At 43.7% G+C, this 144,179-nt stretch overlaps 4 protein-coding genes and 1 long non-coding RNA gene across 14 annotated transcripts; all 5 read left to right on the top strand.

Moving 5' to 3' along the window:
* Positions 1-6,476: 6,476 nt before the first annotated feature.
* Positions 6,477-8,644, top strand: LOC127591933 (uncharacterized). The gene is made up of 2 exons (XR_007960027.1): positions 6,477-7,556; positions 7,654-8,644. It is a non-coding gene; the product is annotated as an uncharacterized LOC127591933 (long non-coding RNA).
* Positions 8,645-14,951: 6,307 nt separating this feature from the next.
* Positions 14,952-31,958, top strand: dse (dermatan sulfate epimerase). 2 transcript variants are annotated; one of them, XM_052052134.1, is made up of 6 exons: positions 14,952-15,121; positions 16,649-17,105; positions 22,584-22,837; positions 25,984-26,223; positions 26,332-26,539; positions 29,430-31,958. In XM_052052134.1, exons 2-6 carry the CDS (start codon positions 16,693-16,695, stop codon positions 31,174-31,176), a joined length of 2,862 nt encoding a protein of 953 aa, XP_051908094.1. In that variant the 5' UTR covers positions 14,952-15,121; positions 16,649-16,692; the 3' UTR covers positions 31,177-31,958. The 2 variants fall into 2 exon arrangements, with proteins under 2 accessions (XP_051908094.1, XP_051908095.1); XM_052052135.1 differs by lacking the exon at positions 14,952-15,121 and having other exon boundaries at positions 16,953-17,101.
* Positions 31,959-40,255: 8,297 nt separating this feature from the next.
* ndufaf4 (NADH:ubiquinone oxidoreductase complex assembly factor 4) lies at positions 40,256-44,368 on the top strand. The gene is made up of 3 exons (XM_052052224.1): positions 40,256-40,588; positions 40,699-40,814; positions 43,953-44,368. The coding sequence occupies exons 1-3, from the start codon at positions 40,453-40,455 to the stop codon at positions 44,256-44,258; spliced, it is 558 nt and encodes a 185-aa protein (XP_051908184.1). The 5' UTR covers positions 40,256-40,452; the 3' UTR covers positions 44,259-44,368.
* Positions 44,369-44,493: 125 nt separating this feature from the next.
* gpr63 (G protein-coupled receptor 63) lies at positions 44,494-52,685 on the top strand. 2 transcript variants are annotated; one of them, XM_052052188.1, is made up of 3 exons: positions 44,494-46,332; positions 48,446-48,583; positions 48,939-52,685. In XM_052052188.1, exon 3 carries the CDS (start codon positions 49,103-49,105, stop codon positions 50,258-50,260), a length of 1,158 nt encoding a protein of 385 aa, XP_051908148.1. In that variant the 5' UTR covers positions 44,494-46,332; positions 48,446-48,583; positions 48,939-49,102; the 3' UTR covers positions 50,261-52,685. The 2 variants fall into 2 exon arrangements, with proteins under 2 accessions (XP_051908148.1, XP_051908147.1); XM_052052187.1 differs by lacking the exon at positions 48,446-48,583.
* A 3,862-nt stretch (positions 52,686-56,547) lies between these two features.
* epha7 (eph receptor A7) lies at positions 56,548-140,590 on the top strand. 8 transcript variants are annotated; one of them, XM_052052126.1, is made up of 17 exons: positions 56,550-56,920; positions 57,974-58,038; positions 62,073-62,742; positions 78,953-79,108; positions 92,332-92,667; positions 103,524-103,648; positions 104,974-105,142; positions 110,342-110,486; positions 114,561-114,616; positions 116,268-116,393; positions 118,513-118,698; positions 119,628-119,689; positions 121,089-121,298; positions 121,759-121,908; positions 132,300-132,493; positions 135,562-135,708; positions 135,977-138,105. In XM_052052126.1, exons 1-17 carry the CDS (start codon positions 56,827-56,829, stop codon positions 136,089-136,091), a joined length of 3,006 nt encoding a protein of 1,001 aa, XP_051908086.1. In that variant the 5' UTR covers positions 56,550-56,826; the 3' UTR covers positions 136,092-138,105. The 8 variants fall into 8 exon arrangements, with proteins under 8 accessions (XP_051908089.1, XP_051908090.1, XP_051908093.1 ...); XM_052052128.1 differs by having other exon boundaries at positions 56,551-56,920; positions 110,342-110,450; XM_052052127.1 differs by having other exon boundaries at positions 56,551-56,920; positions 103,521-103,648; positions 110,342-110,450.
* The last annotated feature ends 3,589 nt before the right edge of the window (positions 140,591-144,179 follow it).

Genomic DNA, 144,179 nt, shown 5'->3' with positions numbered 1-144,179 from the left:
ACCAGTGTCTTTCCATATACAGAAAGTAACTGCAAAAAGACGATGTAAAATACCAAGCAATTTACAGATAAAGTGGGTTGAACGAAATATTATACTGTGAACCATTATCAACACAAAAGTTAAAATTAAATAATAAATGAATAAAAAACAATAATAAAGGTTAAATGTGTGGATCACCAAAACCTATGCATTTTGGGCTGAAAACCCCCCCACTTATATGAGGAGAGATGCATATTTTCTATGTTTGTTAAGCTTTCTACTATTTTATGGGGACATTTTGATGATTTTTTTTGTGGCAACATACATTGTCACTGTCATCAACCTTTGCGATTTGTAACCACACTCGCTCATCGTTTATTGATCCCAAATATCCTTATTGGCAAAGCCGAATTAGTGGTGATTGAAACTTTGACTTTTCAAACGTCAAACCAGTTATTGGCCCAGGCTTATAAAAACACACTAGTGATGCATTCTCAGCATGAATCTTAACCTTATCATACTCATATCAACTTAGTGATTAGACGTTAATCGGCAAATTAGTGGATGAATGTTGATGTTGATTTTCGATTGCTGGTATTGGCAGCCTCCACGATAACCTTAAAATAATGCCAGTATCAGCCTGATACCATTATTTGGTTTCGGCACTTACCTATCTTTGCCAAGCACTGGAAATGAGTGATATAGACATTTTTAAAAATTATAATAAGTCGACTTTTAATTGATTACCCGGTCAGTTTCAAATGCTGTATTTGCCCATATTAAACAAAATAAGTTATTTCTATAAGGTATTTCTGTTTTGCCATGTTAATGTGTTCGATTAATATTTTATCCCACAGAACTATCTTGTCATGTAAGCCTGAATTATCAGTACTATTCTCTAACATCATTAATTGCAATGGTATTTTCTGATCTTTTTTTTTTTTTAAATAACAGATGGACAATCCCACTGAAGATGGTGATTATTCTGACTCAAGTCTTTTTGGATCAGATGAGGAATACAAACCAACTAAGACATCCTCTGAGTCGAGTGATGACGAGGAGATATTCCATCCAAAGGTAGAAAAATTGTTCTTATTATACATCCAGTGAAGACTCTACAAGTCATCAGACATATGAAGCAGAGGAGCACAGTCATGTCTGCAATTCGTAAAGAAGGTAACCCATTAACCTATGTAAAAACAAAAGATGAGCAAAGAAGATCCTTCTTTAACCATAAAAGCATTTACAAAAAGGGAAGGCAAACGAGTTTGGCACAGAAGTCATTATTGCTTCTACTGTGGCCAATCAAATTTAAAGATGGCAAGGCAATTGGAAAGGAAACATAAGGCATCACAAAATAAATTCTGTGGGGGGGTTTGTGAACACATAAAGGAACAAATTACACAATCAACTCTGAGACGGTGCAGTCTCCTACAAAAGGAAAGATGACAGAAGTACAAACGAGCACGAAAGCAACACATTCTACCCGTATGTAATCAACTCTTTTCACGCGTAGCAAGTCTACTCCTGTAGCGTTCACACGTCCCATTTTATATCGGTGCTGCCCCGCATACTAGCATTTACTCCAGAGTAAATGTTTAAACCACCTCCTGAGCAGGGTTACATTTGCTCCGTTTTAAGCTGTTTTCAGGGGCTACACTGGTGTAACTTTGTACGTGGCAACGCTCGACATGGGGGCAGTCGGCTTTTGGGGTGGGGGGGGGGCAGAACGGATGAATGGACATGTCAAGAGTTTTAATTTCTCCATAATTTGTTCCGGTCAGTTGTCACGCAGTATGAGGAACATATATAAATTATATTTAATCCTTGTGTATTTTTAGCCGTTATAAATCAAATGTTTCTTGGGGGAAATAATGCGGCGTAAATTCACTCTAGCACCTAAAGCACTATGAAATGACATACAACAAAAATTTCTACTGTACAATATTACACGATCGATTACAGCATTGTTTTGGGTATTTTTGTATTTAGATTCATGTTCTTACCATTTCATTTATCAAATGCATTGCCCACACTGGACAATGTAATCTATCAATATAAAAGATGTTTTTCGAAACCCCTGCTATTCGCGTTCAATAGAGACCAGGCTCGTTCACTGGCTGCCACTGGAATGCACTTGAAGGGGGAAGATAATTTATGGATGATAGTTATTTTGAATCAGGAATCAGTATTTTATTTCTGCCAAATATTTGCATTGGTCTAACAAAATGTAATTATGTCGGTTGGTTCACACTGACTAGCATGAAATCATACAACATGTTCTTGTAACATACCTTTCAAATGTTATATGTTGCCCAGTAAATCTTCTCTATTCTTAATGGAAGCACGAACTTGTATTTAATACATAATACAATGATTTGCATGTCATGTTCAACCTCTATTTACCGTATTTTCACGACTATTCGACGCATCGTACTAATGGCCGCAGTCTCATTAATGCGTGACATTTCTGTATTTTACACATACACAGGACGCATCGTACGAATAGCCGCAGTTTTACAGTGGTAAAACATACGCCAGCTTAAACATACGGCATGCATGTGCGCACTCTAACACGTTAGCTTGAAGCATACGGTAGCATGCCAAGACATACAGATAAGATAAAAACAAGTTTTTAAAAAGGCAACGAAAGCAGAACTGAGTTCGGGTGTATTTTATTTAGCCATCGTACAATGTTCTCACGTTTTCGATCAATCATCACCCAGAAATCCATCAAAGTCCTCTTCCTCTGTATCAGAAGCAGAGGACTGCACATCTCAGTTGTCACTGAATGCATCACATGCTAGTGTGAGTTGCTACGCATTGCCGAGCGGAAAGAAGGAGTAGCAACAGCAAAGTCAACATTTCTCTCGTGTGAAGCTTTCCCACATTTGAAAGTAAAGAACAGAGCGAAACATGGTGGCAGCGCGTGTGTGTGTAGAAAGAATTGAACAATTGTGCAAGTACCGTAATCCATCAAAAACGCCGCGTTCCCTCTCGTTGTTGCGTATTGTGGCGTAACTCGCCCAGCGCTGCCTCTCACTCTTTGTAAAGTTGTGTTTGCCATCGATCATTGTTCCCATGCTGTTCGCAACTTTACTTTGAACGCCCGGTTGATGCCAATGTCCAGCGGTTGGAGTTCTTTAGTCAAGCCTCCGGGAATAACGGCAGGCTCAGAGTTCATTTGCTTGACTTGATTTTTCACCGCTGCTGTGAGATGGTCACGCATGCCAAAAGCATAACCGGTGGCTTTAAGTTTTAACTGAGCTTCGTAGGCATGTCTCTTTGTCGAATTTATTTTCAGGGGTTCTTAGAAACCAAAACCGGAGTTGTTTTGCAACAATGCATTGCCACACGCTATACAAGTGTTGGTACTGGCTTGAGGCGTCCACTTACACGCCCACCCTTCACCATTGGCGGACTAGCTTGTCTGTCCTCTCTCTCCCTCTCTCTCTCTCTCTCTTTCTCCCTCTCCATATATGTATATATACACGCCCACCCTTCTCTGATTGGCCGACTTCTTTCACAGTCACTTCCGCCTTTTCTCTATATAAACAGCGTGTTGGCTGTCAGTCAGATTTTGGAACTCAGCGCATATAAAGGACGCTCCGCACCATAAGGCGTCCTGTCCATTTTGGAGAAAATTTAAGACTTTTAATGGCGCCTTATAGTCGTGAAAATACGGTAATTGGCTACACTACTATGTTGGAATTGATGGCTGCAACACGTTCCAAACAAGCTGGGACAAGGTTGTTTTGGATGCAGTGCTCTCTGATAGGTCGAAGGTCATGGCCTTTGAATGTTATCTGTTTTTGGCCTTGCCGCTTACATGCACTGATTGGTCCAGATTCTCTGAACCTTTTGATATTATGGACCAAAGATGACGTAATCCCTCAATTCCTTGCAATTATACGTTGTGAAACTCTGTCCTTCAACGATTCAACTTGTGGTGACCCTCACCCAATCTTTGCTTGTGAATTCAGGATAGCTACTTTTTGACCCAATCATGGCACCCACCCATTCACAGTTAGCCTGTTCACCGGTGGGATGTGACAAACAGGGGTTTGATGAGCATTTCTCAACATTATTTTTTTTGCTAGCTGTTCCATCTTTTATGGAACGCATTACAGCCATCAAATTCTAAGTTAAATATTATTGGAAATAATTAAATGTACCAATTTGAACATTGAATGTTGTCTTGTCTTTGTAATGCTTCACTTAAATATAGGTTGGACATGATTTGCAAATCATTGTATTCTGTTTTGATTGATGAGCATAATGTCCCAATTTCACTGATATTGGGTTACTAAATGAATGCCTTGATAGCATATTTTTGTTCAACACTGATTTAGTAAAATGTGTCACTTTGTTCTCCTTTTCATGTGGTGGTATCGACCTTTAGCCCCAAAAAGGGAAAAGCATCTCTCCAAAAGAGGGAAGACTGAATTGGATGGTAAGCTTTGGATGAGGAACTATATCTCTTTTTTCATAATTTAACCAGTTAAAATGCATGCAACGTATTTGACAATGAGTGTCAAATCAGGGATGTCCCATTTCATTGCAGATTCGAGTCCAGGCGGGGACCCTGGCGGTCCGATCCTTGGCTGCAGAAGCTAGCTCTTGGGACATGGAATGTCACCTCTCTGGCAGGGAAGGAGCCCGAGCTGGTGTGTGAGGCAGAGAATTTCCGACTGGATATAGTCGGACTTGCCTCCACACACAGCCTGGGTTCTGGTACCAGTTCTCTCGAGAGGGGTTGGACTCTCTTCCACTCTGGAGTTGCTCACGGTGAGAGGCGCAGAGCAGGTGTGGGCATACTCATTGCCCCCCGCCTCAGTGCCTGTACATTGGGGTTCACACCGGTAGACGAGAGGGTTGCCTCCCTCCGCCTGCGGGTGGGGGGACGGGTCCTGACTGTTGTTTGTGCATATGCACCAAACAGCAGCTCAGCATACCCACCCTTTTTGGAGTCCTTGGAGGGTGTGCTGGAAAGTACTCCTGCTGGGGACTCCATTGTTCTGCTGGGGGACTTCAATGCTCACGTGGGCAATGACAGTGATACCTGGAGGGGCGTGATTGGGAGGAACGGCCCCCCCGATCAAAACCCGAGTGGTGTTTTGTTATTGGACTTCTGTGCTCGTCACGGATTGTCCATAACGAACACCTTGTTCAAACATAAGGGTGTCCATATGTGCACTTGGCACCAGGACACCCTAGGCCGCAGTTCGATGATCGACTTTGTAGTTGTATCATCGGATTTGCGGCCGCATGTTCTGGACACTCGGGTGAAGAGAGGGGCGGAGCTGTCAACTGATCACCACCTGGTGGTGAGTAGGCTCCGATGGTGGGGGAAGATGCCGGTACGTCCTGGCAGACCCAAACGTATAGTGAGGGTTTGTTGGGAGCGTCTGGCGGAATCCCCTGTCAGAAGGAGTTTCAACTCCCACCTCCGACAGAGCTTTTCCCATGTTCCGGGGGAGACGGGGGACATTGAGTCCGAGTGGACCATGTTCCGTGCCTCTATTGTTGAGGCGGCCAATCTGAGTTGTGGCCGTAAGGTGGTTGGTGCCTGTCGTGGCGGCAATCCCCGTACTCGCTGGTGGACACCAGCAGTAAGGGATGCCGTCAAGCTGAAGAAGGAGTCCTATCGAGCCTTTATGGCCTGTGGGACCCCAGAGGCAGCTGACGGGTATCGACTGGCCAAGCGGACCGCGGCTTCGGTGTTCGCCGAGGCAAAAACCCGAGCGTGGGAAGAGTTCGGTGAGGCCATGGAAGCGGACTTCCTGACGGCTTCGAGGAAATTCTGGTCCACCATCCGACGTCTCAGGAGGGGGAAGCAGTGCACCACTAACACTGTGTACAGTGGGGATAGGGCGCTGCTGACTTCGACTCGGGACGTTGTGAACCGGTGGGCAGAGTACTTCGAAGACCTCCTCAACTCCACCAACACGCCTTCCTTGGAGGAAGCAGAGCCTGGGGACTCTGAGGTGGGCTCTCCTATCTCTGTGGTTGAAGTCACCGATGTGGTTAAAAAGCTCCTCGGTGGCAAGGCCCCAGGGGTGGATGAGATCCGCCCGGAGTTCCTCAAGGCTCTGGATGTTGTGGGGCTGTCCTGGTTGACACGCCTCTGCAACATCGCGTGGTCAACAGGGAGAGTGCCTCTGGATTGGCAGACCGGGGTGGTAGTCCCTCTTTTTAAAAAGGGGGACCGGAGGAGGGTGTGTTCCAACTACAGAGGGATCACACTCCTCAGCCTCCCTGGTAAGGTCTATTCAGGGGTGCTGGAGAGGAGGGTCCGTCAGGAAGTCGAGCCTCCAATTGAGGAGGAGCAGTGTGGTTTTCGTCCCGGCCGTGGAACAGTGGACCAGCTCTACACCCTTAGCAGGGTCCTTGAGGGTATGTGGGAATTCGCCCAACCAGTCTACATGTGTTTTGTGGACTTGGAGAAGGCGTTTGACCGTGTCCCTCGGGGAGTTAGTGGGGGGTGCTTTGTGGGTATGGGGTACCGAACCCCCTGATACGGGCTGTTCGGTCACTATACCACCGATGTCAGAGTTTGGTTCGCATTGCCAGCAGTAAGTCGGAATCGTTTCCAGTGGGGGTAGGACTCAGCCAAGGCTGCCCTTTGTCGCAGATTCTGTTCATAACCTTTATGGACAGAATTTCTAGGCGCAGCCGAAGCGTTGAGGGGGTCAGTTTTGGGGGCCTCAGTATTACATCCCTGCTTTTTGCAGATGATGTGGTGCTGTTGGCTCCTTCAAACGGGGCTCTCCAACTCTCACTGGAGCGTTTCGCAGCCGAGTGTGAAGCGGTTGGGATGGTAATCAGCACCTCCAAATCTGAAACCATGGTCCTCGGTCGGAAAAGGGTGGAGTGCCCCCTCCGGGTCGGGGAGGAGATCTTACCCCAAGTGGAGGAGTTCAAGTATCTTGGGGTCTTGTTCACGAGTGGGGGTAGGAGGGAGCGGGAGATCGACAGGCGGATCGGTGCAGCGTCTGCTGTGATGCGGACGTTGTATCGGTCTGTCGTGGTGAAGAAGGAGCTGAGCCAAAGGGCGAAGCTTAATTTACCGGTCGATCTACGTCCCAACCCTCACCTATGGTCACGAGCTATGGGTCGTGACCGAAAGAACGAGATCCCGGATACAAGCGGCTGAAATGAGTTTTCTCCGCAGGGTGTCCGGGCTCTCCCTTAGAGATAAGGTGAGAAGCTCAGTCATCCGGGAGGGGCTCAGAGTCGAGCCGCTTCTCCTCCACATCGAGAGGAGCCAGATGAGGTGGCTTGGGCATCTGATTCGGATGCCTCCTGAGCGCCTCCCCGGTGAGGTGTACCGGTCATATCTCACCGGGAGGAGACCCAGGACACGCTGGAGAGACTATGTCACCCAGCTTGCCTGGGAACGACTCGGGATCCCCCGGGGAGAGCTGGAAGAAGTAGCTAGGGAGAGGGAAGTCTGGGCTTCCCTGCTAAAGCTGTTGCCCCCGCGACCCGGCCCCGGATAAGCGGTAGATGATGGATGGATGGAAAAAACCTTACACCCAAAGAGCAGGCAAAATCTAAATTGGAGAAAAAGACAAGTACTTTTATTTTTTTTACGTATAAAATCCACATTGTAAAGCTATCACAAGGTGGTCTTTGTGAGTATCATTAAATTGCAATTGTCATCATATTTAGGGTCTCCCAGAGCAAATTTGAGGAGACCATGGAATGAAGAAGAAAAGGCTGCTGTGGAAAAACACTTGGGGAGACTTATAAAAGGGTGTCAAGCAAGAACAATGCACTGACTGCAAAATGAAAGAGCCGCAGGCCTTGGGTCAAAGAACCTGTAAAGACGTAAAGAACTTCAAGAAAAGATCTGCTTCTCGAGTTCTTCATTTTTAAATTGAAATTTTCTTGCTGGAGTATTTTTTTTTCAATTCTTTTCCACTCTTCCTGAGCAGTGTTGTTAAAAATGTTCTACTTGAGGTGAGATTTAATGTTGACATGTACTTATAAAGTTTTACAATATATTTGATTTAGTTCCGTAAATTAATTGGCCAAAGCATGGGTCACTTTTATTGTAGTAGTAATTGTACAGCAATCAATCGGTTCAAGTTGTGATTGATATATAATGTATAAATGAGGAACTCTGCTTATCTTAAGTTGAAACTATCAAATTATTCATAAAACAGACTACTCACACTTTTTAAAATTAAAATACAAAATGTCTGCTGTGTAATTGCAGGTTAATAAGAGAGGAAAAACTCTGAAGGCCATACCAAAAGTTGATTTGTATGCTTAACTGCAACAAAACCAAAAAAGATAAGATATTTTAACCAAAGTCACAACAGGAGTGAGGACTTTGAATGTGCCCATTCAGAGTCCTCACTCCTGCTATGATTTCAGTTTCAAGTCTACTTTTTATTGCTCTGTTTTTTAAAGAAGTTGAAGTGGGGAAAGTAGTTGGGGTGACATCTAGTGTACAAATCTAAGACTAGTTCCTCTCTAAACCTATCAGAAAGGGTGGTCCTCACTCCCTATCTGGAGTTACCCGGACCTCACAAATATAGTCTTACAGGAATGCGTGTGTGTGTGTGTGTGTGTGTGTGTGTGTGTGTGTGTGTGTGTGTGTGTGTGTGTGTGTGTGTGTGTGTGTGTGTGTGTGTGTGTGTGTGTGTGTGTGTGTGTGTGTGTGTGTGTGTGTGTGTGTGTGTGTGTGTGTGTGTGTGTGTGTGTGTGTGTGTGTGTGTGTGTGTGTGTGTGTGTGTGTGTGTGTGTGTGTGTGTGTGTGTGTGTGTGTGTGTGTGTGTGTGTGTGTGTGTGTGTGTGTGTGTGTGTGTGTGTGTGTGTGTGTGTGTGTGTGTGTGTGTGTGTGTGCGCGTGTGCGTGTGCGCGTGTGCGTGTGCGTGCGTATATATATATATATATGTATATATATTCCTCATCTCACCCCTCGGGTGGTGTCTGTCCTCCATTCAGCTCGGGTCCTCTACCAGAGGCCAGGAAGCTTGAGGGTTCTGCGCAGTATCCTTGCTGTTCCCAGCACTGCGCTTTTCTGGACTGAAATATCCGATGTTGTGCCCGGGATCTGTTGCAACCACTCATCTAGTTTGGGGGTCACTGCCCCAAGTGCTCTGACCACCACAGGCACGACTGTCACCTTTACCTTCCAGGCTCTCTCCAGCTCCTCTATGAGCCCTTGGTATTTCTCGAGTTTCTCGTGTTCCTTCTTTCTGATGTTTCCATCACTTGGGACCGCTACATCCACTACAACGGCTTTCCTTTGCCCTTTATCTTTGATCACGATATCTGGTTGGTTCGCCATTACCATCTTGTCAGTCTGGATCTGGAAGTCCCACAGGATCTTCGCCCTGTCATTCTCCACCACCTTCGGAGGTGTTTCCCATTTTGACCTTGGGGTTTCCAGTCCATACTCCGCACAGATGTTTCGGTAGACTATGCCAGCCACCTGGTTATGGCGTTCCATGTAGGCCTTCCCTGCCAGCATCTTACACCCTGCAGTGATGTGTTTGATCGTCGCAGGTGCCTCTTTGCACAACCTACACCTTGCGTCTTGTCTGGTGTGGTATATCTGGGCCTCAATGGCTCTGGTGCTCAGGGCCTGCTCCTGAGCAGCCAGGATGAGTGCCTCTGTGCTATCCCTCAGGCCAGCCCTCTCGAGCCACTGATAGGACTTCTTGAGATCAGCCACTTCGGTTATGGTCCGGTGGTACTTCCCGTGTAGGGGCTTGTCCTCCCATGATGGTCCCTCTTCCAGCTCCTCATCCTCTGTTGTCTGAGACATTCTGTGAGTATGTCATCCGTTGGAGCCTTCTCCTTGATGTATTCATGGAGCTTGGATGTTTCATCCTGGACAATGGCTCTCACACTCACTAGTCCCTGGCCTCCTTCCTTTCGGCTTGCGTACAGTCTCAGGGTGCTGGATTTGGGATGGAACCCTCCATGCATGGTTAGGAGCTTTGGGTCTTAACGTCCGTGGTCTGAATCTCTTCCTTTGGCCACCTTATAATTCCTGCAGGGTATCTGATTAGGGATGTGAATGTCAGCACTGAGGACGATTCGATACACATCTCAATGCACTACCAGCGATGCGATACTTAAACGATACATGGAATTTTCTGGCAACACGATGCGATACGTTTCACCGTCTTCACAATGCGATACGACGCGATACACATTTAGTTCAAATCAATGCGTTCCGATACGATACAGTGCAATTTGTTGTGATATTGTGCAGTTAAACACGATGCAAATATGCAAAGAAAAAAAGTTTAAAAAAAAAGATGGAATTCAGTATGGTATTGCAAAAAGTAGACCACTTTATTCCTTATAAACAGTAGAACGTGTAAAACAACTTATTTAAGCCCTTTCACAATTGGGTTTTGTGCAAAGAAAATGTAAACAATTTGGCACCTGAGACTCACAGCTGTTGCTGTAGTGTAAACACAAACCGACTACTCACTGAGTGTCTTGTATGAAATATCCATCTCCATAGGACAGGAAAAAAAATACAATTGAAACAATGTGGCAGTCACAGTCTCAAACCTGCTGTGTGTATTGTAGCGTACACAGACCACTCTCACTGAGTGTCAAAATGAAATGTCCAAAAGAGTCATCCATATATAGTTTTTCCTTGCGCGGTCACAGTGAGCTGCAAGGGGACCCCCAAAATAAGAGGCGATTTTTTTCTGATCCTGACCTGGTTTGCCAAGAGTTTCTCCGGTGTCCAACGAGGAACTGGACGGGGAGGCACGGGAAGGGGACGGGAAACTTGTCGGTGATGTGGTGCCATCGTTTTAAGTGGTCTGCATATTTGTGGTGCTGCCGTTGTATGGCTTCGTAGTGCGACATTCTTTGCAAATTACGGAGCTTTTATCAATCTTTCCGTCTTTCTTTTCGAAGCCGTATTATTTACAAACATAAGATCTGAATGTTGCGGAAGCATTAAATACAGTAGTTTCCTCGCTGCTGCTTGCGCGAACTTCCATAGTGTTTCGCTAGTTGTGTACTGGACTGTATGTGACGCATGGCTACCGTCCGTATTCAACACAAAACGCAAAACGATGGTGCATTCATTGCGCCTAGGAAAGGGCAGATAGGTGACATTTAACATGAATAAAAGGGCGCTTGAATCGGATTTTACCGATACCCACCAATGCATCGTGATGAATCTCGATTTCACCCGTCAATCGCGTCGTACCCAGTGAATGAGCCGATGCACTCGCATCGGGAGTTCCTTCAGGGAGTGAGACCCCTTCAGTGCGGACTACCTTTCCTCTCTTAGTCACCATCCGAGTACATTTCTCAAGCCCGAATGACATCCCGATGTCGCTGCTGTAGATCCTGGTTGTGTGGATCAGGGCGTCCATGTCCCTTTTGCTCTTCGCATACAGCTTTATGTCATCCATGGTGACTGATCGTAGCTCCATTTCTGAGGCGGTATCCATAGCCTGTCTTGGTGATTACTTGGCTTAGGGGGTTCAGTCCTATGCAGAACAGCAGTGGGGAGAGTGCATCACCTTGGTATATGCCACATTTGATGGACACTTGGGTAAGTGGCTTGCCATTGGCTTCAAGTGTGGTTTTCCACATCCTCATCGAGTTTGCAACGAAGGCTCTTATCTTATTGATCCATGTGTCCACTTACTGTATCTTAGCCGCAATGATGCCTGACATGAGCTTCCATGTCGTGGAGAAACAGGTTATTGGCCGATAGTTGGATGGGACTGCACCCTTTGAGGGATTCTTCATGATCAGGATCGTTAGCCCTTCGGTTAGCCATCCTGGGTGAGTCCCATCCCTCAGCAGCTGGTTAATTTGTGCTGCTAGGCGCTCATGGAGTGCTGTTAGTTTCTTCAGCCAGTAGGTGTGGACCATGTCCGGCCCTGGTGCTGTCCAGTTCTTCATATCTGAGACTATTTCCTGTATGTCTGCCACTGTTATGGTGACTGGGTTCTGTTTAGGGAGTTTGCTGTGCTCCTCTCTCAGGGTCACTGCTGTTATGTGCAACCTCCTTCTCCCATATGCCTTTTCAGTACCTTTCAGTTTCCAGTCTTGGTGGGTCAGCTCTGTTGTTAGGACCCTGGCACTGAGCGTACACTTTTGCAAAAGGTGGTGTTTACCCAGCAACGGCAACATAAACCAGTATCATCCAATTAAAATTGCTCGTGCAGCCAACTGCAGCCCTGAACAAGACATGAGCAGTGAAAAATCGATCGATGGATGCATTAAACAAGCGAAAATATTTTGTTTTATCTGCGAGCCAGATGCAATCATCAAGCGAGCCACAGGTTCCTGACCCCTGATCTCAAAAGCTCGCATTTGTGATGGAATGGGGCTGTGTTAGTGCCAAGGGCACATGTAACTTGCATATCTTTGAAGGCATCATTAATGCTGAAAGGTACATAAAAGTTCTGGAGAAACAAATGCTGCCATCCATACAACGTCTTTTTCATAGACGCCTGTGCTCATTTCAGCAAGACAATGCTAAACCATATTCTGGGCTTGTTACAACAGTGTAATTTCATAGTAAAAGAGTGTGGGTACTCGGCTGGACTGTCTAACCAGGGGTGTCCAAACCTTTTGGATCGAAGATCTACTTTTTGATCAACTAACCTCACAGGATCTACCCTTACCGGCGCGCGCACGCACACACACACACACAAATTTAAGATTTACCTGCTTTATTTTATTTTTTCAATATTGTTTTTGTGAAAATGAGACTGATTAGTGTGCAGTGTATATTAACACAAAAATATATTACTAACATGTACAAAGAGACACAAATGGTTGTTTGTTTTTTTTCTTCTCGACACTCCTCGGATCTACTTGGGACCTGTCTTAGATCTACCGGTAGATCAGGATCTACCTAATGGGCACCCCTGGTCTAGACCTGTCTCGCATTGAAAATGTGTGGTGCATTATGAAGCGTAACGACAGTGGAGACCCGAACTGTTGAACAGCTAGAGCTGTACATCAATCAAGATTGGGGGGGGGGAGAAAAAGGTGATGCAATACAGTGGAAAACATGAGCCTGTCGTATTTTTTTTTTAATTTGTTGCAGCCATAAAATTCTTAAGTTAATGATAATTTGCGTACGTGGCACGTTGGTCTACTGGTTAGCATGCCCGCCTCACACGACAAGTCAAGGTTTGATTCTGACCCCAGCTTTCCTGTATGGAGTTTGCATGTTCCCCTGTGTGGATTTTCACCAGGTACTCATGCAAGGTAGGTTGATTGAATGCTCTAAATCAGGGGTCCCCAACCGCCGGTCCGCGGACCGGTACCGGGCCGCACAGAAAGAACTTGCCTTAATTCCGTTTTATTTATTTCGAAATACGATTCTCTGTTATATCCGTCAGTGTCACGCTTGACTCACGTCAAACCACGCTTCTCCGTCACGTGACCGATTACGCTAAAAACAAAACGTTGGAGGTCGCAAAATGAGTTAAAAAACTGCTGGAGATCGCAAATGACGGCGGCCTTAAAAGTACGTTCGAGACAACCGGATTAAAGTTATGGCTGAATACTCTGAGATCGTCACAATAGCACTGTTGCTATTTCCGACATCCTACCTGTGTGAGGTGGGGGGTTTCTGCAGCATCGTCGACTAAAACTAAATTACGAAGTAGACTGAACGTAAACCACACACTTACGGTGTCATTGTCTCCTATTACCCCGAGATGGGACCGTCTATTGCAGAAAATCAGTGAGTCGTCATTTTCATGCACTTTGAATTTGCGTTGTATAGTATTTTGAAGGCATTAAGCATTACCATAGCGATCAGTGTTGCGGCCAGATTAGACGCTCCTTGTGTTTATTATTATACTTCGAAAACACAACAGTTTTCATGCAGCTCATACCATATTATTTTGTTGTATTAATCCGCCACATCTTAAATCCCGGTCCCTGAAAATATTGTCTGACATAAACCAGTCCATGGGGCAAAAAAGGTTGGGTTGGACCCCTGGTCTAAATCATGGATCTGGAATTCCAGTTCCTCGAGAGCCGCATGATCAGCCAGCTCATAAGCAAGTTCTGTTGAGGCCTGAAATGATCATGAACAATTGAATCAGGTGTGTTGGAGTCGGGGGGGGGGGGGGGGGGGGGGGGATCTAAAACAGGCAGAATACGGCCCTCAAGGAATTGGAGTTCCCTACCCCTGGTCTATATTGTCCCAAGGTGTCGTTGTGAGCTGAATGGTTGTTTGTCTATGTGTGCCCTGCGATTGGCTGGCAACCGCCTGTCAGTAAAAACAATAAAGTCGATCAGTTTTAGCTTTAAATATCTTGTATTTGTCATGTATTCAACTAAATATAGGTTGAAAAGGATTTGCAAATCATTGTACCGTATTCTGTTTTTTATGTTTTTAAACACAATGTCCCAATTTCATTCGAATTGGTCTCTCTCTCTCTCTCTCTCTCTCTCTCTGGGTATATGAACCTGTTGGATTTGTACAAAGTAATTCTTCCTTGCTGAGCTTGCAATTTTTTCTCTTTCATATTTTTCTCTTGTAAATTTACACTGTTCCCCTAATTATGACTGAATTTTGTAATTCTGTAACTATTTTGTTCTTTGAGGGGAGATGTCCGAAATGTTGCGGCTTCGTGAGACTCCTTCAAAAGCACTTCTGTCTGCTGTGCTTGGGGAGCACCAGATTGACATCCCAACCCCCAATCAGGTCTTTTGACTTCTCCAACTCTAAACAGGACTTGGACAGACCACACCCAAACCATGGATCCATCAATTCGTACTTAATTTCATGGAATACGGCGTAAAACTCAGGTAAACCCAAACGTCATGGATTTTAATTCACCATATCTAAACATTCGGCTTTTCTTCAACCGCCACCACGACAGACATTTTGAATCGGCACAAGCGGCTGTATCCGTAGGGTCGGAGGGGAGGGTGTAAAGGGGGGCGGGGGCTTAAAAAAAAACTCTAGGTCTCCTTTAAAATCCCTCTTCCCCCGCCCACTTTTTTCACCACACATTCCCACTTACGATTATGTTCCCTCCTCGCCACTACATTCCTTTGCGCTGCTCTTAGCCCATAAAATCTCTTTTTCACCTTGACATCGATGTTGCTGCCGGATGAAATTTGAAATGACCGGAGTAAACTTGGTGAATACTTCCTCGGACAGGTAAAGTGAACGTAACTGAAAGTCCTTCAGAGCTTTAGTGTGTAGTCAGTAGTGAACAAGGCTACATTTGTATGACCAAATGGTATTATTGGCATTATCGAGAGATTGTTAACCAGTATTTGCTGGAGTTCATTACAGTGTTCCAAAGAAAGGAACTGCCGTATCCATGTCAAAGTGTGCATTAGGAAAAGTCATGACCATTTCCAGTTTAAGGCAAACTATTGTGACAGGATCCAATGACGATGTCGAGCATGTTTCGATTGAGAAGGGGTAGCTTTACACATAGCTTCCCACCCACACAACTTTCTCATGCTTCACCACCAAATATACCGGTTGTTTAGTTTTCTTGTAAACGTAAAATATGGGCCCTCGGGGTAGCGACCAACCATGCGTTTCCCTGTGTGAATTAATCTGCTTGGGGACATTCATATATTTTTGGACATTTATTTTTTAATCAGTGTGATTAACATTATCATCAATTATTTTTTTTTCAGATTGCAGTCAACTAACACGTGAGCTATAACTACAAAAACGTGTTGTAATGACTAATAATCTTATTGGTAATAGTTATAAACCGTTATGTGAATGTAGACATTTATTTTTGAGAATTATTAGTTATTAATTATTCACTCATAGTTATGCCAAAATATATCACGATTCACTTAAAAGCAAATCCCTTTTATTCAATACTTATTCGTATAAATACTTTGTGGGCTAAAATGTTCACATTTTATTTGTGATTCATGAATGACTCATGACTATATTTAGTTTGCATGTTTGTTTGAAGTGTTTGTTCAACATGCTTCTATAGACCTTTCAACTAGTTCACTCAAAAAAGTATTGAAATGAAAATACTCAGTCAATATACGTTGGATTTTGGATGCATTAATTTTTTTTGTCACATTTTATCCATCAAACCAGCGACATTACTGCGTCTCAAGATCTGGTAATGAAAAGCAATTCAGTTGCCTACATTGTCATTTGATTTTTTTTTCCTTGACTAATCCCTTACAGTAACTCAGAAGTGATGAGGAAAACAATTAAACAAAGGAACAGAATACATCTAAGCATTAGGAAGTTGTTTTCTGTTTTTTCCAGTTGGCTATTGCCAAAAGCTCTGCTAAGCTCATGGAATTTACTCACTTGAAAACAGTAGGCCGACTTTAATAATTCTGTGAAGCACATCAATTTTAAGACCGTTTCAACTGAAACAGTAATGGTTCTTCAGAAATCAGCAGGCCTGCTTGTCTGGTCATATGAGTGTGCATTCCTAGTCTAATTGACCAGTATTTGTTTTCACATGAATATGATTAATCAATTTATAAAGGGGAAAGCAATATCCACAGATGTCTGCATCGTGGCAATATTAAAAGACGGAACAACAAAGACTTGGGGGTTTTGTGCTGAATAATGGGATATTTCTGTTGGAGAGGCTCAGCTATCAACAGCTGTCTCTGATTATTCTGAGAATGTGGGGCTTTTGTGCACAGTATGTGATGACTTCTTCAAATCCTTTTCCTCTCTCAGTTGAACTCCTTTGGCAATGTCGCAGCCCCCTCTCTGATGAGACGATGAGAACCCACACTCGTGGGGCCCCCACAGTCTTCCTCTTAAGTCTGCTGTTGCTCCTGCTCTCTCCGACTGCAGCAGACCCAAGTGGGGGAATCCCCTTCATGGAAGGCAACTACAATGGGCACCCAATGCTGTATTTCGATCGAACGGACATTGTAGAACTTCAGATGGCTGCCGGAAGCACTCATAGGGAGATGGCAAGACGGATCCGCGAGGCCGGGGAAACTATGCTGGAACGCCCAGAAGAGTACCTGCCTCCCTGGAGCCCAATAGAATTCAGTGCCAGATGGAATGAGGTTTATGGAAACAACCTAGGTGTGCTCTCCATGTTTTGCCTGCTGTACCCACATAGAGCTGGAGCAGTGGATCTTGCCAAAGACTACATGGAGAGGATGGCAGCTCAGCCTAGTTGGTACATTTTCATCCTGTTTAATTATCTAATTTCTGAAAATAATATCTCATGCCAGAAAAGTCTTGATAAAAATAAGTTAGTCAAAGTATTGCTCCATAACTGACAGGTGTCTTTTGTTGCCCAAGCTTTGTCCTGTTCATTGATTTATTGAATGAATAGATCGTTGTCAATGCTAAGCATAAATCTTATTTTCAGATTTGTATTTTATCTCTTGTAGACTAATTTTACACTGTGAGGTGAAAAAGAAAGTTTTCCGAGAGTTGAAAAATAACCAATTGTAAAGCTGAGATAAGATAAGAAAGTGAGCAGATGATAAAATACGTAATGTCATCACACAACATTGATCTTGGCCAGCATAACCATTTGGAATGTCCAGAAGAAGAAAAATAACCACTGGTAAAAATAAAAGAAAGGAAAACAGTAGTTGATGACAATTTGAGAGCTCACCTGAACTCAACTATCTATATAGAGCACTTTAAAACAACCGTCGCTGCATACAAAGTGCTGTGAATTGACCATAATTAATCATACTACAACAACGACTGTTAAAACAATAGATTAACGACAAAAGACAGTGAAACACCACAAAACACGAAAACAATACAGTCTACCAAAAATCATAAACCAAAACATAATTCATTTTCTCACATCTTGGTATACTGCAGGCCAAATGCTTAAAAAACATTTTAAAAGTCAGTAATGGTCAAGTTATTCCTCTGTGGGGAAAAACATGCTGAATATAAATCATGCACTGCATGCATAATAAAACCATCAAATTATGATTACACATTGTCTATTTATTTAATTTTCGAACATGTTGGTATACTGAAGGCCAAATGCTACAATTTTCTTTTTCTACTCGTGCAAGTCAATACTCCATGATACTTTTGGAAAAATGCTACATTTGTAGCATTTAGCCGACAAGTATCTTCGAACATAGTTGCTAGGATGTTTGAAGGTATCTGCGAGAACGTTTGAACATACTCGCAAATATGTGCGAATCTACTCACAAGTACTCGCTTTCCTTTTCCGTACTATGGTTATCACACTTTCCATCTTATCCATCACTCATTCCCCTGTGTGGTGGCATCCCCTCTAAAAATACAAAAACGCGTGAAAAGAATTTATTTCAGGCTATTTTATTTTTTAGGATGTTATACTTTTGACATCCCATTAATTGTTTTTAATAATGGGTTAATATCATGTTCAGTTCACCTAGCATTTTTTTTTTTTTTTTTGTGAGATTCAGTAACAATGCATTGTTCCATGATTAGGCTTTGGTACAGGAAATATGTTTCACAGCTGTTTCCAAAACCCTGTCTCCACCACTGAAAGGAAATGAAACACGCAGATGTGAATCATGTGATTATGAGTTGCCCATTTCAGTTTAATGGAAGACTAAGACTGGGTCGCCTCTGAATGCAAATGTACAGTGTTGTGCTTATTACACCCCAAAAAAAAATTACAATCAGTTGTGACGGCCCGGTGGTCGACTAGTTAGCTCGTCTGCCTCACAGTGCAGCAGTACAGGGTTAGATTCCGGCTCCGGCCTTCCTCTGGAGTTGGCAAGCGTGGGTTTTCTCCGGGTACTCCGGTTTCCTCCAACTTTCCAAAAACATGTTTGGCAGGTTCATTTAACACTCTAAATTGTCCTGAGGTGTGAGTACGGATGGATGTCCGTCTATGTGTGCCCTGCGACTGGCTGATAACCAGCTCAGGGTGTACCCCGTTCTTTCGCAACCGCTGTAGCTGTAACAAAGTGCTTGAAAGAACATCCATCCATCCATCCATCCTTTATCTGATCCACTTTATCCTCACGAGAGTCGAGGGCGTGCTGGAGCCCATTCCAGCTGTCTGCGGGCAGTAGGCAGGGGACACCCTGAACTGGTTGCCAGCCAATCGCAGGGCACACGTGGACCTACAAGCATTCGCGCTCACACTCACACATCGGGACAATTTAGAGCAAGGGTGCCAATACGTCGATCTCGATCGACCGAGAGCCAGCAGACTGGTCCCAAGTTGACCGCGAGGGATTTTAGGAGGAAATGGGTAGGCGGTAAGGGTGTGGAAAATAATCGATATTAATCGATACATCGATGCGCACGTCCGCGATCCGAGTGCATCGGCTCATTCACTGGGGACGACGCGATTTACGGGTGAAATCGCGATTCATCACGATGCATTGATGGGTATCGGTGAAATCGCGATTCATCACGATGCATTGATGGGTATCGGTAAAATCCGATTCAATCGCCGTTTTATTCATGTTAAACGTCACATATCTGCCCTTTCCTAGGCGCAATGAATGCACCATCATTGCTTTGCGTTTGGTGTTGAATACGGACGGTAGCCGTGCGTCACATACAGTCCAGTACACAACGAGCGAAACATTATGGAAGTTAGCGCACGCAGCAGCAAGGAAACTACTATATTTAATGCAGCCGCAACATTCAAATCTTATGTTTGGAAATACTACGGTTTCGAAAAGAAAGATGGAAAGCTTGATAAAACTTGCAAGGAATGTCGCACTAAGAAGCCATACAACGGCAGCACCACAAATATGCAGACCCACTTAAACCGATGGCACCAGATCACCGACAAGTTTCCCTCCCGCTTCCCCGCCCAGTTCCTCGTCGGACACCAGAGAAACTCTTGGTAAACCAGGTCAGGATCAGAAAAAAACTGCCTCTTATTTTGGGAGTCCCCTTGCAACTCACTGTGACCGCGCAATGGCTATAACTAAGGCCACTGCTTATTTCATATGCAAAGACCTCCAGCCTTAGCGTGGTGGACAACGAGGGTTTCAGACAGCTCGTGCACGTTTTGTAACCCAGGTATAAAATACCAGACAGGTCTGTGTTCACTTACAAACATATTCCCGATGTGTACAACAAAGTGAGAAGTGAGATTACTGTGTCGCTGAACAGTGCGCAAAGAGTTGCACTTACAGTGGATGGGTGGACATCTTGCGCTATAGATTCATATACATATATATATCATTATTATATTTCATATAAGACACTCAGTGAGAATAGTCTGTTTGTGTTTACACTATAGCAACAGCTGTGAGTCTCAGGTGCCAAATTGTTTACATTTTCTTTGCACAAAACCCAATTGTGAAAGGGCTTAAATAAGTTGTTTTACACGTTCTACTGTTTATTAGGAATAAAGTGGTATCCTTTTTGTAATACCATACTGAATTCCATCTTTTTAAAAGCATTTTTTCTTTGCTTATTTGCATCATGTTTAATTGTACAATATCGCAACAAATTGCATTGTATCGTATCGGATCGCATTGATTTGAACTTAATGTGTATCGAATCGTATCGCATCGTATCGCCGGAAAATTCCGTGTATCGTTTAAGTATCGCATCGCTGGCAGTGGATCGTGATGTGTATCGAATCGTCCTCAGTGCTGAGATTCACATCCCTAGTAGGCGGTGGATTTGTGCGTCTGTGTGTTTCGGTTTCGTTCATGTTAGGGGCCGTTCCGGCTGTTGCCCATCATGGCATGCGTGCATGTGTATGCGCGCGTGTGCATGGTTCGGCGCCGGCGTGCATGCGTGTGTATATGCTTGCATGTGCGCAATCGTGTCAATTGTGAGAGGTTAGTCCCTTCAAAAGTCGATCTTTGGTCAAAAACGTTGGCCACCCCTGTTTAGAGTGTTCTACTAACCTGCCATGCATGTTTTTTGGAATGTGGGAGGTTTTCTCGGGGTACTCTGGTGAGTACCCCGAGAAAACCCACACAGGCACAGGGAGAACATGCAAACTCCACACAAGGGAACCCAAAGTCTCTATATTTTATTCATCATAAAATATGATGGTGATAGTCCCACATTGCACCAATCATGCAAACATGCAAACTCCAGACAGGAAGCATGGAGCCGGAATCGAACGTTGTACCTCTGCACTGTGAGGCCGACACGCTAACCAGTTGATCACGGGCCGCCACTTTACAGAGCCATTAACCTAAAGCAGTGTTTCTCAAATATTGGGGCGCGACCCCCTGGGGGGGCGCCAGGCTCCGTCAAGGGGCACGTGTTTGACCTCGGGGAACATGCTTTTTGATTTATTTATTTATTTTTTTACTGTCCTAAAATAACATGCAGTTGCACCTCCACTACGTTAGGGGGCAGTGACGCTCTCATTGGCAGAGTTTGCGCAGGGAGCATTCTCAGGGAGGAAATATGACGAGGCGTATGTAGCGCTTGGCTTTGATGTGATTGTGGTCGCAGACGAGGAAAGATCAATGTGCTTACTGTGTCTAAAAGTTTTGGTAGCGGACAGCATGAAGCCAAATAAATTAAGGCGTCACTTAAAGACATTACACCCCAAACATGCCGATAACCTGCTTTAGTTTTTTTCAGCGAAAACATGCCGAATATTGCCAACAATCATGCCGCTTTGTGACTGCTACTTCAGTAAACTAAAATACAGGTCCCGGCTACACATTGAGCGGGAGCTGAGAGTTGCTGTGTCCTGCTTCGAAAAGCTGTGCATTGCAAAACGTGCTCATTGTAGCCATTAATCCAGACATCATCTTTGATTTAAAAAAAAAAAAAAAAAGCACAAATTCTTTTATATATCTGGTCAAAGTTTTTTTTTTAATATTGTGCTCCTGAGATAATGTTGGTGATTAGTTTGAATGCATTATTAGTTATTGATTTTATGTAAATGTATTTTTCAGTATCGTATGGTTTGATATGCTGAGATAATGTTGGTGATTAGTTTGAATGCATTATTAGTTATTGATTTTATGTAAATGTATTTTTCAGTATCGTATGGTTTGATATGCTGAGATAATGTTGGTGATTAGTTTGAATGCATTATTAGTTATTGATTTTATGTAAATGTATTTTTCAGTATCGTATGGTTTGATATGGTCAGTCAAAAAAAAATGTATTGTTAAATTAAGGATTTAACGTTATTTTAAGTAATATAATATAACAGCACATAACATACGGACAGTCATGCAATCGTAACCACTTTTTCCTTCGTATGCTTTGCTGTTTGAAGCAATTCAAGATCAAAGAGGAGAGAATCAAAGTGTCCTTTTACCAGTGAATCAGAGATGTCATGCTCAAAATGTGCACACGTCTGCTACAAGCTAAGTTTGAGAGTAAACAAGAAGCTGTAGTGTCCATTGACAAAAAAAGTGATCGGTTCACTTCTCCTGTCCCATGTAAATCCGCTTCAATTCCAAGCGGCGACTCTCATTTCAATTTGACGGTGCACACGCATGTCTCCTTTCAGTCAGATGTTGCTGGTTTGATTCCCGGAAAGTCCCCCAACACTCTGCAACTGGAGATAGATGGGAGGCTTGCATCACGAAAGGCATCAACTGTGAAAACTCTGCCAGATGAATCATATGAATGACTCACATTGGCGAGCTCTTTTAGGAGGAGCCTTCACTACTACTTAACAAACCAAACTCATAGCTGTGCTGATAAAAAAAAATCCTCTTTTGTCCTGCAGGTTGGTGAAAGATGCCCCCTGGGATGAAGTTCCTGTGGCACACTCTTTGGTTGGGTTTGCCACAGCTTATGACTTCCTGTTTGAATACTTGAGCAAGGATCAACAGGAGCGATTTCTCCAGGTGATCGGCAAGATATCTCATCTTATGTATGAGAAATCCTATAGCCGTGGCTGGGGATTTCAATACCTACACAACCATCAGCCAACTAATTGTGTGGCTTTGCTCACAGGAAGCCTGGTTTATATGACTCAAGGTCAGTAAGAATGTGTTCATGTGTCTTTTTAGCCTACAGGATGTTATAGTGGCAACCAATGAAAAAAGTGCTTGATATTTGATGAATTGACCTTATTCCTCATCACGTTGCTTATACTGCATATATTCCACAAATGTATACCTTGGGCCACGTTACATGATTGCAGCAAGTTTGGTTTGGTGGTGGTAGGTTGGAGTTGAATCAGGGTAGTCAAAATCTTGATACTCATATTTTTATTTTGCAAAATTCCTAATGTTTTCCTCTTGGATACACAACATGTTATTAGCCTTGAGTTATTCATAGTGATGCATGACATAAAAATGTCGATGTATACAGATAATCAATAATTTCCCGCTTTGTATGGCTGATACCGATACTGATAATAATAATTATTATTTTTTGTACATTGCAAATATATCTGTTGTTGCAGTTTAAAAGAACAAACAAATTCAATCCCACTTCCAACTAATGTAGCGCCGTCCGAGGATGATATAAGTGAACGGGAGCCAATACACGTGTGCGCTCGTGAAAATGTTTACCCCCGGTATAAGTATTTATAATAAATATTGTCAAGGAGACTTGGGCTGGTTGTACGTATACAACGTATCCTTTTTTTCACCACAGGGAGAATTTTGGGCACAGCATAAGGCCCTGGTACAAAGATAACACGAAAGCTGTGTTGACAAATGCCTCAAGCTTTACTTCTTTTGGATGTATTCACACCGACACTGTTTGGTCTGTCGGTTTTATTTCCCATATCGGTCCGGGCCTTTTATTGAGGTGTGAATCCACATGAACGAATGCTTGTGCGGACTAAACAAACTGACCAAGAGCCACTTTTTGAGGTGGTCTTGGTGCTCTTCCAAACTGACTAGGTACGGTTCGCTACAGGTCAGAGTAGAAACCACTGCCGATCCGCATTAAAAGAGAGAGACCTCGAGACAACTTCGACACCTTACTGTGAGGATACATTACTGTCATGTTTATGATGACATAATACGGAAAACGATGACCATTAAAGATCTCTCATACCGGGTCCTGCTCATACACATTGTCGGAGATCTCCCGCCAGAAGTGGTTAGATGATGGGCGGCTTTCACCCCCGCCAAGAAGATTCTGCACGACAAGCCCAGGGTCAGGTTTAGATTACTGTATCCACCGAAATTACGTATTTTACGACGGAAAGGAAAAGCTCTTTACGGATCTGGAGGAAGCCCGGCTGTATGGCGAATGTCACTTCGGGAATTCAACCCGAGGCTGAGAGGGGAGGTTCAACATAAGAGAACATTTAATGCATTGGACCTTTTTTTTCCACACCAGGGAAAAGCGGTTTTGGAGGACTTTGACGAGAGGATCATACGGGTAACTCTGGAATGCAGCTTTTCCCAAACGATAACATATAGATATATGGTTGTCTTGCATAATTATTGCTCATAGAATTATTTGGTATGGAAGGATGGCCTATTGTGTTAAAGGGCCTCAAGTTAGTTTTAATTGTAATTGTCAGTCAATTTGATCAGTAAGGCTTTGTATTATATCTGCTGGTTTTGGTACGCATGGTTCAGTAGTGCTTGCCTGAGGTGATGACTAGATGGAAAAGGTAATGGGGAGGGTGTGGTGGGTCCGGGAGGATTTTCCGTGCCCTTGTCCTGGTTCTTGCAGTGTGCAAGTCCTCGAGAGTGAGTAGAGCAGTCCCACAGATTTTTTTTTTGCAGTCCTAACTTTGTCCGTTGCAGTCGGATTTTGTCCTTTATTGTGACGGCCCCAAACCAAACTGTGATGGAGGAACGCAGAACGGATTCGATGACTGCTGTGTAGAACTGTCTAAGCAGCTCCTGTGGCAGGCCGTGCTTCCTTAGCAGCCTCAGGAAGTACATCCTCTGCTGGGCCTTTTTCAGGATGAAGTTCATGTTGGCCTCCCACTTCATGTCCTGAGAGACTGATTCCCAAGAACTTGAAGGTCTTGACGGTTGACACAGGGCAGTTGGATATATATATATATACAAATACAAGTTATTGGATGTATGGACAACTTTAAATATGACACGGCAAGAAAAAAAAAATCTTCTGACTTTGGTACAGGCAGCTTGGATTAATTTTCCCACTCCTGCCAATCGTGTTAATGGTGGTCGGTGTCTCCCAATGGGCGCTGCAACCGACCGGTACCCATTTCGCCCTTTGCCCGAAGTCAGCGACCCTAAACAGGATAGGCGGTGTTGAAAATGGATGCATGTAATTTACAGTGCATCTGTACATACTATTTTCTACAAATAGGTACAGGCAGTTCAAGTTCACATATGACCAGGTCCCTTTACACATTGACAAAAAAGAGAGAAATAATACAGCATTGCTCAGTGATCATTCAAATAGCCATGAAGTTCATATTTCATGACATGTCATTCACCCTTTCATGTACCCTGTAACCTGATAACATGATAAACTGTCCACTGTCATGGCTGCTGTCCAAGAAAGGGTTAATATTTCTGTTGTCTCCATTTTTCCTCATAAAATGTCGTCAAGGTATTGCAGGAGATAGCGTGACTATCAAGACAGACTGGTAAATGAAGAACTTGTCGCTCCTGTGCAACATGAAGTCATTCATAAAATATTTTGTGCTCCCATCATGTTGTTGGCCTTGTACTGATGTGGATTATATTGCCATTTTTTGTTTTTTTCTTTTGGGTTTTCTTCATTTGAAGCTGATGCATCGTGCTTTGAGTTGTATTCCTCCAAATCTGCAGATACATCCACATCTATCTGCTTAAAGGTGCTCTGTTAAATACTGTCTCTGACAAAGTCTCCTCTTCAGTCTTTTCCGCGATGAAAGATGCACTCATGGCTTCATCACAGAGAGAAATGAGAGCACGAACTTTCTGCAGCCCATTCAGGGACTCTGAATGTACTGTAGAGGATGCATGTGCGAATCTGTACTTGACAGTCTGCTCACTAGTATTTATTCCCCAAATTTAACAATCCTGTGTTTTTTATTTTTTGTTTGTAGTTTGTAGATTTATTTTGCCATACAATACAAAAAAATATATATATATACGATTGCTTTCGAGACCCGGACCGAGTGTTTGCTTGACACCCATTTATAGTGTAAATGAACAGAATGTTAGTCTGAGTTAAACATGCTTGTTTTCAAGGTTATCTGCAGGAGGCTTACCTGTGGACAAAGCAGGTCTTGTCCATCATGGAGAAATCAATGGTTCTTCTTCAGGATGTCACAGACGGATCCCTGTATGAGGGAGTGGCCTATGGGACTTACACAACCCGCTCTCTGTTCCAGTACATGTTTCTGGTGCAGCGTCACTTTTCTATAGGCCACTTCGACCACCCTTGGCTCCTAAAACACTTCAATTTCCTGTACAGGACCATCCTTCCAGGTAATTTGCACATCGACATATCAATTTTGTTGCTTTATTTTCAACCTGTGTTGTTATAAAATGCACTTCGAATTTGTTCCTGTCGACAAAACTTTTTTTTTTTTTTAGGATTTCAGAGAACTGTTGCTATTGCTGATTCAAATTACAACTGGTTTTACGGACCGGAAAGCCAGCTGGTTTTCTTGGACCGTTTTGTAATGCGTAACGGTAGTGGGAACTGGCTGGCCAATATGATTCATCAAAACCGAGTGACAGATGGCGTTGGACAAGCTGGCAAAGGCCAGCGATGGTGTACTCTCCACACAGAATTCATCTGGTGAGCTTTGGAATATGTGTTTGCCTCTGCGTGCGTGTGTGTGTGTATATATATATATATCCATCTATCCATCCATTTTCTTATCCCCTTATCCTCATAAGGCTTGTTGGGGCCTATCCCAGCTGTCATCGGGCAGTAGGTGAGGGACACCCCGACCGGTTGTCAGCCAATCGCAGGGCGCACAAACAACCATACACGCGCTCACACTCACACCAACAGACTCTCAACTCAACTGTATTTATAGAGCACTTTTAAACAGCCCTCGCTGCATACAAAGTGCTGTACATGAAACAACTAACATATACAACAGTAAAGCAACAAATCGGTAACAAAGACGGTAGAAAGCACCAAACAGCAAAACCAAGAACAAATATGAGTCATGCTGAGTCAAATGCCAAAGAATACAAGTGAGTTTTGTTGTGGGTTTTGAAGATGCGCAGCGAGCAGGGTAATCCCCTCTGAGCCTCAGCCTCGTTCTCGGTACCTCCAATAATGTCTGGTCCGCAAACCTGAGGCGCCGGGCAGGTGTGTAGGGGCGGATGAGCTCGGAGAGGTAAGGTGGCGCGTGGTCATTTAGAGATTTAAGAACCCATCCCATGCTGCCCGCACACTAGTCACAAGTCTGTACCACCAGACCATTTGCACCCCCCCCCCCTCTCTCTTTATATATATTATACAGTCAAACCCCGGTTTTCGTCCATAATCCGTTCCAGAATGCTGTTCGAAAACCGAATTGTTTGAAAACCGAAACCATGTTTCCCATTGGAATCGGTGTAATCTTTTAAAATGCGTTCCAAGTCAAAACTTTTTTTAACCACTTTTCTTTACAATTTTACATCATAAACTGTACACATGTAATAAGAGAACGGGTAATATGTAAAATACTGTACAAACGAACTGCAATATGTTTTATTTTCATTGATTTTAACATTAATATTATAACATAAAAATCTCTCTTTCTGTCGTGGGGCGTGTGCGTATCCCAGCTGTCATCGGGCAGATGGTCTTTCGTTTTTAGGATGCTGCTGATGGTGGATTTCGGCATCCCAAACTCCTTAGCCAACATAGACACCCGCACATCTGACTCATATTTCGCAATCAAATCTTTCTTAAATTCTATAGTTTTGCGCACCATTTACCACTTCCACTTGCTTTCGTCTGTGTCATGAGGCTGATACACGATGCAAAAATAACCGTCCGATATTACGTAGTTCTCACCAAACACGTCTGCTTTAAAAAAATATATATACATTGAACAATACAAACTCGTCTGCTCACAATGGACGCTACATGGGGAAGCGTCTCACCAAACACGTCTGCTTTTTAAGATAAGATAAAAAAACCTTTATTAGTCTCACGATGGAGAAATTCCCAATTCACAGCAGCAAAGTTATGAAAGTAAGAAGTAGAACAACAAAATATAGGAGCTGCTGGAAAGGCAGCCACTCTCGCGGCGCCATTTTGAAGTCAAAATAACAAAAAAAACATAAGACAACACATAGGACACAGACAGTCGTTCAATCTTCACCAATTTTCTGCATACACTTTGTTGTCTGAAGCAGTTCTAGATGAAAGAGGAGAGGATCAAAGTGTCCTTTCTCCAGTGGATCAGAGACGTCATGCTGAAAATGTGCACACGTCTGCTACAAGCTAAGTTTTGAAAGCAAACACAAAGCTGTAGCATCCATTGACGAAAAGAGATTAGTTCACTTCTCCTGTCCCACGTAATCCGCTTCAAACTCCAAGCCGCGACTCCCAGCTTCAAATCCGCATCGGCACTCCGCGCCAACGCTCCTTTCTTCTCATCGTCGGCTTCTCAAGACCTCCATCCATCCAGCCGCAGACCGTTCAACAGCACCGATCTCTCCGCTGAACAAAGCGGGGCTGTGAAAAATGCTGCCCATTACAGGCGCAAGACACAAGCGCCCCGGGACTGTCCAGCAACGACAGTCAAATGGCGCCGACATTCCTCCAGTCAAAAACAGTGCTGGTATACCCATGCTGCTGAGAAGGCGCAACCACCAAGCACAGAGTCTCCTCCTTGATGAATGTCGTGGCCAAAAAATGCTGAAAAAGGTCCACATCAAGTCCACACGACGTAACAACAAACACAAAGTGACAAAAGAAACACAAAAAGAACAAAAAAAATCTTAATCTCTTAATCTTTATTGAACAATACAAACTCGTCTGCTCACAATGGATGCTGCACGAGAAAGTGTCTCACCAAACACGTCTGCTTTTTAAAAAAAAATCTTTATTGAACAATACAAACTCGTCTGCTCACAATGGACGCTACACAAGGAAACGTTTCACCAAACACGTCTGCTTTTTAAAAAAAAACTATATTGAACAATACAAAAACGTCAGCTCACAATGGACGCTACATGAGGAAGCGAAGTCGAGAAGAGTGAAGTGACGCATTCAAGTACGCTCAGTTTGTTTGAGAACCGAAATTTTTCGTCATCCGAGGCATAAAAAAATTGACATTTTTGGTCGGAAACCGAATTGGTCAAGAACCGAGACGTTCGAAAACCGAACCGAACCGAGGTTTCACTGTGTGTGTGTGTGTGTGTGTGTGTGTGTATATACATTTTTACATTATACACAACCCTCATTTATTGTGCAATAATCTAATCGTAACATGTATTTCTTACATATTTTGATGCATTTTTATGCTTTAGAAAACATGTCTGAATTTTTTTTGGGGGGGGGGGTGTGGAACGGATTAGGGCATTTACATGGAAAACACACCTCTACTTATACCATTTTCTTTTTCAGAAATTTCTTCCAGAACCAATTAATTTTATAAGTAGAGATACCACTGTATGTCATTTTAAATCTGTTTTACCCCCTAATATTCTCGTGGTCTTCACTTCTATTTTTGTTTTAGGTATGACCCGGGTCTTATTCCGAAGCCCCCATCGGATTTTGGGACATCTCAGCTGCATTATTTTGAGGACTGGGGTGTCGTGACATATGGCAGCGCTTTACCGACTGGCACCAACCACTCTTTTCTTTCCTTCAAGTCGGGGAAGCTGGGGGGACGTGCAATTTTTGATATTGTTCACAAGACCAAATACAAAGAATGGATTAAAGGGTGGAGAAACTTCAATGCTGGCCATGAACACCCTGATCAGAACACTTTCACCTTTGTGCCCAATGGGATTCCATTCATCACTGAGGCACTATACGGACCCAAATACACTTTGTTGAATAATGCAGTGTTGTTTGGTCCAGCCCTCACAGGGAGTTGTTTTAAGCCATGGGCTGGACAGGTAACAGAAGCCTGTGACTCCAAGTGGCTGAAATACAAAGCGGGGCCTGCTGCTGACGCTCGTGGCAAAATCGAAGCAGCCATGGAGAGGCAAGGAATGGTTTTCATTCGCGGGGAAGGGCATTCCGCCTACAATCCAGACCTGAAAATCCGAAAATTCCAGAGAAACATCCTCCTCCTTCACCCACAGCTTTTACTTGTGGTGGACCATATCCATTTGGATCTCGATAGTCCATCCAGGGCCATGAGCACATTCTTTCACAATACAGAACTGCCATTCAAGGATATAAAAGTCAACGACATGCACGGAGCATTTGTATCTCATGATCGAGACAAATATCAAATGTTCTGGATGGATGATACAGGTTACAGTCATCGAGGTGTCGTCGGTTACTGGCGTTATCCACGGGGGTATCCATATAATGGCTCGAATTATGTGAACGTCACAATGCCATTAAGATCTCCTCACACCCGAGTCGCTTACATATTTTTTGGACCGGGTGTGACTCTCGCCAGCGTCAGCCTGCGTGGTGATGACCAAAGAGTGGATATTTACCTGACCACCAAGGAGCACGCTTACACAATTTACCTGCTGACTGGCGAAGTCACCAGCAAGCCTCTCTTTGCCATGGTGATGATGGACCAAAAGAAGATCGTATTTGAGAAAAGGTCAGCTCCAGCCGACAGCTCACCTGCAGAAGTCGAGGAATATGTCAACCTGATGGAGGACAATCTTCAGCATGTCAAACCAGTCTTTCAGCAGATGGAGCGCCATATTCTTGGAAAGGTACTGAATACCGACAGCTTTCATAAGACTGCAGAACGCCTGCTTCAGTTCTCCGATAAAAAGAAAACGGAGGAGGTCATCGAGAAGATGTTCGCCTTGTCCAAGAAACAGGCCAAGGACAAGATGGGAAAGAAAATGAACCTTGGAGAGAAGCTCTCGGAAAATCTGCCTGACATTTTTACACAGATCGAGATCAGTGAAAAGAAAGTGAGGCAGAGGACATCGAAGCGCGTATATGAGGACAGTCCAGAAGAGGGAGATACAGACTCGCAAGCCTTTATAGAATATGCAGATAGCCATAAAAACAGGAAGGGCGGCTTTGTGAAAGGCCGAAAATTCAAAGAGGTCAATATGTTGGTGACGACCGGGAACGAGCGCGTCGCCAGCACGGCCTCTTCCATAAGACTGTTTCTCCTCTTGAACACGGCCACTTTCTTTTTGCTACTGGCGGTCTTATTGACTCGCTTTCACAGAGGCCGGAGCATACACACACAGAGATGTTTTTATACCATCCTCACGATCGACTGCCTGATCTTACTGTACCTCTACTCATCCTGCTCTCACATTCAATGTTAACATCATGAGTGGGCTTCTCGAGCTGGAAAGGCGAGTCGCAACCCACCAAGTGAAACTCTTTGGGTGGCATTGATGACAGGCAGTGTTGGGCAAGGTCATTTCCGATGCAAACTAGTTCAAAGTTGAGTTTTTTCATGAACCTGTCCAGTTTTTTACAATATACAGGTATATATACTGTATATATGAAAAAACAAATTACCTGAACTAAGATTATCGGTTCAAAAAGGATCTAGTTCTGTTTTTTTTTCACCCTGCAACCTCATGAGGAAAAACTTGTTGCTTGAATGCTCTTTTATGAAAAAATTAAAATCAAAACAGGAATCTAGACTTTAATGTGCTAGCTCAAATGCAATCTAAATTGGGAACCATGCCGAGGTAGGAAATGAGCTTTCACACAAACACACTCGAACCAAAACCGCTCTCTGTTCGGCTCGATATGATCACAGGACCCACAGGCAGACGCAATGAACTCAGAACAGGTTTTATTGTCAGGAAGAGGGACGGTGTCATGGGAATTTGACATATAACAGCGCTAAATGGAAGTAACTGTTCGTACTATTGAATGCTGACCAGTTATTTTGCGGATAAGCAAAGTTGCCTGCACATGCACTAGTCTGTACTCTGTGTAGCTGCTCAAAATGCTGATTGCGCTTACCTTCACCACCTCCCAACACGATAAATTGAGAGCGCAAGACGTGGAGGGGGGGAAGACTCTTGACAGATCTGTGAATGGTGTCCCTCTATGTTTTTATTTCTTTCTCAAATAAATCTCATCGTTTTTTATAATACTTGTTGTCTTGGCTTCCCTGGACAAGACAACAGGTTGAAGAGTCAGTGTACAGCAAGGCTAGAACTTAGCAGCTAGGCAGCATCGAGTACGGCTGGGAAGGTAGCTGACGAAAAGGCAACGGGTGGCTTATCAGACTCTCCTGACTGCTGCAGAGGAGCGTGTGGCTGACGAGGTGAAGACTGCCAGGTGTGTCGGTGAGACAGGTGCAATGATTGGGGAGACGTCCAGCCCACACTGAATTAAGGTAAAGGTCGCCAAAAACAACAGAGTGAGGAGACACACAGTAGGTTGCTGAGGACAATGGATTCCAACACTCTCGTCTTCAGGCTAGCGTGAAACCATGACACACACGGTGACTTCCTGTGACTACCCCGAACCCCGCGTGACATCCAAATGGAACTGTTTGTCTAATGTGTAAAACACAGTAACTTACCTTTTAAAGTCTGTTTTCCACTGATGAAGTTAGCGTATGCTGAGTTCTCGTCAGGGTTCGTTTAAGGCCACAAAGCTACCCCAAACATTCTCCAGACATTCTCCAACACTTTGTTTTGTTTTGTTTTTTTCTCATTGCAAGGAAATTTGGAACGTTTTAAATGAATTTGCTTTCGAGCTAGCTGGAACAGTAGATATTAATATAGTACAACAAGTACACTGATGCCATGCCCGCGTGAATATATGAGGTGTGTCAGAAAAGTTATAGGACTGATGTCACACTCACCACAAAAACATTTTCATTGCAGGATATAAACTGAAAGTTTTTCCATTCTAAGTAATCCCACTGGACTAAAACTTCCCCAGCCTTATCGGCCACACTTTCATGCATTCTTATAGAATCTTTCGCAGCTCATTGTGAGCAGACACATGTCTTGTGGCTGCTTTAGATGAAGCAGCCACAAGTTGTTCTGCCGCAGCTCTCGCACACTGAAAGCAAACTCCGTTGGTTCTCTTTTTAGATATGCTGGTTGACTGTCCACACTCCCTGTTTGCGGTTTGGATTTGAAGTATTGTATTAAAAAAATAACTCATCCACTCACGGGTTTTGTTTACATACTCCACACAGGCTTTCACTAAGTTTCGGTTTCGGCTTTGCACATTGGGTGTTGATTATTTTGACAATTTAGCCGAATGTGTGATGAGTAATTCCACTTTGCTGAGATTGCGCTCTTTCATTTGACATGTTTTTTCTATGTTGTGGTTGATAGTCTATATAGCATCCTCGTCTCGAAAGGCGATGGTCGACGCGTAGGGGGGGATTAGGTCCTGTACTGGACGCATGAGCCCGAGTGGCTGAAGAGCCCTATTCTTGAGTGGCATTCACGCTGGCATTTCACGCAGGTGAATGTTGAGGATGGTGGGGTGGTGCGTGGAGCAGCTGCGCGGCACTTTCTCGCTGCCCGCTTCTGTGAGGCCCGGTCCTGCTCCTCCGCCGCAGCCTCGGCAACCCCTATGCGGATGGTGTTGCGCCAGGTGGCTCGGTCTGCCACTGCACTCTCCCATCTGTTGGGATCCACCCGGACCGCCTTTAGGTCACGTTTGCAAGTGTCCTTGTAGCGCAGCAGGGGCCGGCCCACACTCCGGCGTCCCTCAAGCAGCTCGCCATAGAGGATTTCCCGCGGCAGCCGGTGGGGGTCCATGCAGAAGTATGGCCGATCCAGCGGAGCCTCCTCTTCATCAAGGTGCATTGGATGCTTAGGAGGCCGGCTTGTTGGAGGACCGCGGTGTTTGGAATCCTGTCCTGCCACCTGATGCGCAGCAGCCGCCGGTGGGCACGTAGATGAAAGGTGTTAAGTCGCCGTTCCGGCCTAGCGTAGGTGGTCCATGACTCGCTGCCGTAGAGTAAGGTGGAGAGGACGCAGGCCTCGTACACCATAACCTTGGTTTTTGCACTCAGAAGGCTGTTTTCCCAGACGCGTTTCGACAGCTTCGCCATCACACCGGCAGCCTTGGCGATCCTCGAGCTGATCTCGGCGTCGAGTGTTGTTGCACATGTGACGGTTGAGCCGAGATAGGTGAAGGAGTCGACATTTCGCAGCGGTGTGTCCTCGATGGTGATAGAGGGGGCGACGGTGTTTCCCTGGGCTAGTATATTTGTCTTCTTTAGGCTGATCGTGAGCCCGAAGTCCCTGCACGCACGCGAGAGTCTGTTCACCAAGTGCTGGAGTCCTGCCTCACTATGGGAAGTGAGGGCAGCATCGTCTGCAAACAGTAGTTCTCTTACCAGGATGTTGTAGGTTTTAGACTTGGCGCGCAGTCTTGCCATGTTAAAGAGGCTACCATCTTGCCGTGTGCGGAGGTATACCCCCTCTTCGCAGTCGGAGAAGGCATACTGGAGGAGGATGGAAAAGAAGATTCCAAATAGGGTTGGTGCAAGGACGCACCCCTGCTTCACTCCACTGCTGACTGGGAATGGCTGGGAGGTAGCGCCGTTGAAGCGGACTGTGCTTTGCATGTCTTGATGGAAGGAGCGGATAACGGTGAGCAGTTTTGGTGGACAGCCTATCTTCTCCAGTATTTGAAATAGCCCGCTCCGGCTGACCAGGTCGAACGCTTTGGTCAGGTCAACGAAGGCAATGAACAGAGGTCTTTGCTGCTCGGGGCACTTCTCTTGAAGCTGGCGGAGGGAGAATATCATGTCCACTGTGGATCTTTTAGCCCTGAAGCCACACTGCGATTCGGGGTAGACTCGTGAGGCGAGGCGCTGAAGCCGTTTCAGGGCGACGCGGGCGAACACCTTCCCAACGGTGCTGAGCAGAGAGATGCCCCGATAGTTGTTACAGTCGCTGCGGTCCCCCTTGTTCTTGTAGAGGGTGACAATGGAGGCATCCCTCATGTCTTGGGATGTGGCCCTTTTCCCAGGAGAGGCTCAGAAGCTGGTGCAGCGGTTGCAGGAGCGTTTCCCATGCCGCAGTACCTCAGGGGTGATGCCATCCTGGCCTGGTGCTTTGCCATTGTTTAGAGCGTCGATTGCTTTCGCAAGCTCGTCAGGCGAGGGTGCGCTGTCCAGGTCCTCCATGAGGGGAAGGTCAGGCAGGGAGTCAAGGGCTGCTCCTGCGACGGTGTTTTGAGTTGCATATACCTCTAGGTAGTGCTCAACCCACCTGTCCATTTGCCTGCTTTGGTCTTGGATCGTGTGACCGGTCTTGGACTTGAGAGGGGCGGTTTTGTTGCATGATGGACCCGTTGCCGTTTTGATCCCCTCATACATGCTCCTGGTCCTGCCCTGGTCAGCAGCTGACTGGATCTCCATGCAGAGGTCCTGCCAGTATTTGTTAGCACAACGGCGGGCTGACCGCTGGGCTTTACTCCTGGCAGCACGGAGGGTGTCTCGGGTGTTGGGGCAGGGGTTGTTCTTGTGCTCAAGCATTGCCTTTCTCTTGGCTCCTGTTGCAGGCTCCATTTCTAGCCAGTGCGCCTCGAACCAGTCTGCGTTTTTCCGCACTCTCTTCCCAAAGGCGAGCATTGCGGAGTCGTAGATGGCGTTTCTGAGCTGGTCCCAGAGACGGACGGGGTCTTCTGTGGTGTTGTCATATTTCTCTTTCAGCTTATCTCTGAATGTAGTGGAGAAGCAGTTCACCTTTTCCGGGTCGGCAGTGCCACAGGTGTTTATGCGCGGCTTGCACTTGGTCTTGGCGTGGTGGATTCTGCGAGGCTGCAGCCTCACCTTACTGGCGATTAGGGCGTGGTCGGTGTCGCAGTCTGCGCTGTGGTAGCTCCTCGTGTGGAGGATGGCGTTCAGGCTGGATCTTCTTGTAATTGCTAGGTCCAGCTGGTGCCAATGGTGGGATCTAGGGTGCCTCCAGGACACCTTGTGGCGGTCATTGCCTGCGAAGAAGGTGTTGGTGATACAGAGGCTGTGGTGGCAGCACAGCTCAAGGAGGCGTTGGCCATTCTCGTTCAGTCGGCCAACTCCATGTGGGCCGAGGCAAGAGGGCCAAGCCTGCCAATCGGCCCCCACACGTGCGTTGAAGTCGCCGAGAATCAGGAGGAGTTCGGTCTTGGGGATACGTGTCACTTCATTTTCGAGAGTTTCGTAGAACTCATCCTTGGCTTCTGGGGAGGACGTCAGGGTGGGGGCGTAGGCTGAGATGATGTTGGCATACCCTGCTGTGGTCTTCATGCGCAGGGAGAGGAGACGGGACGTGCCGCCGGTCGGTGTTTCCACTGCGTGGAGCAGGGAGTTCCTCACTGCGAAGCCCACGCCATGCTGGCGCGGTTCCTTCTGCGGCCGACCCTGCCAGAAGAAGGTGTAGTTTTCTTCCCTGTGGGATCCGCTGTCTGGCAGGCGTGTCTCCTGGAGGCAGGCCACATTGATGTTCAAGCGGGCCAGTTCCTTCCCAATGATGGCGGTCTTTCTTAGGTCAGTGATCTGAGTCGGGTCGGGGGACATTGCGGGGCACATAGTTCTGACGTTCCAGCTTGCTATGCGAAGTGCTGGGGACTTCATTCTCTTGCATGTTTTGCCTGGTGCATGGAGGCACTCGCTTTCCGGGTTTCCCCTGCTCTCTACGCACCCAGTAGAGCAGGCGAATGTGACGGGCTAGCACCCTATTGACCGGGGGCTGCCCAGTTTGGGGCGGGCGGTAGCTAGCCAATGGAGTGCGATGACTCCTCCCACCGTCGGACGAGGCCCCTGGCGCTCCGGCTCCACGCCAATTGGCCGGAACTCTAATGAACCGGGAACTGCCTCTTCCCGTGGTTGCTTTACGAAGTCTTGCGACTTCGGTGGAGACCACTCTCCAGTGCGCGTCGAAGGCTTGGGCGGGGGATATGGAGACACTGAGTTGCCCAGGCTGTAGTGTCCCCCTCTCGGCGTCGCCGATTGGAGCCCAAGGGAGAGGATGAACCAATACACTTGGGACCGGGTCTGCTGCAGGAGTTGCCAGGGTCGCTGACTGCGTGTCTGACCCTGCCTGTCGGGGCTCCACTCCGGGTACACTGGTAGGGTGTACCACCGTAGCCAATGCCTAAGAGGCAGACCCTGCGAGGCAGCAGGGGGATTTGGATTCAGAGTTGCCTTCTCCTAGCCTTTGTCTAGAGAGACCCAACCTACAAGGCAGCAGGTTTTTACAGGGTGAGGTTGTTAACCTCACGCCCAACCCCCCAACCTGGAGGACCAGTTGGATGCAGTTTAACGTCATACCCAGGACCCATGTTTTTTCTATGTTGTGGTTGATAGTCTGCCAAAGTGTATTTCATGTGGACAGGTTATTTTTTAACACACACACACACAGACGTCGCTAAAATGGTACATTTAGGAGGTATTTAAACTATCTTCTGCCAATGGAATTTTGCCCGTTACAATTCAGTATGCAACACACATTTGGTGTACAACTTGTTGACATTGTACATTGAGCATTAGAAATCAAACATTTTACATAGCCCTTCAGAATAATAAGAAATACTACCGTAGTTAAAAAATACTGTAATTATTTATCCCATTTCTCTTCTCGGGTATAACGATTCACTACACAGATTAAATCCAAAATGAATTGAATTGTGTTGTGTCCCGAAGCAAATTTGTTGGCCTGTGCATTGCTCAGTGAAATGCTGGCAGTGTTCAGGACACATGCAATATGAAATGTAATACCTTTAAATTATGTACAATAAGCAATTCCCATTTTTAGTCAGTTTTTATCATTTGCAAATAAAATACTGTACTGCAACTGCACACATTTTCTTGACTTTGGTTTCTTAATGTGTGAACCAGGGGTGGTGTTAAGTCCATTGTAGGGGGGGCTGAAGCCTCCCAAATCATCCCCACCCCCCCATCCCCGTCTCCCGTAAGAAACATGTAATGAATGTGAGAAACACATAATGAATGTTTCCCAGTGTTTTGGGGAGAATTTTATATATATATATATATATATATATATATATATATATATATATATATATATATATATATCCCTGATCCACACAACCAGGATCTACAGCAGCGACATCGGGATGTCATTCGGGCTTGAGAAATGTAGTCGGATGGTGACTAAGAGAGGAAAGGTAGTCCGCACTGAAGGCGTCTCACTCCCTGAAGGAACAATAGCAGACATTGAGGACAGCTACAAGTACCTTGGTATACCACAAGCCAATGGCAACCTTCTAACTGGCAACAAGGAAAGCGGCTACGTCCAAATACCTCCAGCGAGTGAGGCAAGTCCTAAGAAGCCAGCTCAATGGCAAGAATCAGACAATCAATAAACAGCTATGCCCTGCCAGTGATCAGATACGCTGCAGGAATAATAAGGAAGAGATTCAGACCACGGACGTTAAGACCCGAAAGCTCCTAACCATGCATGGAGGGTCCCATCCCAAATCCAGCACCCTGAGACTGTACGCAAGCCGAAAGGAAGGAGGCCGGGGACTAGTGAGTGTGAGAGCCACTGTCCAGGATGAAACATCCAAGCTCCATGAATACATCAAGGAGAAGGCTCCAACGGATGACGTACTCAGAGAATGTCTCAGACAATGGGGAACAGAAGATGAGGCGCTGGAAGAGGGACCATCATGGGAGGACAAGCCCCTACATGGGATGTACCACCGGACCATAACTGAAGTGGCTGATCTCAAGAAGTCCTATCAGTGGCTAGAGAGGGCTAGCCTGAAGGACAGCACAGAGGCACTCATCCTGGCTGCTCAGGAGCAGGCCTTGAGCACCAGAGCCATCGAGGCCCAGATATACCACATGAGACAAGACGCAAGGTGTAGGTTGTGCAAAGAGGCACCTGAGACGATCCAACACATGACTGCAGGGTGTAAGATGCTGGCAGGGAAAGCCTACATGGAACGCCATAACCAGGTGGCTGGCATAGTCTACTGAAACATCTGTGCGGAGTATGGACTGGAAACCCCAAGGTCAAAATGGGAAACACCACCGAAAGTGGTGGAAAATGACAGAGCGAAGATCCTGTGGGACTTCAGATCCAGACTGACAAGATGGTAATGGCGAACCAACCAGATATCGTGATCATAGATAAAGGGCAGAGGAAAGCCGTTGTAGTGGATGTAGCGGTCCCAAGTGATGGAAACATCAGGAAGAAGGAACACGAGAAACTCGAGAAATACCAATGGCTCAGAGAGGAGCTGGAGAGAGCCTGGAAGGTAAAGGTGACAGTCGTGCCTGTGGTGGTCGGAGCACTCGGGGCAGTGACCCCCAAACTAGATGAGTGGTTGCAACAGATCCCGGGAACAACATCGGATATCTCAGTCCAGAAATGTGCAGTGCTGGGAACAGCAAGGATACTGCGCAGAACCCTCAAGCTTCCTGGCCTCTGGTAGAGGACCCGAGCTGAACGAGGGACGGACACCACCCGAGGGGTGAGATGAGGATTATATATATATATATATATATATATATATAAAATCATATTTGGGGGGGGGGGCTCCAATACGGCTCTTTCAACATTTTGTGTTGCCGACCCGTGACCTCGTCGGCCAACTCACACAGCGACGCCACTGCATTTCTGGTGGAGAATGCGGTGCTCTTTGCTGCCTTACTGGCAGTTCTGGCGGCATGCACGGAGCTTCTTGTCTGCCTGGACGTGTCCGTTTGCGACACGGAGGCCCATGTCTGGCTGGAAAGAAGCTGACCTAGTTCTGCTAAACTCGTCTGTTTAACGGCCAAGCTGCATTCAGTGTTGTTAGCCACGAGTGCTAGCCGGAGCTAGTATCCATGGCTACCTGCCTAAAAGGACTTAAATACAATTTTAGTGTTGCTCAATGTCACCACCTTTTAAAAGTCTGAATGGCATTTCTACTGTTGTCCACTGTAGCCTGTAAGTCAAGTCAAGTCAAGTCAACAGTATTTATAGAGCACTTTCAAACAGCCATCGCTGCATACAAAGTGCTGTACATGGAGCGATTTAACATATACAATAAACAGTAAGACGAATCAGTAATAAGTAATAAGTAATAAGGCGGTAGAAAGCACCAAGCAGTAAAATCAAGAGCAAATCTAAGTCATGCTGAGTCAAACGCCAAAGAATACAAGTGAGTTTTGAGGAGGGCTTTAAAGATGGGCAGCGAGGAGGCTTGCCGAATGTTCAGTGGGAGGTCATTCCAGAGAGATGGACCAGCAACAGAAAAGGCTCGATCCCCTCTGAGCCTCAGTTTAGTTCTTGGTACGTCTAGCAAAGACTGGTCCACAGACCTGAGGCGCCGGGCAGGGGTGTAGGGGCGTATGAGCTCAGAGAGGTACGGTGGCGCGAGATTATTCAGAGATTTGAAAACAAAGAGGAAAACAAATGTAAAAACAATTGATCATCACAATATTGTTCATTTGTGGAAGGTGATTGTGGGTTTGTCTGTCTGCGGCTTGATGTCATTTGAACACTCATTTGAAATACCCATTGTGCATACCAGCGATTCTCTTCAGAGCGAGTGAGGAAAAGCACCGTGGGCGACTGAAAACTCCAATCCACTAGATGGCGTTAATAAACATTTCACTATTGTTTACTGCCCACGAATAGAGACAAAGAATCGTGTTGGGTAAGATGGGTGCACGGGTCGTGCGAATGTTAAGAAATTTCAATCTAGAAAACAGAATTGAGCGAGAAATTTCGAAGGAAAAACCTCGGTCTGCGCCGAGGCACCAGCTCACTCAACCGACCTCCACTGGTGAAAATGACGGTAAGCGTATGTAGGCTTTCGTTGACTGATTGGTGGTCGGAAGGAGAAAAACATGGGGTCATGCTTTTCCCAATTCCGAAATTGAGAGTATGTCCTTTTGCCCACAACAGCAAATACGTTTTCGGCAGATGTTTCGGGCGCTGTCCACCAGAAGAACGACCCTCTGTTGTTAAATTTGAAGTCAGTGTATGTGGAGTCGAAAGACAAAGCAGCCGGCCCAGTTAAGGTAAGTACTCCTTGATGCTAACTGAAAGTGTTTGCAAAAATTCCGTAACAGCTGTACAGATTGTATACATACGTGTTTGTCGTTAAAAGACGCTGCTTTGAAAAAGTTAAAAGCCCTTTAACGGTTGCCACATTTTATGACCGTTAAAACGCGACAACGTGCATTTTGCTGAGAATTTATGTGATAGACTGACATGAAGTGCCATGAAAATATGAAGTGGAGCGAAACTGATCTAAGGCTTTCAAAATGTGAAGCGAATATAAATCTGTAACGTGTGGTGTGCCTTTGTATTCAGATCTCTGCACCGCGAAGGCGCAAAGTAAGTCATGCAATCAATAGCCTTAAAAGGCCAAGTAGTAAACAGTCCACTTGTGTGTAATTTAGTTTAGTTTGACCAAGGAACTCAACAGACAGGGCACATATAAAAGAGTTTAAAGAAAGGTTTAAGTCATAAAAAAAGGACAAGCTTTGAACATTTCGAGCACCATTCACACAATCAAGCTAGAAATGCAAAATAATGATTCAGATCATGGGCGCAGATCATGATTGAAGATATATTTTTGAATTAGCCAACCTCGTGCAATTCTCCATTACAGTGTCAAAATCGCAAAGCCACACAAACCCACAATTTATTACTTTTTTTTTTTTGTCATTGAACCACTAGTCATCAGATCACTCTCTATGCTCCTCTCTCACAGGCTCTCCCACATGCCAGTTTACATGATGAGCAATAGCCATAACTGATTTGAACATGAACAAAAGATGGCACTAAATCATATGGATATCGTTTCATTGTCTAGACATGTAAAGCTGGTCGGGTCATACCCCAAAAAGACAAATTAATTGCAGTCAAAGGAGCATCTACAATGTATTGGAGCTGAATAAGCTATTTACCATTTACATTTCACTTCACATCTGTGGCCAACTTTGTCTTGGTCATCACATAAAATGTCAATTAAAAAAAATAAGTTTGTGATTAAATGAACACTTTTTCAAAGCACTGTATGTAGCGAGCTTCATTCTACGCCTCATCAATCAATGCGTTGCCCCATTCCTCCAGGCATTTTATTTTTGGAAAAACTCCTTATTTTTGTGTCACTTATATTCTTGGACGATTCCTGTACGTTGTGCAAGATGGCATGAGCGTGTCGGGGCTGCCCCCTAGCGACTAAACAGTATATGTGCATGGAGAACAAGTACAATGGAAGCTCCTTTTATGAACGTCATTTGTCATCCAACCAAAGTAACAAGTTTAAATCCGTTCCTGACCGAGATCGAAGCTATGTTTGCCTTGTTTAACCAAAGTAACTTTTCAAGTTTAAATCCGTTCCTGACCGAGATCGAAGATATGTTTGCCTTGTTTAAAAAAATAAATTAATTAAAAAAAAAAGGTTTTAGCTGTCATGGGCATCAAGCCCCAGACAGACAAACCCTAATAGCTTGATACGGTGAAATTTATTTCCTATTTCCTGAACAAAACATCCCATATTTAGACAAGTAGAAACTTACGAAAAGCAGACAATTGAATGCTGAATATAAATACATGAAATTAATAAATATTGAACATGTTTTGCATGTTGGCAGAGTTAACCCCGTTAACCCTTTCATACACAAATAATGATAACCTGATAAGCTATACACTGCAGTAACCACGGTGCCTGAAAGGGTTAAATACATTTATGTTGAGAAACTGACATTTTGTGATTGTGTTCTCTTTGTTAAAATAAGCTTGATGATCCAAGACATTTGCGACGAATTGTTGTATACCCTTTAGCATAGCTCCATCTAGTTGATGCATAGCTCAACGGCAGCCAAAGCTCCAGAGATAAAAAGCTGTATTGTCCTCCCTTTAGCGTCGCTCCATCTTGTGGATGCATAACACAACCACAGCCACAATTGTAGCTTCTATTGTATGCACCTTATAATGCAGTGCACCCGATATATGAAAACAGTTTTAAAATAGGTCATTCATTGAAGATGTGCTTTATAATCTGAAGCACCTTTTGGTGCAGGAAGAAAAACGGTTTATAGTAGTTATTTATGGCACACAGCTCATATCATAAACATGTACCCTTAAATACAAATCATGAAATGTGTTGATGAGGTCATTCTATAGACTTGTCATTCAAAACAGAGCAAATCCTAATTTTTAACCAATACTCGCAATGCAAGGTGTGCAAGGAATTGATTTGAAGATAAAAATGTTGCACACCACCAAAAGTCACAGTTTGTTTAAAAAAATTAATTAAACAGTGCAACATAAATCAAACAAATGTGTTAAATATGACACACATTCAACACTGGTAACTCCTCCACTTGGGGTATGATCTCATCCCTGACCTGGAGAGGGCACTCAACCCTTTTCCGACTGAGGACCATGGTGTCAAATTTGGAGTGGTGATGAGGCAAGCAGGCGTCCGAATTGTGAAAATATTTGTGTAATTGATGCATTTTGAAATGCCTTGGGTGAAGAATGCTATTTTATGTGCGGCCCGGTGGACCAGTGGTTAGCACATCGCCCTCACAGTGCAGAGACACTGGGTTCAATTTCAGCTCCGGCCTCCCTGTGTGGAGTTTGCATGTTCTCCCCGGGCCTGTGTGGGTTTTCTCAGGGTACTACGGTTTCTTCCCACATTCTTAAAACATGCATGGCAAGCTGATTGAACACTTGAAATTGTCCCTAAGTGCGAGTGTGAGCGCGGATGCTTATTCATCTTTGTGTGCCCTGCGATTGGCTGGCAACCGGTTCAGGGTGTCCCCCGCCTACTGCCCGAAGACAACTGGGATAGGCTCCAGCACTCCCCGCGACCCTTGTGAGGACAAAGCGGATCGGAAAATGGATGGATGTTATTTTGTGCATTAAGATTTTTTGTTGTTGTTGCTGAAAATATACATCAGCCTTTAAAAAAAACTATTAATTTGGTGATGGTCACAAGATGTCTTCACTTCATGCACAATGTTCTTGAGGAGAAGGTTGGAGTTTTTTTTGTTTTTAAATATTTCCCAGTTTTCTGTAATGCAGGATATTGTATACAGTTGTGTTGGTAAATGCATGCCGTATTTGCCTTAAGTCCTAGGCATGCACTTATTCCTTTTTCCCATTGGTAATTCATATTTTTAATCTCTCTGTTTATACAGTCACGAAAGGAGCTGTCTGCGGACGGAGGAGAAAAGACACGTCCGATAAAGTTCACTCTCCCCAACGACTCACAAGGCCTTGCAAATATGCAGAACATTCCTCACGGCAAACTGACCATCACAGAGGCTCTGAAGGCTCTCGGCAGCCACCAGAGTCAGCCTCAAACATGGACATCGCAGAAGATATCAGAAGAATATTCTCTGAATTTGAAAGAAACCAATTCTCTTCTTGAGTTTTTTGTCCCGTTTCAAATTCAGATTATCCCACCCCAGACTGCAAAAGTTAAACAATTGAAGGGTTCATAGGAGAAAATTATGAAAAACAAAATCCACTTTGTATAGTATCTATTCACGAGCAGAATGAACTTGTATAATGAAAAAAATTTAAATAAATATGAATCTTTTTCTGTAAATCACCTTCACATAGTGAATGTCTTGTTTGACAAAATTACAAATTTAACAAAATCCAATGATATGCAATTAGTGTACAAGAAAATATTGCAATTATTTTGGAGTGTACACCAATGAAATTAATCACCATAACGATAAACATACAGCGATAACTGATTTCGAGTTGCTGAATTTTCACAAACTGAAGCAATAGTTTATAAAAATGACCAAAATAACTCAGACAAAATATAAATTTTTTAAGTGTTGATGAAATAAAATTAATACTCGGGTGCTTAAAAAAATTCCAACTTTTCGTTGATAAAACTTCCTCTAATTATGGCAAAAAATTCTGTTTTCATCTTTGTCAATTGATTTCATACTTGAGATTTTGGGGTTTGTTTTAAAATCTGTCTATTACTGTTCGGCCGTACAGAAGGAAGGTTGAACAATCATTTGGGAATTGCAATTTGCTGTGTTACACAATTCTTAATTTGACTTTTATTTTGTCCTGCAATCAACCAGTAAGACTAGCCTATATACATGGATGTGAAAAAGTATTTGCCCCTTTCCTGATTTTTGTGTTCTTTGCATGTTTATCAAACCAATTTTAATATCACACAGAGACCACACCAAGGAAATACAAAATGCAGTTTCTGAATGCCAATTTAATTTAGACACACACAAAAAAGCATACCAAAATTGCAAATGTTTTAAGATTTTATTTAGCATATACCATTTTTTTTTCCAAAACCTGACACCAGTGTGAAAACCAATGCTCCCTCTAAACCACACCTATGTCAAACTCAAAGCCCCGGGGCCAGATCTTGCCCACCACATCATTTTATGTGGCCCGTGAAAGCAAATAAAATATGTCAACTTCCATGATGCTTGCTAAAATCTCGACCAAAGCTTCAAATTTTCATGTGTTAACAAATAAGAGACATATTGTAAGTATTTTCTTGTAACCAAACCTCTCATTACAATAACTTAAACAATTTTTGAATAAACAGTAATTTTTGACTTTTTAAAATTTGGTTTCAGTCATAACGGCCCTCCAAGGGAAACGGTAACTAAAATGTGTCCCACGACAAAAATGAATTTGACACCCCTGCTCTAAACTGTGCGCAATCGCGCATTGCTCTCACCCATTCGGCGCACCGTAAACACATTTTAACGCTGTGCCGTAACAGCATTTTGTATTTTTGTTGTTTTTTTATGCCTCATACAAAGAAATTGAGAAGTTGATTGGGCGAATGTCATTGACGGTGGGGCAACAAAAAATTGTGAAAGTGTGGGAGCATTTCAGACTGAAATGTGCACTCTTGTCGTGTCATCAGTCACACAGACCTTGCTCCAAGATGCCCACCTGGTTAATTTTTTCTCGTCAACGAGACTTATTTACAGTGATATGGTTGATGTACGTTACTATACTGTATAACATTACCCTAAGGAGGGCATGCATGGTCTCAGTTAATCACAGTTAAACCACAATATGACTACCGTCGAGATGCGGCTCGTTTATTCACATTAACTTTTTCATCACCTTTAAAATTACGATTGCTTGTAAAATACATTAATATGAGTGCATAGATTGCCATCGTCATATAAAACATGAATCTACAGTAAATACACGAACATTTTATTAAGCAGTGTGATACGTGTAAGAGGACGGTAGAGGGCGAGATAGAAGAATTATACATTTGGTTGGGAGAAGAAGACGCCTCTGGGTACTGGGTAGCGGAGGATGGACAATGGCCGTAGGGGAGGCCTTAGAAAAAAGCTTTCCCACGGCTCCCGGAGTCGGTCCGTCTAGTCGTGTGTTGTGAAGTCTCGGCAAAACTGGTGACGGAGTTTGTGGCTGGCTTTTCGTTTGGCTTGTTCGCCTTGACATCTGCTAATTGTATTGTTTGCGGGGCATTGGAAGATGGGCTGCTGAAACCCGACGCTTCTCCCGTTTCTTCCTTGGTTTCGACATGAGAGAATAAATCAGGTTAGTGGCAGATAATTTGCATGTAACATGTATAAACTGAATTGGAGTCTCTTGTTACTATTTGTTGATTTGATCCCACAGAAACATAAAACGATTTCGTCCACTGAAATCGTACCGCTTAGTAAGACTTGTAAAAGCCGATTTACCCTTTTTCACGAATTACAAGACTTAAAACAATAACGTGCCTTATAAGGCATATTCTTCAGGTACCGTACATGACAAGCAAAAGACAGCAATATTGTCCCCCTTAAAAAAGTTATAACGTGAAGCTTAATTCCCAGTATTTGCCAATAACGGTTCTGTAAAACGTGTCGCCAGTTATCTTTTAAATATTGTTTTGCCACTTATTTTTTGATTGAATAGTTTAATTATGACGCGGTCGAACCCACAACCTCGCAATGTGAGGTTGACGACCTCACTGTGCGGAGGTACCACGTTCGATTCCAGCTCTAGCCTTCCTGTGTGGAGTTTGCATGTTCTCCTCTGTGCCTCCGTGGGTTTTCTCTGGGTACTCCTGTTTCCTTCCACATTCCAAAAACATGCATGCCAGGCTGATTGAACACTCTAAATCACAGGTGTCAAAAGTCCGGTCCTCGAGGGCCGGACTTTGATCCAAATGATCTGCTCATCAGCAAGCTCCATAGGAGCCTGAAAGTGATCCTGATCATTTGAAACAGGTATGTTGCAAGCAGGGAGATGTGGAAACCATGCAGGCCCTCAAGGAACGGACTTTGACACCTGTGCTCTAAATTATACCTAGGTGTGAGCGTGGATGGTTGTTTGTCTCTGTGTGCCCTGCAATTGGCTGGCAACCAGTTCAGGGTGTCCCCTGACTACTGGCCGATGGCGGCTGGGATCGGCTCCAGCATCCCACACAACCCTTGTGAGGATACAGCGGTTCAGAAAATGGATGGATGGATATTGAGTGAACGCTGGCGCGTTTTGGCTGCCGCTGCTCAACCCGTATTGTTTTGTGTTTTTTGTTATTGTAAAGCAGGGGTGCTCATTAGGTAGATCCTGATCTACCGGTAGATCTAAGACGGGTCCCAAGTAGATCCGAGGAGTGTCGAGGAGAAAAAAAAACAAACAACCATTTGTGTGTCTTTGTACATGTTAATAATATATTTTTTGTGTTAATGTACACTGCGCCCTAATCATCTTATCAGTCTCATCTTTACCCAAAAAATATTTAAATATAAAACAAAGCAGGTAAATCTTGAATTTACGGTGGCGCGTGATGACGTCACCGGAAGTTGTTAGCTCTCAGCAGTCTGCAATTGCAGCTTGTGATCAGAACTGTTGCGCTTTATCTTTTCTCGTCATTATTCTCATTCAGAGTTTGCTTCGTGTACAATTCACCGAGGGCACTAGCAAAGAATAGAAATCTAGGAGGGCCCAGGGAAGCACTTTAAAACGGTACGTGTGAGCTACGATAGTTAACAGGCTGCAAAAGTACGTTGCATGCCTCAGTTTCAGGCTGTTTCTCATCAGGGCGTGCGTGTGTGTGTGTGCGTGCGCGCGCGCGTGCGCGTGCCGGTAAGGGTAGATCCCGGGAGGTTAGTTGATCGAAAAGTAGATCTTCGATCCAAAAAGTTTGAGCACCCCTATTGTAACGTGTCCTTGGGTGTCTTGAAAGGCGCTTATAAATAAAATTTATTATTATTATTATTATTTGTGTGTGTGTGTGTCTCTCTCTCTCTCTCTCTCTTCTCTCTTCTCTCTTCTCTCTTCTCTCTCTCTCTCTCTCTCTCTCTCTCTCTCTGTGTGTGTGTGTGTGCTTGTGTGTGTACAGAAATATAAAACAAATGAAAAAAAACCTAACAGTTGAGTTATCAACAGATAAAAGGTGTATCTATTTTTGGGGGACGACCTGTAATGATGGCAGCCACATATACTGTATACGTTTTTTGACCCCCCATGCCACCTGGGGGATCGAAGGTCACGGGGGATTCACTGTTGGTTTTCGACCATGTCGCTTACATGTAGCGAATTCTCCAGATTCTCTGAACCTTTTGATGATATTATGGACCATATATGATGGAATCCCTAAATTCATTGCAATTGTGCATTGAGGAACATTGCCCTGAAACTCTTTGCCTTTTTTCTCATACAGCTGTTCACAAAGAGGTGAACTTTGCCCCTTCTTTGCTGGTGAATGACTGGTGCATTTCAGAGAAGCTCCTTTTATACCCAATTATGGCACCCTCCTGTTCCCAGTTTTCCTGGTCATTTGCGGGATGGTACCAAACAGGTGTTTGATGAGCATTCCTCAACTTTCTCAAACTTTTTTTGCCACCTGTCACACACCTGTTTATTTGGAACATTCAAAGTGAATGCTTATTTGCGAAAAACAATCATGTTTATCACTTTGAGCCTGAAATACCTTGTCTTTGTCGTTTTACAATGAAATACAGGTTGTGCATCTCTTCCAATAAAAGACGATTTGATCTCGACACATGGGATGTGATACAATTCAAGGATGCTTCATTTCAAAATGAAACACTCCCGTTCGATTCGATGCATTCACTGTTGTTAATTCGGACAGCTTTTCTGATTTAAATGCTTTTTTTTGTGTGTGTCCACCTCTATTTCTGTGTATGTTGTAGGTTGACAACAATGAAGAGCGCGCCATGTTGCCTTGAACACGGACCACTTTCCCCGTTAGCGTTATGTGCTCTCCTTTGACGATGCGCCTAGAAGAAGTGTTCACACCTCTGCTGCTCTTCCTCCACCGCCAGGGGACACAGACACCAGTCTCTGCTGCCTCATTATGGGCCACCTGAAGCTTTCCACAACGCTGAGAGACAACATCCTCATGGCGAACAATTCCCTTGGCTCCGAGGTGCCTCCACATCCTAAGCCAACAGCCGCGACCCCAGAGAGCTTTAACGGCATTAGTCTATCCCTGCGGGTGTTCTTCTGCTTTGTTATGGTTGGCATTTTGCTGTTTTCTCTGTTAGGGAACATGGTGGTGTGCCTGATGGTCTACCAGAGATCAGCCATGCGCTCGGCTATTAACCTCCTCTTAGCAAGCCTTGCCTTTGCAGATATGATGCTCGCCATTCTCAACATGCCTTTCACGCTAGTTAGCGTCATGACCATCAACTGGATTTTTGGGGAGGCTTTCTGTCGCGTTTCAGCCATGCTCTTTTGGTTCTTTGTCATGGAGGGAGTGGCCGTTCTGCTTATAATAAGCATCGACCGCTTTCTTATTATCGTGCAGAAGCAAGATAAGCTGAGTCCGCAGAGGGCTAAAGTGCTCATACTGGTCACGTGGGGACTGGCTTTTTTTTTCTCCTTTCCTTTAGCTGTTGGTTCCCCTCGCCTCGAGATGCCCCCCAGAGCTCCTCAATGTGTTTTCGGCTATAGCTCTGAACCAGGCTACCATGCGTATGTGTTGATTGTAATGCTGGTCTTCTTCTTTATCCCCTTCATGGTCATGCTGTACACATTCATGGGGATTCTAAACACCATCCGCCACAACACAGCCCGCATCCACAGCCACCCAGATGGCACGTGCCTGAGCCAAGCCGGCAAACTGGGCTTGCTAAGCATCCAGAAGCCCTTCCAGATGAACATCGACGTGAGTTTTAAGACGCGTGCCTTTGCCACCATCCTCATCCTCTTCTCTGTGTTTACAGTGTGCTGGGCACCTTTTACCGCGTACACTCTCGTATCCACGTTCAATAACGACTTCTACCGCAAAGACAGTTTTTTTCAAGTCAGCACTTGGGTGCTGTGGCTGTGCTACTTCAAGTCAGCGCTCAACCCGATCATTTATTACTGGCGCATCAAAAAATTCCGTGACGCTTGTGTCGATCTGATACCAAAGTACTTCAAGTGTCTTCCGCAGCTGCCGGGCAACACAAAGAGGCGTATACAACCGAGCGCCATTTATGTTTGTGAAGGGCATCGGACTGTGGTTTGAGGGGGAGCATTTCCCTGCGCTCCACGTAAGGCAACTGACAGTAGGTCGTATGACCCACATTCACATCCAAACGGTCGACTTTCAGTGCACTCCAGCCACCGTATCCAATCTGGATTGTTATTGGATATTGATAGCGACCTCATGTAAATACAGAAGTGTGCATTGGATCACTCCAGCACAGGAGAAGCCACCAGTGAATTCAACACTGTTGAGGAAAAACGAAAACATAGTGGCCCAAAGTGTGGCGTGAACTGCCACACTGCCAGTGCCACAAAATATCTTGTACTAAAATAATACCTTTCAAGGTGCCTGAACAGTTTGCATAAAATACCCATACAAATATATTTACGTGACAACTTTTCAAAAATTAATTACCGGTAGTCAATACGGATGTTTTTGGGTGTAGGTTTTGCCAAAGTTCAAGAAGTCACAAAATTTCTTTGCAACGTTTTATTTTCCCCCACTAAGCTCGCGTGGCACTCAGATGTCACTTGACCATTGCAAGCGGAGCCCGAGGGCACTATGAAGTCATGATCAGTCACCAGCAGGTGTCAGTACAGAGTAAAATGGCAGACATACAGTAGATAACAGTTTTTTTTCTATTTGACAAAAGCAGTATGAATCAGAATACCGTATTTATACCACATTGAAATATATTTCATAAAAATCTTTGACTTCACTTCAGCCTTAAAAAATTCTAGAAATTAAGCTGTCCTCAGCGTATTCCTTGTGCCCCTTTTTCCGGAAATCACAATTCCATATGTGATCCAAGTTTTCAGTGTATTCTGTTTTCTGTCATTTAGATTGCTGTGGAATAAATAAACGCATCAATTCAACTTTGGCGAAAGCAAAGTGATATACAGTGGTACCTCTACTACGAAATTAATTGGTTCTGAAAGAAATTTCCAAACTAGAAAATTTGGCAAGTTGAGGCGCGTTTTCCATGTAAATGCCCTAATCCGTTCCAAGCCCCCCCAAAATTCAGACACAGATGTGTTCTAAAGATAGTAAAGAATTAAAATGATGGTCATTTAACTTTTAACTGTGTTCTCATTGTTTTTTGCTGTCTTTAGTTCATGTTCTCTCTCAAAAGTGTTTTTTTTTGTTTTGCTTTTTTTGCCTGGCATTTTGTAAAGAACTGATCTGAGGACGTCTGCTTTTGTCGGCTTTTAATAATCCTTCAAAAATGTCCAAGCCAAACATCAGCATAGTGAACGATCGCCTCACTGGTGAACACTTTTTCTGGGTGATTCACATTTATGTAAAACTATCGGAACGCCTCATGGCCCGAGGGGCGAATGACGAGGACGCTGCATATACATATATATCTATCTATCTACACGCATAGACACATTTGGTAGAAGTACCTCTCAGCCAATGGGATGCCAGGAAGATGCTATGTATTAGCCAACGGCTTAGCAGCTAGAAGTATGTTGCGTTCAGTAAATTTGGAGCTGCGACTAGCATGCCATGCTGTATTTTTACCTTTCATATCTTGAAATTTCTTTCGTAAAAAGAGGCCAAATTTTCCCGTTGAGGCGTTTCGTAACTTGAACATTTCGTATGAAGAGATGTTCGTAAGTAAGAGGTACCACTGTATATTCATTTTACCTTAAAAAGCAAATAGTGGCTGATGAGGATTTGCCCAACCTGTTGTGGAAGAATGAGTTCCTGTGCTAATTATTGCTCAGTTGTGTGTATATGTTGTACAAAGTTAACCACAAATGAAAACTTGCTGCATGTATTCATTTGTGACAACTACACTGGTTTACACTTAAAATGTACTTCAAAGATAATAAATAAAAGCACAATGTTCTGCTAATTTATATGGAAGACAAAATGCAGTGTGACAATATTAAAGTTCGGATATCACTGCGGTGCCAAAATGATACAACGTGTGAAATGTGTTTGTACTTTAGCTATTAATTAAGGATTAGAAGCGATTGTTTCCTCGACCCACCAATGGCGCCTTTGCAAAATTCGAGTGAAATCAAGGCCGAACTTGTTGATGGCCATTCCACATACAACATACCGTATACACTACTGGAATATTCCAATGAGTATGCCTTCTACATTTCAATTTTGGCTCGGGAAGCACTTTGTTTTTTTTTTTTTTAGCCTTAACCCTTTCGTGCACCCTGTAACCTGATAACATGACAAGCTGTCCACTGTAGTAACCGCTGTCCCTGAAAGGATTAAGGTGTTTACCGGCATAGAACAGATTTTACAGTGTATCTAAAGTGAATATTGTCTATTTTTTGGTTGTGTGTGTGTGTTTTTACGCGGCCAAAACACGTTTTAACTCTTTCAATATGCCTGTTTAGTTAGAATGCTGCTATATCTCATGGTGAGACTGTGCAATTATCCTGTACTGTACATTATTGTACTGATGAATGTAATAAAATGTACATTTCTACCTTGGTAAGTTGTCTGAAAGAGGATCTTTTGTTCACTTCTGTCAGCTGACAGGGACATTTGGAACGTTTCAAGTATTCGATATTCATCTTGACTTAAATGCTCGCTTATTGTTAAAAATGTTATGAAAAATGTTCACGAACAACTGGAATATGCAGAATAGCGTCTCTGCACTGTGAGGCAAACATGCTAACCAGTCGACCACCGTACAGCCTCTCTTTACTGATACAGTGATCCCTTGCTCTAACGTGGTTCATTTTCTGAGGCTTCGCTGTTTGACGGATTTTTTTTTGTGCAGCGGATTGAACACTCTGAATTGTCCCTAGGTGTGAGTGTGGGCGTGCATGGTTCTTTGTCTCTGTGTGCCCTGCGTTTGGCTGCCAACCAATTCAGGGTGTCCCCCGCCTACTGCCCGAAGACAGCTGGGATAGGCTCCAGCACCCCCCGCGACCCTAGTGAGGATAAAGCGGTTCGGAAGATGAATGAATATTATAGTTATTTGTTGAAAACGTTTAGGGTTTTTTTTGTGCTTGGGCCTGAAAACAGGTTTTGGTATTTGGTTTCATTGTATACATAGTTAAGTATTGTATAATAACTGTAAAAAATAAAGCTCACTACTTCACGGATTTCACCTATCACTGGTTCTTTTTGGAACGTAACCGCGCGATAAACGAGGGATTACTGGAATTGATTTTTCTTTATTTATTTTCCAATAGTTCTCGGGATACCACTACAAATCGAACTCCAAACATTTTATAAATGAGACAGAGATGGCGCAGCACTCTGTTTTAAGTCTTTTTGGTTTTCATCCCAAATTTAACTTTATTTGTCTGTGACTCACATGCATGTGCAGGACAAGCTGACTTAACTACGTCACATGATGTGACGTAGTTAAGTACGTTTCTCGATGCTACACTAAACGTTCACTTTAGCCTATCACGGCGAAATGGGTACAGGAGCCGAATTTATGATTCGAACGCTTCAAACCCACCGCCCAACACTCAACCTCGCCTGATCACGTGAGTCGTATTGACTGCAGACAGCAAACGTGTGGAAACGTCCTGATTTTCGAAATTTCACAAAATGTAATAATAATAATAGGGATGCACCGATACCACCTTCAGAAATGAGTACAAGTAGTTTAATTTGAGTATTTGCTGACCATGCGATCAATATTATACCTGTACATGAAGAAGCCAGTATATTTTCCAACTGTGATGAAAACGTGTTTTATTTTATCCAAACTTGGTCAAAAATACATCACAAACGTTTCTTGGACATGGCGCAAGTTCAACTGAAGCATAAGACTTTTTAGTGTAAAATTATAGAATTTGAGTGACATGCAGCTGCATATTTTTTGAAGTTCTGACACTCATTCCACTTACAGTGGATGACATTTCAATTTTGTGGTGTGTCGGTCTGAACGCTAGGGGGCACTATGTAAATTGACTAAATAAACGTCCATCCATTTTCCAAGCCGCTTTATCCTCACAAGGGTCGGGGTCGGAGGGGGGCTGGAGCCTATCCCAGCCGTCTTCAGGCAGTAGGTGGGGGACACCCTGAACCGGTTGCCAGCCAATCGCAGGGCACACAACCAACCACGCTCACACTCACACCTAGGGAAAATTTTGAGTGTTCAATCAGCCTGCCATGCATGTTTTTGGAATGCGGGAGGAAACTGGAGTACCCGGAGAAAACCCATGCAGGCCCGGGGAGCACATGCAAACTCCACACAGGGAGGCTGGAGCTGGAATTGAACCTCTCCACAGTGAAGTCAACGCACACACCACCGGCCCACTGGGTCGCCCTCAACATCTGATCTTTAAATTAAATACAAAACTTTCCTTCAAGCATCGGTGTCCAAACTATGGCCTGGGGGGCATTTGCGGTCTACCATCCATTTTCAGCGACATGACCCCCTCATACTCCCTCCTGAAAAAGAAACTTAAAATGACATTTGAGATGGGCCCCAAGGTTGGTTAAAAAAAGGTGAAGGTGGGCAGAGTGAGAAGGGAGGGTGTACTGTAGAACTTTTCTCTATATTTGAAGATACAAATGAACCATTTCTGATTCAAAGACTAAAACCATATATCTTCAAAACACTGTAGTGAATAAAGATAATTCAATTTTAGAGGCAAAAATCAAATTTTCCACTTTGTGCTCTATGGCTGATTTATTAAGACCACACATTGATGGGTCTTCAAGAAAGTGATAAATGGTCACCTTACTGCAGTTATTTATTAATTATTATTTTTAGATGGGATTCGGCGGCTGTTAACTGCATAGCTGCACCTATTCTGTGAGATAGAGAGAGGGCTGTTGACCACCCCCAAAAATCCTCAACTATTTGCCCTCACACCTTTAACAGAAAGCTGATGAAATGAACTAGCCCAGGGATGCCCAAACTTTTTGGACCGAAGATCGACTTTTCGATCAACCAACCTCCCATGATTGACCCATTACCGCGCTCGCCATGATGAGCAACAGCCTGACACGGAGGCATGCGACACACTTCTGCAGCCTGTTAACTATCATAGCTCACACGTACTGTTTGAAAGTGCTTCCCTCTGACCTCTAGATTCCTATTCTTTGCCCGTGCCCTCGGTGAATTGTACACAAAACAAACTGAATGAGAATAATGATAACGTTAAAAGATATAGCGCAACAGCTCTGATCACAAGCTGCAATTGCAGACTGCTGAGCGCAAACAACTTATGGTGACGCAGTCACGTGCGACCGTAGGTCTGTAGGTGCTTTATTTTATTTCAAAACTTTTGTGAAAATGAGACTGATAGGATGATTAGGGTGCAGTGTACATTAACACAAAAAATATATTACGAACATGAAGAAAGACACACAAATGGTTGGGGGGGGGGGTTCTCCTCTAAATCCCTCGCGATCGAATTGGGACCGTCTGCGATCTACTTGCGATCGATGTAATGGGCACCCCTGAACTAGACAATACTGTACAAACAATATATAACTGCTTTCTTGACTTACTTTAGACCAGTGGTCACCAACATGGTGCCCGCGGGCACCAGGTAGCCCGTGAAGACCACTTGAGTAGCCCGCCAGTGCCTGGACATTGTGATTTGCTAGTAGAAATTATGATTTAAAAATGCAAACATTGGCAGTACTGTGAGACATTTCGAAACACGATCAAAGTCTGACAATTTAAATCATCAAGTATTAAAAATAACACATCCTCATATTATTGAAGGTATTTTGGACAAATATGTTATTTCAGACGTGTATCAATTTGGTAGCCCTTCACACAATCGGTACACATGAAGTTGCTCTCACCCTCAAAAATGTTGGTGACACCTGCTTTAGACTGTTTCAAAAAGTTGAAGAATTTCAAAATGGCCTTTTCATCCTTCCAGTTTGAAGGGGGTGGGGTGGAGACTAAACACATTTCTGACGAGGCTATAGCCTCCCCCGACTTGATCCAGTGTAGCGCCGTGCATCGAAGTACAGTACAGTAGTTGACCTGGTTCATGACTTCACTGGGAAGGGAATCAGGGAGTTTACAGTATCTACAGATAGCGGGCGCCAAACACAATTTAGCCGCGTGGACACACAGCAGTACGTATTGTACTGTACCGTACCGCATATTGGCATTTTAGATTTACATGTGGATGTGAGGTGGCTGGGAGGTTGACATATCTAGAGCTGGGGGAGAGAGAAAGAGAGAGAGAGAGAGAGAGAGAGAGAGAGAGAGAGAGAGAGAAAGAGAGAGAGAGAGAGGGAGAGATCCCTTGTCCTTGTTTGACGAAATCCCAAACATCTCAATTCTTGCTCTGACCACCCCCACTACCCCCCCCCCCACCCACCTCCACTCTCTCTCTCTCTCTCTCTCTCTCTCTCTCACACACGCACACACGCACACACGCACACACACGCACACACACGCACACACACACGAACACACGATTTCTTTTCAAGGTTATAATTGGACAACTCCCCCATCTGTCCAACTGCTATCACAATCGTCAGTGTCTCCTCCCAGCAGCAACAGAAGCAGCGGCTCTCTATTTCAGTGGAGAACAACAGGATTTGGAACATACAGCCGGTTCCGTATGGAAAGCACCGTCGCAAGCGGGGGTCCAGCGAGTTACTGGCGGCTTTAGATTGATAGCCAAGGCTGCAGGATGGTCTCCGTGTACACCTCCTGGCCGTGGATTACATTGTACCTTCATTTATGTTACGTATTAAACCCAGGGGTTGCACAAACTGCAAAAGAAGGTAAGTTCCTTAAGTTTTACTTTGAACCGTCCAATTGTGTTTTCGATATCTGGCCAGAGAAACAGAAACGCGTCGGACTTCGTCTGTTGTATTTTCTCTTTTCGTGTATTTGATGGAAAGTGCAGATGTTTAATGCGGTCAGATATAATATAAGATTGGTGTGTGGGAACATCAACACTGTCCAGACGTCTATAGCGATTTCCGGTGTTTTCTCCTCACCACAAATAACAGTCCCGATCAAACTGAAGCCGTCACCCCATTAATATCTTACGACATCGAACAACAAGTCAATATGTTATTCTAAAGATCACTATCGTCAGTGAAGGTGCTATAAGCGAATCGATGGTGTTGGTATTCGTGTTGGCTAGTAGGTGGTCCATATTCTTCCTGATCGAGTCTTCGTTCCGTACGGCATTCCTTTCTCGCCTTGGCTTTGGAATGAGACTCACAGCAGCTTGCGATCCATACAAAGGCTTTAACGGAGGCTGTAAAAATCAAAATGAACGAATAAATAAATAAAATGAAGGGAATATTGATACATACAAACCCCGTCTACTCATCAATCAATTTCTATCTATCTATCTATCTATCTATCTATCTATCTATCTATCTATCTATCTATCTATCTATCTATCTATCTATCTATCTATCTATCTATCTATCTATCTATCTATCTATCTATCTATCTATCTATCTATCTATCTAACTATCTGTTCTTCTACTTCCTTCCTTTCATAACTTTGCTGCTGTAAATGGGGAATTTCTCCATTGTGAGACGAATAAAGGTTTTCTTATTGTTATTATATTATTATTATCTATCCATCTCATTCTCTCAGAGGTTTTGCAAGAAAAGGCAATAAAATAAGCGCGATTACATTTGTCCACGCAGCTCTTGAAACCAAACTAATTTTGTGCTCCATTAAAAAGTTTTTCATCACTGCCGCTGATATAAACTAGCGTTATCAAGGTATATCGTCAAATTATAGGTTATTGGGTGTACCTAACTTAATTGCCCTTGATGAAACGTAACCACCTGCCTTTTGGTCCTATTAGTGGTTCTGTTGGACTCCAAGGCACAGCAGACAGAACTAGAGTGGATCTCCTATCCTCCCAATGGGGTAAGTGTGCAGTATCTCCTCCTTGTAACACCATTATGATGCCACTTAACACATTTCCCAAGATATTGTAAAAGTTGACAATAAAAAATAAATATCGAGTGAGAATTTATTTTCAGACATGCGTACTTAGCTTGAGTCTGGTCTGATGTGTATGCTGTTCAATGTTCAATGGTTATCTCTTGTCAATTTTTTCTCTGGTAGTAAAAAGTGCTCCTCTCTCAAAGGTCGATGTTACTTATGTTTATAGAAGTAACCATAAGGATAATAGAAAAGTAACTGTAGACTGATTACTTGAGTGGAGATAATATTGTGTTTGTTGTCCATTGAAAATGCGCCCATTTAAAGGTCATGATTGCCTGTCACTTATACAATTCAAATAAAAAAAAAGATGTTTGAGAGGTTAACTAAAACCCCATGTGCGCACATGCACAAACGCATGCCATGATGAGTAACAGTCACAACGGACACTAAAAGGTCACACAGAAAAACAAACAGAAAAATAAACTCGATACAACGCTGATTTTGTAAAAAGGAAATCACTGCCTACCTTAGTGTGAGACCTGACACGGGGAGCCAGAGATGCACTTTTTGTAGCGTGTTGAGAGCAGAAACATTACGAACGTAGCACGCGTGTACCGTTTTAAAATGCTGTCCCTGGCGCCCTAGATTCACATTCTTTTAAAATGCCATCAGTGAATTGCGGAGCAAACAAACTTTGACTGAAACAAAAAATGGATATATCTCAACAGCTCTGGTCGCTAGGTGCAATTCAGACTGCTGACCGCTAACAACTTCCTGTGATGAAGTTCATGCACCAAAGATGAACTGCTTTGTTATTTAATGATTTATTTTTTTAAAAAGGTGGAACTGATAGAATTCTCAGGGTGCTGTGTACACTAACTCAAAAATATATCATATTAATAACTGCGGTTGACTGTGATTGACTAGTTGGGCACCCCTGAATTAAAAGGATGCACCGATCCATCGATGGCTGATAATTATCGGTCGATGTTAGTGAAAAAGTGTGTGATCAGCGAATCCGATCAAAGCCTCTGAAGGCCGATCGATCACAAATGTTCCAGTAAGGGAGTGACTTCTTTTTTCCCTAAATGTTACTGTCTCTCCATTCCATTACGTATTTATGTTTGTATTTATTTATTTAAAATCAGCAATACACAACACATTGCCATTCACCACTGAAGTTGAGCCATTGACATGGATTTTAGTATTTCATACACAATGTAAAGTTATACGAGTTGTTTAAAAAAAAGGAAAATTAAACTGAAACGTTTGTGTTTGAATCTGATACACATTAAACTACGGGTAACAGAAACACATAGTATATGACAAGGATTAACGTCTTTATAACTTTCAATTAATTAAATGTATTGCACCACGCAACATAATCTAGGAGCTCTAATGCCTTGAACTAAACTGAGGCTCAGAGGGGATCGAGCCTTTTCTGTTGCTGGTCCCTCTCTCTGGAATGACCTCCCACTGAACATTCGGCAAGCCTCCTCGCCCTCCTCAAAACCCACTTGTATTCTTTGGCGTTCGACTCAGCATGATTTTACTGCTTGGTGCTTTCTACCGCCTTTATTACCATTTCGTCTTACTGTTTATTGTGTATGTTAAATCGCTCCATGTACAGCACTTTGTATGCAGCGATGGCTGTTTGAAACTGCTCTATAAATACTGTTGACTTGACTTGACTTGATCAAATGACACGCGTGTTCAGTGTTGCTGCAGTTCACTGGCATCACAAATAACAAAACAAAACATCCCCCCAAAAAATCAAGAATATATGCCCTGTATTGATAGCACAAGGTTTGACATTGACAAAAAAATATATACCGGTATATAATAAAATAGCCTCATGAAAAGCATTTCAGAATTGAACAAACTATAGCTTCTCTGAGAACCAGCGCCAAAGCTAGCAGGTCTAGCATTAGCCTTAGCATCTCACTACGTTGCGCTCAGCTCAAACCTTCAATGGCCGCAAAGAGTTTCAGAATGGACAGTGGTTGCTGTCTGGACTTGTTGACATTCAAGTTTGATTGCTGCAGTAATCTCAACTGTCTTATATTTTTAATTCATGTATTTACGGTGTAGCAGCACCATGACATGACCTCATGTCTGATTGCTTATTCTAGGTTACGTGGGTGCCACCCAGTGTTAAGATACTATTGTTGAAAGCATAAATGTTATTTGGAGCACTCTTATTTTCCTGCTACAACTTTTTTATTATATTTATACTTCTTGGAATTAATGGTTCGATGATTAATTTCATACTTCAGCAAGATTGGCAACAGGAATATGTCAACCATTTGAACCCAAATTCAACTTCATTCCATTGGGTGATTTGGTTTAATTCTAATTGGAATATAAGGAGGTAGACGTAGTGATTATGAAAGGACATTTATAAACAACTTGTTTAGCTTGGGGAAAATAACATTTCAACCTATTTTCTGACACGTTATAGACTAACCTAGTAATTGAATCATAATTTGTGAATTTCCTGCAAGGTCTCTTTAAAGCAATGTCCTGTTTTTGGATAATAAATGGTTAGGGATTGAACTAATATATATATATATATATATATTTTTTTTTTTAAAATATCACTCGATTTTTATATTTTCCGCACTATAAGTGTCACGTTACGCACGAAGTAGGGAAAGGGAACTGCTTCGTACGTAACGGAAAAAACAAAAGTAAGCAGATCTCCGAAATAGCAGACACCGACAAGGACTCTGTCAAAACAATAATATTTATTATAAACAAAAATCCCGCCTAATAAACAACAGAAAACGCTGGTCAAAACAAGCACCAGGAAATAAGGAAATGCGACAACAGAAAACGCTTGCAAAACAATGGCAAGGAAAGTATGTTTAAACGAGTACTACTACGCGTACGTTTAAGATAATGAGTCCCGTGGGACGACGATAACATAACCAACCGCGAAATGGTAGCGAACAATAATTTTTGGCATATGGGCAACAGCAGTGGCACGGCATGTAATATTCCGGCAATGGGTCAACCGCTGGAGCGCCTAGATAAAGCAGGTGCAATCACTGGAAAATAGGCAGCAGGTGTGCAGCCGGCAGAAGTGAACGCGTGTCACCTGCTGCCGAATACGGAACATGACAGTAAGGAGTAACGGGCGCACCTTCAAAGACTGGCCTATTTTCAAACTGTATTCACATATCTAGGGCACACTGATAAAGCCGATCAGAAAATGGAATGAATGGATGGATTGATGCATTGTAAGGTGCATGGAATAGAAGCTATAATCGTGGGAGGGGTTACATTATGCATCCACTAGATGGAGCTACGCCAAAGGGATAGCAATACAATACAGCTTTATTTATATAGCACTTTCACAACCTCTGCAGCTATTACAAAGCACTTTACAAAACATTTAAAATACTACGTCCAAGAAATCAGAATATTGATCCATATATAAGGTGCATCGGATTATAAGGCACACTGTTGGCTTTTGAGAAAATTGAATGCTTTTAGGTGCGCCTTATAGTGTGGAAAATACGGTCATTGAAAAAAAAATCAACTGATTAATAGATCATTTTAGAAAAATCAATACTTGTATCACTAAACTTGAAAAATTTACAGTAGATACATGTGTTCGGTATCGGTATTGGCCGATCACACTCATGGATGATCGGTATGGGTATCGGCATCTTAAAACAATGATCGGAACATCCCTAATTGTTTCATTGATGGAGCACATCGCAGCAGGCGGGGGATACCCTAAACTGCTTGCTAGCCAATCGCAGGGTACACAAAGACAATCAAAACCACAAGACGTAATTTCCACCCTTGAGATTGAAAGTCTGCTGTCATTAAGGACGACAGAAATCTGAGAAAATTTGGGAATTCTGAGGATTTGGACAATTGCAAATTAAACCAGATGTATAAACGCTGAATCGATGATCAAAAATATTTGTCGCTCAATTTGATAATCAATTCATTGGTTAATCATTGCACCTCTCATCTTTTTTTTCTTTTTTTTTTTTTAGTGGGAAGAGATCAGCGGCTTGGACGAGAGCTACACACCCATTCGCACCTACCAGGTTTGCAGAGTCATGGAGCCCAATCAGAATAATTGGCTTCGGACTAACTGGATCGAAAAGCGCAATGCCCAGAGAATTTTTGTGGAGCTGAAGTTTACCTTAAGGGATTGTAACAGTTTACCTGGTATGGTGGGAACCTGCAAGGAGACTTTCAACTTGTATTATCAGGAAACCGATTCAGAGGTGGGTAGGAGTATGCAAGAGACCCAGTATGTTAAAATTGACACCATTGCAGCAGATGAAAGCTTCACTCAGGGCGACCTCGGTGAGAGGAAGATGAAGCTCAACACTGAAGTGCGCATAATTGGCCCCCTGTCCAGGCAGGGCTTTTACCTGGCCTTTCAAGACGTAGGGGCATGTATCGCCCTGGTCTCTGTCAAAGTTTATTATAAGAAGTGCTGGTCCATCATCGAGAACTTGACCATATTCCCCGACACCGTGACGGGATCAGAGTTCTCCTCCCTGGTGGAGGTTGAAGGAATATGCGTAAACAATGCGGAGGAGGAGGCTGACAACTCTCCGAAGATGCACTGCAGCGCTGAAGGGGAATGGCTGGTGCCCATCGGGAAATGCATATGTAAAGCAGGATTTCATCAGAAAGGAGACGCATGCGAACGTGAGTTGCTTTAATTTTCTTTTTGTGATCAGGGCAAAATGCATTATTTAGACATCAGACAGTTCATAAATTAGTTACCATTGACTCTCACTCCCACCCGCCCTCACCTCGCTCTCTTTCTAGTGTGTTGTTTACAGTTATCTAGGATATCTAAATGGATGGCAAGTGTATGTGATATCCCATCTCAGTTTTAATCATCAAAATCATACTTTCGGCCTTTGTCTCTCTCTCAAAAAAAAAAGGCCATAGATCAGTCAGCATGGTTTTGTTGTGTTTTTCCTGCTGGTCTTGCTGGTGCCATCAACAAGACCAGCAGCAAAAGAACAATAAAAGCAGCCAAGAGTCAAACACTTGAACCTTCTTCCGCTAGCCAAGCCGCTCTCCCTAATGAGCCAGAGCCATCCAGCAAGACCGACATGCTTTTATTACCCAGCTAGTACCTGGTGACACCAGCAAGAAGAATCCAGCTGGTCACCAGCTCCTGGCAGGGCCCAGCAACTTGCTGGCGCCACTGGGCAGCTGTGGTTAGGTTCATGGAGCTTGTTGCCAAGTGACCGAATGTTCTTCTGTTTGAATTTCTTTCTTGGTATGACTGTCAACCTCAGTGTGTAGTTTATAATATTGCAGTGGACAATAATATACAAAAGGAAAGCTTCAGAGAATAGCTTTCATGGTAGCCTAATCACATGTTGTATTTTGGATGATGTCGCTGTTCCCAGTACAACTACAGAGTCCTATTACATTGTTTTCATACTTTTATTACTTCTACTACGTAGACTGTCGGAGGCAGCAAAAAAGCCCTCTGTTTATTTCCAGGAGAGCTGCTATATTTAATCCCAAAACTCACTTGCATGTCAATATGACTCTGACATCACAACACCAAATGGCTCCTGTCAATTCCTCTGCAATATGCCTTTTACTCGTTCCACTAAGGCACACACACACACACACACACGCACACACACACACACACACACACACACACACTGTATATTAGCATGTTGTTGAGAATTCTAAAGCACTCCACTTAGTCCAGAAAAAAACCCTGCATTTAGATGGAGATTGATCAATAGCAATCCGAATTCTCATTAGCTTAACAACAGTGTACGAATTTAAAGTGTCTGTGACCGTGTAAAAAAAGGGGTTCTGAAGGACCTTGTGTCATTGTTGTAACCACTCATCTTTACACCCCTAAGCCTCCAAACCCTTTTCTCTATTTAATTTATTTTGTGTGGCAGTATTTCCTGTTAAATTTCCAATCTTCTTTGCTTGCTGTGTTGTGTGGTTTCAGAGTTATAAATGCTACGAGTGTTCCAGCAGCTTGTCGGGGCTCATTTTTACAGAGAAGTGCTATGTTGAGAGCCCGAGAACCAGAGAGCCCGAGAGCCCGAGCCCTTGTTAGTACATAGTCTTTCATGACATCATTTCGAAATCAACCACCATCAGAAAAATGAGCATCTGTTGACCTTTACGGATTAAACAGGCACATCTACAGTATATCCACTCCTCTCGTTACTTGTTTGCAAGAAATCAAATACAATCCAACATCCCCGATGTACTACCGCCATCCATCTTGACTGTCAGGGAATTAAAAAGAAGTTAGTTGGAGACTGACAGATGATTGGCCCCCTTTTGTTTGGCAGTCAATCAAGTGGTGTTTGACTGCAACGGTAAGGATGTATGGAAGCCAATGGGCGGTCCAGCTCAGGCTTTGACAGAAGGGTTGCTTTTTGCATCTGAACCCCATTCCCTCACCCCCTCTCCAGAAAGCTAAATCGTCAGAAGTTCCTAATTTATCTTGATGCCTCCCCCTGACGGATCAGATGTCTAATTCGTCAAGTGGATGTCGATTTCAATTGTCAACTGAGCCCCCAGGAGATCCATGTAGATGTACATCTAAACATTTAAATAGATGTGATGGGTGTGTGCTGGGTCTATCTTTGTCCGAGTCGTCTTCCTGTGAATAATAGCCTTTCACAACAGCAATAAGATGTTCTCAAAAAGTGAATAACTGTCAATGAAAATGTCAATGCCATCAGAAGGACACGTCCTTGTGTAATGGTAATTGTAAGATAACAGAGTACTCTGGAAATTCGAGTGTAAACTTTGGCTCGAGCTTGGATGACAGTAATTCAAAATTTGAGGTTTGACCGATGACATTGGTCAAGTTTCCTGTTTAGGCTTTTACTGTTTGTCCTGTCATTTGTTGTTGACAGACCACATGATTAGAACACAGTAATACAATACAATAAAATACAATACATGCTGATTTATATATAGCTATACTACAGAAAGGAAAATACATAACAAATGTAGAAGAAAAAACAACAACTGTGAACTATACTAAGAAATGAACCAATCAGGAATAACAATTACGCCGAACAATGTAAACATAATATTGAAGCTATTATCTTACGTACGGTGTTAGCATCATCGCTAGTTGCAAATGTGACTGATCAAAAGATGACACGATTGATTTTTATTTTTATTTTTTTCCTGCTTTGGCTCTCGACGGAGCAGGGCGCTTTTCTGCTCTGCTGCTGTTCCAAAAGCTTTACTCCTCTACCTAACTTTGTCAAAATGTGCTGTCTTCTGTCTTGATGTAGCCTCCGGCTGTATTTTTTTCTTCTAAAAACCAACCATGAAATAAGTCAGCTGGACTCGCAGCATGATGGATATTTTAATTCTAATTTTTTCCAAGTGAAAGAGCAGGTGGTTGGGAGCCTGCTTGCCCCTGTGGGACATTTGCTGCTGGGCACACCTCAGATCCTTGGCAGCAGTGCAGTTTTGTTTGCCTGACAATAATTGTCCGTAGAAGATGTGGAAGATATCTACATTATTGGTCTTGTGATAACAGGTATCCTGCTGTTTGGAGTTGACAATTTCCTGTTCTATAACAAAATTCAGCCGGCGAGAGCAGCCTCGTTAGAAGGGAATAAGCTGCCGGCCTTTCTGGTTGGTGCAGGGCGGGTGATCAACACTTCGACCAACTCAATCGCAAAGTGGTTGCGGGATTGGAGCCGCTTCGCAAAATAGAAAAAAACTAGGAGGAGTTGGCCCGGCCTGGAATAAATTCAATGACTGATCTGTAATTGTCACGTTGTGCCCGAAGCGATAGACAGATCGCTTCGTGCACAACAAAAATAAGGAAGTGGATCCCCGAGATAGCAGACAGAAAACGAGATCTTGTCAAAGAACAAAAAAAGTATTTAATACGAAACACAAAATACCCGACAGGAAGAATAACAAAAAGCGCTGGTCAAATAAGGACCAGGGGAAAAATAAGGTAACAACAGAAAACGCTCGCGGAAAACAAAAGCGAGGAAGATCTGAATAGACTATGGGAATAAATTACATACAATCAATAACTTGTACGACAAGACAATTGCCAGAAGGCTAGGAAGCAACGAGTAATATTAATTTAGGGTTTTTTTTCGCGTAAGAACAATGGCGCGGCGTGGAATTCTCCGGCAGTGAGTAAACTGCCGGAGTCTCCTAATAAAGGAAGAATAATCATCCCGAATGAATAACAGGTGTGCAGTCGGCGGTGAGAAAGCCCGCCCCCTGCAGGTAGACACGGGACGTGACAGTAATGATTCGGTTTAGGGACCAACAGGTGGCACTGTAGGGCTCCCCTGGCAGCTGCACACCAGTTGCTCATAACTAATTAGGGCTTTAAAAGAACTCCCAGCCCGAAAACTCAGTGTCGGGTCGTTGTTGCTATTGCTACTGTCATGCTTTGTTGGTTGCTGTTGCTTCTTTCATGTTTGTTTCAGTCATGTTTAGTTCATTGTTATGTTTTAGCTTCAGTCCTGTTTTGGTCATGTTTTTGTTATTGAGAGTTTTTAGTTTCTGGCTGCCATGGTTTTTGTTTGTTACTTTGGACTTTGATTAGGATTTAGTTTTCTTGTTTTAAATACAACTCTTCAAATACACCCTGCTCCTCTCTCCTGCCTGTTTTTTTTTTGTGTCCACCACCACCATGCAACGTGACATGATCGAGGCTTTGGCTGATTGACACGCTTGAGAAGTCGCAAACTAAAAGTCTTTCAAGGTTGTCTGAAATTATGGACAACCTGTTCCCAAAAGAACTGCGATCTGGACTTTCCCTTGGACGGAAAACATTTGACCGGACGCTAGCATTCTTATCTGCCTCCTCCTTCCTGAGCCAGGGACTGATAAACTACAGGTGCTTGACACGCAGACATCATCAAACGCAAATAACGCATGCCCTGCAATACCAACTTCTTCGTTGGATTTCGATTTGCTCCAGCCCAACGCTTTTCAACTTGATTGGCTAAGCTGAGCTACTCGCCGGTCTGATTGTGGCGCGTCCACCCCTTTCCCCCATTCCATCCTCTCCATTCACTGTCAAGTTGTGAGATTTGGTGTACTTGTATTTTAAATGTGCGTGGCATGTGCTGAGGTTTTTTTTACTCTGGTTCAAACCATGCTTCCACTTAAGAAGAATGGTTGGAGACCGTTTTTTTCCCACCCCTCATCCCAGTGGTTTTCTTTTCACATCTAATATATTGGGACACTTAACAGCGAACAGCTTCCCGTTCGGTCTCCCCCTGTTGGTCATTGTTTTGTTTATGTTCCTGTCAATGGGTTGTAACTGGGAAAATCAATTCCTTGTGTGTGTGTGTGTGTGTGTGTGTGTGTGTGTATGTTCTGTACATACTTGGCCAATAAATTTGATTCTGACTGCTGTCTTCATCCAGTGGCTGCCGGGTAGTTAGTAAACTGCTCATGTGTCCGTGGCTCGGCTGTGTGAACTGCTCACTTTTTCATGCTTTTCACTTGTTCAAATAATGCAACAGGTTTCTTGTATTGTCTTGTCTTGGACATCATAGCATGCAGAACGTCTTCCTCCACATTGCTCTGGAGATACCGCTAGGGGAGGGAACTTATCAAAATGGCTTCATCTGCGGATCAGCTGTGTGTTTAGCTGTACATTTGGTCCAACTTTCCGTTTCTTCTTTCATTTATTGGCTGGTTCTGTTTGTTTCAACTTGCCAACCATTGTTAGAAGCGGGACCCGGATTGGCTAGAGTCAGGCACATTACCGTCACGTCTGATGGAGTAAATTTGCTCCCAGCTCACAGGTCTGTCTCTGTGTGGCCAAATGGACCGAGGCCCGTTACGGGTCCACGGACCGTTGGTTGGGGACCCCTGTTCGACTTCACCCAAATCTAATTTGGTATGAGTTTGATGCTTCACTGTTGCACGTTAATTTTGACAAATGACCGGACCAGTTAATGCTGAGGATTTATGAAAATGTGTGACATTTAAGATTTTGAATATTTTGAGTGTTTTGGGAAGTCATAATGACTTTCATAATGACCATATACATCATTACGAGTATTTTTTTCTGTAGCACAAGCTAGCAATAATAAAAAAGTCCATCCTAGCAATTGAATATAAGAACCAAGAACTCTAAGAACTAACAATGGTGTCTGGTGTCCTGTAAGGAAGCAACATCAATTGACATGGACACCAATACGACTGTTTACTGCCTGTGCTAATCTGTGTAATTTGCAGTCATTGAGAGTTGATCAGTGAGAAGTACTACACAGTCACAGAATTCTTGCAAACACTATATCTTGCGGTACACATGAGGTGCTGATTTGCCGGCAGTGATCGAATGTGAACACTTACCTTGAGGCGCCACAATGAATCGACGACTAATTGTTGACCATATTAATCGAGAACGATTTTTTCGACCATGAGCCAGCAGACTGGTCCCAAGTCAACCTTGAGTGTTGGGAAGGAGGAAATGGAGGGGAAAAAAAAGAACTGGTTGGCCACCCCTGCTCTAAATTGTCCTTAGGTGTGAGTGTGAGTGCAAATGGTTGTTCATCTCTGTGTGCCCTGCGATTGGCTGGAAACCGGTTCAGGGTGTCCCCCGCCTACTGCCCGAAGACGGCTGTGATAGGCTACAGCACCCCGCGACCCTTGTGAGGATAAAGCGGATTGGAAAATGGATGGATGCATAATATCTTAAATGTTCATCTCTAGACATAGATTTAAGAACAATATATCAGACCTAATTCCAATTTCTGATAAGTTTGAACCAAGAACTGAATATTAACTTCAGTTACACATGGCTGAAGACAAGCACGGTGCCACATGAAAGACTGCTTCATGTGTTTAGTAATGTGAGTGCACTGGCTGACAGGGCACTGTCAAGATGCAAGATGGATTGTCGCAATTGACCCCTGATGACCAGAAGAGTCCACTCCCCAGCCCACCTCCTACTGCAAGACAAAAGAAGCTTTTCTTCTTTTGTAGCAGGCCTCATCTCGAGTTGCACCAACAGGTTAAAACATTGCTGTCAATCCCTCATCCAGTGCCACTTAACATTCTAAGCTTTTGCCCTTTTCAGCTGAACTGAACTGTCGCACAGACTGTTTTTTTTTTTTTGTCAGTGTCTCCCCACTCACTGAGAGAGATCTGATCGGAGAGGGAAATTCTTTTCCATAAGATCGTGTCTCTTTGGTCTTCTTTTTGTGGTGTCCCCATAGCATGAAGGTGAAAGTGATCTGTTACTAAGGCCTGGGGTCTCGCCACCATGAGAGAGATTGGGAGAGAGAGAGAGAGAGAGAGAGAGAGAGAGAGAGAGAGAGAGAGAGAGAGAGAGAGAGAGAGAGAGAGAGAGAGAGAGAGAGAGAGAGAGGAGAGAGAGAGAGAGAGAGAGAGAGAGAGAGAGAGAGAGAGAGAGAGAGAGAGAGAGAGAGAGAGAGGAGAGAGAGAGAGGAGAGAGAGAGAGAGAGAGAGAGAGAGAGAGAGAGAGAGAGAGAGAGAGAGAGAGAGAGAGAGAGAGAGAGAGAGAGAGAGAGAGAGAGAGAGAGAGAGAGAGAGAGAGAGAGAGAGAGAGAAGAGAGAGAGAGAGAGAGAGAGAGAGAGAGAGAGAGAGAGAGAGAGAGAGAGAGAGAGAGAGAGAGAGAGAGAGAGAGAGGGGTTTCCATCAGTTGATGTGATCCTCTGGAAGACTTCAAAGTTCAATAAACAATCAATCAACTATTTTGAGGGTATTTTGGTTCCACATAAGTAGTGGTTGATAAGGTTTAACTTGCACATCACTATGATATTAATCCTTTTACTGTATGTTATTTATTAGTTTTTATGCTCAATTAATAATTTGGTTATTGTCTTGTGATCCCAATATCAATAAAAAGTAAGTAACATTCTTAGTACCCTATTTTCCGTACTATAAGCCGCTTCGGATTATAAATTGCACCTTCATTGACTGTTTTTATATCCAGTGAAACTCCTCTACAACAAAATCTACATGTGCGAAAATACCCCCTAGTGCAGGGGTGGGCAAACTTTTTGGCTCGGGGGGCCATATTGATTTCTAAATTTGACAGGTGGGCCGGGTCAGCACAAGATACGGTACATATAAAAAAAACTTTATATGTTGACAGTCCATACCAAACATCATCAGAACAAAACTATTAAAGTATTACCATACTTTTTTTAATGAGAACAGTGAAACAGCTATGGTATATGTCCTGTATGAACGTCCAAGTATATTAACAACATACATCTGTGACAACACAAGCAACAAAGTGCAATATATTGATATGTCCAAAAACTGATATGTATTGATATTGTCCAAAAACTGCAGCATACAGTACAGGCATATGACAAAATCTAACAAAGTTAGTTACTATTTGCTACAAAATGAGATGAGTTAAAGACCTGGTGGCTTTCTTTCCACTCACTCAGTCTCGAACTTGACCTCCCCTCGATCACCACACAAGACAGCGTTGCTAAGCTGATGTCGTGCAACAAACTTTTGAACCCAGCCACGGGACGCTTCGAAGTCTTGGCGCTATGGAACTCGATTGCTCTCTTACTAGTGGTCCAGTTTGCGGAAAGTTTTTCGCACGATAACAGTCAAACCATTCCAGGAAACGTTTATTATTTACTTGACTTTCCGTCGAGCCCCAAGCAATTCACTCTAAGCATGGAAACAGCCAGAATTGGACTGAGCAAGAATCGCTTCCTCGTTTTTCAAAGTCTTGTAGATTTGAGTCTTTCATACTCCAAGCGTCTCCTGAATGTTTCATACTTTGTAACCCTCTTCGTTTAATCAGATACACTTCACTTTCTCTTCCGCGGCCATTACTGTTCCTCTTCGTTTGGATGCCATGATCTACAGGACATAAAAATTTTCGCTATTCCAGTCAAACTCACTGCAATAAAGAGTCACTTGCATGTCACTGTTTTGGATCCAGTGATGAAAATACCATCGTATCGAACGGGATTTACTTGACTTGGTGCTACTGCGGGCTTCCGTATCGTTTCCCCCTCCCTCCCTATACTCTGCAACTTAAAGTAACTGCGCCACCTGGCGTTGAAATGCCTGTCATTACAAGTCCAAATGAAATGAATGCAGTCAGCGGGCCGGATTAAAAAGACCAATGGGCCGGATTCGGGCCGTAGTTTGCCCACCTCTGTCCTAGTGTGAACAAATCTTAATGCATTAAAGCCATTCCCTTTCCCTCTTTTCTGCTTCCCCCTACAACGAAAAGCCCCCCTGTTACGTAATACAAAATCCTTTTCTCCACCCTTGCCTTGCAATGAGGTTCACTACAACGTATACAAGCCTTCCGCAAAAGTCTAATCCAACCTCAGCCTGCCACAGCCACCGCTACTGCTTAGCTCGGAAACGGCAAGAGCAACCACCAACACTGGTTTACACATACGCAGTAGCACAGGAATCATTTGTTATTGTTAGTTTCAGACGCAGCATGAACATTGCATTGCTAGGATGGCTACGAAATTGCCCTTTGCAGACCAAGGAGTTAAGAAAAGAAAAGCATTGACACTTGAAGACAATATAAATATGAAAAGATGGAGGAAGCAAAGTAAAAGACATTATGCAAGAAATTGATGTTCGTGAAAGTGAATGCTGATCGTACATTTCGCAATTTCGTATTTCTTCCGTTTTTTTCTTTGTACATTCTTCTTTCTCATTATTTTAAGGCACATAGAATAGAAGCTACAATAGTGGCTGCGGTTATGCTCTGCATCCACTACATGGTGCTACACACAAGGGAATACAGTACGATTTACATAGAGCTTTCATAACAGCTGTACCAAAGCACTTCACAGAAAATACTACGTCCAAGAAATGAGAATATTGGTCCATATATTAGGTACATTGGATTATAAGGTGCCCTGTTGGCTTTTGAGAAAAGCCAACAGGGCCATTAGTGCGGAAAATACGGTAATAGTGTGCATTTTATTTGTTTTTGGATTCATGTTAAAACATGCATTTCTGCCAAATTTTGTGTCCTTGGAAATGATGTTGCCTCTTTCAGACCAAAGATGAAATGGCATTTCACTTTACATCCAACTGGAAATATGTGACGCATGAGCAAACAATGTTTACATTGTGCGAGTGAAAGTACAACTGACAACTGACTGTTCTGGAAAGCTGCATATTTGTGAACCGAAGCAATGTATGTTCAAAAAGCTCGCTCGTAAATTTGCTAAAGCATCAAGGCCAATTCATTTCATTTATTTACATCTTTATTCAGGGATGGCAATTTTCCGCTGATACGTGGAAATCCACCGTTTTATTTCTTAAATTGATCATTTTTGTGAATCGTCTAAATCCATTGAGAAAATTTTAGCGGGGGGTCAGGTACCTTATTGTCGAGTTTTTATGAGCTCTCCCAATCAGTCTTTCCTTCTTCCGATTGTAAACAGCCCTGCGATTGGACGTTTTTTTAATGTCAATGTGATTGGTCGCCCTGTCCAGGCCACGCCCCTTTCCGCTTTTTTCATCACTAGCCATTGCCATCCCTGTTATCTTATGTCACCGATGGTACAGTGGTACACTCGCCTGACTTGTTTGCGGGCGGCGTGGTATCGATTCCCACTCTGTGATTGTGCAATAGATGGATGGCTATTTATTTTATTTGAGCCCTCCTCAAAACTCACTTGTATTCTTTGGCGTTTGACTCAGCATGACTTAGATTTGCTATTGGTTTTACTGCTTGGTGCTTTCTACCGCCTTATTACTTATTACTTATTACTGATTCGTCTTACTGTTTATTGTATATGTTAAATCGCTCCATGTACAGCACTTTGTATGCAGCGATGGCTGTTTGAAAGTGCTCTATAAATACTGTTGACTTGACTTGACTTGACTTATTTACATTTTTCGCTGTAGACCGAATGCATTTCGGTTTATCCATCCATTCATCCATCCAGTTTTTGATCCACTTATCCTCACAAGGGTTGTGTGGCATGCCGGAGCTGATCCCAGCTGTCTTCAGCCAGTCGGCATTGTACACCCTGAACTGGTTGCCAGCCAATCGCAGGGCACATATAGATAAACAACCGTCCGTGCTCACACTGACACCAATTTTAGAGTGTTCAATCAGCCTGCCACGCATGTTTTTGGAATGTGAGCGTAGCTGTCCTATATTCCCAATTTGTATTGTTGTGGAATTAAGCAAATTAAGCAAAACTGATAAAACAGACTGAGAAGGGAAAGCAAATTTTCTTTTGGGTTTCCTTTATATTTGAAGCTTCAGCGAGACACAATTCTAAAAGAACTATTTCCAAAAATTGTGGTTTGTGAATTAGTGAGAAGGAAAAGGATCATGGGAGGATTTTTATTTAGACAGGGAGGTGACTATTTACAGGTACAGCGCAATCTTAGGGATAATGAGGTACTACTTCTAATTTGAGCATAGCAAACTTATCAGTCAAGGTCATCCTGGCCTTGCTTCACAGCGAATCCTCAAGGACAAGAAGTGAAAGGCTCTTCGTTTAAAAGCAAATATGCTATGTTGAAGGCGGCACAGTGGTTGAGTGATTAGCACGTCGGCCTCACAGTGCGGAAATGCAGGGTTTGAAACTCAAAATTTGCTACATTTGTGAGCATTCACCGCTCAGTGAGATATGTTTCATGGTTTAAAATTTGCAATAAAAATGTTCCTTTTCATTTTCGAATAAGTGCAGCTCGGTGTTCCAGTGGTCAGGGCGGGGGGTTGAAAAGGTGAACAAATGATTGAAATTGAATGATAACATTTGTTATGTTGCGGAATCATTGCAAGATAAAGTCAATGTGCAATATTGGATTCATTCCTCTCTTTAGCGGACCAGACAGAAAAGCCCAACGATTCTAATCTGGCCCATAGGTTGCAATTTGCCCATACAGTCATACCTCACAACCATAATCCGTTCCAGAAGGCTGTTTAAAAACCGATTTGTTCGAAAACCGAATCCACGCTCTTTAAAAAAAATAAAAAATAAAAAATCTTTATTGAAAACGTGTGCTCACAATGGAACGCTACCCGAGGAAGCGTCACTTCCTCGTGTAAGGAAGGCGAGAGGAATCAAGTGTCGCATTCAAGTGCTCTCAGTTTCTTCGAGAACCGATTTTCAGTTGTCATCCGAGGCATAAAAAAAAAAAAAATCTAAATTTTTGGTCGAAAACCGATTTGGTCGAGAACAGAGGCGTTCGAAAAGCCGAGGTTTGACAGTACTTGGTTTTTGAGCAACCCCTGACAGATTCATCCATTTTCAATGGTTTAGTGCAGGGGTGGCCAATCAGTTATTAGAGACTCAGAGACAATTTTTTTACTGTTACTGCAAAGAGCCACATTGCGGGTGCGCATGCACACACACACACACACACACACACACACACACACACACACACACACACACACACACACACACACACACACACACACGCACGCGCACACACACACACACACACACACACACACACAAAAGCTGCAGTGGTTACTTACTACTTGGATCAGCTTGCTACATATTTGACCGAAGAAGATTGACTTTTGAAGCGACAACCTCCCGCGATCGACCCAATCGCGCACATGCAAGCATATACACACGCACGCACGCGGGCCTCCAACTACGCACACGTGCGCATACGCATGCACGCACGCCGATATGAGCGTCAGCAGGAACGTCACCGAATATGAACGAAATCGAAACACACAGACATACAAAGTACCCCCTCCCACCTTCCATTTCCTCCTCCCAATGCTCACGCTCGACTTGGACCAGTCCACTGGCGATTGACGTATTGGGCCCCCCTGCTTTAAAATCTGAGGTAATTCACTGACTAGCTTCGCGTTTAGCGCTGAACACCGTTGTTTGCGCATAAGCGGTGATTCAGTTGTCATCTGATTGAACACAGCTGTTGTGTTGAACAATAAGTGCTGTGCCAGGTGTTTTATAAGCTGTGCTCTAAAATGGTTGATGATGAATCTCTACATATGGTGATGACTTCACGTGTGGATACAGCTTCTTGTTACCCATTGTGACTGGGAAAATAGAAAACTAGTTACAGTTTGGGGAAAAACGGGTTTGGTAATTAGCCTTAAAAATACTTCTGTTTACTTTTGAAAACCGTTGTGCCCACTACATGATACCTTTTGCGTATCATCTCATCTGTGGTCATGATGGTCATGGCAGGCTCACCTTCCTCCCACTGGCCACCCAAGAGATGAGCTCGCAGAAACCCAAAGGCCAACTGTAATGCAGTGTTATACAAAATTAGCTGGTTCGCCGCCCTCCGGGCGGCTCATCAGCTAGTTCCTGCGGAAGGCTGGTAAGGTGGTGGTTCGCCGCCCTCCGAGCGGCTCATCAGCTAGTTCCTGCGGAAGGCTGGTAAGGTGGGCCTTCGGCCCACAAAAGTGTTGTTGCTTGGTTCAACTTTTTGTTCATCTTCATTGCTTATCGCGAAAATAAAGAGATGTTTAGCTCTAGTAAATAACTAACAATTTCATTGCAATGCTTGTGGGTAGACAACATTTTTTCGCTAAGATGCCCGCGCGATCGTAGTGAGCCACTGCCTGAGCGGCGCAGTGGCGGCGCGCAGCGGCGCGGTGAAGTAGGTACGTTTTGAAAAGGGACAGACGGACGGACAGACGGAAGGACAGACGGCGTGCGGGACGACGCGCAATATATATATAGATTTCAACCCCCTCCAATGACAGGAAAAAGCATTTCCTTTCAATATTAAGCTATGGTTTGTGCATAGTGTTTAGGCAGACCCGTAGCCAAGAGGGGGCAATAAGGGCCAGGCCCTCTCACCAAGTTACTGGAGTCACAGATATATGAAAAGTAACATTTTTTGATTGAATTTTTATTGTATTTTTATCACTTTAGGCAATGCTACAAAGTCCTTAGTATTTCAACCTATATTACGGTGACTAATTTTCATACTTTGTACCATGTTTTGTGCGAAAAACGAGTTTACGTTACTTACGCAGTGTCACGTGTCTGTATGAAACGGAATGTGCGACACGGCATAGAGTTTGGGGCTACCCTGTGCACGGTATTGTAAGTTCGTTTAGCAGTGTTCATTAATGATCACTTTTATTGTTGTTATTATTATTGTCTGCATGTACATTGTCCCAAATGGCCATAGCCTGTTCCACCAAAATTTCATTAGAGTGTTTTAGGCTACATTTTCCGTAAATGGCACCAATTCTGTTTCACAACATCACAAACAGGAAGTGCTACTTAAATGTTGATAACTTCACCACACTGTATCATATGGATTCTTAAGTGACAGTGTCTTAACCTATATTGTGTACACTTGTTTATTGGCCTATTTTATGTCTAAGTAGCAGAACTTGCTAACAGTTGTTCTGTTATAAGATAAGATATCCCTCTATCTATCTATCTATCTATCTATCTATCTATCTATCTATCTATCTATCTATCTATCTATCTATCTATCTATCTATCTATCTATCTATCTATCTATCTATCTATCTATCTATCTATCTATCTATCTATCTATCTATCTATCTATCTATCTATCTATCTATCTATCTATCTATCTACTGTATATATATAGTGATATATCAAAGTGTGTCTATGTATGTGTACACACACACACATACACACACACATTTTATTTGAAAGCACTTTTCAGAGTACTCAGACACTTTACTACAAGAACAGAGCATTCAGGATGTACTGTAGTTCATTAAGGAATTTGGATGTTATACCATGGAGAATACTATTGCAGTATTCAAGGCGGGAGGTGATGACGGCGCAAACGAGGTTTATAGCGGCGTGAAAGAAAGTGAGCGACAGAGGAGAAATGTTTTTGAGGTGGAAGAAAGCAATTTTGGTGATTTGGGTGATGTGTTGGTCGAAAGAGAGATTTTTATCAAAATGGACACCAAGGTTGCGACAGTGAGAGGAGGAGGACAGGGTGGAGTTGTCGATTGTGAGGTTAAAGTTGGAGGCTGTTTGGGTCAGGGAGTTCAGGCCGATTATTAGCAGTTGAGATTTAGTGCAGTTGAGAATGAGAAACTTTATTTACATCCAGGATTTAATATGACAGACAGGGTGGAGTAGGTTAATGGGGTGATGGATTTGGTGGAGCTGTAAAATTGTACGTCATCAGCGTAGCAGTGGGAGCGGAGACCATGATGACAAATGATTTGGCTGGGGGGTAAAAGTTAGAGGATGAAGAGAAGAGGACAAAGTACGGAACCTTGGGGGACACCTTGGGACAAGGGGGCAGTGTAGGAAGAGCACTTATTTATGTGGATACATTTTTTTTGCTATGTGGCTGAAGATGTTATTCGACTATCAATATATAGATATGAATGTTCAAGATATTCATATCTCAAAATCAACAATTTAGGTTTTGACTGCTTGAAACTGCTTGCACATGCGAATGCAACACTAAGGCCAACCAACCACAAACCCAATTTTATACTTGCCGTGGCAAGTCAACTGAAGCCAGCCAATGACAAATCAGAGGGCGGAAGCAACGGGTGCGTCACACACGGGCGAGAAGAACATAACTCAACAGATTTTGTCACCAAAAAAATGAATCATCCATCATTTTTTGAAAGTGTTTTAGAGGGGGGGGGAATACTGCACCATAGTGCAGTGTTGCGCTTGTGCTCACTTGGCAAAAATTATGACCAACGAAGCAAATCAGTACAGCGTTATGTTACAGTACACCGCGTGAAACAAACATGACAACATTGCATTGAGCGGTATCACAAATTGTGAGTGGTCCTGTCTGAAGACAGACATGATTAATAAAATTGTGTTTCTCACACAATCTGTAGGAGTTGCACAGTTACCTCCGAGCAACGCATGCATTTGTTTGTAGGGTCAGAATAATGTTGCTCCCCGTGCATTTCATGTGCCCCACTAAAGACTGAAGTGTGGTGACGGTGTCTGAGTATACTGTCGGTGTGGACATTCAGAGCAGCTAAACATCAACATTGCAACGAGATAGTTTTCACCCTTCTAGAACTGGCATTGTCAGTAAGCAGATTCAAGCCATGCTTTATATCAAAAGAAGGTAAGCAATAACCACATAATTCGTCAAAATAACATCAGAGAAGTGCAGACGCTCACGAAAGGTTTTAATTCAACATCATCTGATTGAAAATATACAGTCCAATCGTGTAGGTAGTACAGTAATACCACACCTTTGCCTAAATTAAATTTCTTCCCTCAACCTGTGAAAAGTTGAAAGAAAAAAAAGGATTTGTGATCAAAACAGGATTTTACTCTGCTTGTAATTATCCCAGTGAAAAAAAATATAACAGAAAAACAGAAGTACAACGTGTACAGTGGAATCATGCTTGGAATTGAAACCCCTTCTACATCCTCTATTGGTTCCCTCTGAATTTAAATGTGCTGTATGGTTAGAGACGGCCCGGTGGTCCAGTGGTTACCGTATTAACCTCACAGTGCGAAGGTGCAGGGTTCGATTCCGGTTCTGGCCTCCTTCTGTGGAATTTGCATGTTTCTTTTTGGGCCCGCGTGGGTTTTCTCCGGGTACTCCGGTTTCCTCCCACATTCCAAAAACATGCGTGGCAGGCTGATTGAACACTCTAAATTGTCCCCAGGTGTGAGTGTGAGCGTGGATGGTTGTTGTTCTCTGTGTGCCCTGCGATTGACTGGCAACCTGCGACCCTTGTTAGGATGAAGCGGATCGGAAAATGGATGTACAGTATGTATGTATGATTAGAACATACCAAATTTTACTCTGTATGTCATGTCTAGAGTTTAAGTGGGATGGGAAAATATGATATATAGTATTACATTTATACATCATGCATCTAAGACCTTAAGGCTCTCTGGGCTGTATAATTAAGCGCATTTATATTTATATGTAGCTGTCTGACTTTTCCTGTTTTGTCTCTTTTTACTTTCTCGACAGCGTGCGGTCGCGGTTACTACAAAACCTCTTCCCAGGATCTCCAGTGCTCTCGCTGTCCGATGCACAGCTTTGTTGACCGTGAGGGCTCCCGGCGCTGCGACTGTGATGACGGCTACTACCGAGCTTTCTCTGACCCTCCTTCTGCGGCCTGTACAAGTAAGTCTGCACTAATGCTGGTTAGCATCCATTACAAAAAGGATGGAAACCGATAAGTGACAGAAAATATGCAGTTAGTTAGTTCTACCACCTTGCCACAAGATTTTGTGTGTGAATTTTGGTCAATTAATTCTGAAGACAAGACATTTGTGTGTTCATTAATGAGAGGGGCTAGCTTGTTAGTCTGTAATGCTACATCAAATTTAAGATTACATCTCAAACATGTTTTCTGACCCACAGTTGAATACACGATTCCATTTTTTAATTTATAAGTGAATATAATGGATCTATTTTAATATATATTTTTAGAAATACGTGAGTACATAATACCAGAATTGCCAAATGTTCTGGATAGTTATTATTATTATTACCGTATTTTCACGACTATAAGGCGCTATTAAAAGTCTTAAATTTTCTCCAAAATGGACAGGACGCCTTATGGTGCGGAGCGTCCTTTATATGCGCCGAGTTCCAAAATCTGACTGACAGCCGACACGCTGTTTATATAGAGAAAAGGCGGAAGTGACTGTGAAAGAAGTCGGCCAATCAGGGAAGGGTGGGCGTGTATATATACATATATGGAGAGGGAGAGAGAGAGAGAGAGAGGGAGAGAGAGGACAGACAAGCTAGTCCGCCAATGGTGAAGGGTGGGCGTGTAAGTGGACGCCTCAAGCCATTACCAACACTTGTATAGCGTGTGGCAATGTGCATTGTTGCAAAACAACTCCGGTTTTGGTTTCTAAGAACCCCTGAAAATAAATTCGACAAAAAGACACGCCTACGAAGCTCAGTTCAAACTTAAAGCCACCGGTTATGCTTTTGGCATGCGTGCCCATCTCACAGCAGCGGTGAAAAAACAAATCAAGCAAATGAACTCTGAGCTTGCCGTTATTCCCGGAGGCTTGACTAAAGAACTCCAACCGCTGGACATTGGCATCAACCGGGCGTTCAAAGTAAAGTTGCAAACGGCATGGGAACAATGGATGATCGGTGGCAAACACAACTTTACAAAGAGTGAGAGGCAGCGCTTGTCGAGTTACGCCACAATACGCAACAACGAGAGGGAACGCGGCGTTTTTGATGGATTACGATACTTGCACAATTGTTCAATTCTTTCTACACACACACGCGCTGCCACCATGTTTCGCTCTGTTCTTTACTTTCAAATGTGGGAAAGCTTCACACGAGAGAAATGTTGACTTTGCTGTTGCTACTCCTTCTTTCCGCTCGGCAATGCGTAGCAACTCACACTAGTGATGCATTCAATGACAACTGAGATGTGCAGTCCTCTGCTTCTGATACAGAGGATGAGGACTTTGATGGATTTCTGGGTGATGATTGATCGAAAAACGTGAGAACATTGTACGATGGCTAAATAAAATACACCCGAACTCAGTTCTGCTTTCGTTGCCTTTTTAAAAACGTGTTTTTATCTTACCTGTATGTCTTGGCATGCTACCGTATGCTTCAAGCTAACGTGTTAGAGTGCGCGCATGCATGCCGTATGTTTAAGCTGGCGTATGTTTTACCACTGTAAAACTGCGGCTATTCGTACGATGCGTCCTGTGTATGTGTAAAATACAGAAATGTCACGCATTAATGAGACTGCGGCCATTAGTACGATGCGTCGAATAGTCGTGAAAATACGGTATTATAGTTCATATGTTATTCTTGAAATCCCTGTACGCTAACTCGCTAAATCCGCAGCACTAATTGTTCTGGGGAAAAAAAACCAGAGAGAATCCGACATTAATGGTGGCCTCTGGGCCACTATGGCGCTGTGTTGGGCCACCAAGATACTTGAGACGCTGACTAGTACAGATTTCACAACTGACTACATACTATGAGTACCATGACTATAAAGGACGCCAAAACCTCGGGTAAATTTCACCTTCAATGTGCTGTAATTACGTACAAACGAATTATTAGGATAAACCCTGAATTAAAAAACAAAAACAAAGAGTAATACATTGAAAGTAATTTAACCAATTGAATAAGTGAAGAGGAGCAAGGTGAATTATTTTGAAGTCAGCGTTCCTGCCCAGGCTGAGCGGCAGGGAATTTTAGCAAGGTTCGAATTATAATCAGGACATCAAAATTTGAACCATGCTAAAATTGATCGTTCAATCAAAAAATACTTTATTTGTGGGGGAAATAACATTTTCACAGAAGCAATATTCACAAATATACAGTAACATATGAGCAACAGTAGTGAAACCCCCCCAAAAGAATACAAGGACAAAAGTATTAATAGAAACTTAAATCTAATCAAAGCAGGAAGATGAATAAAAAGACGAGATGATGCCTGCTGCTCTGTAGGAAGTTATAAATACAGTCTAATTATGCTAGAGCAGTATTTATACAATTAATAAAAGTGATTAGCAACATATTATGATACACCCAGTAAGAATAGTGTATGAAACATCTGCAAACTATTAGTATGCAGCGTACGTGCGCCTGACAATGTACATCGACATCATAACTGAACAATGACAAATGACATGATTCTGGGTAATCGTATAAACAGCGTGTAAATGCTGAATATTGGTTGTACATGTGGAATAAATAGAACCGTTATTACAGTGTCTAGGAGTATTTTCATCAGGAATTGTCATTAAAAATGAATAGAGAACAGGATGCAAGATGGCCTAAACCACAGGTGTCAAACTCAAGGCCCGGGGGCCAGATCTGGCCCGCTTTTATGTGGGCCGCAAAAGCAAATCAAACATTCCAACTTCCATGATGCCTTCTAAAATCTGTCCCAGATTTTCAAATTCTCATCTTTAATAAATAAGAAGGATGTTGTAAGCATTTTCTTGTAACCAAGCCTGTCATGACAGTAACTTAAACAAAATTGGAGTCAACTGGTATTCTCGACTTCTTTATGTGGTTTCAGTCATAACGGCCCTCCGTGGGAAACGGTAACTAAAACATGGCCCACGACAAAAATTAGTTTGACACCCCTGGCCTAAACCATTGTTTTTGGTAGCCTGTTGGAGATGGGAAAGCGTGTCCCTCGGTCATATGTCTCGAGTCCCTATCCATCATTTATACACCCCCTCCCACCACCACCGCAGAGTCAGAAAATGTCATCCAGAGCTGTATTGGTACTGCGAGGTGTACAAGCTAAAGAGGAATAAAAACGAAACAGGTCCTTGTGGTGCGCCAGCATTACTGACCTCGATATCCAATAGTGCGCTCCCCAAGCCCCCACATCATGGGCCTGTTTGAGACGTAGTTACGTACATATGTAGAGTCAGGAGATTCTGGAATGATGTCTCAGAAACAGAAAAGGTTGGATGGTGTTAAAGGCATTGGAGAAGTCAAAGAACATGGCTTGGCAGTTCTTACACAACCATCCAGGTGCGAATGAGGACGTTACATTAGATCGGTGACATTTTCCTCCAACGCTGCAAGGGGCCAGTAGGCAAATGGCAAATGGACGGTTCTTTCACGTCATCACCTTGATTTTCTTTTTCTGTCCTTGGCATGCAGCCAGAGACATCCATATGAGAAAAAGGATCACTCTTTCCCCCTGAAACTGCTTAAGTAGGCCAAGTCGGTTGTGTGTGGGTGTGAGTCTCCGTAAGAGACTGCTACAGTGAGATATTATGCGAACGGCTGAATTTCATTGCATTGTTTTTTGCCATGGATCAAACCAAGACCTAATGTCACAATTGTGATGTCTGTATCTGTTTTTGGAGTCACATGAAACAATATTAAACATATATTTTTCAACAATTTGTAAAATATAACTTAAAATGACATCACCAGTGCTGCTTTGTGCAAAATATATTACAAGGACCAGGACATGGTGTTGATCGTTGCTTAATCTCTTCCCAATCATTGTTTTCATGCATAGCTTGTTTTGCATCAGATGAGGTGAATTCATTATTTTTCTTATTTATTTCCTTCAGCCATGTTGTAGTGTTGTTGGAAATGCGCAGGGTCTCCCGTTTGACTAAAAGATAAAGATGACCAAATTTGAGAAGGTTTTGGGTCCGAACTTCAAGGGTGTCCTTACAGAATTAATCGACATGCGCTACACTCGCAAACAGTTGCAACCCTTCACCACTGAGTGGGATACGGCCTTAGAATTGAAATGAATAAAGCACAAGCACGTGTGCCAGCCAGAGGAGGGTAGCGTAGCCCAAAATTGTAAAAGTACGTAAGAGTACTGTTATTTTTGAAAAATCTAACTCAATTAAAAGGAAAAAAATGTAGTCCTCCAAATAATTAGCTAAGTTACAGTGAGCATTTAGTGAAACTCCTCTACAGCGAAATCCTATTTGCAACAAGACATTTTTCACAACAGGAGGCTTTTAACTGTAGCAAATTTTATCTCAGATGTAAACACACGCACGCACACACACACACACATGCACGCACACACACACAAAACGTACAGTATGTGTGTACTCTTTATTTTCATTCCAATACGTAGTGCATAAATATGAGCATACACTTATTTGGCACTTCATATAGCCAGTGTAGAAAAAAAAAACGGAAAAGAAATTGCTAAATTTACTATCGACATTCACTTTCCCTAGTGGTTAGCACGTCAACTTCACAGTGCAGAGGTACCGGGTTCAATTCCAGCTGCGGCCTCCCTGTGTGGAGTTTGCATGTTCTCCCCGGGCCTGCGTGGGTTTTCTCCGGGTACTCCGGTTTCCTCCCACGTTCCAAAAACATGCGTGGCAGGCTGATTGAACTCTCTGAAATTGTCCCTAGGAGTGATTGTGAGTGTGGATGGTTGTTTGTCTCTGTGTGCCCTGCGATTGGCTGGCAACCGATTCAGGGTGTCCCCCGCCTACTGCCCGAAGACAGCTGGGATAGGCTCCAGCACCCCCCGCGACCCTAGTGAGGATCAAGCGGTTCGGAAAATGGATGGATGGATGGATGGATTCACTTTCACTTACATCAATTTCTGGCATGTCATGCTTCAAAGGCTGACTTTGATTCCTCCATCTTTAATTTCATTCATTCATTCATTCATCTTCCGAGCCGCTTGATCCTCAGTAGGGTCGCGGGGGGTGCTGGAGCCAATCCCAGCTGTCTTCGGGCAGTAGGCGGGGGACACCCTGAATCGGTTGCCAGCCAATCGCAGGGCACACAGAGACGAACAACCATTCGCACTCACACTCACACCTAGGGACAATTTAGAGTGTTCAATCAGCCTGCCATGCATATTTTTGGAATGTGGGAGGAAACCGGAGCACCCGGAGAAAACCCACGCAGGCCCGGGGAGAACATGCAAACTCCACACAGGGAGGCCGGAGCTGGAATCGAACCCGGTACCTCTGCACTGTGAAGCCGACGTGCTAACCACTGGACTACCGGGCCGCCATCTTTAATTTTTATTACTTTTATATTGTCTTTAAGCGTCAATGCATTTCTTTTCTTAACTCCTTGGTCTGCAAAGGTCCGTTTCGTAGCCATTTGAGCAATGTTACGTTTGTGCTGTGTCTAAAACTAACAATGACAAATACTTCCTGGACTTGTGTGCATGTGTAAACCAGTGTGGTGGTTGTTGTTGCTGTTTCCAAACGAAGCAGAAGAGGTCACTGAGTTTGGATTAGATTTTTGCGGAATGCATGTTTTCATTGTAGTGAGTCTTGTTGCGAGGCAAGAGCAGAGAAAAATATTTCGTATAACGGAATGGGGATTTTTCGTCATAGGGGGAGCAGAAAAGTAGGAATGGCTTTCATGTATGCATTTTTTCACACTAGGGGGTATTTTCGCCCATGTAGGTTTCGTTGTAGAGGAGTTTCACTGTAGTAGTTTTATTTTTTTCACGACCATTCAGCTCACCGTATTAAAAGGCGCAGTGTCAGTTTTGCTTTTGTGGTATTTGTGGACTTAATACATACACAAGAGGCACTGCATTATTGGATGCAGGCATGGTACAATGTATGCTAGCTTAAAAAAATATGGTAGCATGCATGCTCGCTAGCATGCGTTTTTCAAAAGGCAACGGGAGCAACATTGAGTTTGTGGTATTTTATTGAAGTATTTAAAAATATACTCACATTATTTTTGGATCAATCCTCATCCAGGCATGGGGGAAAGAAAACATCCGGTCTCTTCACATATACCTCACTCAGCCACTCTCTCATTTTTTCCTCGTCCAGCCGGCCTTTTTTGATTTGCCTTAGTGAACACTCCAGCTGGAAACTTTTCTTTCGGTACAGTCTTCTTTCTCTTAAAAATCACCATAGGTGTCAGTTTCTGTCCATTGCGAAGGCTTCCAAGCACAACAGTAAAAGCCGACTTTTCATATCGCTACAGTGCTGTTCCCCTGTTTTTCGACTGTGTGGTTCACCGGGAAGTCGAAAGTGAGCGACACCTCATTGCTGATGTGGTTGGGCTGGATGTGTTTGTCGGCAATCTTTTTACGGCAGCAGGAGCGGAAGGTGGCCAGCTTTTTCTTGTAGTCTGCCGGAAGATGCTGGGCCACGGTAATCCTAGTCCACATGGATGGTTGGCACCAAGACAATCCTTGAAAATGTTGAATTTTAAATTCTTCTGCAAGTGTTTTGCCCTCAGTCGAATGGTGACCGTAGATACGCTTCTCCCAGTTGTCTTTTGATCGTGAATCCATTGCTCCAGTTGGTCTTCCAACCCGGGCCACCTCGCCTTGTTTCCACGGAAACTCAGCTTTGTCTTCTTGACTCGGCGAAGCTCATTCTCCTGCTTCCTCCACTTGCGAACCATGAATTTGTTTATCTTAAATTCTCTTGCGGCTGCTCGATTGCCATGTTCCTCCGCGTAACTGATCCTTTGAAATTCGAACTGTGCTTTGCAGGCGTGTCTTTTCATACGTGCCATTTTCCGAGATCTGAAGTTGTTTTTCCCAATGCATTATAACCTCCTACTGGTGGGCATGCCTTTAGTGTCCTCTTTCATGCCCACCCTTCCCCTTTAACATCCGCATACCTCCCCCAGATACATCCGCCTTTCCTCGTTATAAGCAGTGTGTCTGCATAACATCAGATAGTTAAGCCGAGCGCTCATCGAAGTCACACAGCAAAATTCATAGATTTTGGAACTCAGCGTGTAGATTAGGCGCCCCGTCCATTTTGGAGAACATTTAAGACCTTTACATGCGCCCTATCGTCATGAAAATACGGTAGCCACTTTGAAAACCTTGCTTCTGTGTTAGGCCACAGAGACTTTGTGTGTGGTCATGTGACTTCTTGGCTCTGGTTAATTGGCGAAATTAAGTAAAACGTTGCGAGTGGTTGATGTTAGATATAACCTACATGGACTAAAAAACAAAAGTTCTGAATGTCAGTCTGAATGTTTTTGAAAAACCTATTATCAAGGATCAAAGATGACTGAGGTAGAAGTCCAAGTTCAATTTAGTACTTGGTTCTTTTATGTAACACATTTCTCAGGAATTCTTCCAGGGATTATCTGACTCTTTCAGCTATTCTAAATACCGTATTTTCCACACTATAAGGTGCATCGGAGTATCAGGTGCACCTTCAATGAATGGCCTTTTTAAAACGGTTTTCATATACAGCCAAACCTCTGGTTTTGAATGTCTCTGTTCTCAACCAAATCGGTTTTTGACCAAAAATTTCCAATTTTTTATGCCTCGGATTACAACCAAAAATTGGTTCTCAACAACACTAAGCGCACTGCAATGCGCCACTTGACTCCTCTTGCCTTCCTTACACGAGGAAGTGACGCTTCCTCGTGTAGCGTTCCATTGTGAGCAGATGTGTTCAGTAAAGACTTTTTTTAAAAAGAGTGTGGTTTCGGTTTTCGAACAGCCTTCTGGAACGGATTATGGTCGAAAACCGAGGTATGACCATATCTCATTACAGAATAAAAGCTGGGGTTGTGTTATGCATCCACCAGATGGAGATACGCTAAAGGAAATACAAATCAATACAGCTTTATTTATACACAGCCCTGGCTGTGCTTGCATTATTCAGCCACTAGATGGAGCCACACTCAATAAAATACATTACGATACAGCTTTAAAACGCTTTCCAGAAAATTAAAAATACTACGTCCAAGAAATCAAAATATTGATCCACGTATATGGCGCATCGGATTATACGCCGCACTGTCGGCTTTTCAGAAAATGGAATGCTTTTAGGTGCGCCTTATAGTATGGAAAATACAGTATTTATTTACATGAGATATTGAATGAGATCAATAGAAGCACTTTTTTGGCCACAATTTAAAATCCAGGTGTCTTAATTCCATGAGTTTGTCAGAATACCACATTAACTCATTGAATACCACCCTTTTTCACTGGAGCAAACTCCTCAATCTCACATTTTAATGAATTTTGACTGATTTGCAAGGCCCGCAGAATTTTCTGTTCTACAGCTATTTACATGCGACCTGTCAGACGAAAGGTGAGATGCTCTTCTCTCAGCAGAAAAAAACAGTTTCTTTCTATCTTTCTTTTTTCGTTGGCAATCAGCATTAGACAATTGCTAAGTTTTATGAAAAAGGCCGAATTTTCTTCAGAAATCCAGAGAAAATTAGCTTTTTGTAAAAGCATTAATTTTATGCACCATTTCAAGTTTGACACTATTTTTTGCTCTTATAACAGCTCAAATACCTCAATAATGTGTTCCTCCTATAAAACAACAACACAAAAAATGTTTTATAGCAAAATAATTTGTTTGCACATAACAAAACTATTGAACGATGAACGAAAGTGCAAATTGAACAATGGTGGTCTTTTGCACCACTGCCACCTGCTGGCCATTTCTTTCAGTCAAGCCTGCTCCTTCAGTGAGAAGTTGCATCAGACTCTCTTGCACCCTCCCCCATGAAAAAACGTGATTGACACCTTTAGACATCATGGGGAGGCGGGGACTATGCGTTAATTGACGTCAAAGGCTTTGAATAAGTTAAGCAACTAACACTTATGGGTACTTTACACCCTATTATTTGAGCCTCACTGATGTGCATGCTTTGAGATTTGGTTTTGTCAATCAGCCATTGCTCACCCCAAATCATCTACAGTATATCCAGGTCAAAAGCAAGTATAGCGTTTGTCACCGTAATGGCCAGGGGCGGAGCTAGGTGGTTGCGGAGGAGCGAGTGCCCACAAAGATTACAAGAACGATTGTTTTGATTGTTTTTATTCTCGGAGGCAGTTCTTCTAAGCCACGGAATTACACTTATCAATGAGTAATGCGTATATATGTACTGTATGTTATATAACACCCCACGGCAAAGTATGGGCTGGGGGCCACATCTGGCCGCCTCACTATCTCTGACTGGCCCTCAAAAGAGACCATGTAGTCATAGTAAAATACACTGCTTTTTTTGCTGTACTTTTATTTTATGGGCACACTTACAGACATTGGTGTCAGCAAAATAGTAACCAAGAGCTACGACTTGTTTGCGTGGTTGCCAGCTCAACAATGTTTTCACTATATTTAGTGACTAGCCCGACCTATCTAGCAAATATTTTTCCAAAAAAGAAACTCGAAACATGACAACACTGGTCTTAATGTGAAGAACTGTCTCATTTCCTGGACACAAGAGGATTTGGACTGATAATACTGTATTGTACCCAAATCTACAGTTTCATAGACCAGACATTTCAGGTCAATTAAAAGTCATTCTTTTATTATTATGCATCACTGCCAATCGGAGGGTTGGGGTAACGGGGACATCAGTCGTCATTAGTGGGGGTGGATATGGGTGTGTGGGGCAATTGAGACAGTGGACCATCACGTGCCTAAATGTAATAGACAACAGAGGGTGGGGCATTTGCTGCCGTGGGTGGTAGGGGGGTGTGAATAGCGGCTGTCACTTGCCTAAACATAATAGACAATGGAGAGGAGGGGTGTTTGTAAGGCGGAAATTATTTTCCCGAAAGTCCCAATGGCCAGCACGCCAGTGACTGTCAGTAAAATTGTACTTCCCACTTATCTACACTGTATACATTTGAGAGTCCTTACTAGGAACGTTATGAGTGTTTCCTAATTTTAAACATGTGTGTAGGATTTTATCAAAACAAGTCAATATGCTTTTTCTCAATACATTAAAAATAGTGTACAACAAAACTGAGTTTAACATGTTGGGTTGGCCCCTCGGCAAGCTTTTCAGTTTCTCATGTGCCCCTTTGCAAAACTAACCCCGCCCAATGCTTTGCTTGGTTGTGTAATTTCAGACTTGATTGGTGGGTAGACACTCCAGAAGATAAACTATTCATATACAAGCAATTAGAAGATAGATTTACCATATTTCCTATCAAAAGAACATCTGATCCTACAATTAATTAATTTCTGAAGAGGTTTTCACAGCTTTATTTTATTGTTTTATGAATTGTGACTGATCATTTATTGATGTCCAAGGGAGAATCCCATTAGTGTTGAATAATACTGCATTTGAGTCAAGATGGTCAAGGAAACTGTAGTCATCAATTAAATCTGTGCAATTTTTTTTCCCCAGTCTCGATTTTTTTGCCATTAAAAATAAGTGCTCTATGTCAGAACAAAAATCAATCTGATGGAAGAAAGGAAAACGCAAGTATGACCGAGGGCCTTGCAATACAGAGGAAAAAAAAACATGCACTTCTTCACCCGCCATTATTTCAGTTCTCAAACACACTTGATGAAACCATACATTTATGTAAATCTGTATTTAAATTTGAATAGGTGCAATTCATCCTCTGCTGTCGTCTTAAAATTTTGGGATCGTTTCTGAACATTTTATCCTTCCGTGCATATAAGTCAGGGTAAGAAAGAATCACCGTGACTCCTTTCCTGTGCTGGCCAGAATAGATCTGTAATTGAAAATAAATTTACACTGCTTGATTGGCAGATCTTTTTCAGGATTGTTAATCTCCCAAAGCATTGGCCTTAGGAAAATAGCAAACAGGGTCTCCGGTGCTTTGGGATTAAAAATGTGTCAGGGAGGATTAAGTAGAAACCAAGACGTTATGTAGGGACATGAAACTCCAAAACCCTGCTGCATTAAAATGGATAAAAGCCAGTGGAAAAAGAAACGGTTTTGTTTTGCTTGTGTAAGCCATTCCTGTAGAAAACTCTGTGGCTGAAATGGAATGGCCATTTCTCCATGGGCAGGAGAGCGTAGACACATCAGAGACTAGGTATCGATCATGCAAAGACTGTGGGCAGTGCTTGTGTCAGCAAGGAAGCCATGAGGAATTCCACCTACCCCAGCTGACTTTAGGCAATTGGCGCACCTAAACCCTGAAGTGATCACGTGTCAGTCACAGGGCACTCTCCTTATATAAAGAAATTGAAACGTTTATTTGACACGTGGTTGACGGAGCGGGAAAGAAAAACAAAACAAAACAACAAAGCAAAAAAGACTGAAATGCAAAGTGAACATGCAATGTACTATGTAATCATTGTCCCACATGAATATTGCTTCGTGAATTTGTAGATGGTCATATGTTCACAATTCACATGAGTTCTAGGAACCTGAGCTGACTTCCTCACCATGTGTGAGTCAAGGATCACAGTCGTGATGAGGAAAGCACTAAAGTAAATAGATAAACAGAGAGCGACCAGGGGCGTAGCGATGCGGTCCCCAACCCCCGGGCCATGGACCGGTACCGGTCATTTGGTACCGGGCTGCACAGAAAGAACAAATAACTACTTGCATTTCATTCATTTTAGAATCTGAAAGATGTTTTATTTTGAAAAATTACTGGATTCTCTGTTGCATCCTGTCACGCTTGACGCAGGTCAAGACGCACTTCTCGGTCATGTCGAGAGGAGTCAGATGAAGTGGCTCGGGCATCTTTTTAGGATGCCTCCTGCACGCCTCCCTGGTGAGGTGTTTCGGGCATGTCCCACCGGCAGGTGGAGGCAATGACAACCCAGGACATACTGGAGAGACTATAGGGGTGTTCACACGACAACTTTTACTCTGGTGTAGAACCGGAGCTGCCCCCTGTAGAGTGTTCACAACTACAAAGTTATACCGGTGTAGCCTCTGAAAACAGCTCAAGCCGGAGCAAATGTAACCCTGGTGGTTTAAAAATTTACTCCGGAGTAGAAGCTCGTTTGCGGGGTAGCATCGATATAAAATGGGACGAATGAACGCTACAGGAGTATACTCGCTACGCGTGAGAAGAGTTGATTACATACAAGTAAAATGTGTTACTTTCGCGTTCTGTTGTACCTCTGTCATCTTTCCTTTCTCTCTCTCATCCTTTTCCGGTGTCTGATAGACCACAGCGTTGATTTGTCTGGAGAAGTATAAACCACGGTTTTTCGATATCTCACAAACAAGGCGGGGAAAAGAAAGTACAGTACACTTTACGCATGTGCATGTTTTATTTCCGTATTATTACTTATATCGTATTGCACGGCTGCAGAAACTGCCATGTGAACGCAAGTGGGGCTGCACCGAGGTTAACATGCTTCTCTTTAATAAGCAGCTTTTTACGTGTGTACGCTCCACAAAATTTACACTAGTGTAAGTTATATCGCAACAAAATACATCGGCGCAGCACTGATGCAAATGTGTGCTGTGTGAACACCCCTTATGTCTCCTGTCTGGCCTGGGAATGCCTTAGAATCCCCCGGGAAGAGTTGGAACAGGTGGCTGTCTGGTAAGAGGGAAGTCCGGGCTTCTGCGCTGAGGCTTTTGTCCCTGCGACCTGACCTCGGATCAGCGGTAGAAAATGGATGTATATTTTGTTGGAAGATGGTTTTATGTATTGTCAAATATATAGGAACTAGGGCTTATAATTATACTCTCAGAACTCTCACACTTTCTCTGGAGTCTCTGTGCTCTCGATTTTACTCTTGGATTCTGCTCTGGTTCAAACATGCTGAACCACTCTACTTTCTGGGTAGCATTGTTTCACTCAGGATTCACACACAGCAGTAGTCATGGTAACGGAAAGCTCGACTTGCTTTCGGACACACTACAGTACTGAGTGGTGGAGTAAAGTAGGCAGTAGCTGATTAATCAGACAGACCCTTCACAAAACTGGCTGCTCCCGTAAGGGCTGTTTAGAGAGGATGATAAGTGTCCTTGCGTTTGAGATCCTCGGTAGTATCTCAGCAGCCTAAGAGATCATTTCCAGGACACTGATAAGAATTTGAGATATGTGGAAAGATTCTTTCTCTACCCATGCTCTATACCTTCACTTATCGTAATTTCTAATCTTGATGACATAAACATTTTCTGATACACTGAGCTGTCAGAAATATCTGAAATAATCTCACACTGGTTTCTTCTATGTCCATTCCTGACAGGACCTCCTTCGGCACCACAGAATCTAGTCTACAACATCAACCAGACAATGCTTAGTCTAGAGTGGAACCCACCGGCCGACACCGGTGGCCGCAATGATGTCACCTACAGGGTTCGCTGCCAACATTGCAGCTGGGAACCTGAAGAATGTAAACCATGTGGACCAAATGTCGGATACTTCCCCGCACAGTCACAATTAGTGGACACATACGTGAACGTCGTTGACCTCTTGGCCCATGCGAACTACACTTTTGAGGTGGAGGCTGTCAATGGGGTGTCTGATCTAAGCCGCACACAGAGGCTGTTTGCTACAGTTAGCATCGCTACTGGACAAGCAGGTAAGGACTGACTAATTTATTCAACTCTTATTTGCGTGTGAAAATCAAGTATGAAAACATCAGACCAAAAGTATGCCAATTAAAAACACAAGCCTGCCAAAGTAAATCAACGACTTAAATGTATTTGCATGTGCTAGTGTTAATGAGCTTGTGGAGAGGGATATAGCCGTAATTATTGTCAAGCCTTGATCCTGCAGTAAATGTGAGCGGTATTAACAGATCTGATGCGGTTCATCGGTCCACGTTCCTATTGAGTCGCAAGTCGGTTGGAATTTAAGTCATGTCTGCATTATCTATTCTTTGTTCAGGAATCTTCGGCTACGCATTGCCGAGCGGAAAGAAGGAGCAGCAACAGCAAAGTTGTCAACATTTCTCTCGTGTGAAGCTTTCCCACATTCGAAAGTAAAGAACAGAGCAAAACATGGTGGCAGCACGTGTGTGTGTAGAAAGAATTGAACAATTGTGCAAGTACCGTAATCCATCAAAAATGCCGCGTTCCCTCTCGTTGTTGCGTATTGTGGCGTAACTCGCCCAGCGCTGCCTCTCACTCTTTGTAAAGTTGTGTTTGCCATCGATCATCCATTGTTCCCATGCCGTTCGCAACTTTACTTTGAACGCCCGGTTGATGCCAATGTCCAGCGGTTGGAGTTCTTTAGTCAAGCCTCCGGGAATAACGGCAAGCTCAGAGTTCATTTGCTTGACTTGGTTTTTCACCGCTGCTGTGAGATGGGTACGCATGCCAAAAGCATAACCGGTGGCTTTAAGTTTGAACTGAGCTTCGTAGGCGTGTCTCTTTGTCGAATTTATTTTCAGGGGTTCTTAGAAACCAAAATCGGAGTTGTTTTGCAACAATGCACATTGCCACACTCTATACATGTGTTGGTACCTGCTTGCGGCGTCCCTTTAGCGTCCACTTACACACCCACCCTTCACCATTGGCGGACTGCTCCCCAGCTTGCCTGTCCTCTCTCTCTCTCTTTCTCTCTCCCTCTCCATATATGTATATATACACACCCACCCTTCCCTGATTGGACGACTTCTTTCCCGCATGCCTGGCCACAGTCACTTCCGCCTTTTCTCTATATAAACAGCGTGTCGGCTGTCAGTCAGATTTTGGAACTCAGCGCATACAAAGGACGCTCCGCACCATAAGGCGTCCTGTCCATTTTGGAGAAAATTTAAGACTTTTAATGGCGCCTTATAGTCGTGAAAATACGGTAACTGCTTTGTGTATGCTAAAACGTTGTAAATTTTGGAGGGAAATGATCTGGATGTTTTATTTCTAGTGACTGGTCAGCCGTGCCCCTAAAGGGGGCTAAGCTAATACTGTACGTAAAACACTGGTCTGTCATTAGTGGGATACTATTGTCATTGCAAGTTTTCTTTGCAAGCGATTTCCAGCAGCTATGGTAGCCCTGTTTCAGCCCATCGTGGTCAAAACGAATTGCATGTGAGACAACACGCAGGAACTGTATGGGCAAATGTCGTGTTTGCCAAAACAGATTTTGAAACTGACGTTAAATTTACCACAGCAGTCATAGTATGGATGAAAAGCCTCGTTGGGACCCCTTGTGAAATTGTTTTTCAGCCAAGTACCCCCAAAGGATTTTTGGATGTGGAAAAAAAAAAACCGACTACAGAGTGCTGTGCCACCACTGTCTGGTTTATAGAACTTTGGAACATTGTGTGTAGTGGTATCCCAATTTGGAAATAAGATATAACAAAGCTAGAAAGATACAATGATTATTGTTAGAATAAAGATTTGTGCCCATAAAAATAATGTTTGAGGCTGGGGTCTGGAGGTGCGGCTCCCTGGTGAGCACAAGGTGGACTGGCCTGCATCCAAAGGGGCTGGCCGAGTCCCACTTCACAGGGGCTCACCACCTATGGGACTGGCCAAAGGGGTTAGGTGCCCTGTGAGCTGGATTACGGTCAAAGTTGAGGACCTTGACAGTCCGAGCTCCTGCTACAGAAGCTAGCTCTCGGGCCATGGGATGTCACCTCTCTTGCAGAGAAGATCAAGCTGGTGTGCAAGGCAGAGAAGTCCCGACAAGACTCTCCTCCACAAACAGCTAGAGTTCTGGGACCAGTCGTCTCAAGAGGGTTTGGACTCTCTTTCACTCTGGAGTTACTCACGGTGGGAGGCACAGAGCAGCTGTGGGTAGCTGACGGATACGGGCTGACCAAGCGGAATGCAGCTTTGGCGATCATCGAGGCAACAACTCCAGCATGGGAGGAGTTGTGCGAGGCCATTTAAAATGACTTCCGGACAGCTCTGAGAAAATCTTGGTCTGCTGGACACCTCCCTGGAGTTCCAGGCATGTCCCAGGGGCAACCCAGGACATCATGGAGAGACTACATCTCCCAACTGGCTTTAGTATACCTTAGGATCCCCCCCAGAAGAAGTGGCTGGGGAGAGGGAAGTTTGAGCTTCCTTGCTAAAGCTGAAAAAAGAAGTATGGATTGATATTTTTGGGTACATAGCTATGTTTGGTTCCTGCATAGGAAAAATGTGCATGTCCTTGAAGTCGAGTGTCTATCCCAGTTGAATTGTAAATGCCAATTGCTGCCAGCTGGTCTGGCGCATGAAGCCAAACAGAATTCAGCCGGCTTGAGCTATGTTTAAGAACCATTTTGAGCAAGTTTGTAATTAGAACCTCTGACTCGACTAAACTTACATTAATCAAACTTTTATGGCTTATCATTCAGAACTGGTTCACCTCCGCATGACATGCCACTGGAGGCACATTACTAGAGAGGGATTGCCTTCATTTCTTCTTATCACAGTCTCTTAAATGAAATTCAGCTCATACACATGCTGGCAGCGAAAGCCGAGAGGAAAGATAATGTGAATGCAGATGCTGATCAATCTAATGAGGTATTATCATCAGGTCTAATTACTTTGGTGGAAGTGTGAATTGACATTGTAGCCTGGCTAGGGGGCTGTGTCCTTACCTGTCTCGAAAATTTCAAACCTACCACACAACAAGTGATGCAACCGAAACCAACTGAGCTGTTGAACAGTGGGCAGGGTTCTGCCACACGTTTTCATTCATGACTGATTATGGTTGACCAAAGCTTTGGCTAAGATTCAAATCCCCATTGGATTTCCTCAAAAGATTTCCAGGTGTTATGCGTAAGTGACCTGTTGAAAGTTTAATGCACTGAGCAAAACCCCCCAACTCAGAGGCAATGGCCCTCTTGCGAGGATTCCGAAAAGGCCATAACAGAATGAATTTTGAAGTCAACAAAACCATTAGAATTAGTAATTCGATTGCTGTCTGCTGATGTTTTTTTTTTTTTTTTTAAACTTTTTTCGACCGCATCTACTTATTCATGTGCACGCGTGTGACGTACTACGTACGTTTTCGGCGCTGACGCGAGGCGGTCAAAAGTTCATTTCACCACAACAAAAATTGCCTTAAAATGCTTCAAACACATTACTGGTCAACAAACCATGCATACTGCATTGAAAATGCGCTGGTGGAGTTTAAGGAGGTATAGGTGGACCTATTTATTAAATACAACGCCCCATTCCCGAGCTCCACTGTTGTGAATAGGTTTGTTTTTTTGTTTTGTTTTTAATAGTCAGCGACATCTTCCGACCAAAGAGGACCGCCCTGGCCAGTGCCAGCTTTGACATGCTGGTCTTCCTCAAGGGGAACATCCATGGTTTTAGGAGAAGGAACAGCAGGTGGCCGAACAGGAAAAGAAAATATATTCCAATAATAAAAGGAATTTTTTTGCGTGTAAAGTTGTACACGTTCTTCATAATTTTCACATAAGCCACATTGTGTGCTTGCCTGTTGTACAGTATTTTATTTATTTGTTTTTTTACTGTCGGACTTAAAATAATGGTTGGTGACTCAAATGGGGATTCGAGTGGGCGTGGAAAAGCAAGTCCAGAATTAAATTCTTGTAATGCTGTTGCGTGAACTGGCCCTTTAACTGACAGTTTGGCCCCTCCCTCTATGTCAGACATAACTATGTGGGGGAATGAGTGCACATACGGCGGTTCGTAAACTGTTCACCTAGAAGTGGGTTCACGTAAAGTAAGTGGATGTGAATAGGAAATGACAACAGCTAATGATCTTTAAATAAATGATTATTCATGAAAGCTATTCTGGTAGCTTCTCTCCCACAGCGTCATGCATGGACATGTTTTTTTGGGGGGTGAGGGGCGGGATAAAGCCCTAACTAGACCTCACCAGGTAGGCTAACACACACCAGGCAATCCCACTTCTGAAAAAGAGGGACCACCACCTTGGTCTCCAAGTCCACCCTCACTGCCCTTGATGTCCATGCGATGTTGCAGCAGTGTGTCAACCTAGAAAGCCCCACAACTTCTACTCCAAGAGCGCTGACACAGAGGGTATGGCAATGCTATTTAACCAACTTAGTGACCTCAACCCCAGAGATATCAGCGCCCCAATCCCCATCTACTTCCTCATAGGAAGGCACATGGATGGAATTCAAGAGGTCTTCAAAGTATTCGCCCCACCAATTCAAAATGTCCCACTTTACACAGTCTTGATAGTGTACTACTTCTTTGTCCTGAGATGCCAGCTAATGGACCATAATGTGCTAAAACTCGTTCAAAGTTATGCTCCGTGGCCATAAGCCAGTTGGCTGGTTTTAGAGGTATTGGTATCAGGCGAAAGCAAAATGGTTGAATGCCACCTGTTGGTCACAAAGAGAACAACCCTAACAGTTCCACCTCTGCATCCTTGGTCATCCAGTCACAAAGAGCGGTTGCATTTGTGAATGATGTGGAAATCATCGTGGGAGTCCGAAAATCATTTCATATTTGTCAAACATTTGTGTGTAATGAACTAAAATAAAAAAAGCAGGACACCTACATCACCGGAAGTTCTTATGCCGTCAGCAGTCTGCAATTGCGGCTGGCAATCAGAGCTGTTGCGCTATATCTTTTATTGTTATTATTATTCTCATTCAGAGTTTGTTTCAGATTGAACACGCTAAATTGTCCTGAGGTGTGAGTGTGAGCGTTGATTGTTCTTCGTCTCTGTGTGCCCTGCAATTGGCTGGCAACCAGTTCAGGGTGTCCGAAGACAGCTGGGATAGGCTCCAGCACCCCCGCGACTCTTGTGAGGATAAGCGGGTCTGAAAATGGATGGATGGAGTTTGTTTCATGTACAGTTCACCAAGGGCACTGGCAAAGAATGGGAACCTGGAGGGCCGAGAGACGCATTTTTTAAATGGGACACGTGAACAACAATAGTTAACACGCTGCAAAAGTGCATCCCATGCCTACCCGTCAGTTCTCAACGAAGGTAGACGGTGATTTCCTTTTCACAAACCAACAAACTCTTGTGCCTACCGGTACTTTATTTTTCTATTTCGTTGATCTTCGGCGCTGTTATGGCTGTCGCTCATTATGGCATGTGTGTGTCAGTGCGTGCGTATGCGCGCGTGCGGTAACGGGTCGATCGTGAGAGGTTGGTTGATTGAAAAGTAGATCTTCGGTCAAAAAAGGTAGGCCATTCCTGCTATATAAGAAAAGAGAAAAGAATCAAAATAAATCTGTAGCTAATTTTTCCAAGGATGATAGATAGCCCAATTTAAGATTTTTTTTTTTAACAGAAAAAATAATTTCCCCAATCGTTCTGTAAAAATCAATCTGTGAATTAGAAAAAAGCAGACATTTAAAAAAAACTTGCATCAGAATATCCCCAAGTAATTATGGAAGAAGAAAGTGAGAAGATCTCATCTCCCTTTCCCTTATTTCTTCTCCTTAGTTAAAGCTATTGAGCATTCATTTTTGAACCGAAGCAACACTGAAGAATCCACCAAAAACACATACCAGGGAAATAAATTCAAGCTGATGAGACGATGAGGAACACCTGGACAAGACGCAAGTGGCTGAGGGAGATGATTGGTAGACACGAAGGGCTGATGAGAACAGATGGATACAAAAACGTCACGAGACGGGCATGAAAAGAAGACAAGACATAACATGAAACAAAACCGAATACAAATCGAAACAAAACCATCGGTCGTGACATTTATACTGTTTTCTTAGACCACCGGTGTCAAACCCAAGGCTCGGGGGCCAGATCCGGCTTGCCACATCATTTTATGTGGCCCACGAAAGGAAATCATGTGTGTTAGCTTCCATGATCCTTGCTAAAATCTGTACCGAAATTTCAAATTGTCATGTGTCTTTTTGCTACCCTTTTAACACTCAAACAATAATTTAACAAACTATTGTAGTTCATTTGACTGATTTCAAAACTAGTAATCCATAGATTTGTTGGTAACAAGTAATAATATAATATATCGTAACGGCCCTCTGAGACGTAAGCCCAAAGTCGCCCGCAACAAAAATGAGTTTGACAACCCTGTCTTAGACATTCAGGAGTCAAAAGTAAGAAGTCAAAGGGGAATCAGAAATTATCTTTTTAGTATGGAAAATGATCGTGTACTATCAAGTAGATAATATGAGTAATATTGCATGTACTACTGTAATTGCCACTAACCACATTTATATTCAGTCAGTCCTGCTTTTACACAGCACCTTTATTTTGACCAACTTGAACAATTCGCCACAAATTAGGAGCAGATACAAACAGTTTGATAATTTCTGAATGCCGTGTGACAAGCTGCAACATTTAGATTTTGTCGGGGGCCTCAGAGTAAAAGGGCTGATTTGTATTCAGTTGTATGCTATAGGTTGCATTCTGCAAGAGTACATGCAGCCATCACGTAAATTATTCAGACCTCTGCGAGCCAATGTTTCTAACTCTATTCAGGTGAATCAACATAATGGAAGCACCACACCGAAAAGAATGATGTGTTGAATGTTTTTTATATCATTTTGCCAACTGGTTGCAGAAAATAAGATCATCTGGATCCAGATACATTTTACAAGTAAACGGCTACCCCACTTCAAAATGTATTTGGATCCAGATACGTTTATTTCGTTTTCAACAACAGTGTGATTGCATGTGATCACCACTTAGTGACCGATTATTAGCAGCGCAGATTTGCATAATGCAAGTAGAAAATGCAATGATATTTGTTGCAGTGATTGACAAGTCTCCTACATCAATTATAAGGGTTTTCTTTGCCTTGTATTGTCTCTCAGTGAGTGTCACGAATTTAAAGCAGTCATTCTGACGTTCACACATGTAGCGTGATCTGAGAACAAAATAGTTGTAGTGAGACGGAAAGTTTTTGTTGGTCCTTGTGGAGAAGAGAAGGTCGTCCGTTGTCTTGGATAGATGTAGAAATAGATGGACATTTACTCGTTAAAAAAAAGTGATATAATGGTAGAAGTAATGTTTCAGCTCCTGTACACCAGTTTAAATAACCAAGGAGAGACTCTATATGGTAGTCCATCCATCCATCCATCCATTTTGTAATCTGCTTTATCATCACAAGTGTTGCGGGCATGCTGGAGTCTATCCCAGCTGTCATCGGGCAGTAGGCATGGTATGTCCTGAACTGGTTGCCAGCCACAGGACACACACAAACAAACAAACATCCGCGCTCACACTCACGCCGAAGGACAATTTAGAGTGTTGCATTAACCTGCCATACATGTTTTTGGAATGTGGGAGGAAACCGGAGCACCCCGGAGAAAACCCACAGAGACACGGGAACAACATGCAAACTCCACACGGGAAAGCCAGAGCCAGAATCGAACTCTGCACCTCTGCACTGAGACCGACATGCTAATCAGTCATCCACTGGGAACTATGTATAGTGATAGTGATTTTTTAAAATTAATATATTAATTTATATATATAAAATTAAAATGTGGTTAGCACGTCGGCTTCACAGTGTAGAGGTACCGGGTTCGATTCCAGCTCCGGCCTCCCTGTGTGGAGTTTGCATGTTCTCCCCGGGCCTGCGTGGGTTTTCTCCGGGTGCTCCGGTTTCCTCCCACATTCCAAAAACATGCGTGGCAGGCTGATTGAACACTCTAAATTGTCCCTAGGTGTGAGTGTGGGTGCGAATGGTTGTTCGTTTCTGTGTGCCCTGCGATTGGCTGGCAACCGATTCAGGGTGTCCCCCTGCCTACTGCCCGAAGACAGCTGGGATAGGCTCCAGCACCCCCCGCGACCCTAATGAGGATCAAGCGGCTCGGAAGATGAATGATGAATGAAAATTAAAAATTCCTCATCTCACCGTCCGTCCCGTCAGCTCGGGTCCTCTACCAGAGGGCAGGAAGCTTGAGGATTCTGCGCAGTATCCTTGCTGTTCCCAGCACTGCACATTTCTGGACTGAGATGTCCGATCTGTTGCAATCACTCATCTCGGACCACCACAGGCACGACTGTCACCTTTACCTTCTAGGCTCTCTCCAACTCCTCTCTGAGCCCTTGGTATTTCTCGAGTTACTTGTGTTCCTTCTTTCTGATGTTTCCATCACTTGGGACCGCTACATCCACTACAACGGCTTTCCTTTGCCCTTTATCTTTGATCACGATATCTGGTTGGTTCGCCATTACCATCTTGTCATTCTGGATCTGGAGGTCCCACAGGATCTTCGCTCCAGTATTCTCCACCACCTTCGGAGGTGTTTCCCATTTTGACCTTGGGGTTTCCAGTCCATACTCCGCACAGATGTTTCGGTAGACTATACCAGCCACCTGGTTATGGCGTTCCATCTAGGCTTTCCCTGCCAGCATCTTACACCCTGCAGTTATGTGTTGGCGCGTCTCATGTGCCTCTTTGCACAACCTACACTTTGGGTCTTGTCTGATGTGGTATATCTGGGCCTCAATGGCCCTGGTGCTCAGGGCGTGCTCCTGGGCAGCCAGTATGAGTGCCTCTGTGCTGTCCTTCAGGCCAGCCCTCTCTAGCCACTGATAGGACTTCTTGAGATCGGCCACATCAGTTATGGTCCGGTGGTACATCCCATGTAGGGGCTTGTCCTCCCATGATGGTCCCTCTTCCAGTGCCTCATCTTCTGTTCCCCATTGTCTGAGACATTCTCTGCATTTAGCATTCAGTGATCCATGTATGTGGCATCGAGTCATATGCTTTCCTGTAATCAATCCAGGCTGTGCACAGGTTGGTACGTCGGGACCTGCAGTCTTGTGCGACCGTTCTGTCAACCAGGAGCTGATGTTTGGCTCCTCTGGTATCTCTACCAATGCCCTTCTGTGCTTCGCTCATGTACTGATCCATGTGTCCACTTATCTTAGCCGCAATGATGTCTGACATGAGCTTCCATATTGTGGAGAGACAGGTTATTGGCCAATAGTTGGATGGGACTGCACCCTTTGAGGGATCCTTTATGATCAGGATCGTTCGCCCTTCGGTTAGCCATCCTGAGTGAGTCCCATCCCTCAGCAGCTGGTTTATTTGTGCTGCTAGGCGCTCATGGAGTGCTGTGAGTTTCTTCAGCCAGTAGGTGTGGACCATGTCCGGGCCTGCTGCTGTCCAGTTCTTCATATCTGAGACTCTTTCCTGTATGTTTGCCACTGTTATGGTAACTGGGTTCTGTTCAGGAAGGTTGCTGTGCTCCTCTCTCAGGGTCGCCAGCCATTGCGAACTGCTGTTATGTGCAACCTCCTTCTCCCATATGCCTTTCCAGTACCTTTCAGTTTCCAGTCTTGGTGGGTCAGCTCTGTTGTTAGGACCCTGCCAGTGAGCATAAACTTTCACAGGTTGTGTTGCGAACAGCCTGTTTATTCGTCTGGCCTCATTCTCTTTCATGTACCGCTTTAGGCGGCTGGACAAGGCTTGGAGCCTTTGTTTGGCAGTTTCGAGTGCTTCAGGTATGATCATCTGGGTGTACATCTCGGGTATCGGCCTTTTCATCACACCTGTCTGGGCCTCGGTCAATTGACTCACATCTTTCCGAGCCGCCTTGATCTTCGCCTCCAACCGTCTTTTCCACGGTGGGTAACGTATCTCATGGCTTCCATGGTTGCTCTTATAGCCAAGCATCTCAAGGATCACTGATGCTGAAGCGTATATCAGCTCATTGGTTTCCGTGATCATTACGGTCGGGATCGCCCTCAGTGCTGCATTCACACTTTCCATGAGACTTTCAAGTGGTACTTCACGTAGCCGTTGTAATCGGTTTCTAGGTTGCCCAGCTTTCATTCTCGCCATGATCTTAGCTTTCAGGTCAGTTGCTGCCTCGCTCAGCATTTCATTCATTGGGGCATTCACTATGACTGTGGTTACGTTATGCATCCACTAGATGGGGCTAAAGGGAATACAATACAATCCAGCTTTATTTACATAACGCTTTCACAACTGCTGCAGCTGTAAACAAAGCGCTTCACAGAACATTTAAAATACTACGTCTAAGAAATCAAAATCCATATTTAAGGCGCAGCGGATTGATTATAAGGTGCATGGTCGGCATTTGAACAAATTGAATGTTTTTAGTTGGACCTTATAAACACCACAAATTATTTTTGAGAAAGTCTCTTAACTAAGACCCTGAATGGGGAATATATTGTTTCTCCAACTCTATTTCCGTCACTGTGAATGCTCCCTCATGTTGACTCCATTTTGCGGTTTCCCCTTTATTTCCCCAGAGGTTACAAAGCCCTAATAATGCAAGTGTGACGGTGATTAATGAAAGTTTATCAGAATAAATTATTTTTGTACATACTTAATTGATATTTTTTCGAGGTGTGCTCTCGGGCTTCTGTCAACTACTCTTGATACTCGTTGATATGTTTACAGAATTAAATCAATAGAAGTATTGTCTTGTCTCCACCTCATTCATTTTTTCCCCCCTAAGGATATTCATCTTTTTTCGGGACACGGTTTGTTGATGTAGTCGTTACAGCTGGATAATGAGTTATTTCATGAATGTTGGAACAAAGGTCTTATTCTTGTTGTGCATGTTGTTCTCTCAGCAGCACCATCAATGGTCGGTGAGGTCATCAAAGAAAAAGTGCAGCAGCGCAGCATCCAGCTTTCATGGCAGGAGCCCCGACAACTCAATGGGGCCATCACAGAATATGAAATTAAATATTATAAAAAAGTAGGTAAATGTTTTTCTTACGTTATACTGTCTACCGTATAGGGCTAAATATTTCATTGAAATGTCGTATGTCTTCAATTAAGACAATGAACCGTTGCTGACAGGCAGAAGTTGCACCCACCACGATAGATTCATCCACTCATCAATGCCAGAAGTGGCTGCGTTATGTTGAATGAATGTTATGAATGAATGCGAAAACAGATCTCAGGTCGACATGCTGAATTTATACTATACAAGTAATTAAAGCTCTGAACAGTCAGAATGGCTCCTAAAAAAGGAAAACTGAAAAAAGGGAGTGTTTGGAAGCACTTGCCATAGATCAGGGGTCGGCAACCCAAAATGTTGAAATAGCCTTATTGCACCAAAAAAAAAAAAATCTGTCTGGAGCTACAAAAAATTAAAATCCTTCTTTCTATAAGCCTTATAATGAAGGCAGCACATGCTTTATGTGTCTATATTAGCTATATTAGCCTAAAAAAAAAGAAATAATATCAAACAAATTTTGTGAATTAATCTTTTCAATGACAGCGTGACTTCCCACTATGATTAAAAAATAATACTAACAGAAAAAATGCAAGTTTCCCTGGATCTGTATGCTAAAATCCATCCATCCATCCATGATCTGAACCGCTTAATTTTCATGAGAGCCACGGGCGTCCTGGAGCCGATCCCAGCTAACTTGCGGCAGTAAGCGAGGGACACCCTGAACTGAGCTAGCCAATTGCTTGGCACACATAAACAAACAACCATTTACACTCACAGTGACACCCAGGAACAATATAGATTGTTCAATTAGCCTACTGTGCATGTTTTTGAATCGTGAGAGGAAACCACAGCACCTTGAGAAAACCCACACAGGCAAAGGGAGAGCATGCAAATATGCTAACATGACGAACACCCTATGCTATGCTAGCAATCTGTCTATCTATCTATCTAGATATATTATACTGATTCAAATTGTGTCCATCGTAAGACAAAAATTACATTTTAACATTCTTCAATGTAACATGGGTATAAATAAGCACTGTTAACGTGTAGAGTTACGGTAATCCTTCATTTCCTGTTAAACGGAAATCTTGTGATGTACGCTGAGATGGCACTCATTATTCTCTTATGTAAGATCAAATATTAGAACAGGTCCATATTTTTTTCTGATTTGGGGTAAATCCAACTTCAAAACCTGGTGGAAAGTTCAGGTTCTAGTGTATTAGGTGAAAGTATTTCCATTTTGTGTTGACCTGGCCAGATGTGAAAACCCAGACTTTTTTTCATGTTTGCTGTGACCCAAATAGAAAATGTTTGATTTATTCTCATTTAACTTTTAGGATCAGAAGGACCGAACCTATTCCACAGTCAGGGCCAAATCCACATCGGCAACCGTGAACAATCTGAAGCCCAGTACAGCCTATGTTTTCCAGATAAGAGCATTCACACAGGCAGGATATGGAACTTTTGGACCAAGAATGGAGATAACGACAAAGGAAGAGGAAACCGGTAAGGTCTACCATCGCACATTTTACCATTGAGTGTGAATATGTCGTTTAAACATGTGTTTTAGTTCGCCACATTTGTTGCAATTTGTCCACAAAATGGACGAATGTTTTACTTGTCCTCCCTGCTCCTCCATGCCTGATTCAAATGATCAGCTCATCAGCACGATCTGCAGAAGCTAGAGAACGATCCTGGTCATTTGAATAACGTGTGTTGGAGCAGGGAGACATATAGAACATCCAGGATACCCTTAAATGATCCACCAGTTGTAATTTTCAAAACAATCTTCGTTTCACTCTCACAATTTGCATCATTGGTTTACAGTGGAAGAATCTGACCACAGCATTTCATCACTGCAGTTGGTAACACCGATTTTCCACTCAAGAGTTATACTCAACCTGATTGTTATCACCACTAACTATAGTGAGAGCCTAGGGAAATTATTTGACTTCAAGCAAAGCAATAACAAATTGCTACTATTTATGCTGACATCACGACGCTGGGGAAAGGACGATGCAAAATGAAAAACTTTTGTGAGCATAATTCCAAATTAATCTAATCACTCACACAAGAATGCATGCCGCTGCCAGTACCGGTATTTGTTCATTTCACTCATGGATTAAAACGGCAAAAATCTGCAAAGTTCCAAGCAAATTTCAAAGTTTTATTCGTAAATCAAAACTGATTAAAAGTCATTAATGACAGTAGTTAGTTAATGACCATTTTGCATGTTTTGTCTTCCTTTGAACAGTGACGCTGACATCAATTTTATAATGGACAGTACTGTAATTTACACAGTTATGTAGGGAACTGACAACATTAGAGACAGCAGAGGCGGGCGGGTCAGTAATTCTTTCCTGTCCGTCATTCTCCAGCGGCCGGGAAATCCGCCTGTCATCGTCAATCTGTCATGACGTCAAGCCGAACCAAACTGGAATTGTCCTTCTGTCACTCCATCAGCGTTATTTTAACCATGCTTTTGTCATCGCTAAATTACAGTTGGTCATCGCTATTTTAGGACCCATCAGTAAATTTCACGCGTCTGCCAGTCCATCAGTCGTCAGTCTGTCACTGGGTCATCGTTATTTTAACCACAATTCTGTCATCACCACATAAAGGTTTGTCACAAAATGTTGACAAGGGTAACGGTTTTCAATTTCATTCACTTGACACACAGAAAAATAAGCACCACCATGCATATCCCGGCATATTGTCCATGTCGTTAATCGCTCTCTTCAGACAGGTGTATTCCCCGCCGCCCTGAAAATGGTGCTGAACTGAAGTAGTGCAGTTTTGGACTGCAGCATTTTTAAAAATTACCCACCTGGATCCAATTTATCGTTTTTAAGTCAGATATTAGAGAATTTACCTTGACTCCAATTAAATCTTTTTTTAAAAAATACTGTACAAATTAAAAAAAAATATATATATATTTTAATACTGTACAAATACCCCTCCGTGAGCCGTCACCTTACCGTGGTGGAGGGGTTTGTGTGTCCCAATGATCCTAGGAGCTAAGTTGTCTGGGGCTTTATGCCCCTGGCAGGGTCACCCATGGCAAACAGGTTCTAGGTGAGGGGCCAGACAAAGCACGGCTCAAAGACCCTTATGATGAATACAAAATATGGACCAAGGTTTCCCTTGCCCGGACGCGGGTCACCGGGGCCCCACGCTGGAGCCAGGCCTGGAGGTGGGGCTCGTTGGCGAGCACCTGGTGGCCGGGCCTACAACCATGGGGCCCGGCCGGGCACAGCCCGAAGAGGCAACGTGGGTCCCCTTCCCATGGGCTCACCACCCATGAGAGGGGCCAAAGGGGTCCGGTGCAATGTGGGCTGGGCGGCAGCCAAAGGCGGGGACCCTGGCGGTCCGATCCTCGGCTGCAGAAGCTAGCTCTTGGGACATGGAATGTCACCTCTCTGGCAGGGAAGGAGCCCGAGCTGGTGTGTGAGGCAGAGAATTTCCGACTGGATGTAGTCGGACTTGCCTCCACACACAGCCTGGGTTCTGGTACCAGTTCTCTCGAGAGGGGTTGGACTCTCTTCCACTCTGGAGTTGCTCACGGTGAGAGGCGCAGAGCAGGTGTGGGCATACTCATTGCCCCCGGCTCAGTGCCTGTACATTGGTGTTCACACCGGTAGACGAGAGGGTTGCCTCCCTCCGCCTTCGGGTGGGTGGACGGGTCCTGACTGTTGTTTGTGCATATGCACCAAACAGCAGCTCAGCGTACCCACCCTTTTTGGAGTCCTTGGAGGGTGTGCTGGAGAGTACTCCTGCTGGGGACTCCCTTGTTCTGCTGGGGGACTTCAATGCTCACGTGGGCAATGACAGTGAGACCTGGAGGGGCGTGATTGGGAGGAACGCCCCCCCCCCCCCCGATCAGAACTCGAGTGGTGTTTTGTTATTGGACTTCTGTGCTTGCCACGGATTGTCCATGACGAACACCTTGTTCAAGTCAAGTCAAGTCAACAGTATTTATAGAGCACTTTCAAACAGCCATCGCTGCATACAAAGTGCTGTACATTGAGCGATTTAACACACACAATAAACAAACATAATGGTGTCCATATGTGCACTTGGGACCAGGACACCCTAGGCCGCAGTTCGATGATCGACTTTGTAGTTGTATCATCGGATTTGCGGCCGCATGTTCTGGACACTCGGGTGAAGAATTGTGAGGGTTTGTTGGGAGCATCTGGCGGAATCCCCTGTCAGAAGGAGTTTCAACTCCCACCTTCAACAGAGCTTTTCCCATGTTCCGGGGGAGGCGGGGGACATTGAGCCCAAGTGGACCATGTTCCGTGCCTCTATTGTTGAGGCGGCCAATCTGAGTTGTGGCCGTAAGGTGGTTGGTGCCTGTCGTGGCGGCAACCCCCGTACTCGCTGGTGGAAACCAGCAGTAAGGGATGCCGTCAAGCTGAAGAAGTAGTCCTATCGAGCCTTTATGGCCTGTGGGACCCCAGAGGTAGCTGACGGGTATCAACTGGCCAAGCGGAAGGCAGCTTCGGTGGTCGCCGAGGCAAAAACCTGAGCGTGGGAAGAGTTTGGTGAAGCCATGGAAGCCGACTTCCGGACGGCTTCGAGGAAATTCTGGTCCACCATAAAACGTCTCAGGAGGGGGAAGCAGTGCACCACTAACACTGTGTACAGTGGGGATGGGGCGCTGCTGACTTCGACTCGGGACGTTGTGAACCGGTGGGCAGAGTACTTCGAAGACCTCCTCAACTCCACCAACACGTCTTCCTTGGAGGAAGCAGAGCCCCCTGATACGGGCTGTTCGGTCACTATACCACCGATGTCAGACTTTGGTTCGCATTGCCGGCAGTAAGTCGGAATCGTTTCCAGTGGGGGTAGGACTCTGCCAAGGCTGCCCTTTGTCGCCGATTCTGTTCATAACCTTTATGGAGAGAATTTCTAGGCGCAGCCGAAGCGTTGAGGGGGTCCGTTTTGGGGGCCTCAGTATTGTATCCCTGCTTTTTGCAGATGATGTGGTGCTGTTGGCTCCTTCAAACAGGGCTCTCCAACTCTCACTGGAGCGTTTCGCTGCCGAGTGTGAAGCGGCTGGGATGAAGATCAGCACCTCCAAATCTGAAACCATGGTCCTCAGTCGGAAAAGGGTGGAGTGCCCCCTCCGGGTCAGGGAGGAGATCTTGCCCCAAGTGGAGGAGTTCAAGTATCTTGGGGTCTTGTTCACGAGTGGGGGCAGGAGGGAGCGGGAGATCGACAGGTGGATTGGTGCAGCGTCTGCTGTGATGCGGACGTTGTATCGGTCTGTCGTGGTGAAGAAGGAGCTGAGCCAAAGGGCGAAGCTCTCAATTTACCGGTCGATCTACGTTCCAACCCTCATCTATGGTCACGAGCAATGGGTCGTGACCGAAAGAACGAGATCCCAGTTACAAGCGGCCGAAATGAGTTTTCTCCGCAGGGTGTCCGGGCTATCCCTTAGATATAAGGTGAGAAGCTCGGTCATCCGGAAGGGGCTCAGAGTTGAGCCGCTTCTCCTCCACATCGAGAGGAGCCAGATGAGGTGGCTTGGGCATCTGATTCGGATGCCTCCTGAGCGCCTCCCCGGTGAGGTGTTCCGGTCATGCCCCACCGGGAGGAGACCCCGAGGAAGACCCAGGACACGCTGGAGAGACAATGTCACCCAGCTTGCCTGGGAACGACTCGGGATCCCCCGGGGAGAGCTGGATGAAGTAGCTAGGGAGAGGGAAGTCTGGGCTTCCCTGCTAAAGCTGTTGCCCCCGCGACCCGGCAATAAGCGGTAGTTGATGGATGGATGGATGGACTGTACAAATAATGTACAGTAATCCCCCGTTTATAGCGGTTAATGGGGACCAAAACCACCCGCGATAAACGAAAATCCGCAAAGTAACGACCAATAAACGCATACAGGTAACCACCCGCGATAAACGAAAATCCGCGAAGTAACGACCAATAAACACATACAAGGTTAAAAAAAAAAAAGAAAAAATTAAGTCCGCAAAAAGTCTGCAAACGGTCCGCGAGAAGCTGCAAAACAACAGCTAGTCACATAGAGCAACATATATAGTACTGTACTCCATGTACTGTATATGATTTTAATTTTTTTTTTTTAATGAATTTGTTTGAAAAAATTTGTGATGCACTGAAGCCGCGATAAACGAACCGCGAAATAGTGAAGGCATCACTGCATACTTATTCCTCCAAAACCCATGAAATTAAATGTGGGGTTCACCAAGGTTCAATTTTAGGCCCAATACTTTTAATCGTGATCTATGCTTCCCTTTGGCAATGCTATCAGGAGACAAAATTTGATTGATTGTCAAAATCGTGATCATGCAGTTCATGTTTCAATCTAGGAAATAAAAACAAATAAGTGGTGAACAATAAGATGAGGAAGGATTTAACTGCTGTTGCAGTTGACAGCTCTAGATGGGAATTAACACTTCTTGGTTGTGTCCTTGACATGAAGGGCATTGATTTTAGAAAAAGGAGACTCATGCATCACAAATAAAAACCTGGAATCATCCAGGGTATGTGTGGGGAACGTTTTTGAGTTGTGTGGAAGGAGTAAGAATTGCATATCAATCCCAATATCTTTCACTGTGCCCAATCATGTCTTAATGACTGCAAACTGTGTCTTTGAAATTTAACTCAGCATTTCTATTTTTCTGTATGTGTGTGTGTGTGTGTGTGTGTGTGTGTGTGACTCCCTCTCATCAGCTGCAATTGTTTCCAGCGAGCAGAACCCTGTAATCATAATAGCGGTGGTAGCAGTGGCAGGAACCATAATCCTGGTGTTCATGGTCTTTGGCTTTATCATCGGGAGAAGGTACGCTCTCTCAGGCCCCGTTGACTCCCCACTTTTGTGAGTCTGATTGCCAATTAGCTTTTCTGTCATTCACAAGCTTCATCGTCAGCCATACTGTCATGACATCTTATGCAAATAGACAGTGATCTTAACTGTTATTTACACATATACATATATTAGAGCTGTCACACAATTAAAATATTTAATCTAATTAAAAATGCAACTGTCCTAATTAACTCAAATTCACTAAAAATGAATCGTGATTACTCGGGCATTTTTTATCGTTTCTGAATTTCCTTTTGTATTTTTTGTCCTATTTGTCCCCCATTTTAATGCTCTCATCAACATGCAATAATGAATCAGTTTTCTATCTGCAAAATGCAAATATTTACTGAAATAACAATTTCGATTTTCAATTTTACATGAACATTTTTCACTTGAAGCAGTTATTCACACATGATCTCTCACACAATATCACTGTCCATCAACAACAGTGAAAAAAATATTTTGTCACACAACAGCTGCTTTAACAGCTCTTTTTATGGAATCAAAACAGAGCAATATAACATTATAAAGGCCACATCTAAGGTAAACTAGTACCGTATTTTCACGACCATTCGACGCACCGTATTGTTGGGCGCAGTCTCATTAACAGGTGCTATTTCTGTATTTGACACATAGACAAAACGCACTGTATTATTGTGCGCAGTTTTACAGTGGTAAAACATACACCAGCTTAAACGGCATGCATGCGCGCACGCTAAAAACACGTTAGCTTGAAGCATACGGTAGCATGCCAAGACATACGGATACACGCTAAAAACATGTTTTTAAAAAGGCAACGGAAGCAAAAGTGAGTTCGGTTGTATTTTATTCAGCCATCGTACAATGTACTCACGTTTTTCGATCAATCATCACCCATAAATCGATCAAAGTCCTCATCTTCTGTATCAAAACTGAACAATTGTGCAAGTACCGGTAATCCATCAAAAACGCCGGCTCCCCTCCTGTTGTCAGAGTCACTCTCATTGCCATGGCTCCACAGAAATAATGCCGGCTTTGCCAAAAACTCGAACAACAGTGCAAGCAGACACGTTCGTCCAAGCAGCACAATCTATTTGCAAATTGTGGCGTAACTCGCCCGGCGCTGCCTCTCACTCATTGTAAAGTTGTGTTTGCCATCGATCATCCATTGTTCCCATGCCGCTTGCAACTTTACATTGAACATCCGGTCGCAACTTTACTTTGAACGCCCGGTTGATGCCGATGTCCAGCGGTTGGTGTTCTTTAGTCAAGCCTCCGGGAATGATGGCAAGCTCAGAGTTCATTTGCTTGACTTGGTTTTTCACCGCTGCTATGAGATGGGCATGCATGCCAAAAGCATAACCGATGGCTTGAAGTTTGAACTGAGCTTCGCAGGCGTGTCTCTTTGTAGAATTTATATTCGGAGGTTCTTAGAAACCAAAACCGAAGTTGTTTTGCAACAATGCACATAGCCACACTCTATACAGGTGTTGGTACCTGCTTGGGGCGTGACCTTTAGCGTCCACTTACACACCCACCCTTCACTGATTGTCCGACTTCTTTGCTGCATGCCTGTCCACACTCACTTCTGCCTTTTCTGTATATAAACAGCGTGTCGGCTGTCAGTCAGGTTTTGGAACTCAGTGCATACACAAAAGCTCCGCATTATAAGCCGTCCTGTCCATTTTGAAGAAAATTTAAGACTTTTAATGGCGCCTTATAGTCGTGAAAATACGGTACTCAGCCTATAGTGGATTTAAGCCATGATTGCATACTTCGTTTTTCTCAAGTTTGCTTTGAACACAGCAGTCAGTTGGTCCTTCTTGCTCGGAAGTCTCTCTACGGTTTTGCGTAGACATCATTTCATTTAATTTCATCATCAGGTCGCTACCACTGCACCGCTGAACTCTTGAGGTGCCTCAGCGCACCGTCGCTGTCAGACGAACACAGAGAAGCTCCACCCGCTTTATTTATATGGCCACGGAACGCTGTAACCTTCCACACAAAATAGTTCCAAACAAGTAACAATCGCGTCAGTTTCAGCTTGAGTCGAGCCGTGCACAATTTTGACAGGCTTGCATGCTGTAGCCATACATTTGTTCTTCGTCATGTCATCCATTTTCTTTGCTTTGAAACGATCCATAGCTGTCTGTCTTAGACGAGGGGGAAGAGTACTCACGTCAGCTGTGTGCTTGGCCATTAAGTGGTATTTCAGACTCAAGGTGCAATGATGATAGCTCAGTTTCCGACTGCAAAACATACAGGTAACTTTGGTCTTGTCAATGGAACAAACTGGCAACTTTTTAAAAGTAAACTTTCCATTCATAAACTCTTTAAGTATCCGTTTTTGGTGTCTCGCGCTGCCGTGGCTGGCAAAACAAACGTGCGTGGACATGCGCAGCACGCTTGTTGTTTTGTTTCTGGTTTATTTATAGAGCAACGTAACATCCGCTGTGAAGTCTGCCGCGTTAATCTCTTGAGAAAAAATGTAATCCAGTTAAAATTCATTTAAATTAATGCCAATAAAAACGCGCTAAACTGACAGCTATATATATATATATATATATATATATATATATATATATATATATATATATATATGCTCAGATCACACCTCGCGAGGGCCGTGTGAGGGCACACATAGACAAACAGCCATCCACGCTCACACTCACACTCACACCTAAGGACAATTAAGAGTGTCCCATTAACCTGCCACGCATGTTTTTGGAATGTGGGAGGAAACCGGAGTACCCAGAGACAGAGGCACGGGGAGAACATGCAAACTCCACACAGTTCAGGCCAGAGATCAAGCCCTGCACCTCTACACTGCGAGGCCGACGTGCTAACTCCTCGACGACCAGGCCGCCATGTTCAAATGTTAATCAGATGAAATAAACATGATTTTTATTTCAGAATTAGTTGTGTTACATTTTACTTTTGGAGAATCATCAACACGTGTGAGTGAGGGCGTACTCATCGTATGACATTGAGAACCACTGCTTTTGGCATCTCAGATGGTTTCCACCATCGAAAATTTGGGAGAACACGGAAGCACAAAAATGAACTTTGATGTGATAGAATTGGAAAGCTTAAACCAACATATTTAAAACATATTTCAGCATTACAGAAAGTAAATCCCTGGCTCCAATAATTTGGGGGATGCCAGCAACTGCAGAAAAAGCATGTTTTATACAATCTTGTCTAAGTGTGTGGCAATTGGATGTATCTGGCCCTCCTGCTTATAATTGTGTTTAAAATGTGGGAAAGCACACTCGAAAACTGCCTTGGGAGAGGCCAGCACCAATTGCCACAGTGCACTGAAATGAACCAGATGCAAGGAAATTGAATCAGGTTTTGTCCTAGATAATATGGCAAGACTCTTTCTTGTGACTGGCTCTAAAATTGCATTGTTGAATACTCACTACGTATCAATAACATTTTATGGCTTTTCGAAAATGTTTACATGAGTGGAAAACATCGGTTCTCCCCATCGCCTTTCATTTTTGCTCTGCCTCCTGCTAGCCACAATAACCACAGCTGTTCCGGTTTGCACCCAGCCCTTCCAGACATGCTGTTGAAAGACCCAAATTACAACCGTGCATTTCGTCTCAGATTTGGGAATTCCCATAACGGCTGTTTCAATTAAACAATGTGCATTAACTCCTGACGGTATTTTGCACGTTAAAGCTCAAAACTTGACTGCTCCGTGGATGCAATCTTTGGTGCATCAAGCGAGAAGGTCCGCTTCCTCATTGGTTTGTGTGAGCGATTACATTTGTGGCACTTTTGCACATGCAAACCATTTGGAAATGAGGCCCTATGAGCGGATAACCTTTTATTTGTTTTTTTTATTATTTTAATTTTTTTTTTTACGTGGACATAATTGTTTTGAAATATGAATTTATTGGACGTTGACCGGCGTCACTTAATGTCTTTTTATGTTGCAGTGGATATGATTTGAAACTTTTCTAAAATAAAGTCTCCATGTCTAGTTCATTTATAATGTATTGTTGGTTTCCGCATTGCCATTCATGCAATTAAATGTGTTCATCTGTTTCTTTTCTGCCTTCATCTAATGGTTGCCCCTCTCTTCTTATGCCGCTGCAGGCACTGCGGGTACAGTAAAGCGGATCAAGAGGGAGATGAGGAGCTTTACTTTCAGTGTGAGTGCATATATATAGTACTTGTTCATAAAAATGGATGGTGTGCCTTGGAGGGCAGTAGATCCCACGAGGAAGGAACAAAAAAATAATTAAAAGCCAGACAATTTAAAGAGCAAGAGTAAGTGTGGACAGGTGTGCTTTGTTTTGAGTGCTGCTTCAAGGCAAATTCTCATGTCAGCATGAGTTTTTTAAACACTGATACAATGCCCCTTAATGATGCCCCCGCAGATCCCCACTTCAGACAGCTTCCTCAATCGAAACAGGGATGATACACTCAGGTGGCAAAGTGCTGATATGAAAAAGAAAGGGGCCGACGATAGTGCTGTGGGGCTTGATCTGTTACTCCTAAATACACTGTTCCAAAGTGTATTGTAACAGCGAGGCCAATATTGCTTAATGCTGAAAACATGAAAGCATATTCTAAAAGCAAGACAACGAACCCTTAACTTATAATTGATGTTGATTGGTGCAATGTGGGACTATCACCATCATATTTTATGATGAATAAAATATAGAGACTTTGGGTTCCCTTGTGTGGAGTTTGCATGTTCTACCCGTGCTTGTGTGGGTTTTCTCCGGGTCCTACGGTTTCTTCCCACATTCCAAAAATGCATGGCAGGCTGATTGAACACTCCAAATTGTCCCAAGGTATGGGTGTGAGCGTGAATGGTTGTTCGTTTCTGTGTGCCCTGCAATTGGCTGACAACCAGTTCAGGGTGTCTCCCGCCTATTGCCTAAAGACAGCTAGCCAGAACCCCCGCGACCCGAGTGAGGATAAAGCGGTTCGGAAAATGAATGAATGAACTTTGGGTGATGCAACCAGTTAATAATAAAAAAAATATTTTTAATGTATTCATGATATAGACAGGCGCGGACCTGCTTTTTGTTTCCAATTCCCTTGGAGGGCTAGTATGAATGAAACCATATAAAGAAATCAAGAATAGTGGTTTATTCACCCATTGTTAAAGCTACTGTAATGAGGGGTTTGGTAACAAGAAAATGCTTATAGTACCACTTGTATTTATTACATATTAGAATTTGAAATTTTGGTAGAGATTTTAGCAAGCATCATGAAAGTTGACGGGGGCCCGGTCGTCCAGTGGTTAGCACGTCGACTTCACAGTGCAGAGGTACCGGGTTGGATTCCAGCTCCGGCCTCCCTGTGTAGAGTTTGCATGTTCTCCCCGGGCTTGCGTGGGTTTTCTCCGGGTGTTCCGGTTTCCTCCCACATTCCAAAAAAACATGCATGGCAGGCTGATTGAACACTCTAAATTGTCTCTAGGTGTGAGTGCGGGCGTGCATGGTTGTTTGTCTCTGTGTGCCCTGCGATTGGCTGGCAACCAATTCGGGGTGTCCCCCGCCTACTGCCCGAAGACAGCTGGGATAGGCTCCAGCACCCCCCGCGTCCCTAATGAGGATGAAGCGGTTCGGAAGATGAATGAATGAAAGTTGACATCTTTGATTTGCTCTTGCGGGCCACATAAAATGATGTGGCGGGCCAGATCTGGCCCGGGCCTTGAGTTTGACACCCGTGATATAGGATGTTCATATATGTATTGTATATGTATTCATATACAATTATCAAAATACGCACTGCATGCTAGTTTGCATCTCACACTTAAAAATGAAATAATCCTATTTTCTTATTCAGTTAAAATTCCAGGCTCCAAAAGTTATATTGACCCCGAAACCAACGAGGACCCAAATAGGGCTGTTCATCAATTTGCCAAGGAGCTGGATGCTTCCTACGTTCAAATTGAAAGGGTTCTAGGAGCAGGTGAGTCTCTCTGGCTTCTCTTTAGTCCCTGCACTAGTATCTTTCTTATCATCAGTCCAATATTCACATCTTGAAGACAGGACGTAGCTTTCGACATTGTAAATTGACGTGTGTAATAGCAGAGAGGGGTAAAACGTCACTATAATTATTCCATCTCATCCCGTCAAAATATTTTTTATTTTCTTTCAGTGGCCAAATGCATTTGAGAAAATGGCATGCTACAAACCTTTGAAACAGGCACATGGTTCCACTGTCAATAATTTTCACGCGAAATTACCCATCATCGTACCAGTAATATAATCAAGTCAAACACACCTATGACGCTGAATAAATGCACCTCAACCCTAAATGCATTCAGGGAATCATCCAAACCCGTTGTAATAAAATTTGTGGACAAAATAAAAAAGACGATGAGGCCAAAAGTGTTTTGAGTGACTTTGGACTAATGTCTCACAGTCCAAAGATTTTTACGCTGAGGTATATATGGGAGACTATGTTGGAAAAAAAGTATGTTTCTATCTGTAATAGAAGTCCTGTTACAGAAAAATTCACCTTATTTATTTAATGACCCTCGCATTGGGGCTGATGTCATGGTTCTGTTCCATTTGTGACCAACGGGTGGCAGTGGAGGGCTTCTCCTCCAGCGTCGCCCCTGTTTGTCATCATTTCATCAGCTCTTTTCTGTTAAAAGGACTACCACGCTGACCGCTCTTGGTCGGATTGTTGTGCTAGTGTCAGGAGTTATTGTTTGTTAATTACTTTGAGCTACAGTGGTACCTCTACTTATGAACGTCTCTTCATACGAAATTTTGAAGTTACGAAACGCCTCAACAGGAAAATATTGCCTCTAGCTTCAAAAGAAATTCCAAGATATGAAAGATAAAAATACAGTATGGGTTGTAACTTGCAGCTCAGAGTTTCCTGAAAGCAACATACTTCTAGCTGCTCTGCCATTGGCTATTACCTAGCATCTTCCTGGCATCCCCTTGCCTAACAGGGACCTTTACCAAATGGGTCTGTGTGTGTAGCGAGATGGATGTGTCGATGCAGCGTCCTCGTCATTCACCCCTCGAGCCATGAGGTGTTTCGATAGTTTTACGTAAATGTGACTCGCCAAAAAAAGTGTTCAGGAATCGGGCAATCGCTCACTCTGCTGATGTTTGCCTTGGACATTTTTGAAGGATTGTTAAAAGTCAACAAAAGCAAACGTCCTTGGATCCGTTTTTTACAAAATGCCAGGCAAAAACCACTTCTGAGAAAGAACATGACCTAAAGAGGGGGGAAAAAACAATGAGGATGCAGTGAAAAGTTAAATGACCATCATTTTAATTCTTGTTTTTTAGATTATGCACAAATGTATTTGTTATATATTTTGATGCATTTTTATGCTTTAGAAAACATTTATGTCTGAATTTTGGGGGGCTAGTAACGGATTAGTGCATTTACATGGAAAACACGTCTCTACTTACAAAATTTTCTCGTAAAGAAATTTCTTCCGGAACCAATTAATTTCATTAGTAGAGGTACACTGTATTTAGGTTTTTCAGTTGTTTTTTTGTTTCCAGTGTGGCCTTATAAATGTTTTGGTTAACATATTTTGTTCAGTACACCCTGCTTCTCCTGCCTCCCTGCTATTTTTTGGTCCTCTACCATCACGCAAAACATGACAGTCGATTTGATGGATGGTGGTCGTATTTGGGAATGACTGTGGTGCCAGCGGATAAAAAGCAAACATCTTCTCCAATCCGTGTACCCAAACGTCTGAGTCAAGTCAACATAGGGCAATTAATATTAACCCTTTGAGGGACAGTGGTTACTACAGTGTAACCTAATAATTATCATGTTATTAGGTTACAGGTTATTGGTGCATGAAAAGGTTCATCCCAATGTTGTCCTGTGCTTTTCATGTTCACATTTTTTGGTCTTGGACAGAAATTTAAGAATAAAATCAGGCTTTTTTTTCATTATTTGTTTCAGGTATTGAAACAGTAACAAAATCATGGTCTGTTTTTTGTTTTTTTTTTTAATTGGCAGTTGGAAAATGGAACGAACGAATGAATTTTGAAAACACCGTCCCTTTTTTTCTCTTTACCTTCAACCACTATTCCATGCCATACAGGACAGTTTGGGGAGGTGTGCAGCGGCCGGCTCAAAGTACCTGGAAAGCGAGATGCTGCAGTGGCCATCAAAACATTAAAAGTGGGTCACACAGAGAAGCAGAAAAAGGACTTCCTGTGTGAGGCCAGCATTATGGGACAGTTTGACCATCCCAATGTTGTGCATCTTGAGGGAGTAGTGACAAGAGGTAACATGTGGAACTGTTTTCGTTTTGGCATTACAGCTTATGACATTAGCCATGCAGCCTTATAATTCTCAAGTCTATTTGAATTAGACTATGAATGTGTATTTACAGTGAAACTCCTCTACAACGAAATCGTGTTTGCAGCAAGACATTTTTCACAACTGGGGACTTTTCACTGTCACAAATTTTATCTCAGACGTAAACATGAACACACACACAAAAAACGTATATGTGTACTTTTTGTTATTCCAATAGTACATAAGTATGAGCATACACTTATTTGACACTTCATATAGCCAGCGTATAAAGAAAAAAGGGAAAGAAATTGTGAAATTTACAATCAGCATTTACTCTCACTTACATCAATTTCTTGCATAGTCTTTTATTTTGCTTCCTCCATCTTTCATTTGTATTACCTTTATCCTGTCTTCAAGCGTGAAAGCTTTTCTTTTCTTAACTCCTTGGTATACAAAGGTCCATTTTGTCACCATTTTAGCAATGCAATGTTCGTGCTGCGTCTGAAACAAATACTTCCTGTACTACTGCACATGTGTAAACCAGTGTGGTGGTTGCTGTTGCCGTTTCCAAACAAAGCAGTAAAGGTCGCTGTGGCATGCTGAGGTTGGATTAGACTTTTGCGGAAGGCTTGTTTTCATTGTAGTATTTCCCGTTGCGAGGCAAGAGCAGAGAAAAAGATTTTGTATAATGGAACGGGGGAGGGGGCTTTTTGTTGTAGGGGGAAGCAGAAAAGAGGGAATGGCTTTCATGCATGAACATTTTTTCACACTAGGGGTATTTTCTCCCATGTAGGTTTCATTGTAGAGGAGTTTCACTGTAACACATACATTTATTTATCTTTTTGTGTAGAGCGTTTTGTGAAGAAGTGGCTTTTTTTTTGTACGTACAGTATGTAATGTGCTCTTTTTCTCCAGGAAAACCTGTTATGATTGTGACAGAGTTCATGGAGAATGGCTCATTAGATGCCTTCCTTCGAGTGAGTATCATGAGTACCGTATTTTCACGACTATAAGGCGCCATTAAAAGTCTTAAATTTTCTCCAAAATGGACAGGACGCCTTATGGTGCGGAGCGTCCTTTATATGCGCCGAGTTCCAAAATCTGACTGACAGCCGACACGCTGTTTATATAGAGAAAAGGCGGAAGTGACGGTGGCCAGGCATGAAAGAAGTCGGCCAATCAGGGAAGGGTGGGCGTGTATATATACATATATGGAGAGGGAGAGAGAGAGAGAGAGAGAGAGAGAGAGAGGGAGAGAGAGAGAGAGGACAGACAAGCTAGTCCGCCAATGGTGAAGGGTGGGCGTGTAAGTGGACGCCTCAAGCCAGTACCAACACTTGTATAGCGTGTGGCAATGTGCATTGTTGCAAAACAACTCCGGTTTTGGTTTCTAAGAACCCCTGAAAATAAATTCGACAAAAAGACACGCCTACGAAGCTCAGTTCAAACTTAAAGCCACCGGTTATGCTTTTGGCATGCGTGCCCATCTCACAGCAGCGGTGAAAAAAACAAGTCAAGCAAACGAACTCTGAGCTTGCCGTTATTCCCGGAGGCTTGACTAAAGAACTCCAACCGCTGGACATTGGCATCAACCGGGCGTTCAAAGTAAAGTTGCGAACGGCATGGGAAAAATGGATGATCGGTGGCAAACACAACTTTACAAAGAGTGAGAGGCAGCGCTTGGCGAGTTACGCCACAATACGCAACAACGAGAGGGAACGCGGCGTTTTTGATGGATTACGGTACTTGCACAATTGTTCAATTCTTTCTACACACACACGCGCTGCCACCATGTTTCGCTCTGTTCTTTACTTTCAAATGTGGGAAAGCTTCACACGAGAGAAATGTTGACTTTGCTGTTGCTACTCCTTCTTTCCGCTCGGCAATGCGTAGCAACTCACACTAGCATGTGATGCATTCAATGACAACTGAGATGTGCAGTCCTCTGCTTCTGATACAGAGGATGAGGACTTTGATGGATTTCTGGGTGATGATTGATCGAAAAACGTGAGAACATTGTACGATGGCTAAATAAAATACACCCGAACTCAGTTCTGCTTTCGTTGCCTTTTTAAAAACGTGTTTTTATCTTATCTGTATGTCTTGGCATGTTACCGTATGCTTCAAGCTAACGTGTTGGAGTGCGTGCATGCATGCCGTATGTTTAAGCTGGCGTATGTTTTACCACTGTAAAACTGCGGCCATTAGTACGATGCGTCCTGTGTATGTGTAAAATACAGAAATGTCACCCATTAATGAGACTGCGGCCATTAGTACGATGCGTCGAATAGTCGTGAAAATACGGTATCTCAAACTCCCATGAAGGAAAAATCAATGGTTATCTTCATCTTTTTTTGTTGTTGTTTTTTTTCACAGATACATGATGGTCAGTTCACAATCATTCAGTTGGTTGGGATGCTGCGGGGCATAGCATCGGGGATGAGATATCTCGCCGATATGGGATACGTCCATCGAAATCTGGCTGCTCGTAACGTCCTTGTCAACAGCAATCTTGTATGCAAAGTGTCTGACTTTGGTCTTTCCAGGACGATAAATGACGACCCTGAGGCTGTGTACTCAACTACGGTGAGTTAATTCAAGCACTTGCCTTCTCTCTTGGACACCGGAAATGGAGTGCAATTTTTAACCCCCCCCCCCCCAAAAAAACGAACAATTATAGCTGCGCATCTTTCGTAATTCAATTTAAGTTCCTGAGGTTTTCTTCAGGAATGACCAGGTTGAATGAGATTAGAAATGAGCTCAACATATCGTCAGCCAAGGTTAGATGTTAGGGTCAGCAGACTTAGATGGTTTCGACATGTCCAGAGGAGGGAGCGTGAATGTATTGGGAGATTGGTGATGAGGATGGTTGATAGATGTAAGTAAGGGAAGACATGATGGTCGTTGGTGTTACAGAGGAGCATGCAGAACATAAGACTCAGATGGAAAAGGATGATGTGCTGTGGCGACCCCAAAAAGAAAACAAAATCTTTCAGCATTTGTGTAGAATTTCTTGTAAACTGTCACTCACTATTTTTTTGCACAGGGCGGAAAAATATCAGTCCGATGGACCGCTCCAGAAGCCATCCAGTTCCGTAAATTCACCTCTGCGAGTGACGTGTGGAGTTATGGCGTTGTCATGTGGGAGGTTATGTCTTTTGGAGAAAGGCCATACTGGGACATGTCTAATCAAGATGTAAGTGGCGATCTAATAATTCAAACTGCTCAAAATGGGCATATGTAAATTTGTATACCATATATTTTTTAAATTGCTTGCAAACAGAGAGTTGGGTCTCTGGACTATCATCTTAGTCAATTGATATTGAATCTTTAAATGTATTCGGCATTCTCTTTGAAGGGAGCAACTTAATCTGTTTTAGTATATGGTACCAGCATTGCTCCTAAATACAGTATCTACAGAGCTATGATTTCGTTTGACGGTTGAGGAAAATATGACATAGGCTTGCAAACACTGACATGCAAAACACTCACCATTTGGGCCTTATTTACTCAAGGATTTGGCATACAGATGTGGAAGCTGAACTGTTATCTGGTTGCTGTCAGGATTGCATGATCAAACAATAGAATTCCAGAGGGGTCCTTTGTTGTTGCGGATGACTGAACCATGCAAACCTGATGACGCCTCCCTGACTTTTACCACTTTTTCATTTGGCCCATAAAACCTTAGACCAAGGGTAATCAAATTAAAACACTAAAGCAGGGGTGGCAAACCCACGGCTCGCGAGCCGCATGTGGCTCTTTGGCTGGTTCAATGCGGCTCCCGGGGTTTGTGTGTGTGTGTGTGCGTGTGCGTGTGCGTGTGTATGTGTGTGTGTGCGTGCGTGTGTGTGTGTGTCTCTTTGCAGTAACACAGTAAAAAAATGGCTCTTAGTCTCTGACTGGTTGGCCACCCCTGCCTGAAAGGGTGCTTTTTTTCACCCCTTTCCATAAATTCAATGTTAATTTATCACAGTCAGTCATGTGATATGGTAACAAACAGAACGGCATGTCATTTCAATTTAAAAACAACAAATGCAAAGTGAAAAAAAATGTCATTTACATTTAATGATTGACAAAAACAAAACATGGTCATTGTCACGAATCCAAAACGCACATTTGGAGGGGTTTCAGAACATTTTTCTTTTTACATACAAATACAAGAAAGAAAAAAAGAACCATAAGAAAGAAGGAAGTAATGTATATATTAGGGTTTCACACATCCCAATACATAGTGAGGTTTTTTTTTCTTTTGGTACAAACCAATGATAAAAGTCAGTGCAAAAAATGTTTTGAGTTGATTCACTGATGATTGGTTCCGATTCAGCATGACACCGGTCAGAATCTTCAAGTTACCAGGTTGGGTCTTGTCTTTTTCAAGTTACCAGGTTGGGTCTTGTCTTTTTCTGGGGGCTCAGGCGACAAGTTTCTCCGCTGCTCTAAGCCTTATCCAAAGTGGAAATTCTTCAATTATTCTTCAAAGTCGGGCTCAATGTCACTAAAGCATTTGGAGTCTTTAATCTTTTGTCGCCTTTGTTGAAAAGCAAGATAAAGTCATCTGATGCATTTCTCCATTTTCCAATCGCTCTCCACGCTTCCTTTTAATTTAGCCTGAGCAGTCCAACATTATTTCTTTCAATGTGGTCTTATTCTACTGTGTAAACACGACTGTCTATGCTCGTATCCAAGACATGGTTGACATCTGCTGGCGATTGCACCTCATGACAATCCGTTCCAAGCTTGATACTTTGTGAGGAATTGCATTGGAACTGCAAAATGCAGTACTCGAGTTAACCCATGGATGACGCTAAAATGGTGGGATTATAAACGCGAGGTTGGGACTGAATTTGTTAGTAGTGATTTAGATAATTTCATTATTTGCCCTTTTTTAAATAATACTTGAGCCCCCTTTTATTGTGAAATACTTCATGTGACCTATTGTCACATTTCGGTTTTTCGGTCTGGCCAGCAGGTGGCAGGAGCGGTCTCTCTAGCACACCTGCTGGCAATCATTAATCAATAGAGACACTATTTAAGGACTCCTACGTTCGACACCTGTTGTGGGAGTATTGTTTATGGCATTGCTTACCTCGTTGCTCATTGACTAGTGGCTTTTGACCTCGTCGTGTTTTCGCGTGTAGTCTCGGTACCAAGTTTGTGTGTAAGTACCACTTTGTTTTGATGATCTGGCTTTTCTCGCGTGTACAAAGTGTTACATAGTTTTTCGTTCGTAGTTTGTGGCTTTACTTTCCTTTTCTTGCTCTTTTGTGCAAGCTCCTTTTGTTAGTCGTTTTTGATTTACCTCCTGGTCCTCATTGTGGACCAGCGCTTTATGTTCTCGCTTATTTCCGATTCGATTTGGACATTAAATTGTCTTTACATCGGAGACCTTGTTTTTGTCTACGTTTTTTGGATCCCCCTCCCTAACTCGGTTTACCCGAGTTCGTAACAGAATACTCCCACCAAAATGGATCCTGTAGACATTAACAAGATCATGACCGCCTTGACCAGCCAGGGGCAATTAGTGGGCCAGCAACGACAGGAGCTCTCGGAGCTCCGGGAGGCAGTCGCCGTCCTAGCCCAGCGGCTGGAGATATTGTGTTCCCAAGGGGAACACGCGACCCCCCGAGAAACGCCACCCCCAAGGGTCCCGGCGGCTTCATCCGGGACACCCTCTTCCCCGATCAATGGGCGAGAGCCCAATCTCCCCCACCCCCCTCGCTACGGGGGAGAACAGGCTCTCTGCAAGCAATTTTTACACCAGTGCTCTCTGATATTCGACCAACAACCAGCTAAGTACGAGAAAGATAGCACGAAGGTGGCGTTCATTATGAGCCTGTTGACTGGTCAGGCGGCGTCTTGGGCAGTAGAGATCAGCAATGCTCAACCCGGGCTTCGGTCTTCCTACCCAGAGTTTGTCGCCGAGTTCCGGCGCGTATTTCAACATCCGGTTATGGGAAGGGAGGCCGAAGGTCGGCTATTAGCTATTCGGCAAGGACGACAATCCGTTGCCGAATACTCCATCTCTTTTCGCATTTTGGCCGCCCGTAGCGGTTACGGGGACCGCGCCCTGTGTGGTTTGTTTCGCCGCGGGTTAAGTGCGGCGTTAAAGGACGAACTGGCAACCCGCGACGATAGCCGCAACTTGGAGGAGCTCATCGATTTGGCCCTCATTGTGGACAACCGCATGCGGGAGCGTGAGAGGGAACGTGTGGAAGAGCGAGGAACTACCCGTGTCCCACCCCGACGTACGGGTCGTCGGCCGGCTGAGCACGAGTCCTGGCGATCACCCGGACCCGAGCGTCATTCGGGTTCCGATCCAGCCGACGCAGAGGAGGAGCCCATGCAGCTGGGAGGCGGACGCCTGGGACCAGCGGAGAGAGAGCGTCGGATTCGGGATCGAGCCTGCTTCTACTGCGGCCAATCTGGACACCGGGCTTCCAACTGTTCCTTGACACCGTCCCGCCCGTCCGGGCGCCCCGAAAACTGTGAGTTCGTGCCCGATACTGCGCCACGTGAGTCGAGACGGGAGGAGGTCCATCCGGGACATCCACCAAGACTCGAGTTGGACGGAACTCTTTATGGTCCGTTACGGGTCATTTCTGTTCGGGCCTTGGTGGACTCTGGGGCGGACAATTGTTTTGTAGACCCCAGCCTAGCTAAGGAACTGGGTTGCCAGGTTGAGGTCCTAAGGGAGACAAAGCGGGTTCACGATCTTGATGGGCGACTCCTGGCGGAAGTGAAAGAAATCACCGCGCCGGTGAACCAACATTATCTGGCAATCACATCGAATACCGTAGATTCTATATCATGCGGTCTCGATCCGTACCGTTAGTGTTGGGGTTGCCGTGGCTGCGCGAACATAACCCGGTCATTTCCTGGGAACGTCCGGCAATCGAGAGTTGGAGCGCATTTTGTTATACTCACTGTTTGCGCTCGGCGGCAGAAAAGAGAGGGCCGACCCGGAACGAGCCTCCAGAAGTTATTTGTTTAGATAAGGTTCCGCGTATTTACCATGACCTACGCCAAGTGTTTAGTAAAGACCGTGCCCAGTCCTTGCCGCCTCACCGGCCGTACGACTGCGCCATCGATCTTGTGGAGAACGCCTTACTCCCGAACTCCCGTCTATATCAGGTCTCTCAGCCGGAACAAGAGGCGCTGAGAGAATATATCGATAGCTCACTCTCGGCTGGCCTCATTCGGCCGTCTAAATCCCCACTGGGGGCCGGATTCTTCTTTATTGAGAAGAAAGACAAGACGTTACGCCCGTGTGTCGATTATCGGGGCCTGAACGAGATCACCATCAAGAACAAATACCCACTTCCGTTATTAGATTCGGCGTTCGCCCCCCTCCAATCCGCCACTATATTCTCCAAACTCGATTTACGAAGCGCTTACCATCTGGTCCGTATTCGTGAGGGGGACGAATGGAAGACGGCATTTAAGACCCCATTAGGGCACTTCGAATACCTAGTCATGCCATTTGGGCTGACCAACGCGCCCGCAGTATTTCAGTGTCTCATTAACGACGTATTAAGAGATTTTCTGAACCTGTTTTGTTTTGTTTATTTAGATGACATCTTAATTTTCTCTCGGACTCTTGCAGAACATCAACACCATGTTAGGCTGGTTTTGCAGCGTCTACTAGAGAACCGGTTATTCGTAAAAGCAGAAAAGTGCGAGTTTCTCGTCGAGTCCATCTCTTTTCTGGGGTTTATTATCGAGAAGGGTCAGCTGAGAGCTGACGATGCCAAAGTTAAGGCCGTGGTAGAGTGGCCCACGCCCACCAACAGAAAGCAGTTGCAACGTTTCCTGGGTTTCGCTAATTTTTACCGCCGCTTCATTCGCAACTACAGCCAGAGAGCCCTGCCGTTGACCCGGCTAACCTCGGTCAAGATCCCCTTTAGGTGGGACACTGATGCTGACCACGCGTTCGCCGAATTAAAGAAAGCCTTCACGAACCCTCCAGTATTACAGCATCCTAACCCCTCTATGCCGTTTGTCGTAGAGGTGGACGCGTCGGAATCCGGCGTGGGGGCCGTCTTATCGCAGCGATCCCCAGTCAATCAAAGACTTCTCCCCTGCGCCTTCTTCTCTCGTCGCCTCAGCCCAGCAGAAGCCAACTACGACGTGGGGAACCGCGAACTGCTAGCCGTCGTTTTGGCATTACAAGAATGGCGACATTGGCTCGAAGGTACTGAAGAGCCATTCACGGTGTACACTGATCACAAGAACCTTGCCTACATCCGGTCAGCCAAGAGACTAAACTCCCGCCAAGCACGGTGGGCGCTTCTCCTCACTCGCTTCAACTTCACGCTCACCTACTGCCCGGGCTCAAAGAACATTAAACCGGATGCCCTCTCCCGCATCCATGACCCTGCGGAGCGGGACAACGAACCCCAAAGCATTGTTCCGGACCATTGTATAGTGGGGGCACTGAGGTGGGCCGTCGAACGTAAGGTCAAGGAGGCCCAGAACGGAGTTCAAGTCCTGGCTGGTTGTCCGACCGGGAGACTGTTTGTGCCCCACTGTTGCAGTGGGGGCACACTTCTAAGGTGGCATGCCATCCAGGGGTGAACCGGACCTTGGACCTTGTGTCCCAGCGGTTTTGGTGGCCGGAGCTACGCAAGGATACCCAGGACTATATCAAGGCCTGTTCCACCTGCGCATGCAGTAAGGCGTCCCACCAACTGCCGGCTGGTTTGCTGCAACCGCTGCCTACCCCTTCTCGACCATGGTCCCACATTTCCCTGGATTTTGTCACCGGCCTGCCTCCTTCCCGGGGAAAATCCGTCATACTCACCATAGTTGACCGCTTCTCTAAATCTGCCCATTTTGTTGCGTTGTCCAATCTGCCCTCTGCTCAGGAAACCGCCGACCTCCTAGTGAGACACGTCTTCCGTCTTCATGGAATTCCGGTGGACATTGTGTCAGACCGGGGCCCTCAATTCATCTCCAGGGTATGGAAACGTTTCTGCCAGGCCATGGGGGCCACGGCGAGTCTGTCTTCCGGATACCACCCACAGTCCAATGGTCAAACGGAGCGCATGAACCAAGATTTGGAGGCAGCTCTGCGCTGCGTTTGCCTCGATCGCCCCTCCTCGTGGTCGGTTCACCTGCCTTGGGTGGAATACGCCCACAACACCCTCGTCTCATCAGCGACCGGTCGGTCTCCTTTCATGGCAGCATATGGTTATCAACCTCCTCTGTTTCCTTCTCAGGAGGGTCAGGTGGAACTCCCTTCCATACAGCTGCATCTACGACGGGCCCATCGCGTATGGAAGGAGACCAGAGCAGCACTGTCACGCACGGCTCAGCGGAACCGGCAGATCGCTGACCGTCGCCGACGCCCAGCACCCACCTATCAGGTGGGACAGAAGGTGTGGCTGGCTACTAAGGATCTACGACTCGCAGGTACATCTCGCAAGTTGGGGCCACGCTTCACTGGACCGTTCGAGGTGGAATCGGTCCTCAGCCCCGTCTCCGTCAAGCTCCGACTGCCGCCCACCATGAAGGTCCACCCCGTGTTCCATGTTTCCCTGTTGAAGCCGGTGGCCACCAGTCCCCTGGCTCCTCCGCCCACGTCGCCGCCTCCTCCACAAATCGTTGACGGTGAACCAGTGTACACCGTGCGTGAAATCTTGGACTCTCGGCGCAGGGGTAGGGGTTTTCAGTATTTGGTTGACTGGAAAGGCTACGGCCCAGAGGATCGGCAGTGGGTCCCCGGCTCCTGGATCTTAGACCCGTCCCTGCTTCGGGCATTCCATGCAGCGCACCCGTCGAAGCCGGGTGGTCCGCCAGGAGGCGTCCGTTGAGGGGGGGGTACTGTCACATTTCGGTTTTTCGGTCTGGCCAGCAGGTGGCAGGAGCGGTCTCTCTAGCACACCTGCTGGCAATCATTAATCAATAGAGACACTATTTAAGGACTCCTACGTTCGACACCTGTTGTGGGAGTATTGTTTATGGCATTGCTTACCTCGTTGCTCATTGACTAGTGGCTTTTGACCTCGTCGTGTTTTCGCGTGTAGTCTCGGTACCAAGTTTGTGTGTAAGTACCACTTTGTTTTGATGATCTGGCTTTTCTCACGTGTACAAAGTGTTACATAGTTTTTCGTTCGTAGTTTGTGGCTTTACTTTCCTTTTCTTGCTCTTTTGTGCAAGCTCCTTTTGTTAGTCGTTTTTGATTTACCTCCTGGTCCTCATTGTGGACCAGCGCTTTATGTTCTCGCTTATTTCCTATTCGATTTGGACATTAAATTGTCTTAAATCGGAGACCTTGTTTTTGTCTACGTTTTTTGGATCCCCCTCCCTAACTCGGTTTACCCGAGTTCGTAACACCTATACACATCCAGACTACCTTCGGCAGCCCTCGCAAAAATTGAATTTGCGACTTGTGGCAATTGTTGAATAACAGGGCAGTTTTCTAAACAGTTTTTTCTAAACAGTTTTCTAAAAATAATGTGTTTGAATACTTTCATATTTTTGTTCAGAACCAGCAACTTTTCATCAGTAACTGACACGACTTATGTCAAACTTAAATCAAGAAATATAATGTACTGTATAGTTCTGTATTATAATTCAACACAAAGTAAATGCAAAGTATATGAATGAATGAACTCATGTATGATGTTGGCCGGCAAAAAAATTTGCTTCCCCTCCTTGAATGACAAGCAGCCGCCACTATTTGAGAATCCTGTTCTAAAGTGTTTAAAAATGTTCAACTTTTATTTTATTTATTTCATCAAAAGTGTTGTAATTGTTTGGATGAATACGATAACAATAATTTGCAGTTTATTTCAGTGTGAGTTTTTGCCACAATATTGTGTGCACCTTGCAGACCGACAGTAGACAATGAAATATACAGTCGACCAGACGGTATTGTGGTTCGTGTTTCTCGCTCTCTCTCAATTCCTCGCGCCATCCGCCATACGTGACCTGAAAGCGGAAGTGATCTTTGAGAAAATATTCCTAATGCCAACTTGAAAATATTGAAAGAAAAAAAAACATAACTATCAAGGTTCGTATGGAAACAAAAGACACTTTCACAAAACAAACAACCTCAAATAGATTCGATCCTAGTTGTCATGGAAACTCATCGAAACGAATAACGGCGCCAGCTACAATAAGTGTGACTTTGATTTTTTTTTTCTCTCTCTGTTTCTACGTGCCCTGCTAATGACTGTCTACCGGTTCAGGGTCTAACCCAGGGGTCGGCAACCCAAAATGTTGAAAGAGCCATATTGGACCCAAGTCAACAAAAAACAAAAATGTCTGGAGCCGCAAAAAATAAAAAGCCTTTTAATGAAGGCAACACATGCTGTATGTATCTGGATGAGCTATCATAGCCTGCCATCAACATGACTAAGTTGGTTACAAATACACAACGAGCATTCATGATTAAAAGTTTTTGTTTCCCCTGCAGTTCATGCTGTGGAGGAGGAGAGGGGGGGGGGCTAAACTTTTTTGATGGAAGATCTAAAGAGATTTTCTTGTCTTTATAAACACACTTGCAAAATTCCAGTGGAATGAAAAAAGACGTGGACAAGACAGTTATTGCAGTAAAAAAAATCTATCTATATTTAGAAGAAGAAAAAAAAGGAAACACACAGAGTACGAATTAAAAACGTGTCTGTTTGGCTTTGAGCGTCGTGTCGGCTAGGCTAACTTAGCTGTTGTTGTTCTCCAAAGCTTCTTTGATGTGTGACGTCGGTTGCATTAGCGCTGATTGGTTGAAACCAAAGGACGTGCACGTGTGTACATGTTCCCTCCCATCTGTTTCCTTTTTCAAACATTTTTGAAAAAGCTCTAGGAGCCACTGGGGGGCGCAAAAGAGCCGCATGCAGCTCGAGAGCCGCGTGTTGCCGACCCCTGGTCTAACCTAACATAAATCAGCTGCACCAGCACACCTCTCAAAAATTTTTTTGTTTGTTTGTTTGTTTTTCTTTTAACTTTTGTTTATCAAGGTAAGGTAATTGAGAATGGAGTGTCATTTGCATAGCCAACCTGGACTAAAACAAGGCAAAAGAAAAGCTAAAACAAAGGACAAGCAATTAGAGAATTCATGGATTATTTAACTATCATAATTTTCCAGACGATAGAGCGCACCTGATTATAAACTGCACCCACGACATTTTTGAAGGAAAAAACTTTTGTAATACCCATAAGAGAGTGGCTGCCTTTCCAGCAGCTCCTATTTTTTTGTTGTTCTACTTCTTCCTTTCATAACTTTGCTGCTGTGAATCTGGAATTTCTCCATTGCGAGACTAATAAAGGTTTTCTTAATCTTAATCTTAATAAGCCACACCTATCTATAAGCCGCAGGTGCCCACATTGTAACATGAAATATTTATGAAGAAAGACGGTACACAGAAAGCGTTTTCCAATTTTTAATAACATACTTTAACTTTTCTTTCTAAATTGTGCCTCTAACGCGGCAGCACCACGGCAGTAAAACAGCGCGAACAGGGCTGGTTAAAAAACATAAAAGTCACTGTTCGATGTCGAGTAATGCTTTTTTTTTTAAATGAAAAAGAAATCCTTGCTTGCCGCAATTTTCCCCCGTGTGGGATGAATAAAGGTTATCTTATCTTATCGTAACACTCGATCAACCCTCCTTCATTAGCCTTTGTACCATCCACGTTTTCATGTCAACTTTCACAACAATGTCTTTCAGGAGAGTTGTTTATTTATTCATTCATTCATTCATTCATTCATTCATCTTCCAAGCCGCTTGATCCTCACTAGGGTCGCGGGGGTGCTGGAGCCTATCCCAGCTGTCTTCGGGCAGTAGGCGGGGGACACCCTGAATCGGTTGCCAGCCAATCGCAGGGCACACAGAAACGAACAACCATTCGCATTCACACTCACACTCACACCTAGGGACAATTTAGAGTGTTCAATCAGCCTGCCACGCATGTTTTTGGAATGTGGGAGGAAACCGGAGCACCCGGAGAAAACCCACGCAGGCCCGGGGAGAACATGCAAACTCCACACAGGGAGGCCGGAGCTGGAATCGAACAACCGGTACCTCTGCACTGTGAAGCCGACGTGCTAACCACTGGACTACCGGGCCGCTGTTTATTCATTTATTTATTTGTTTGTTTGTTTTTGTGGAGGGGTCGTAATCCTTGGTGCAGTGCAGCCCAAAACATAGGTGAAATGTGCCCTCTCATGGCGGGTTGTTTTCTGGTAGCGCGTGTGTGTGCGCGTGTATCAACTTGTCCCACTCTTATCTTTTAAACTTGAGCGCCCCCTGGCGGCCATTAGAAAAAAATCTTTACATAGGCCGCTTCATTAAATAGGCCCGCAGAGTTGAAAGTGTGTGACAAAAGTCGCGGTTTATAGTCCGGAAATTACGGTACATGTTTATCAAACTGTACAGTTTGTCGTCATTGCATTTGTAATTGCTTTTATTTATATATTTATTTACTCTGCTGTCAGTTCGACATTGCAATTGAGAATCTGACTCTGGCTTAACTCCTCATGTAACCCGTTAACATGAGCTGTCCACTGTAGTTACCGCTGTCCCTGAAAGGGTTAACGTGGCTGTGTAACGGCAGCGAGGCACTCACACCGGTTTTCCATCTGCAGGTCATGAAAGCTTTAGAGGAGAGCTACCGTCTTCCAGCCCCGATGGACTGCGCCCCAGGCCTCCATCAGCTGATGCTGGATTGTTGGAAGAAAGACAGAGGAGAACGCCCCAAGTTTGATCAGATAATCAGTATTCTTGACAAGATGATTCGGAACCCCAACACACTAAAATCACCAGTCGGAACGTGTACAAGGTGAGGAAGGTTGAACATGAACATCAAATTCGGCTATGTATCTCCCTTTTATTTGTTGAAATTTTGAGAAACCGATTGAGTCTGTGGGGTGGCTTCAAAGGACTTTGAAGTCAAAGCAAGGCCTTATGAAACATTATGCAGTTTCATAATGTAAGAATATTGCAGTATTAGTGAGGGGTCGGCAACCAAAAATTCTCAAAGAGCAACTCGGTCCTGCTTGTCAAGAAAAAGAAGCTAACAGGAGCCACAAAACCCTTTAAAATGAAGATTAACAGTCCACCAGAAACTGAATCTGAATCATACATATTTTAATTTTAATAACTAAAGTTGCATTAAAGAAATTAATTTCACATACTTTGAATTTGTATTGTTTCATTTGAATCTTTATGTTAAAAAACTGAATCTGAATTGTACAATTCGAATTGGAATTCAACCCAAATAAGTTGAAACTAAATGTAAGACTATAAAATGTTTTGTTTTGTTTTTTTTATTTCTCTAAAGCTGTATTTGGCCTTCACATTCAGTTTTACAACTACAAATGATTTTTTTTTCCACGCAGGATGTCTTCATTAAATGATGAGATCGAGGAGCATTGCCTCATATCCCCAAAATGTCCTCCTCCAGCCTCGCTACTCTGAGATGTTAAAATGAGCCGTCACATGCAAGACTATATTTACTTCCATAAACACTGTGCAACATACTGTATTTTCTGCATGACAAGGCACACCTAAAAGCACTCATTTTTCTCAAAGGTGTGCCTTATAATCCGATGCGCCTTATATACTGATCAATATTCAGATCTATTGGACGTAGAATTTTAAATGTTCCGTAAAGAACTTTGTTACAGCTGAGGCGATTGTGAAAGCTGTATCATATTCTATTTTATTCCCTTTAGCATAGCTCCATCTATTGAATGCATTGTGCAACCGGTGCCACTATTGTAGCTTCTATTCAATGTCAGAATCAGAATCATCTTTACTGGCCAAGTTTGTAGAATTCACCTGGAATTTGTCTCTGTTAGGGCTACACTAGTATCATCATAAACTAGGACATGACAAATAAGTATGGAAAGACATTCCCTAGTGTAAGGCTGCTGTTTTGCGGTAGTACCACCCAATGACAGCCGTGAGTCAATGTGCAAAGTATCAAGCAGAGCTAAAGTGATCAGTGGTAGAATACAATTATATAACAGTTGTGCAGTTGGTGCATTGACCCATTTTAACGTGACCAGTAGCAGTATTCGTCGAAAAAGTTGAAGTATGCAATGGTACAGATGTCCTTGAGTGCTTTAAAGTGTCTGGTGCTGTGGAATATAGATCAGTAACAATGGTTCAAGTAAGTACAGAGGTAGAGCTACAATGATTATTGCGGTAATGCTGTTCCACAGGGGTGTGCAAAATTGCAAAGAGCCACGATGCAGGTATATTTGGGTTACTGTTTAGGGACTAAGGCGGCCCGGTAGTCCAGTGGTTAGCACGTCGGCTTCACAGTTCGGGTCCGGGTTCGATTCCAGCTCCGGCCTCCCTGTGTGGAGTTTGCATGTTCTCCCCGTGCCTGCGTGGGTTTTCTCCGGGTGCTCCGGTTTCCTCCCACATTCCAAAAACATGCCTGGCAGGCTGATTGAACACTCTAAATTGTCCCTAGGTATGAATGTGAGTGTGAGTGCGAATGGTTGTTCGTTTCTGTGTGCCCTGCGATTGGCTGGCAACCGATTCAGGGTGTCCCCCGCCTACTGCCCGAAGACAGCTGGGATAGGCTCCGCGACCCTAGTGAGGATCAAGCGGCTCGGAAGATGAATGAATGAATGAATGTTTAGGGACTTAATGGCAAGAGGGAAGAAGCTGTTTGAGTGTCTGCTGAATTTGGTGCGCATGGATCGGTAGCGCTTGCCTGAGGGGGGTAGCTGGAAAAGGTGGTGGGTCGAGTGTTGGGTTGGGGTGGCGGGGTCCTCTAGGATTTTCCGTGCCCTTGTCTTGGTTCTTGCGGTGTGCAAGTCCTCAAGAGTGGGTAGGGCGGTGCCAATGATTTTTTCCGCCGTCCTAACTGTCTGTTGCAGTCGGATTTTGTCCTTTTTCGTGGCGACCCCAAACCAAACATTGATGGAGGAACACAGGACGGATTCGATGACTGCTGTGTAGAACTGTCTTAGCAACTCCTGTGGCAGGCCGTGCTTCTTCAGCAGGCTCAGGAAGTACATCCTTTGCAGAGCCTTTGCAGAGGACTTCATGTCCTCGGAGACTGTGATTCCCAGGAACTTGAAGTTCTCAACGGTTGGCACAGGGCAGTTGGATAGTGTGAGGGGCAATGTGGTGAAGGATGTTTCCTGAAGTCCACGATTATGATTATCTCATGATCCTTTAAAGCGGCACGCCCTATATATGAAAACAGTTTTAAAATACGCCATTCGTTGAAGGTGTGCCTTATACTCCGAAGTACCTTCTACTGTGGAAAATACAGTAATATTTTTTTGGGGGGGGGGGGGGGTACACGCCACACGACGATTTGTGCGTGTCATAGCACAGGTGTGATGCGTTCACATTCAAAGTCGCATTTGATTTTGTGATAGAGAAATCTACGAGCAAAATGATACCATGTTTAAAGTTTCATTTAATTTCGTAATGATTTGGTTTAGGGACCAACAGGTGGCGCTGTAGGGCTCCCCTGGCAGCTGCAGACCTGTTGGTCATAGGTAATCAGGCCTTTAAAAGGACTCCCAGCCCGAACACTCAGTGTCGGGTCATTGTTGCTTCTTGCTACTGTCATATGTGTTGCTGTTTGCGCTTGTTTTCTGTCATGTTTAGTTCATTGTTATGTTTTAGCTTTAGTCATGGTTTTTGTTTGATACTTTGTGTGTTTTGGATTTAGTTTTCTTTGTTTTAAATACAATTCTTCAAATACACCCTGCAAACTGGGCCTCATGGCCTGCAGTGTGAACGCGGCCTTAAGTAAAGCATTCTGCTACTTTCAATCACTAAAAAAAAAAAGTTAATCAATATTTATTTTCCTGTATTATTTTGCACTGACATTTCTTTTCATACCTCACAACCTTTTATGTGCTCATCCCACAGTCCACTGTTAGGTCAGAGCCTATCCAACGTCAGCGCCTTCCATTCGGTGGAAGAGTGGCTGGTTGCCATCAAGATGGAACGATACAGAGACAACCTCACCGCAGCTGGCTACATTTCCCTGGAATCTGTGGCCAGGATGTCAACTGAGTAAGTAGAGGGAAATACTTTCAAAGCATCTTCCGGCAATTATTCCTTCTGCGTGCAGTGTGCACTGCCTTTTTCTCCCCCCCAGTGTTTTGCATCATCTTATTGATAAAATATCAGAAAGATCAACTTATTTTTCTCATGTGTGTAAATTAATTTGAGTATGTTGATCATTTTATTAATGGTGTGCAGTCTGGGGTTATTTCATTATTGGACCAAATATCACTTCCGGTTTTTGTTTGACTAATGGATGTGTTGTCGTGTCTTCCAGGGATGTCGTGCGGTTGGGTATTACACAAGTGGAACATCAGAAAAGGTTGATGAGCAGCATTCAGACAATGAGAGCTCGGATGTTCCACCTTCACCATACAGGTGTTCAGGTCTGATGACAGCAAACGCGGATGAAATGTCTAAAAATGGAACCTCGTTTGACTCAGAATACAAGAACATCTGATATCATACTCCTGGAGCTGCACCCAGAGTGTAAAAAAAATGAACAGAAAGTGGAGGAAGAAATGCAAAAAACACCAAAAGCAACAATCTCTCTTATTTTCTTCTTTTTTTTCAAATGAACACATATCAATTGCATTGAAAAGAATGTTTTTATCTTAATGACTAAGGCTCCTCCATTTTCACTTCCGTCCTGGACCACCATTAAAAAAAATACTAATAATAATAACATTGTATCCTGCTCCTGCTCTCATTTTATTTTGGAGGACAACTACAGTAACAACAGCTACACATCTGTGCACATTTTTTTTCTACTTCTATTGGATAATCTCTCTCCCATGAACATTTCATCGACAACCTCTCTGGCAACCAATGGTAATATTTTTTTTTAAATGAAAGGCTTCGTCTCTACTTTGAGGGATTCTTTTTTTACCTCCCTCTCATTTCTTTGAAATGCCGTCGTGCGTAAACGCTTCATACTTTCTTCTACTTAGTTTGGAAACAGGGTACACTCAGTATTATTTATGGAGAGAACCTCCAAAAGGTGCATTTTCTATGGACGCGTTCGGAGTCGATGTGAAACTCAATGTACAGCTCTGTCTAAGGTTTTGTGTTCAAAGACATTTTCAATTTGACTCTTTGTCAACGTGTGCAACGCTGATATTTTTCTAGATGGAACTCCTTGACTCTTTCTCAAATTAGCAATATGTTAAGGAGTCATCACAGACTTCTTTGAACCATCCACCACCTCCTAACCCATGACCTTGTTTTTCCTTCATTTTGCCAAAATGGCACACAGTTCTGTGTGTGTATTTCAACTGCAAATACTGTACGTATCTTCAAGATCAGGAATGGTGGAAGTATTACTGCCTTAAAAAAAACTGTTTGACATGTAACCGCAGTGGTACCTCGACTTATGAACGTCTCCTCATACGAAATTGTCAGTTACGAAATGCCTCAAAAGGAAAATATTGCCTCTTGTTACAAAAGAAATTTCAAGATTCCAAACGTATCAACATGGGTAGTCGCAGCACCCAAGTTTCCTGAACGCAAAATACTTCTAGCTGCTCTGCCATTGGCTATTATCTCGCATCTTCCTGGCATCCCATTGGCTAAGAGGGACCTCTACCAAATGTGTCTATGTGTGTACATAGATAGATCTGTTTCTATGCGGCGTCCTTGTCATTCGCCCCTCGGCCGGTGAGACGTTCGGTAGTTTTACAGAAATGTGAATCTCCCAGAAAAAGTGTTCACCAGTCGGGCGATCGCTCTCTATGCTGATGTTTGCCTTGGACATTTTCGAAGGATTGTTAAAAGCTGACAAAAGCAAACGTCCTTGATCAGTTCTTGACAAAACGCCAGTCAGTAACCACTTCTGAGAGAGAACATCATCTAAAGAGGGCAAAAAAAAACCCCAATGAGGACGCAGTTAAGTTAAATTACCATAGTTTTTATTGTTTTCTTTGTTTTTTACATTATGCACAACTTTAATTTATTGGGCAATAAGCTGGAATAGGCTCCAGCACCCCCGCGACCCTAGTGAGGATCAAGCGGCTCGGAAGATGAATGAATGAATAATTTCATTGTAACATGTATTTGTTCCATATTGTTTTGATGCATTTTTATGCTTTAGAAAACATTTATGACTGAATTTGGAGGGGGCTTGGAACGGATTAGGGCATTTAAATGGAAAATACGTTTCTACTTCCAAAATTTTCTCCTTCAGAAATTTCTTTCAGAACCAATTAATTTTGTAAGCAGAGGTACCACTGTATTGTTAAAAACGCTTCCTGTGTCATTCTGTTCGAGTGCTTGTCCATCGATGTGGGATTGTTTTTTTGTTTGTTTTTCCTTGTCGCTGAAACTTGCACTGCAAGAACACAGGTGAAAGCTACATGTGCTAAAGTGCAAAGAAGGGATGAACTAAACTAAGCAATAATTACCAGGATTTTTTAAAAAAAGCTTTCAAAGGTGCTAGTTATGTGTGTGAAAAGGAGAAGTCCCCTTTTGAAAAGCACCGTTCAATCACGACAGAGTTTATATTTGTATCCACCAAACTTGCTGCCTGATAATCAATACAGGGTTGTGGTATTCAAGAATTTTGCCAAATGGTCAGAGGGGGATTTTGATGCGCAACATCTTCTGTGTTCATTCATTACGACTGCAGTGGATGTGAAATGTGTTTGCTTTATACGAATGTTACAAACTGGAAGCTTTGTAGCAGATAAATACTGGCAAAACAATTTGCCAGTTTAGTACCCTTCACCTGAAACCACCAAAACATCTCCGGTTGAGTGTTTACAAAGTCTTATCTCAGAAAGATAAGGAAAATCCGTTATTGCACTAACTTGTTTTAAAAAAAAAAGTATCCATAGATTGACTTACTACTGAAATATGAAACAAGCAAAAAAAAACAAAAACAACCAAAAAAAAAGAGCAATCATAGGCTTTCTTCTGTTTTGGCGCTCCTGCTCTCATATGGAGTATTTGAAATATTTGTCAGCTGGTGATGAATTCAAAAGGCAGGGAGATAAACCAGATCCATGGAACTGTCTGTTTATTTGACCGGTCCCTCATCTTCTCCTCATCTAAACTTGACAGCTACTGTCACCCTGGTACAAAATCGACAAGGCGTTGACATTTCTAAAACAACCTTAAGATTGTCCCGGCCAGCCTATTTAAGCCTTTCAGGGACAGCGGTAACTACAGTAGACAGCTTATCATGTTATCAGGTTCCAGGTTAAAGGCAGACCGGAGCGTATCCAGCTTGGAAAAACAAAATTGACGGCAATTTAATAAATGTCTGGATTGTGGAGAGAAAATCAACTCAATTAAACTGAACCGGAAACTCGAAATGAATTACAATTCGTCTCTACGCCCATCATCAGACATGAGGAGTGACCTATTAAGTTAACAGTGTAGCGCTATAAATATTTCCAATATCAGTCGTCATTTGTTCTGTTTTCACAATAGATTCCTGAGTTTTGACTTTAGAGGCCTGCACAATAAATGCTCTCAAAATTACCTTACAGTCCATCTTGTGCGTGACTTTTTGTGTGTGTGTGAGGAATCACTTTAGCTATGCTTCTAGACAAAAAGAAAATATATATATATACATATATCGTCTGCTGCTACACAGAATCAGAATGTGAATTTAAGCAAAAAAAACTGTTGATAGTCGCTGATGGTGAAGTGGCGTACTTGCCTGCGGGCAGCATGGGATCAATTCCCACTCAGTGAGGGTGTGAATGGTTGCTCTCCTCTATATGTGCCTTGCGACTGACGAGCGACCAGTTCAGGGTGTAGTCCACCTTTTGCCCTTTTGCAACCTCTTATCACCAACCCTTATCCCGAAGAGGGCCACATAGGGGTGCTGGAGTCTATTCCAGCTGACTTCAGGTGGAAGGTGGACTACACCCTGAACTGGTCACCAGGGCACCTAAAGAGACGAACAACCATTCACACTCACATCCACACCGTCAATGAGTGGGAATTGATCCAACGTTGCCCGCACACAAGTCCGGCGAGAGGACCACGACACCATCAGCAACTTCAGACAGTATAATAATTGTTTAGAAAAAAATATACTACTTTACGGATCTGGAAAGTGAAACCCGTGATAAACGAGGGACCACTGTATTGCCATATTTTTATTGTTTAATAAAAGCATTGGTTCAGGTATACGGTATTAAACTTCAACAAAAAAACGAAAATGCACAATATATGGTTTTGTGTCTGAAAACTTCAGCGTATTCTAAATAATCAATTATCCGTGTAGTTGTATGTTGACATCTGCAGCATTGCTGCTTAATTTCATTTCGATAAATAGCATAGAAAAAAAAGATACAATAATGCAATTTTGACAAATCTCGATTGGGATGGTTCTTCTAAATGCGTTGATTGATACTGGCCCTGCGAATCTCAGGGTTGAATGCCGGAGAAACAGCTGTTTGAACCTAATTGAGATTACTGTCATGGTTCTGTTTGTGGCCAACAGGTGGCACTGTAGGGCTCCGCCTGCAGCTGCACACCTGTTGGTCATTGTGTCATTAGTTTGCTTGTTTAAAAGGACTCCCGGCATGACCACTTGGTGTCTGGTCATTGTTGCTGTGTGCACGTCTCATGTTTTGCGAGCTTATAGTTGGAGGACCCCAAAAAGCAGGGAGGCGGGGAGGAGCAGGGTGGAGTGACCAAAATGTATTTAACAAAAATGCAAACAGGAATACACTGGAGAAACTAACTCAAAAACACACTCAAAAATGTCCCGCAAATACACCTGAAATTAAATTAGCAAAAATAAAAAACTAAAACGGGAAAAAAAACATGAGACGTGCAAGGACAGGCCTTGAGAAGGGGCCGCAGATGGGAGAATCCCACGTTCAGGATGACCAGGCTTCAATGGATGCCGAGTGGGCAACATTTAACACAATATGGTAAGATACAATGTTCGTTAGAATAATCAAAAAGTTAATTTAACAAGATGAAACGCTGCAGGAAGACGCCTTTGGAGAGGTGGGATCCCCCTCTGAACTCAGCCCAGTTGGTCAAGAAAGAAATCTTCATAGCGGCGCCTCAGAGTAGTTGATCCACCTCAGATCGTCACTGAGCACTCCTTTCCAGATCAGGGAGGAGGGTGAAGGACAAGGACAGGAAGCGGCAGTCAAACATGCCAACATGTGGTTCAGCTAGATGGAAGAGTTTACAAATAAGTCTGAAGTCATGTTTTAAACATTTGGACTGAGGTGGCGGCTCGAAATTTCGTGGGCCGGGCATTCTAGAACACTGGAGCCCGAATAGAAAATGAACAGAACTTCTTTTTGGCTCTCGGGATTTAATAATTTACCAGTGTGTTGTGAACGAAGCGTTAGAAGGTGATAAACGGCAGAATATTTTTATAAGTAGGTATAGCAAAACCTTGAAATCGCAAGGGAAGAAGCTTCACACATTAAAACCACAGCCGTACCTTGACGACATTGACACCAAAATTGTTCGACTTCTGACCTGTTGGTTAATTAAATTTTGGCCTCGTTTTATAAACCAGAGTCTAAGTCATGGGCAAACTTCTGATGCGCCATCATTTAAGTAAAGTGTAAAAACATGTCGCCAATGACTGGCCTGGTGGTCGACTGGTTAGGGCATCTGCATCACAGTGCAGAGGTGCAATGTTAGATTCCGGCTCCGGCTGTCCTGTGTGGAGTTTGCACGTTCTCCCCGTGTCTGGGTGTGTTTTCTCCGGGGTACTCCGGTTTCCTCCCACATTCCAAAAACATGCGTGGCAGGCTAATGGATCACTCTAAATTGCCCCTGGGTGTGATTGTGAGCACGGATGGTTGTTCGTCTCTGTGTGCCTTGCGATTGGCTGGCAACCGGTGTCCCCCACTTACTCCCCAAAGACAGCTGGGATGAGCTCTTTGTGAGGATAAGCAGATCAAAAAATGGATGGATGGATGAAATAGAACACAATATCCATGAAATACAGTAAAATGTGGCCACGATTAAAATGTTTATCGACTACCAGAGTGATGCATTAAGTCAGCGTAGCGGGACACATAATGCAGCTCAATAAATGTTTTATAGTTATATGTTTCCTGTCTACAACTAACACACTAATCCATTCAGAAAAAAAGCATGTGCTTGCATAGCGAGAAAAGCCAAACACAAGCTATTTCTCTTTGTCTCTCTGACTCGCACACACACAAATTCTACATTTAGCATTCAATTAAAATTACGGGGGTGGCCTGGTGGACCTGTAATTACCGCGTCAACCTCACAGTGCAAAGGTCGTGGGTTCGATCCTGTCCCCCGGCCTTCCTGTGTTGAGTTTGCATGTTCTCCCGGTGCCTGCGTGGGTTTTTTCCAGGTATTCCGGTTTCCTCCCACATTCCAAAAACATGCATGGCAGTTTAATGGAACACTCTAAATTGTCTCTAGGTGTGAGTGTCAGCGCGGATGGTTGTTCATCTCTGTGTGCCTTGCGATTGGCTGGCAACCGGTTTTGGGTGTCCCCCGCCTACTGCCCAAAGACAGCTGGCATAAGCTCCAGCACACACCGCGACCCTTGTGAGGATCAGAAAATGGATGGATAGATTAAACATATGGCTTAGTTAGCGAATGTGGCAAGTGCGGGACTTTTGCAACAGCGTCTTTCCCATTTTTGGCATTTTCAGGTTAAGCCCCTTTCACCCTCCAGCAGAACAAACCGGGCCTTTCGCTTTATTGAGTCAAGTCAAGTCTAGTCAACAGTATTTATAGGGCACTTTCAAACAGCCATCGCTGCATACAAAGTGCTGTACATGGAGCAATATAACATGCACAATAAACAGTAAGACAAACCGGTAATGAAGACGGTAGAAAGCACCAAACAGTAAAACCAAGAACTAATCTAAGTTATGCTGAGTCGAATGCCAAAGAATACAAGTGAGTTTTGAGGAGGGTTTTGAATATGGGCAGCGAGGAGGCTTACCGAATGTTCAGTGGGAGGTCATTCCAGAGAGAGGGACCAGCAACAGAAAAGGCTTGATCCCCTCTGAGCCTCAGTTTAGTTCTTGGTACTTCGAAATCCGAGCAAGTAGGTAGAGGGGGTTTGAGTACAGAATCTATCGTTTTAAATAGTGCGCGTGGGTTGTGACGGTTAGCTTGAATAAGGTCCGACAGATATTCTCTTTTGGCCTCTTTTACTGTGAGCTGGTAGTTACGCCAACAGTCTTTCCAAATTTGATAAAAGACATGCAATTTGTCTTTTTTCCACTTGCGTTCGGCTTTGCGACACCCCTGCCTAGCTGCGCGGGTTTTTGAAGGAGCCACCAAATCCAGGATGGCACGGCATGACGAGTTGAACCAAGAGGTGAGTTCCTCTGTGTTAGACGAGGGTACGCAAAGGTTATTAAAGGCATCAGAGAAACGACTAGCAGTGCGAGGGTTAAAAATTCGGCATTTACAACTAGGAGCGGCAGATTTCACAGCAGCATGCGATAAGGCTATGTCAAATAAAACTGCCATGTGATCAGAAATCCCATTTTCATGGACTTCCAGATTTGACACCGGTAGACCATGAGCAAGGACAAGGTCTAAAATATGTCCTTGTTCATGTGTCGGGCTGGTCAAATACTGCAGGAAAGACAGCACACATGGATATTAAAATCCCCCATTAGGAGGATATGATCATATCTCAGCCCGATTTCCGCAAGAAAGGTTGAAAAGTCACTTAAAAAGTCTTTGTTGTATTTAGGAGGGCGGTAAATGACAGCACAGAGCACCGGGAAAACACGACCGACTTCAAAGAAGGCTGCTTCAAAGCTGACGGCCGATGTGGTGAATGTGCACCGTTTACATTTGCAATTGTTCTTAAAGATACTCACCGTTCCTCCACCACGGCCTGATGTCCTCGGGGTATCGAGGAAACCACAGTCAGGTGGCAACAATTCAATTAAAGCGTTGTACTCACCAGTACCTGCCCAAGTCTCCGTCAGACACAGGAAATCCAAGTCATTGGAAAGGAAAGGAAGCACTGTGTGCTCAGGGTTACAAAACAAGGTTTTCAAAGTGTAGAATGATTCTCACACATTGCCGTTGGCATGCCAAATGTTAGGTCAAATGTGACGGCAATCTGCTCACTTAACACTTCAAATTGGACAGTCGCTGATGGTGTAGTGGTACACTTGCCTGACTTGTGTGCGGGCAGGGTGAAATCGGTTCCCACTCAATGACGTTGCGGATTTGGGTGTGAATATTTCCTTATATTATTTATTTATTTTTGTCACATTGCGTGGTGGACCCCAAAAAAGCAGGCAGGAGGGAGGATCCGGGTGAACTTGACAAAATCGTATTAAAACACTAAGGAAACAAAATCCAGAACACACAAAGTCTGGAAAACAAAACAAGTCCAAAGTAGCAAACAAAAACTATGACTGAAGCTCAAAAAAACGAGAACATAACCATGACAGGAAACAAACATGACAGGACAACCAAAGACCCAACCATGAGTGGTCGGTGGGAGTCCTTTTATACAGCTAATAACATAATGA

This window comes from Hippocampus zosterae, chromosome 19, assembly GCF_025434085.1.
Source record: "Hippocampus zosterae strain Florida chromosome 19, ASM2543408v3, whole genome shotgun sequence".
NCBI lineage: Eukaryota > Metazoa > Chordata > Actinopteri > Syngnathiformes > Syngnathidae > Hippocampus > Hippocampus zosterae.
This window is presented reverse-complemented; position numbering and strand designations above follow the sequence as displayed.

Bases quoted from the DNA above. Each gene is read 5' to 3' on its own strand.
- dse (XM_052052134.1), top strand. From the start codon at position 16,693: ATGAGAACCCACACTCGTGGGGCCCCCACAGTCTTCCTCTTAAGTCTG. The intron at 26,224-26,331 runs GTAATTTGCACA...TTTTTTTTTTAG, and splicing joins GTACAGGACCATCCTTCCAG to GATTTCAGAGAACTGTTGCT. The intron at 26,540-29,429 runs GTGAGCTTTGGA...TTTTTGTTTTAG, and splicing joins CTCCACACAGAATTCATCTG to GTATGACCCGGGTCTTATTC.
- ndufaf4 (XM_052052224.1), top strand. From the start codon at position 40,453: ATGGGTGCACGGGTCGTGCGAATGTTAAGAAATTTCAATCTAGAAAAC. The intron at 40,589-40,698 runs GTAAGCGTATGT...TGCCCACAACAG, and splicing joins CTCCACTGGTGAAAATGACG to CAAATACGTTTTCGGCAGAT. The intron at 40,815-43,952 runs GTAAGTACTCCT...CTGTTTATACAG, and splicing joins AAGCAGCCGGCCCAGTTAAG to TCACGAAAGGAGCTGTCTGC.
- gpr63 (XM_052052187.1), top strand. From the start codon at position 49,103: ATGGGCCACCTGAAGCTTTCCACAACGCTGAGAGACAACATCCTCATG.
- epha7 (XM_052052125.1), top strand. From the start codon at position 56,827: ATGGTCTCCGTGTACACCTCCTGGCCGTGGATTACATTGTACCTTCAT. The intron at 103,649-104,973 runs GTAGGTAAATGT...TTTAACTTTTAG, and splicing joins AAATTAAATATTATAAAAAA to GATCAGAAGGACCGAACCTA. The intron at 135,709-135,976 runs GTAAGTAGAGGG...CGTGTCTTCCAG, and splicing joins GTGGCCAGGATGTCAACTGA to GGATGTCGTGCGGTTGGGTA.